The sequence below is a fragment of the Toxotes jaculatrix genome, chromosome 11 (assembly GCF_017976425.1).
Source record: "Toxotes jaculatrix isolate fToxJac2 chromosome 11, fToxJac2.pri, whole genome shotgun sequence".
Taxonomy (NCBI): domain Eukaryota; kingdom Metazoa; phylum Chordata; class Actinopteri; family Toxotidae; genus Toxotes; species Toxotes jaculatrix.
The window spans coordinates 7,312,240-7,434,135 of NC_054404.1; the positions used below are offsets into that span (position 1 = coordinate 7,312,240).

Here is a 121,896-nt window from a genome sequence, read left to right on the forward strand (position 1 = left end):
AGATCAAAGGTACAAAGTAGCCGAGAGATAAAATACTCAAGATTATACTTAAGAATAGTACCTGAGTAAATGTACTTATTTTTCCGCCAATTTTCTTATATCTCACATTTTAACAAATTTATGTCTAAAAAATAGCTCAATTTTAACAAATTTCCTAAGGTTTTATGTAAAAGTAGTTTTTACAGAAGAGAGCTTTGTTTGAATCTTACGGTGTGAAAACCACCTTATTAAATTAGCTTAATCTATTTTCCATTGTCTCATGATAACAGATGATACAACCAGCATGGAACAATAACGCACATGGATGTCACTCTGCAGCCCCATCCTCTCACTTCCCGCGACCCTGCATGGACAAAGGGATGTGTCAACACCACCTCTCTAACTGCACAATTAACATGCAAATGAGCTCAGACGCTAATGGCGATGGCAAAGCGCTCTTATGATGGAAATATGCTTTCTGTTTTGGCAGTATGGGTTAAACATTAGTCTACGGAATCAGCTGAGGACAGGAGGGCAGAGGGCCCCGAGGCTTCCCTGAGGGCACACATAGAGCAGAGAGAGGGAGATAAAGAGAGGTAGACTCAGAGAGGGAATGGCCTCTGCACCTGCTTCACTGACTATGACTATGACACACACACACACACACAGAGCATGACCAGGCGGTTATAATCAGCCTCGTTCAGGCTGTCAGCCCGGTCAATAACTTATCCCCTCAACTGCTTTTGTTCTAGCAGCAGCTCGGCTGATGCGGCTGCTGCCCCTTATTCAATTGAAATTTATTTTCAATTGCTGCCCTCAGGCATCGGCCCTGCAGCAGCTCACTGACCGAGCAAGTAAACAAACCAGCAGACCACTTCACACACACAGGCAGGACTCTTCAGATTGAATGCAGCAACATCTGCGAATGCCAAATGAGATGTTTATACAAACTCTGGAGCTTTAAAAGCCTTAAATGCTCCTACTGTTTGTACATATCTGACTAAAAAGCCTTATATTTGCAGCTTTGTAAAGCTCATATCGATGACAGAGCTGGCAAGCATCTGTCAGTGCGTTTTAATTAAAACAAGTTTACAGACTCCAGATTTGGAGGTTATGTTTTGGAAAAGGCAGCTCGGTCACAGGGCCACAGAATGAGGCTGACAGCATTTGTTGCCTTGTTAGCATCAGTGTCCAAGAGTGATGTTAGTGTGTGTGTGTGTGTGTGTGTGTGTGTGTGTGGAGAGGGTGAACAAAGCAGTGTTGCTCTAAGTGATAAACCTCGAGTGGCTCCCAGTAACAGGTGTGTGCTCTGTAAAGGACCAGTCATTCGTCAAGCTTCATGAAAAGAGGAGCTGATGGCCACAAGTCCATTCAGTCATCGCCGACCGGCCTGCAAACCAAAATGCACAGGATTTATGGACAAATTATATCTCTTATCTGTCAGTCTTATTTATGTAGGTTGTGCAGACAACTCTTTTAAATGTGAACTGTTTAAAAGAAGTACCTTCCCCGAGGCTTTTCAGCTCTTGCATGGTAAAGCTCTGACACTTTAAGGTACATTTTGCTTTTAGTTTATGGTTGTCTTTGTAATTATTTATAGTATCTTGCATATTTGAATTCTCAATTGCAAACCTTTTGCTCTTTAAGGTATGTTGTTTTTAGCTCATCTCATATTTGAGTAGTTGTATTTCAGTATGTTCTTACTGTATGTATGTGATGGTTTTATGCTGTGCTCAGTGTTGTCCCATCTGTCCTGTTGCACTGTGAGTTCCTAACTACGACTCGATAACTCATTTTATTTTGACTCATTTATCCATCAGTTCAGGTTTTGCTGCAGGCGTTCACAAAGCAGAATGCATGGAAAGAAAAGTGTGAAATAAGTGCTAAAAAGCTTTTTAGGTTTAAAAAAAAAGTTGCTCAAATGCCTGTGGAACAAAAATATTTCTGCATCTTATGGTTGTTTTTTTCACAGCTCACTGCCTCTTGTTTCTTTTTCCTGTTTGTTTTTTTTACTTTGTTGTGCTGCATCATTATCATATCTTCTCCATTTTTTTTGTTTCTTATGAAAAAGAGGAATTTGGATCTCAGTGGGATTTTCATGATTAGGTAAGTTTATAAATGAAAATAGTTTTTGTGAACTCATGCTAATAAGATAAAACCTGCCCTTATGAAAAACACAATGACAGAAAACAATTCAATCATTGTTTGCAGGCGTCTGATAACTTTCTCATGTTTATGTTTACTTTTGGCTCTCACTTTAACTATGGTAGAAAAAAGTTTAATTTCAGCATCACTAGCATTTCGGTGTGCAGGCCAGTGGCCATGACTTAATCCTGTTCCCATGTGATCATCATACAGTATGAGAGCAAAATGCAAGATTTGCACTTCCAGGATAAAACTGGAAAAGCAGCAAAAAAGCAGCGATTTACATTCATCTCTTTAACATGCAACTGCCCTGATTTGCATTTGTCTTGTGCATGTTATTTGCATGTGCATGATTGTTTTGTGCATTATTTTGTGGCTTACTTACAAATGATCTCCCTCCATGAATGTAACTGTGCTTAATGGCAGCAGCAGCAGCAGCAGTTGTCTCTGCTTTACTCAGCTCCTAATTAGCCAGAATTAAGAAGTATTTCTCGGCCCATTGAAGAGTCCATTTCCTTTGAAACCAGAGCATAATAAACCTTAAGTAATTACCCCAACTCATGACTATTAACTCGCAAACCGCCAGCTTCCCTTGACAACATCCTCCTCAGTGTTGTGTGGTTAAAAGGCCATTGCAGCTACCCAGCTATTTACATCCCATCTGGCAGCTTGCGAGGGACAGACAGGCTATACTCATTCCTAAAGACAAAAAAAGAAGAAATGTAAAATGAACTCTTTCACTCTTTCTCGACTTAGCCACAGAACTTGTTTTCTTCCCTCCAAATAAGTTACAAAAGGGCTTCTTCTCCCTTTCTTTTTCTGTCTTTCTTTCTGTCTCTCTCTTTTTTTTTTTTAATCCACACACTCATTTGCATGCGTTGAGGCCGAGGAGGGGGTCTGAATGTATAATCTTCAGCATTTAGTAGCCTGTAATCCCGACGCTTTTCTGTGATGTGATTTTCTCCTCTTGGTCCCCCATGAACAATTAACTTGTAATCTCCACAAACATACATTCTGTCGCTGCAGAGATGAGACGGAGAAACACCCAAGGGACCTGGCGGACAAACTGCTCTGCGCTCCCCAAGGCGGATCACTTTCTAGCTGCTACAGGGAACAATTCAACTGGGCTCCATTAGGCTGCAGCCCAGTCCCTCATTTCATCCTCATTTTCCCTTTCTGAACATTTGTTTTCGCTGCTCGGAAATGTTAAATAAATGCTGTCTGACCGTGTCCGTGTAGCTCATCGTGAGGTGATCTTACGGGGCCTGTAAGTGCGGGGGAGAAAAATAAAATCACCATCTGATTTAATATCAGGTGTGAACATCCGTATGAAGTATTTTTGAAGTGGAAAAGTGGTTTGTAGTTGCAGAAAATGGACCTACACAGCTTTCAGGCTGTCCTTTCTTAATTTTTGATCTGTATTAAAAATATTCATTTCAACAGACACATACAAAATCACTGAAGTGCTGCTATAATCATATATACATAAATAAACGAACGAAATTTCATCCTCTCACTTTTAAATATTTTGTCTATCATCAACATATTTGACCAGTTTCTTGTTAAAATCCATTCTATTCTGATTAATTTAATTATCTTTGTTAATTACAAACAAGTAGTGGGGAAAAAAAGCAAATAAGTGACCAATGAAATGTAGAGTCTGTAAACGTAAACACATCCCGGCGTTTTTAACCTGAGGCCTTGTTTGAGTTTGGAATATTACACAAAAAATATCTTAATAAGATTAAACACTGAAAAGTGTGAGAGAGATGAAAATGTTTTGGCTAAAATAAAGGGACGGATTTAGGGAAATTAAAGTTTGTTTGCTTCTGCCTGAAAATAAACCAGGTTTTTCACGGTTTGGATGAAGCTATACGCCATTAATGTGCATCCATGTAAAGATAAGTCAAGAAATAATAATAATAATCAATAAGTAAAATTTGCCTAAACTAAACTTCAGGAAGTGTAAAGCAGATTTGACTTGAGAAATATTGTTATATAATTATTTAATTTTAAAAGTGGCCTATTAAAAAAAAAAAAGAAAAAGAAAGAAAGAAAGAAAGAAAGAAAGAAAGAAAGAAAGAAAGAAAGAAGAAGGGCAGACAGTGGATATCATCCATAATTTCAGTTTTATTGAAATGTCATCCAGGGACGCTGGGCGATAATAAATATTTCATTAGTCATCAACAATGTACAAAAATAAAGACACGGGGTCTCTGGGCATAACAAATTCAGTTCAGCAAAAACAATCATGCTGTGATAATTATACCATCATGCAAAACAAAAAACAAAACAAAACAAAAAGATAAAAACAAAATCTGGAAATCAGAGCACAAATGGACATACAATGAGTCACAAAATAAAAAATGAATCTAAAAATTTAGATTTTAAAACAAATTTCCGCGGCGGCAGAATCATTTAGCCAAACACATAAATGTCATTATTTTTCATATAGAACTCAAGTTTTAAATCCTTGGTACAAGGCACAGAGAGCATTCTTCGTTTTCACAAAATCACGCCTGATACGAAAAAAATGTAAATTGAAATCAAAATGTTCATGCAACCTCCGTCAACTTTCACATTGTGGTGTGAGACAAAAACTCAAACACAAGGGGATCGTGGCATTTTGTTGCATGATACAACTTCTTTTTACCTTCACTTGGCAAAATCATCAGTCTTTATAAGTCCTTGTTACAAGGAGGAAAATAACACTTTTTTTTCTCATACGCCAAACAAGAAAACAGACTAAACAACAGCATGCACCAGTGAGGCCAAATCCACCCTCATGCCCTGAATTCTCTATTTACAAACATCATTACATCTCTCAGTCTCTGTGCGTCTGTCAGACAGATCGGGCATCATTTCATTCCGTCCTTTCCCTCCCCTGTGAGTCTCGTGAGGCCGGTGGAGGTGATGGGGATGTGTGGAGGAGGAGGCACCTGGCAGATGGTGCAGGGACATGGCAGTCCGGCCCAGTGCTGGAAGCCGGAGCCCAGCTGCAGGGCCGGGGGCGCAGCCGGGGAGCCCTTCATCAGGGAGTGGGGTGCTCGGATAGACGTGAGCCCGGGCAGCGCGCTCGACAGAGTGGAGGACGTGGAGGAAGACAGCGCGCTCCCGAGCAGAGGATGCACCTGGTGCGCAGCGGCGGCAGCGGCAGCGGCTGCAGCGGCTGGGCCCCCGGCGTGTCCACCGGCACCGGCGTGCGCCACGGTGCCGCAGTGGAAGGCCGAGTGCTGCCCCCCGTAAATCTCCCCCACCAGCCGCTTCATCTCGTCCAAGGAGCTGTTGAGCATCAGGATGTAGTTCCTGGCGAGAAGCAGCGTGGCGATCTTTGACAACTTCCGCACCGAGGGCCCGTGGGCGTAGGGCATCACCTCGCGCAGGCCGTCCATGGCCAGGTTGAGGTCGTGCATGCGCTTCCGCTCCCGGCCGTTAATCTTGAGACGGAGCTGGTACATTTCCTCCTCGGTGACTTGTTTCTTCAGTTTGAACTTGTTGCTGCTGCTGCTGCTTCCCACAGACGCTGACTTGGCGTCTCCAGACCGCAGGTGCTCGCCGCCGGTCATCTTCTGGCGCTGCTGCTCGCCGCTCTGCGTGGAGGAGGACACTGAAGAACCGACGTGGTTGTGGTGGTGATGATGGTGGTGCGGGTGGTGGTCTCGGAGAAACATGCCGTCCATGTCCGGGGAAGAGGCTCTGCTGCTCGGGCTGGAGTCTGAATTCATTTTATGGGTTCGCTTCCGAGGTTGTTGGGTAGGAGGTCGCTGCTGGCTTCCTCCCTCTCTCTCTCTCTCCCTCTCTCTCTCTTACTTTCACTCTCTCCTCTCTCTCTCCACTAGTTTTCGCTCCCTCTCTGTCTCCCTCTCTCTCTTTCTGGAGCCTTGAGTCGCTCTGGTCACCTGATGTTGTCTGTGTCCCGTCTGTCCCACGCTTCTGTCCCTCTAATCACATCGGTGACCACTTCTCTGCCTCTTTGACTGCCGACTTTCTCTCTCCGTGTGTCTCTGTATCTCTGCGGTGAGGAGGACACTGATAGTGGGTATTTATACGTGCGGGCAGACAAAAGCGGCTTTCCTATTCATAACGCCTAGTTAGGAGGATGACGTGCCCGTTAGAAAGGGGGCGGTGTGCTTTGACTGTCCCAGTGACCGCGGTGCGCAACCATTCACTGCCATTGTCAGGACACTGTTGGGGGGCACAGCTTCTTCTTCTTCTTCTTCGTCTTGTCTTCTTCTTCTCTTCTCTTCTCTTCTCTTCTCGTCTCGTCTCTTCTCTTATTCCCGTGGATCAGAAAGTTGTTCTTCCTGGGACAAACCGGTCAGTTTTTTTATGCTTTTTTTGTGGGATTTTTGTAAAAGTTTCACGTCTTGTTGAAGTTGTTTTGAGCGTCTCTTGCACTTCAAAAATTCAACTCGCTGTGATCTACTGAGTTTTTTTTTTTTTTAAATTTTACGCACAAAGCCAACTATGATAAAATCGCGAAAATATACATGTAATTTATAAAAAAAAATGTTGTCGCAGGCATAAAAAAATGTTGATTAAATGCACCACACTGGGTAAAATCAACAGCCTCTCTCTCACACACTGTTCACTGTGTGTCGGACAGTCAACACCAAAGTCTCCGCGGTTCGGCCGGTGGTTGCCTGAGGGAATGAGGAGGAATGGGAAGGGAAATTGCTTTCCCATTCAGCGGCTCCGGCTGCAGCAGGGGTGCAGGGCCTCCGCTGGGACAGAGGTAACATGCCCGCTCCGACACTCGGCACTCTGCTGGCCATATGGCAGCATGTGGGCGTCAGAGTTTACCCAGATACCTCATGTCTGGACCCCCATAAAACTTCTCATCGCTTCCATGTGTCATTTAAGGAATCATTTTTCATTTTATTATTATTATTATTGTTGTTGTTGTTATTATTATTATTATTATTATTATTATTATTATTATTATTATTATTATTATTATTATTATTATTATTGTTGTTGTTGTTGTTGTTATATGTGATATATGATATGATAGTAATAATCATCATCATCATCATAAATAGAAATAAACTATAATACAAATAATACTGATCACTTTCAATCACAATTGAAATGCTAATAATTTTTTTCAATTCAAAATAAATACAAATACACAAACAAAAGATTCATTCACACACGTAAAAACAATATAGAAATACAAAATATGGAGTGTCACAGATGTCTAACTACAGTTAAAAATAATTATAAAAATAAAAAATAAAATCAGACATGTATTGCTGTGTTTTCAAAATGATACAATAAAAACAATTAATGAACACAAACACAAGTATAAAGTAAGTTTATCTATCTATCATAAAGCAAATTTTATTTGATGAATTAAGTGAACAGGCAGATCTATGAACGTATTTCTGTGTTAAGATATTGGGAGAATACTCTAAATTGAGTCAGTATTGTGTATATTGAGCTGCTGAGAGCTCTCTCTCCACTCTGAAGAGTCTACTCCAGATCTGTTTTGTGGAGGTGGAGTGGAGGAACGGGCCACCAACAATAACACGTGGAAGTAACTGAAGCACTCTTCCTCTGACCACCAGCTCGACATCCCTCCATCCATCCATCCATCCTTCTGTCAGCATATCCATCCATCCATCTATCCATCTGTACACACACCCACCCACCCACCCAGCACTTCAAACCCGGATAATAAAGTCTGTCTCAAACTCTGCTCGGTGCTCTATCCTTCTCCAATGAGATCCCCCTGGTAGAACAGTAAAAATGTGTATTCACGGTCTCATTGTTGGCCCAGCAAAAGAGCCCTTCTCATAAAGGTGCTGCCAATGCAAAGAAAAGCGCTGGTCGGCTTTGCTCTCTCTTGGTGGCATTTGAAAGTGTAAAGCTTTGAATACCAATTGCTTGAACTGGACATATGTGAATCCGCTGTAAGCCTACTAATCCTGTCCCCAAGTGTTTCTTTGTGTGTGGGGCAGCCTCGCACACCCAAGAGAAAGTGTTCCTAATCCGGCCAATGTGGAGAAATGTGTGAATGAGAGGGACAGAGGAGAGCTCAGAGGAGGTGTGTGTGTGTGAGCATATGTGTGTGTGTGTGTGTCAGGCATCAATTTGTGCAGGAACACATGCTTTTGAATGGGTTTCTTTTGCTTTATTTATGTATTTTGGTGTTTTTCAGTGTGTGTGTGTGTCCATCTGAGGCCCTTAGCTCCACACCACCAGGACACTGGTCTAAATGGAGGCAGTTATTCACCGTTCCACACACTACTGTCGCAGCAGGTCGCCCCTAATGTGCTCTTTTCACTGCGTAAGCTCTTCGCTTTCCTTTTATTCCTCTGTTCGTATCTTTTTATCTCTCCTCCTCTCACACTCTCTCTCTCTACCCCTTCTTATCTCCAGCTTCTGGCTCTGCTTGCTTCTCCTCTTGCATCCATCTCTTTTTTTTTTATCTTTCGCTCTTTCATAAGTGGCTCTCTGCCCTATCACATCAGTTTTCTGGGCAGCAAAAGGACAGTTACACACTAAAAATCACTGGGTCAAAATCGATCCAGCTGATATGCACATTGTGTTGTTCAACAAGAATAAATTACATTTTTAAGGTGAAACCAAGGCTCATTCTGACACTGGGTCAGACTGACCTTATATATACAGTGGGTACAGAAAGTATTCAGACCCCCTTAAATTTTTCCCTCTTTGTTATATTGCAGCCATTTGCTAAAATTATTTAAGGTTTAAGTCAAGGCTCTGGCTGGGCCATTCAAGAACAGTCACAGAGTTGTCCTGAAGCCACTCCTTCGTTATTTTAGCTGTGTGCTTAGGGTCATTGTTTTGTTGGAAGGTGAACCTTCAGCCCAGTCTGAAGTCCTGAGCACTCTGGAGAACGTTTTCATCCAGGATATCCCTGTACTTGGCTGCATTCATCTTTCCATTGATTGCAACCAGTTGTCCTGTCCCTGCGGCTGAAAAACACCCCCCATAGCATGATGCTGCCACCACCTTGCCACAATTCTGTCTCTGAGCTCTTCAGGCAGTTCCTTTGACCTCATGATTCTCATTTGCTCTGACATGCACTATGAGCTGTAAGGTCTTATATAGACAGGTGTGTGGCCTTCCTAATCAAGTCCAATCAGTATAATCAAACACAGCTGGACTTCAATGAAGGTGTAGAACCATCTCAAGGATGATCAGAAGAAATGGACAGCACCTGAGTTAAATATATGAGGGTCATAGCAAAGGGTCTCAATACTTATGGCTGTGTGATATTTCAGTTTTTGTTTTTTAATAAATCTGCAAAAATTTCAACAATTTTGTGTTTCTCTGTCAATATGGGGTGCTGTGTGGACATTGAGGAGGAAAAAAAAATGAACTTAAATGATTTTAGCAAATGGCTGCAATTTAACAAAGAGTGAAAAATTTAAACTTTGGTTAGTTTTTATTAAAAAAAACTGTGTGTCAAGTACTCTGTCTTTAACTCATATTTATAATGTAGACAATGAGATGTGTAAATGTGTACAATGTGAAGGGGGGGGGGGGGGGGGGGGGGGGGTAACTCACAGAGATGAAGATGAAGATGTTAATGACAATGAAAACGAAGATAAAATCAAGAGTTCTAATTGTTCATACTGTGCTCTACAAACTTAACAAGCAATCTTAATTTTAACTTTTAGCTCCATCTGTGTCACATCACTGAGGGAATTTAAAAGACACAAGACACGTACAAATATTAAAAAAAAAACATCCACACATTTCTCTCCATAAACCACCATTCCCTCTCAGTCTCTCTCTCCTGGGTGGGCCAGGCCACTACACCTCCTCTAATGAGCTCAGGGCAGTAAACAGTGAATGGAGGCGTCCCCCCCGCTGCCCCCAGCTGCATGTGAAGACAGTAGCTGGCTGCCTCACTATCACTGACACAGCACAGTGCTTAATGGGAGACACGAGGTCAAGGTCACAGCCGAGGTTGTTAAAGTGTAAAAAAATCTGTGACTTTATCTGTTGCATTCAGGCGTATTTTGGAAACCCACAGAAAACGAGTTTAGTTTCAGTCACTGTTTTCAATTCTCTGTAGCTTTAAAGATTCAGCTATATTGCCATTATGAAGAGCCCTCGTTATTCCGACTTTACTTTTTTACTCTGTTGGCATGGTGATGCCCCCAGTGCCTCCCATTCCATCTTCAATGTGTGACCCATTAGGAGGGTCTGGATCCACAGGTTGAGAACCCCAACTTATTTTTTTTCCCTTCTTTTTCTTCTTTCTTCTTATTTTCTTTTCTTTGAAAATGACGTACATTGTCATTTAGGAGGCAGATGTGTCTACCTGTTCAATATGTTCAAATCAAAATTAGAACATTACAAAAACTCTTACAAACTATTAACCCTGTGAGCCCGTACGTATCATATATGATACCCACATTTCTGGGACTCATTGCATCACCATCAAGCATAAACTTTGCATTTAACCCTTTTAGATGAACTCTTATGCTCGTATACTGACTCCTGGTAGACACTCCTCACTTTTCTAAATGTTTTGACATGTGTGATACAAACAAAAAATATACTTAGAATTTTTTTTTTTTAATTTTTTTTTTTTACATTTTGTCAAAGGGACAAATAAAGAGTTCATATTTGAAAAATTAGAATTTTCTGACCATTCTTTCATAGTTCAGGTCTCACAGGGTTAAATTTCATTCACTAGACTCAGCAGACTGTCCAGAAGGAATATTTGAGCTCCATTCAGATCCTATCCAACTAGTTTCTTTTGTGATCACATGAAATATAACTCTTTGGGGTTTTTTTTTTTAACTACTTCACTTGTAGAGGAAAAATCCAAACCGTTTTACAGAGCACTGAGAAGATCTGCAGTATATTATACCAAATGCATGTCAGTCAGCGTAACTGCTGATCTCTACTCCTTTCATTTTTCCCATCAAAGACACCATCAAACTGCAGTTTGAAGTTTCACAAAAAGAGATTTCACAAAGGTTGAAGCAGTCGAACGGCAGATGGAAGACAGCAACGCGAGTATCGAGATCTCAGAGTGAAGCCAAGCAAGACCCTCCAGCCTCCATCAAAAGTAGCTCTGAGATTTATTTTTTTAAGATTAAAGTATAACATTTAAAAAAGTAAATGATGTACTGCACCTCTCAGAAATGTCTGGGTAACTTTTAAAAGCCCCATTTTTGCCTCTTATTTTACTTTGTGCAAATTCTGGGTAAAAGAGAATATCAATAAGATTTCTGTCTTTCTCATTCTTGTTTTGTGAAAAGTAAACAAACCTTCAAATTATAGCAAGCCTTTAATTAAGGAGACAATCAAACGATTAAAAGCTCGTTAATTACAGACCTCACAGCCATCTCCGTCAACATGAATATTGAGGTCCTAATTAATATTTGTGGGGCTGTTTTGTTCTTGGAAGACATTGGCGTTAATTAGGCAAAAACAAGTCAAATTAACATTTCAGTAATGAAGAAACATACCTTCATGTTCTTATTTCTCTCTGTCTGAACACGCTCTGATACAAATTTGGCATCTCAAAGCTTTCTGAAGCATGTTGATGATGAGTTTTATCAAACAGAAGCAATGAAGTTTTCTGTCAAGCATTTTTCATCCCAGTGCACAGCTGCTCAAGGTGTGCATTTCTTGATTGTCTTTCTGAAAGGAGAAATATTTGCCGGTGAGAGTCACAATTTAGTTTGAATTCCCGCTTTGCCGCCTGTGGATGCAAGAGCTTGCAAATCAGGATTCAGGGTCAGATATAACACCTCTAAGGAAGTCTAAAATTATTTTCACTAAAGTGAGATCTTGAAGTTTCAAGTAAAAGCTCGACACTTTTTGGTTGGGGTGGGATTCACTTATTTGCTTTCTTGTAGACAGATAAATTCTCATATCTGTCCATCAAATATGGAGCTACAGCCAGTAATCTTCTCGTAATCTGTACATAAAACGAAAAGTGAAAAGGACACTTCAAAATGTTTTTTGAAGGTTTACATGTTAGACTAATTCTTGGCTGTGACCATGGGGCCAGTTGCTTCCAGACTCATGGGCTTCACCACAGCTGTTCACGCCATTTGCCCCGTGCACCCATGTATCCACCACCACAACCAACAGATTTACCACTGCTTTTCATTAGTTTTAATGGTGTAACTAGATTTAGTAAACCACTTTACAAAACTAGGTCATGGTTGCTATTTAAACTCAGGGACTGGTTTATGAAAAGCCGCTGCAAAACTGGATTCTCTGCTGGTTGTCTGGTCACGGCTCAGAAAAAAAACCTTTGTAAAACAGCTCATTGTCATTTTTACACTTTATACAGATAAAACATACTAGATATAACCTGCTTTAGAGGTAAGATTTTGTTGCCCTTAAATACTGACAGGTAGCAGTTTCCCCGTTTCCTGTCTTTATGCTAAGCTAAGCTAACCAGATGCTGACAGTAGCTTTATTTTAACAGACAGATGTGAGAGTGATATCAATCTTCTCATAAACGTGAGTGTATTTTCCCAAAATGTAAAATTATTCCTTTCACCTTTTATAGTCATCACCTCCAGTATCATCTTCACCTCGGTCATCAGTCATCCTCCTCCTCATTAGACTCACACAGACACAAGCCCGCAAAGACACACACATACACACAATTACACACACCACCAGCACTTAACCAGCCTCCAGCCCGGCCCACCAGCTTTTGCAACAAGGTTCTCCTTTTAACTGTCCCTTTCAGCGCAGGACAATCGGACACCTCCCATCGCCTCCTTTCAGGCTGCAGCTCCAGCCTCGGCTCCTCTCCTCCCCATTCTGCTCCCTGTGTCACTTTGTGTCCGCTTCGCCCCCTCGCAATGGGTGCACATGACCAGAAAATGAAGCAGGGGTCTCTGCAAGCGGAGAATGAAAGCGAGTATGTTTGTGTGTGTTTGAGAGAAAGCGAGAGAGAAGGAGAGAGATTAACATGTAGGATTTAAGCTGGTGTGATGGGGTGAGGGTGAGTGAGTGGGGTTACATGTAGAGAGGAAAGTTCGGATCAGGTCTGGCACATGCGTGTGTGTGTGTGTGTTTCACTGACCAGCGTCTATCCATGTTAATGTTAATATCAAAAAGATTATCTGGGTTGTAACTGTGTGCTTTCACAAACACAGTACTCTCATACAAACATGTGCACAGTTTGTGGCACACACTCGTAGGAAAACGCACACACTCCATTAGAGGAGCATGTGAGGCTGCAGGGTGTAAAGCCCGGTTACTGTTAGAGAGATTATCACATCATTAACTGCTAATGAAAAACCAATTCAGACAGCTCTCCTCCTGCGCTCTGTGCTCGCTCTTTCTCGCTCGGCCTGAGATTTTCTGAGTAACAGGGGCAATAAAACATAAGCCGTTCAAGCTTCTTGCTTATTTTTAGTTGAAGCTCTCGATTGTTTTTAGCCAACAGCAAATTTCAGACGGAACCGGCACCACACCAAAGTCAGTTTTTGTTCAGATATATTGCAATTTTTTCCCCCAACTTTCTTGAAAATCAGCAAGTGAAAATGCAAATTAATAACTGTTTTCATCCTCTAGCAAATACTGGGGAGTTATATAGATATATATAGATATAGATGCATATAGATAAACAGCTGTTGACACTGATTCTCACAACTGAAAGAGCAGCAGTCAAATGTTGGAAAACCTGGTGGAACACTGGATTGACTGGACCTTTCATTGCAGCAGTTTCAAAGGTCAGTGCTCATCTGACCTCAGGCCCATTAATGAATCACCAGCAGGTCCTGTGGTACAGAGACGGCAGCAGTTACTGTTAAGTCAGACTGTCCATCGTTAACGATTCTCAAAGCTGAAACCAGACCTTCTTTTCTGGGGCTGGAGGGATGAATCGTTGCTGAAACTAATCGTCTGCATATTCTAATGCTCTGAGAGAAAGTTTATGGCACGAGAGAGAAAGAGAGTGAAGAAAAAGAGAGGGGAGAAACAACTTCATCAAACACATCATCTGTCCTGCGACTCTCTGCCTTGAGACATCGGTTTGCTCCCGTGTACAGCAGTTTTATATTTATGTGTCGGCTCATGCTCACTTTTCTGTACGTGTTTGAAGGCACATGTGGCATGTGTATGTGTGTTTTGACTGCATGCAGCAATATAAAAAAAAAACACACCAGCACAGGCCACATTTTTCAAGTTTGTTTGACGCATTTAAAATGCTAATAACCAGTTTATTATGTGCTACATCAAATGCAAATGCTTTGTTTTACTGCCGTGAAGTTGGGCCGACGTTAGCATTTGCATATCTTATGTCTGTCTCCTTAGCATGCATGGAGGAACTGGATAGCGGGCAGACTCCCAATAAATAACATTAACAGGCGCATTAGATAAACAAGCGCCAATGATGCTGCTATTAGGGAATGCAGAGCCATAGCCCGCTTAAATGTAGGTGTTTGACACAGCAGCATATGGTGTGCAAATTTCCCCAAATCAACCTAACACCAGCGTTATCTGGAAATGTCAGGGAGAGCAGACGGATTGAAAAAACATTGCTTTAACGGCAGACGCTTTACGATGTTGAGAAAATGCTGCAGAGGAATTTGCCTCTTTAAGACCAACTGGCGGCTGGTGCTTCTTGTGTTCTTGTGTGTGTGTGTGTGTGTGTGTATAAATGAGAGAGACAGCAGTTAAGAACATAGTTCAAACTCTAATTGTAAATGAGAAACTTTGTCTGGTTTAATGTTGGGTTCACTTAAAGTCTTAATCACCTTCAGGCTCCATTCAGAAACCCACTAAGATGTGAAGTAAACGCTCCATAAAGAAAGTCATGGATTCCAGTTGAACCATCTCTGACTGCTGTGGCAGCAACGCATTATGAATATGAGATGGGACACGATGACACTTTAAGGTTATTGTTTTTTTTCACTTTATTATTATTTTTTTTATTCATTTATTTTACAATGGCTCTGTGATGTGACATGTTGACAGGTGTTTATTTGTGTGTGTAACACACTGATGGAAAACTTAATGAATATACTTGTGAATATTGGCTTTCAATCACCAGTATAACTAGAAAAACATTTACACTATGGGTTACTTTGAATTTTAACAACACACACAACCACAACAACAACAGACCAGTACAATACTATGACATAAGACATAAGATGTTTCTAATAGCTATTTAATAGATAACTTATGTCTTAAACATAAAAATGCTATGCTTACCTTTCAGTGTTTTATGATGGGATGCAAGCAAATCAGCTAAATAAATAGCACTGTCTGGTACTCCTGCCAGTGGTTTAGCACACACTGATAATACAAGGTGACCGGCAATAACTTAGAAGTGAGAAGATGAGAACATACAGTATCTAAAAGGCCACAATGAACAGCATTTAATAAAAACATAGGTGAACTAAACAAAAATCTAACAAAAATTATGGTGCTTCAATTCACAGCAGGGCACAAACATTTTAGATATTAAGGATCAACACCACAAAATAGGACCTGTCCCACATTAGATCACACTCTTCTTAGTGCATGTACTCGTTGCTTCTCTGCTGCTGTTGTGTGCATGCACGCAGCAATGTTTGTTCAGAGAAGACCTACAATAAAAGCTTGTTTATATATAAACCTTTCTAACTGGTCTTGTGTCTTTGTTTTATGCATTGTTGACTAAAATTTTTTTTTTCAAGTGTTTAGTCAAAAAGAAAATATCCGTCCACATCAACCTGAGAGAGTCTGGCTAATAGACCACTGTTTTTCTTTGTTGTATTGTATTGTTGTGTTGTTGTATTGTGTAAATATGTAATTATAACTGTGTTGCGGATAGTCTCCCTTTAACCCAACATTCTCCTCTCTCTTTTCTTCAGACCTCCTGTCCTCTCCTCTTTGTGAAAAAGGCCACTTGTGATGAGATGCCAGCGTTCACTTGTTCCTTCATTTGTAGTCACTGTACACCCGGGCACTCCGGATGAGTGTCAGCTACATACCGCAAACAAATGCTGAAGTGTAGATGCTAATGCTCTCTTTTTGTGGGTCTCTCCTTCCTCCTTCCAGCCTGCTCAGTAATCTCTCCTCCCCTCTCTCCTCCTCCCTCACGGTCCGTCTCCCTGCTCCTAATCCGCTCCACAGCCGTGAAAACTCTCCATGAGAGAGAGATGACCCGTTGTAATGGGTGGAGGCAACCACCCACACACACAGCCGTGGAGGGTCCAGCCAACACACACACACACACACACACACACACACACACACACACACACACACACACACACACACACACCAGACCTTGCTAAACTCGCTTGGCTTAGTTTTGATTGCCAAGACGTACCGAGCTGGGAACACACTATGTGATTAAACCCCCATTATAACCCTTAACAACTGGTTCTCAAGGTTGTGGAGAATCTGCTCTGCCGTCACCGTGTACAGTCACAGTACTCATCTGGTGCTGAAATGATCCACTGATTCACTGATCAGTCAAAATCAATCGCCAAAAATTTTGAAAATCAGTAAGTGATCAAGCAAAGATGCCAGACACTGTCTGTTTTCAGCTGCTAAAATTTGTATATATGCTGCTTTTCTCTGTTTCACATCCTTGTAAATTAAACGTCTTTGGATTCTGGACAGCTGGTCAAAGAAAACGAGCAGTCTGAGAACACATGATGCACATTTTTCATTATTTTCTGACATTTCACAGATGGAAAATTATTCACAGATTAATCAGGAATGAAAATAATTGTTGCAACTCTACACTTGTCTTGTAGTGAGAAAGAGTTTAGGTATTTAAATCTCTTTATCCCATTTTCCTATTTTAAAACTTTTGTGCTGATGAAGTACAATAAAAAAACAATGTGGCATGTGAGTTGTGCAGGATTTTGAAAGTTTTTGTGTGTCCTTGGCTTTTGGCGGTCTCTTACACTTGTTTCATCTGTAGTTGTGAATTTGAGCAAATTTAGGAAACAAGGAAAACCACATTTGACCTATAACTTTTTATGTGTACTTTTGAACACAAAGATACAGTCAAACAATGATTTCTTTTTTAATTAAAAAATCCAAATGTCTGTTCAATACCACAGCTACGATTGAATATCCCCTCACAAGAACATTCGAACTTAGCTAGTTTGTGTCTACTAGAGATAAGTGAAGTCAGAGACAGAGTAAACAAATCTCAGATCTACTGAGCAGATCTGAATGAGGGAAAGATATCACAGTGTATCACAGCAGCTGTGTTGGTGAGCTGAGTGTGTGCAGGTGTTGAGCTCTCAGTGGGATCATTCAGCCATTTTCCCGCTGGCTCCTGGACTCCTGTTTATTAGACTGCTTAAAGGACCATACAGCTGGTTTTGAATGTTGTTAGCCAGTTGAGTACAGATTGCATATGCTTTGCATCCCTGCTGACCATTTTCCAAAGCATGCCGCAAGTTTTGAGTTGAGTTTCACCTCTAAACTGTTAAGGTTTTCGCCTGAAACGTGCTCGAGGAAGATGATCCATCACAGGAGAAAATGAATTTTTGATGTGTTTCACATCATTCACAACTACATCACCATTTGATGAAAAAAAAATCTGACAAAAAAAATATAAAGATGACTAAATGTTCAGTGTGATAAATTACCTACATTTAAGTTTCAGGTCTGCAAATTGACAAACAAAAATATACAGATAACTGCATAAAAAGGAAATTTATCAATAAAAACTGAATTAGAAAAAGGCCTGCGGTTCCATTAAAAAGGACAGTTTGTTGTCAGTCAGCTAAAACAGCATTTAGGTGCGTTTATGTAACTTTTTGTCGACAGCAAGTTGTTTGCAAATTACAGTAAGTTCTCCGCGTGCTTTACTGACGTATCGAGATCGAGCTGGTTAACATCAGTGCTTAAAGAAGATGTGGGGGATGTGTAACATTACTGACTTCATTAAACTGGTAAAGTAACGGCACTTTGAGATTCAGACATATGTGAACTTTACATTCATGTTGCTTATGGCTTCATTCAGACATTCACAGAAAGAGACGGTAACAGGTCTCTGACAGAGAAGCAGACAGACAGAGAAATACTATGCTGTTTTCTCATTAATCACTTATTTAGGTTCACTTTTTAATGGCATGGTCCTTTACAACCAAGCTTAGACAATGGAAAGCCCCCAAAAAATACACTGTTTATTTTTGTTGACCTTCTTCCCAGGGACGCCCTGACACACACCCTCCAACCAACACATGCTCTATCTCCACTAAGGCTCTTTCTCAAACACACACACAACAGCCCTGATAGTCAGCGACAGCCAGCCTAGCCACATAGCCATGCTACAGTAGCATTTCCTCTAGACCAGCTCCTCTGGTCCTGCTTCAACAGATGGCCCGACAGGTCCCTGGACAGGCCTGCAAGGTGGAGGGAGGGTGGATAGTGTGTGAGGGTGGGGGAGTTGAGGGGGGATGGAGGGAGGGAGATTTGCGGGGGTGCGTTGGCACCCTCTTAGGAGGGCTGACAGGGGGTGTAGGGTGGTTGAGGGAGGGAGGAGACATATGTCCACAGCCCTGGCCCCTGCCGACGGACTGTCTCTGCTGGCTGCCTGAAGCTGGCTTGTTGTTATACACACACACACAAATGTTTGTACTTGTATCTGTCTGAGGACACCCTTACCCTAACCTCAACCCTAAACCTAATTCTAACCTGAACCCTAAAACCAAGTCTGAACCCTCAAACAAATTTTTGTCCCCACAATATGAGTAATAGAAGTATACACACACAGATGCACACACACACACACACACACACACACACACAGCTACACAAGCTTCCTCCCCTAAGCCTGGCAGATCGCTGCAGTACAGCTCCTCTCCATCTGCACCTAAAAGACCCATGCGCCCCGACAATGAGGTGACCATGTCACTGCCTGAGCTGAAGCAGAGGGATGGAGAGAGAGAGAGAGAGAGAGAGAGAGAGAGAGAGAGAGAGAGAGAGAGAGAGAGAGAGAGAGAGAGAGAGAGAGAGAGAGAGAGAGAGAGGTGCAAGGGTGGGGGGGAGAGAGGGAGAGCACATTAACAAGCTATAATCTCAACTGCCTTATCCATAATGCATTGTGTGGGCCAATTTACATGGTGCTGGTCCCTCTGGGAGAAAGGAGATCATCCATCACATTACTTTATTAGCTCCCTCACACTCTCTCACAGATGCACACACACACGCACATAACCACGTGCACACAACACACACACACACACACACCATTATTTGTCTCTGCCTCCCCTTCTTTCTCTCCCTCTGTTTTGTGGGCCTGTTCTGTCATGGTTGTTGTTTCAAACTGCTGCTGCCTCTATAAAACAACTCCAAACCAACTTGTGTTGTGCAGCATGTGACAAGTAGGGAGGGATTTAAAAAAAAAACAAAAAAAAAACAACATACAGTAGTTTATTTTAAAAAATGAGACAGCCTCTGCTTTCAGTGTGAGTCATGGAGGAATTTAGACTCTGAGGATTTAGGTAAATGTCAGAAGTCTGATGCTGAGCTTTGCTTTCTGAAACTAAACTTTCTATGTCTTTAAATAAATAAATCTCGCAGCTGTAAATCCACAAAATGTGGTTAATCCCTGGAGTATTTCCTAAAGTTAGCCATGAATTTTGAAAACATTTAACCCATATACAACTGGCTAAGCATAGGCCCATTATGTATTTAAATCTTTCTATTTCAGACCAGGAATATCAGAACAGAACACCCCCTTTTCAGGACAGGAAAAAAACTCCTTTATTTCTTGTGTTGTTGTTTTTTTTTTTGTCCAAATGTACCTGAAAACTACATCAAAACTATCTACAAGCAAACCATGACAAAACATTCAGGATATACTGTACATTGAACTGCAAATATAAAACTAAAAAACTATTTGATGTATGTGACCAAAATGTTGATTATTCCCTTTTAAAAAAGTAATTTAACTCACAAGGGTTGTTTTTAATTCAGATTCCAGTTATTTTTAGTTGACCTACACCTTTCTTCAGGTGAATCATTAAGATACAGAAAACAGTATCAGAGATTATAGTTTATTCATTTTATGAGGAAAACATTTTTTGATCTCCTGTCTTTTTACACACATCCCATTTTTGAAACCATAAGTTTATTTTTCTTTTACAACACAAAATTACCCATTCATTTTGCAAATAGATTTCAGTTATAAAACAAACTTTTACCTTGCCTTAGCTGCATTGAATTAATTTCCATTAAACCTGTGATTTAAATATAAAACTGAAAATTTAGGCTTAAGAAGTTTGAGTGATAAGTCCAGATCATACAGATGCCTTTAAAAGTTTCGTTTGTGTGTGTGTGTATATATAGATTCAAATGGCCCATGCATGTCACTGAAATTAATTGTTGTAACCTTAGTTACACACACACACACACACACACACACACACACACACACACACACACACACACACACACACACACACACACACACACACACACAGATCCATTAGATTCCGCAGTCATCCTGTGAATAAAAAGAGCTGTAATTGCAATCATATATGTGGAGCTTCAGCCCTGTGCGCCATACCGTACCATTAGTAGCCTATCACAAATAAGTAATAATTTGCTAATGACAACATTATGTTGAGTCAGTTTAGGGGCAATTAAAGTGAGTGATATTTACATATGCCTAATGAATCACCGAGCGTGGCAGTTCGGGCGGGATCTAATGAATATTCATCCAGGCATTTCTCCCCTGCGCGCTGCAGTTTATAAACTGAATTATGGCTGATTTGCCCTTTTAAAAAATGAACATGGGCGCATCTCCCACAAGGAGGCGGCGAACAATAACGTCTGATTATAAAAATGTTTTACTGCTAAACTGCCGGTGAGGAGACGGCGGCAGCGTGGTTAAAGACTCACTTGGAGGGGTGCAGAGGAGGGAGAGACCACCAAAAATCAATCCAATTTAGTCTCGGCCTGTCCACCTTTTTAGACCGACATCAATATTTACAGTGTGCATTCACAGTGTGTGAGCACCACACTGAACATGTAATTGATTTGCTTTTCCGGGAGACACTTTGTCTTCAGATTATCCCGAGTGCGGGTCACGGTTCACACCAACCTTTAAACACACAGGGTTGATTTCCGTTAGGACAGCGGCCCGTCCTCCCTTCACCGCCTGCTCTCTGGGGGTAGCCTCGCTGCCTCTCCGCCATCGCCACCGGTGATTTCTCCGGTAATTGCCCCCGGTGTGAGCCGGGTGGGTGCTGACCCTCTCAGGTGCGGTATCAACAGGCGGCATCAGTTTGCATTCACAGGGTGTTAAACAAGATGGGCTGCACGTTTATCATGCAAATAAGCGGCTCTCAAGCAGGTGTCAGCGCACACTCAAACACGCGCAAAACGTGCGCGCACACACATGCAGCGCCTTTAAACAAATGCAACCGTGGACACGTGATTTTAACCGGACATATACAGTTGTTCCTCCCGATCGCCAGTAATGTAAAACAAATATCCATTCAACAACATGCAAAAACATAAAAAAAAAGTCACCTTTAACCACCTTAACCTCTCCCACTGTTTCAGACAGAACCTTTAAAACGTGACTTTAGAGACCTATGAAAAGCCTTTACACCTCATATTATGAGCATTTAATCTACTATAAAATGAACTATATATGTGTACAATTTTAGAAATGCTGAAGTGCACATGTGTATATAAAGCTCACAAAACATGAATGATAATTACACCGTTTATTTTTGTTTTTTCTTGTAAACAAATGCAAACGATGACATTATTAATGTCATTTCTTTGAAACAAATAAATATACCACCATGCCATGTACCTCTGTGGTAAAAAAATAACATTCCTCACAAGCCTTTAAAGTGCTGAGGTGTCACGTATGTTGAATGTAAGGTTAACTGAATTCATTAAACGCTGTAGATAACTTATTTAAAAAAAAACAACAACAACAAAGAACAGAATAAAACAACACATTTCATCATGCTGTCACCCTGCTCAGTCCTTCCTCAACACTTCAGTTTGAGACTATCTCTTTGACTCAAATGTATCTGCTGCCATCTTGTGGTTCAAAAGCAAACATGCATTTCCCATTTATTTGGAAAGCCATTTGTAAAACAGAGAAGAGTGTCTCTGCTTGCTTTTACACAGGGACCAGAGACCAGAGGTCAGGGACAGCTGGAGAAATACAGAGACGTCAAAATCAGCTTAATATCCAAATAACATGGACGTAGCACCCGTGACGTCACCCAATGGTTTCGGGGAGTCGGTTTTGTGCCCAAACCATGGGCATTTGAGCCGTAGAGCGTTTACTCTACGGGTCAGCCGGCCGAGAACCCGACCACTTAGCTCGGAGCAACCGAGCTAGCCTAAGGCTAATCAGCTAGGCTAATAAGCTAAGCGGCAGCTACATGCAGCTATATCCGCCACACGACAGTCCCCGAGCCCGACCCGACTAGCTCGACCCCGTGTAACCGCGACACACAGCATACAACAGAGATCATAATGTTGCTGCTGTGTTTTAAACATGACTGTTTCAAATGGAGAGGTTTTAGGTGGAACAGCAGGGTTTGGTGGAGTTGTGGGGGCTATTTATTTCTAGCCTGTTATTTAACTGTGAAACAACCATTATTATTTCATATTGATAAAATATATTAAAAAGGTAAAAACGTTATTACTGTTATCATTATTGTTATCGTTGTTGTCATATTAAGTGTTTATTTAATATTTACCGGCTTTCACCGCTGCCTCCACCCACTATCCACTTACAGTTACAGCAGCCGCTTACTGACGGAGCTGCTCTGTCCATGCAATGTCGGACTTTTTAAACAGAAAAATGAGACGCAATAAAATTGTAGCCTAGTATTCCCGCAATAAACGGACAATAAACGGACTCTGAGAGCACGGAACACACCGCAGCAGCGTTCCTAACATCAGCTGCTCCGGTCCTCTATCTGTATCAGCAGCGACCAGGAATCGGCACTTAAGTCATAAGCTAGCGGCAAAATATGCTAATACATGCTAATTAGTGCAAACATCCAGGTAAAATAGTGAGAAATTTACTTACCGAAAAAACTGGAACACAGACTCCTTCGACGGTCGGTTAGTACAGTCCACACTACAACAAGCCATACTGTCACAAAAACCTATCCGAACATTGGCAAACAAACACGGACACCGCAGCTCCTGTCAACGGTTGGAGGTAGCCGGAGGCCTCTGGATGTAGCCGCCTAGCCCAGCCGATGCTTTAGCAAAGAGCTAACTGCCAGTGACTGTCTATGGGGCTGTCACTCAACGTAACCACGCCATAATTTATTAAGCCTAAATAACACTAAAACGGTTGTGGTACCAGGCTGTAAAGTTGGTTGTTTTAACATGGGGGTCAATAGAAAATTGCCCACTTCTGGAGCCAGCCCCCAGCGCCAGCCGAGGACCTGCAGCTTTTTGAACGCGGAAGTGATCCTCACTGCTGAAACCTACAACTCCCCCCTTGATATCCTCTCTAGTTATGACGTTTTGACCTTACAAGCAAATCACTCTGTCTCTTAAAGGGACAAGCATGAGGCACCACCTATGGTGTTAGGGTCACTGAACTGAAGAGCCCTAAACGTTTTAATCTTACATGAAATGCAATTTATGAAACACTGCATCTTTTCACACTGTCTATAGGCTATACTCCTGAACGAAATTTTGCCTGTACTGTCTAATCTATCTAACTGTCTGGCATTAGAAAAAGCTGAAAAAAAAATTGTCCCATTTATCAACCTGGAACCTATGAGTCATTAGTATTATATTCAGTGTGAAAACCGGATCAGAACCTGTCTGGGACAGACCTCATGGTGGAAGGTCACATTTCCTATCTTTGTGGCAGACAGGGAAAAACTGCTAAATTGGGAAACAATTGTTGGGGATTATACCATCAATTCAGCATAAACATTTGGGAACAAAGGACGCTTCTACTCGAGGGGGTGGTCAGGCTGTTCTGGTCCCACAGAGAGTGTTTCAGTTGACAAGGTTTGTTCTAATGTGCTGATAAACAGCTGTGCAAAGTTTTCACTTGGGAAAATTATAAATGATTAAAGCTATTGGACATGAAAACAAAAGCAAAGTCTCCCAAACTCATTCAAGTTCCTTCTCACTCTCCATCTAAGAAAGTTACCATGACACTAGTTTTAGAAAATACCTGCAGCTCTGCTTTTAAAACAGGCCCAGCTTTCAATGCAACATAATCTGTAAACTAATGGGCACTTTCTCTCCCATTTTAAGAGGATAAAGGGATTATTTATAAAATGTAAATCAGAAGTCTGGACCTGCAACAAAAAAGACACAGAATTCTTAAATCCAAACTCGACAGTCCCCTGGGGAACAAGAAAATGGTTATTTGCAGGTCCTAAACACTGGCTCATCGTCCTCCTGTTCTCACTGTTCTCTCGCCCTCAAAAAGTAAGTTGGCATCAGTACACAAAGCTGACATATATGACAGATGTCTCTGGCAATTTTGCCAGGTGGAGGTCAGGAAAGGGCAGCGCACCGTCACTGTCTATGTGCGTCTGGACTGTGTAGGCTTTGACCATTGCCCCCCACTCTAACACGGAGCTGTGGATGATCCCCAGCCTGGCCTGTTCATGATACGCTGCTCCCAGCTCCCTGCCCAGGAAAATGTCTTGGATCTGGGGTGAACCCAAGGAATCTTTCTTCATGTCCACAATCAGGTCCAGGTATGTATCTCTATCCCTGTTGTATCTATTTGTGTCTAAGTGAGCACTATTATCTCTGTCTGGGTCAGTGTTTGAGTCTGTATTCTTGGCTCTGTTTGCATCTGGACAGTGGTGAAGCGGCCTCTGCGGTAGGTTTACCACTGTCAGCCTCTCCAGGTGCTGCACAGCAAAATGCCCCTCTAGGGAAGAAGAAGGCGTCCCTCTGGATGGACTAGGACCACAGTGGATCAGAGTTAGGTGCCTCACCTCCGAGTTGTTGAGCAGACGTGCCGTGTTTAAAGGCGACGTGAACCAAACAGTTAAACGTCTCATCCGGAAAACAGGAGACGAGTGCGACTGGGGATGGTGCAATGTGGAAAGCTGGATGTCCTTGCACCTGCAGTCTGAAAGTGATGAAACACTGCAGGGCTGCGGGTCCTGGTTGCAGGAGTAGTAGAAAAAGTTGTTGTGGGTCACATAAGCCAAGCGGAGGTCAGATCGCTGCAGAGCCACAGACACACACAGCAGCACACAGAGGAGAGGAGCAGGAGGGCTGAAGGCTGGCATCACTGCTGGAGGAGTGTCTCAGGTAGCATGCTGATTGGTGTTCAAGTGGGGATATGTGCGTGGGGCGTCCAGATGTGGATACCTGAGCCTATGGACAAGACACATATGATGAGGACAGAAGCCAGCAGGTGATTGCATTGTGCGGGGCATTGTATGCATTATGTATGTAGAGTATATTAATATAATTTCTGATAACTTTCATTTCTAAATTGTTTTGGCAATGTTGGAGTTGGAGATTGTTATAAATATTGTTAAAACATGGCTGTTTGTGTCAAGTGTCTTTTCTTTCTTTTGGGGGGGAAGTGGGGGGGGGGGGGTATGTATGACGTATATATACCGTATATATATTTTAATTTTCAAACTAATCTTCAGCCCCAAATGACGCAAACTAAAGTGATATCACACAAGGTGATTTCTCAAACGTTGAACATTCCCCCCCTTCTGGAGCTACAAAGGAATTTATCCAACTTTTTTCAGTGGTACTCTCTTGTCTCTTCCACAGTTCATTCCAGGAATGAATTTATTTTGTATTTTTATATTTCTGCACCACATTTGTCCTCATCTCACTGATGTCTCAGTTACTATTAATGATTTACCAGAGCAACTTTTGACTGACCCCAGGGAGCGGGTGGGATCTTGTTCCATTTTGCTGTGGGTTGTCGCACGTTCACATACAGTAATAAAACTAACTTGACATCTGATAATAATCTCAGCATTTTTGTGGCAAAAGGCCAAACCGCCACTTAAATCCAGCATGACTGAGTGAAGTAACTGTTTATGTGAAAACAAAATACTACTTGCGTCATGTAAAGTAAACCCGGCCTTCTTTCAGATCAGGCCAGTTTTCATACTGCAGATTGTTGTTTGTGGATATTAGGGTGAAATGGTCTGAGGTCACTCACCCATTAAGTATTTTCTTTCCAAGGTGCAAAGAGAGGGGATGTGGAGAATCTGTGATGGGTGTGTTCTTCCTGCTCTACAGTTAGGAATACATTGTTTGGCACTGGAAGCCTATATTGAATTTCACATACACAAACACACACACGCATTTAGTAAATTATAACTGTGGAGATCGCTTTGGGATTCCAGGGAAAACATTGTTTGGAAATCTTGGCTTTTACAAAGGTCTGGGTAGATTTTCTGGTTTGGCAATAATATCAGAGCAGAAACATGACTTTCTGCCTCGTTTCTAAGCCTGGACAGAGTTGACCGCTGCATTCTTCCTTTGGCCTTGTGTGACATGAAACAGAAGTGAATTATCATCTACAGTATGTTCAACATCCTGTTTTCCTCCTTTTATATTGGCTCAGTCTATCTATAAGGTCTACACTGAGTAAAATCTTCACACCCAAGACATTGAGGACTTTATGGCTCCATGAAATGGAAACTTATGTCTTGTGAATCAGTTATACACAAAATTCACCCTGATATATTTGGTATGGTGACCCTGGTTTTGTTGGTGTTGAACATTGTTTGCCTGCACAGCATGAGTTAAATGTTAGATGAACTGTTCTTAATGGTAAAAAGCAGCAGGTAAATTTGATAGCAGTTGTGTTATGTGAATTTGGTAGTCCCCTGTGGTTACAGGATAAGTTTGATGATGTTGTTCGGTTACTTGAGTACTGTACTTAAGTACCATTTTATGGTTTTTGTACTTTGAGTTTTTCCATTTTCTTCTGCTTCATACTTTCGCTCCTCTAAAATTCAGAGGAAAATATTGTACTTTTAACTCACATTTACTTTCTAACTTTAGTTACTATTCACTTTTCAGATTAATAATACGAGACTTTACTGATCCCAGGGGGTGTTATGAGAAAGCAAAGATAGAATGCATTTCTGTAGATTAAACTTCACGGCGGTGTTTAAAGTAAAAATTGGCGAGTGTTTGCTTTTTGCTCTGGCCTCAAGATTGTTCACTCCACCTCTGCTTATGTCAGGAAATATGAGTCGCAGTCCTTCAGGACCTGTCCTGGCCAATAGGACTGTTAGGTCTTTCCCCTCACTAAGATAAACGTCAGTGAGTGTTTGTCCAATATCTGGTGCAGCTGTGAGTCGCTGATTTGGACTTGAAGTGACTCAAACCTCAAATATGGCTTCAGAGTCCCTTTTGTGGGTCAGGGGTGTGTTTGCCTTGCTTAAACTCTACAAATGTAATTCCAGTGAAATCAGTGAGTTTACCACTTCAATTGTCCCATTTAGTCACAGGAATAAACTCATCAGAGGCAAACAATAAGCTGAAAAGTGACATCCTTTGTTAGTGAATTAAAGGAACTGTCAGTTGTCAGTCCACCATCATAAGCAGCAGCAGTGTTTATCTTACAGGTTTTCATATGAACAGATTTGCTAGAAAGTTTCTATTACATAACGCAGACACAGGAATGCACAAGCTTGGTAATGTAATATGAGAATATACAGCAGACTCTGTCCCCTTTACAGACCAGAGGAGTTAACTTCAGGACACAAACGTGCATCTATAGCTCTTAAACTAAACTAAATGATCATCAGTGCTCATACACGTACAAAAAGTTTCCCAGTTTTCTGGCTTGTAACTCACCTCGAGCCGCTGCCGAAGAGCTGATATGTGAATGCGTCAGTGAGAGGCTGGGATGGGGAGGAAAAATTACACATGCAGCTGACGTCAGGATGGGGGAAGTATCCCATCCTTCAGCTTGAAGTTTTATATACAAACCCAGGGTATGTATGTTCCAATCAGAAAAGACAGGAACCAAACAGGATACCACAGTTAGTCTGTTTTCTGTAGGTCATTTTAAAAATATTATTAGAGGTCCACCTAGAGGTCCATTTAATATGCATTTATTTATTTGTCAGAGGGTTTTTTTGGTAGGGATCCCACACAGGTATTCTCATGCACGCAGCACAGCCAAAAGTATGTATTGGTATGATGTAAACTTATTTTTTAAACGTAATCCGTGGGCTTTTGAATGTGAACGTTATATGTGCCCTCATAACTGCACAAAATGTTTTTTTTTTTTTTTTAACACATTAGCTCGTCAGTTTACTCTCAGCAACTGTAAACGTCTTTCCCGTCAGGATAAGAAGGTATTTTTGGCAAAAGTCTGCGGAAACGCTGGTGATTTCCCGGTAACGAAATGTCATCTAGACCGAGTTTTTGCTGCATTCAGGTTCTGTCGGACGTATCTACAGTTTGACTTGAATGCATCACGAGTTATGAAGAAGTGACTGTTTACAGTACGGTAAGGTAAAATACTTGTACTCGACTTGAGTATTTTTATTTTATGCGACTTTAGACTTCTGCTTTGTTACGTTTCGGAGGGAGATATTGTTCTTTTTACTCCACTATATTTGTTTGACAACTTTAGTTAGCTACTTTAGTAACTGTATTTTCAGATTAAGATTTTATGCAAAACATACGAGGAGCCTCTAAAATATAAGACAGCACTTTGCTATTACACTCATCAGTTGTCTATTAAGTATCTAAAATTGGCTAAATTGACAAATGACAACATTAGACCAAAAAAAAACAAAAAAACAAAAAAACAAAAAACAATTATACATTGCATCAATGTATGCATGGTGGGGGGGCATGCGTCCAAGCATGTTACTGTTTTTTACTTGTGCTTCGTTTCTTTTGCAGCAGGTTTTGGCTGTCCTGGCCCCCACCTTATGGAACAGCCTCCCTCTGGGGCTCAGGTCAGCATATCTATAAATATTTTTTGCTTGTCTTCCATTTAATCGTGTACTCATGCTTTTAACAGTGTATTTTTCATTTGCACCTTGTGACCCTGGTTTCGATGTATTGTAGACAGTGGGTTTACTTGCATACATTAAAAATTAAGAGAAATATTTCTTTATATTATTTGAGGGAATCATTCGCAACACACAATAAATGTGTCTGAAAAGCACTTTTAAAAACTTTATTGTGCGTTTAAGACTTCTTTTCTCTAATGAAGCAGTATGAAGTTGGCCTCCACCTGAACTGTATTTGGGGGACCTAGATTTCCGAGGTTCCCAAATGCAGCACTGGGGGCACTGGATCCGCCTATTTTCAGGAGTTTCCAGCGGAGCTCAGCAGACACTGCGGCAGAGTCTGGGAGCTCGACCAGTTTCTACTCTGCCTCCTGGTGCTTCTCGGCAATGACACATTGAGGCTTTTGGCTTGTTAGTCTGACACCAAGGCGTGAAGGAAACATCGAGCTCCGGGCTGCAAAGCGAGCATGGATTCGGGCCGATTTCATCCCGTTTTCCACTTTCTCGTCTGGTTAACGGTCGTATGGGCCCACGGTAAGAAGCTAAGTTTGTCTTCAAGCATCGGTTCACACCTCAGCATGGTCTGTTAAATCAAAAAGTATGTCAAGCGATTCGCGAATTGACAGTACAGGCTGAGTCGTGGGGCCATTCCTTTGTATGGGGAGGTGAGACGAAGAGGGGCCTCAGCGCCTCCGCATCGTCTCAGGTAAATCCCTGCTAGCTAGCCGTTAGCCTCCCACTTGCTACAGCGGAGTTGGGAGCGTTTCCTTGTCACAAAATGCGGGTGCTTTGTGTGTATGCAAGGATTTCGTAGACTGAAGTAATGCGTGTGACATCGGCAGTCTTTTCCAGGTTTTATGTGAAGACACTCCAGCCAGCTAGATGTGTTGTTTTTTTTTTCTGCCTTTGTTCGCACAACCACCATTTGCCTTTGAGAATTCATGCCCATTTCCCATCAACGTGTTTAATTGTGTCTGGGTTGTATTAACGGGCCTACTGGGTAAGGGACCCTAGTGGCCCGGGGTCCACTGGACCAGAGCCTCTGTGTGAAGTGACTCATCGTAACTCCAGTTGGGAAATCAATCAAATGGCTATAAAGAGACTCAGGTGTTTGGGTAATTCCACGCCAGAGTTTTCCCCCAGTTCATGTCATGGGGGGGAAAAAATCACGTAAAAACTTCTATTACATTCATAAATTATTTTCTTAAATTCATATAATTCACAAATTATTAATTTTTATTAGCTTGATTTCTGTAAGACTTTGAGCAACAACTATTTTACATGAATACATGCTGGAGTAGAGCTATAGGATTTTGCAAGGGCAAACGTTTTCACGTGATTTTTTCTTTCTTTCCTTTTTTTTTATGCAAACCCATGACATGAATTGGGAGGAACTAGGTGAGACGGCATAGAATGACCTTTTAGTCATTAGTCTGCTTGCTATTACTGATTATTTAATTATTAATAGTATTTTAGTGTTCGTCTGATTGTTATCAGTTATTATTGCCTTTGTTGTGGTTAGTTGTTTGCTTTGCACTTGTCTGTATTGCATGTACTGACTAAACTACTGGATGCATCAATTTACATTGGTATTAATAAAGTATCAATCTATCTTTCTGGGTTGTGGCCCACAGATATTCTGCAGTGTATCTGAGCATGTAAACAACTCTAATGGGTTTAATTTGGCAGGAGAGGAAATGCACAGAGAAGTTCACATCGTAATTGGAATATCTCTGAAACCACTTTGTGCCTTGTGAATATTTGACCCCAGAATATTCTGTTAACAAGTCACATAATCAGACATTAATAATTCAGATAAATTCAGATTTCCTTGTAAACTCACATCTGGCTGATTTGTTTGGCAAACTGATCAAGATTTCTTCATTGGGATTGGGTGGGTGGATGGTCCGTCCTTATTTCCTCTTTGTAGTTTTCAATATTACACAAGACCGTTTGGTTGTGTAAGGCATTGCACAGTCTTCCAGTTTTCTTTGTAAGAAGACAGAAGCAAATTTATTACTTATTTTGTGTCCAGAAAGGTGGTAATCAAACCATGCACAATGCAGCTTTTCCTATGCTTGCAGCTGCAGCATAGGAAATGTTCCAGAAAAAAAGGATAATATATTCTGCTATACCTGCAACATGCACACAACTTCAGGGTGAGAGAAAGCAGGATTTACAATTTACAGTGTTGCAGTCATAGAGCTTGTTCTGCACCCAAGAGGATGTCCAGACAGTATCTTAATTCTCTAACCGAACGGCCATCTTACATTACGTCAACGCCCATGCTCTGCTCTCAGATCTGATGTTGTGTTTCGGTCAGTGCATTATTGCAACTACTGCCACTGCTGATGGTGGTAGGTGGAAGTCTAATGCGAATTTGGGGTTATTATTTAAGGAGGAGCTGAGCTAATGTGTATCGATCCTCTGCAGTCTGTGGGAATTTCAGCAGCTACATGACATATATTTAGCCCCTCATCATGTTTTCTATCCATAAGCATTAATGCACCTAGTAATGCACATAGGCTGCATTACAGCTACTCTGAGAGGCACCGAGCTAATGTGTTTAAGAGGCGCTGAGCTAATGTGTATCGTTCCTCTGCAGTCTGTGAGAATTTCTGCAGCTACATAAAATATATTTAGCTCCTCATCATGTGTTCTATCAACTAGCATTATTGCACCTAAGCTGCATTATGGCTGATCATGTATAGCCAGTGCCCGTATGGTCAAAAATGCTGTGAGAGCACTAATTTACCCCTGACAACCTTGATGGACTGCAGCTATTTTGATATTGGATTAATCACTGCAGTCAAATTTCAAGTAGCTTCTCAATTGTGAGGATTTCCTGTCTTATAAATAACAAATGAAAATGATGGTTAGTTGCAACCCTGTTGTTAATAACACAGATGAGAGAGATGGAAGAGATTTCTTCAAGTTCCAACACCATTATAAATGGTAATTTGCTGTTCCAAAAGTAACAGTAATCACATTTTTTTTCTACCATGATTAGAAGTGCTGCCTTTTGGCCCTAATTCATAATTTTCTATGGTTAGTGTATTTTTTGTTCCTGTTTACCATAGCAGTGGTCATGTGCACATGAAGTGAAATTTTGTGAGAGGAATTGAAATTCTTTCAGCAGTTGCTGCTGAAAAAGCACTTAAAGCATTTTCTTTTGCCTGCTGCAGACAGCAGTTGTTGTTTAACTCTAAAAATCTTATTGTTATTTGGCAAATAAACAGAAACACCTAAATAGTCCTTTTTCCACACATAATAACAGAAAAAACAAAAAATGACACCTTACATCGGGTGGTGGTCTAATAAATTTGTTAAGCATTGTTTATATATATATATATATATATATATATACACACACACACACACAGCTTCAGACTACTACCTCTCGTCCAAGATGAGGAAAGGGCTCAGTTGTTTGGATAGTGGTGAAGACGTCATCGCTGCTGTGAACAATTTTCAAGAATTGAAAGGTGTGAGTGTGTGTGAGAGAGAGAATGTCTGCGTGACAAAGATGTAAGTTGCAGTTCTTATTGGAATACACAGATTGAATTGCTTGAATAGTGTCACATGAGATGATGTAATGCATGCCAACCAACGACCACTTGTTTTTTTGAACTTGAAACTCTTCTGTGCTTTTTCCATCTCAGCCTCCCAGTGCTGCAGTGCTGATTTTCTTTACTACTGCCAGAATTTCATTGTGTCTGTGAGTGTAACTTTATTTGTGCACATCAGTGTAAGTGACTCTGAGCTCTGATACGTGAATTGAATAAATGACATTACGCGGATTTGCTAAGTACTGCTCCCTCTTTCTCAGGAACAGAGAGCAACGCATGATAAACCTGTATTTCTTTAATAACTTCACATTGTAATACCTATTTTTAAAAAAATAAATAAATGCTGTCTATCAGATGCTTCAAGATGAGTACAGACATCCACTGTTTGTGTTGACAAGACTTCAGCCTGAGGTCTTCCCCACGCAGGGGGACTTGTGACTCACTGGTGAGAGAGGGGTCTTGTGGGCACCTCTGTGGACTTCTCACATGCTGTGTGGGTTTGATGTTTCTGCTGTGGCTTTCACAAGCTCTTGATGTGTTTTGTACAGTGAGGTGTTTTCACAGCTCGCCTTGAAACATGGTTTGGATCAGTTTCCTGTTGTGTAGAGTGCGGACAAATCTTGTGCGGTGGAGGCTGAATTACTGAGATTTTCTCGTGTCACTCAGTAATCCCCTGATGGCCTGTACATGATAGCGATGAGTCACTGTTGGGAAGCACAACTTGTGATACTACAGGGGCTTTCCTACAAAACTTACACCTTCACTTTGTTTACTGTCAATTAGGCTTTGAAGCCTAAAGTGTCACTTTATAGCTCTCTGCGCTGCTTGTTATGGAAATCTTCAACATGAGATGGTCAACAGTGTAAAAACAACTAACATATTGAATAGCAGTTTACTAGACAGGTGTTTCACAAGAAATGTATTTTAATTTATTTAAGGCAGGGCATCAAACCGCAAAGTGTCCATAGCACCAGGTAAAAATAAAAGCTGAAACAATTAATCGATTAATTGATAAGCTAATTGACAGTTGAGTAAAAATGTGAAACATGACCAAATTTCAGCTTTAAAGTCGTGAGGATGTGATTGTTTTCTCTGTGTTTTTAAAATATCAATTTAATTAGATTATTACTGGGTTCATACAAAACAAGAAAGCTACATATGTCAATTAGGGCTGCAACTAACAGGTATTGTCATTATCAATTAATCTCCTGATTATTTTCTCAATTAATCATTTGCTCTATGAAACGCCAAAAACTTGTGAAAAAAAAAAAGTGCTAATCACTGCACAGTATCCATGTTGACGTCTTCAGGTGTCTTGTTTTGTCAGATCAAAAGTCAGAGATATTCAGCTCACTGTTATATATGACAAAAAGAAGCAGGTAGTGCTGTTGTTTTAGCACTGGTTTCCTTTATTATAACCATATTCTAACTCAGGATCATTCCGATCCTCTGGTCCTGACCTTTTATGAGGACCCAGAACTTCGTTAAAATCCACTGAGGTGGCTTTTAGTTACTCTGCCTCCTACCTGTGGAACAAACTTAGGATTTGAGAGCAGAGACTTGTCTAAGATCAACTTAAAACCTTTTAATTTTCCCAGGGTTATGGCTGAATAGTTTCTTCTTCTCTCTCCGTTTCATCAGTTTTCTAATGTATACAAGTATATACTGATGTTTTATGTTTCTCATTTTTTTCTATTTTAAAACAGCGAAGCACTTTGAGGCGCTCGTGTTTGCATTGTGTTTTATTTTAAGCCAAAACATTTGTTGTGAAAAAGCCTTTTGTTCGCACAGTTTACGTAGCTGAGACTCTGCAGGGACAGGAAAGCCATGCGAGTTATGTAGCTTACTGTTCTGTGTGGTAAAATAGTTGATGCAAGATTTATCTTTTTGTCTTTGATGTTTTGGCATTTCCTTGACGTGTGTGAACCTTATGTATTTGTGCTTTGTTCAGTTTGCTCCCATGTCTTTAGTGTCCTGTGCATTGCTTCTGTTTTCTTCTTTTTCACTGCATGCTCTGTAAAGCATGTTGAAGTGCTGTGGTTGAGCTGAATTCTCATTCTTACCGAAAGTATAAAGAGGGCTTCACTGTCAATGAAATTTTAGTTTCACCTCCAGTTAGTTGCAGCGTCAGTCAGACCTATAAAAAAGTACCAGAGTTTACAATATGAAACAGAATATTAAAATATCAAATGTACAATTTCCAGTAAGAATCTTAACTAGAGAAACAGCCACTGAATAAAACAAGGACATTCTTTCAGTTATTAATATAAATATATACATATTCAAAATGAAAGGTGCTGAAATGTGGGACAATGAAAACCTGTTACTAGCTCCCATTTAACTTATTATTATTGCATATAATTATTGTACAGCGCATTGTGGGTCATACTTGTTCCAAACGGTGCTTTTACTTTCTGTGCAAAATAAAAATTTTCTGTACTTTTATGTTAAAGAACTCAGTTGTGAAAGTGTTTTGCAGCAGCTCTCAGGACAGTTTTCAGTCATTTTGGGAAGTGTTACACACCACTGACCTCCTTTTTACATCTGATAGCATCTGCTTTCTCTTCCTGCATCTGAAGGCTGGTTTTGCACTGGAGGCACAAATATGAGAACTTTACTGCTGTTTTCTGTCTTCGTATGGTGAACACTTACAACGTGCTTCACTCAGACAAACTTTGGAGGTGCTTTGAAAACTGTAAATTTAAATATTGTTTTGCAGTACATTAGGTTATGCATAATTCTGTTCTGACTAACATGGGATTTTTTTTTATTTGTAATTGCTGTAAAAATAGTAGCCAGTAAAGTTTTTCTCCATAATATGTGAATTTGTTCACAGATAAGATTTTGTTAATGAAATCTGTTTTAACCCTGACTGTGAAGATTCAGTTTAGCATTTTTAGGTTGAGTTCCCAAAATATCTGCCAAATGTGTTAAGTAGTGTGTGTGTGTGTGTGTGTGTGTGTGTGTGTGTCCCGATCTTCCTTGTGGTGAAAGCCCTCATCAACCAGTTTTACTGTTGCGGTTATCACAGTTTACACGCAGCTATCTGTAAGTTCTCACAACCCTCTTCTCACAACTCAATATGTTTTTAGATTCTGTGTGTGTGTGTGTGTGTGTGTGTGTGTGTGAGCGTGAGCGTGCGTGTTTTGTCATGTGCAAGCACGTAAATGTTGGTTCACAGAGGAAATGAAACTGAAATGTTTGGTGTTTTTTTTTTTTTTTTTTTTTTTTTTAAAGCTGTACTGCAGTGACTCATAAATGTAAAGGTTGTGTTCGGTAACTCATCTGAAAGTGTAACAGCCAATTCTTCCACCCTCTCTCCTCTTCTGCTCTTCTGTGTTTGACACATGGGTTCATTAAGGGAAAGTAAAAGCAAGCAAGGGAATCACTATTGTGTGGACACAAAAATTGTATTGCATTGAATCACGCCTGCTTCCTGTAAGCATAGAAAAATGTCTTGACTTGTGTAAACATGTGCTGAGTAGATAACTGGTGCCTGCAGTGCTTTTCAGACCTGTTGTTAAAGCCATATAGTCATCTTATAATGCTCCTGAAAATAAGCTACAGCACTGAGCTGAGGATCATTTACTGTCTGAATGCTGTCTGTTTTGGGGTTTTTTTGTTTTGTTTTTTGTTTTTTTTTTGCTGTTTTGGACGTGAGGAAGTGGGCGGGGACTGTCAGAAAATGTCAGAAATGTCACCCCGCCTGGGGGTGAGGGACGTCCACCTACGGCATAACAGTTTGGCGGTCTGATACTAACTGCATTGTTTTGATTTAGAGTTTGAAGAAGTTCAGTGTCAAATGTGAATGCCTCAAAACACATGCAGTCTGACGTCTGCGTCTCTGTTTCCACAGTGGAGCCTCCGACCAACGTGACCCTGCAGTGCCACAGCATGAACAATGTTCTGAAGTGGACTTATGAGAAGCTGGAGCCTGGGCTTCAATTTTGCGTAGAAATCCGCTCATATTACAGGTTTTTGTTTTTCTTTGTACAATATCTGTGTTTGCCTGTTTAAAACAGTAATGTTAAAGATGATCTCTATTTTAAAGTGTGTACTGTACACTTACATGAAGCATTTATTAATTAATGTTTATACGCATAAAGCTTTAAACTATTTATATCCATATGAGCCATACAGAGACATATGATTATTGTAGTAGTATACTTTTAGTCCCTAGTGTTGGTCTGAATCCTACATTTCCCACAATGCTGCCACTGTAGTTCAAACCCTTTGTGTTTGTAACACAGACTTTTAGCTATTGATTTGTACTCTTAAGGCCCCAGCTGAGATCACGTATGTCCTCTTATTATTTTTTTTGTCTTATCTGTTTCTCCAGTGTTCCCTACAAAGTTTGCGTGGATGCACCAGCTCTACAGGCCAACCTGTCAGCTCTTTCTGATCCAGATGAAGCGTATTTGGTTTCTGTAACAGCCGTGCTTGGTCAGAACACGTCTGAGTCTGCCCCTCCTGAAGGAATCAGTTTCAGCTATTTCAGGAACAGTCCTGAATCTCAAATATGTGAGTAGTAGATGTCAGTATTCCCTGAGCTAACTATGACAGCATTAAACTTTTTAGTTGGATAAAGCAGAACTAATAAATTCATACATTTTATCCATCTCCTGAATGCAGAACATAACCAAGGGTAAAACAAACAATAAATGAGAGGACTGAGGGGGCCACATTACAGCAGAACTGCTTATCAGATAGCTTTTTAATCCTGTGCCTGACCATTGCTGTAACTTTCAGAAACCGGTAATCCAACATTCACGTCCACTTCCTGCCGTTATTGGCCGACCAATGAAAGTCATCAAAGCCATTTTATTGTCCCTTTCTCCAATTGGGCTGTAGTCTAAAACCCTAACGAAAAATATAAACATGACTTTCAAGAAAAGCAAGAGATAAAGTCCTACCACTAATGCTTGAATCAGAGAACCTACAGTGGAGCAAAGTTTTAGGTATGGATCCTGCTTTTGTTTGTATCGCATCTATATGCACAAAAATAACATCAGGACAAAGTGACATGATTCAAGATTCAAATAATTGTTCATGTTCATGCCATGTCCATGTTTGTTTCCAGGTTCTTTGGACCTCCCACCAGTTACAGTAACTGCAGAACCAGATGACAATGTTGCCTTCCACTTCATTCATCCCTGGAAGTGGTACAACCAACAACAGAAGAAGAGCAACAAAAAACGGGGCACTGAAAATCTACCCGAATTTAAGTACCATGTTGCAGTCATCAGCCAGGTCAGACCGCAAACAGTTTCACATCTTCTGCATCATCTAAAGTTTGTTATGACATTGATGAAACAATTTAATCGAGTTAATCACTATTAAATATAAAAATACTGGTTTGGTCCCTCTGAGTGGTATTTTATAATAAATGACTCCATTAGATTTGATAGAATCAGTTGAACTGAAACCATTTGTAAGATGTCACAAACCAAAACAACTGGAAACCACCAGTTTAATCTCAATGTAAAAGCTTGTTATATAAATATCCATTGCATAAAATGTTCATCTTAAAAGTTCTCTGGCTCTGATATGATAAAAAAAAAGGTCCAAGAAAGACACTTAAAATTTTGGGTGCACCTTTATTATATGCTGGTGCATCTAAATGAACACGCCAATGCAAAGTTAGTCTGGGGTCCTGTTGTCTGTTTCTTTGTCATTATTACATAATCAAACAATAATATTGTTTAAAGTTGTTTTAGCAGAGGCAGAAGTAGGAAATACTGCTGTAAATGTAGCCTTATTGTTTATTATTAGGAGTACAACTGCTCTCATATCACATCATTTAACTATTGTACAGCAGAAGTCCAAACCCAAAGAGTTCACCTGTGAGGAGGATGAGTGTAAGGGCGAGGTCCCAGTGGACGCTGCACAGGAGAAACACTGTCTGAACATCACGGGAGACCTGCAGAATATGGAAGTTACATCTGCACGACTCTACTGCACCATATCAACACCCATTCCAACTGGCCCACACAGTTGAGTGAAATTTTTATTTATTTATTTATTTAAGTTTTTCCATTTAAGATTGCCAAGAGACATGATAGTCATGCTGCTTACTCAAACAGCACCCCGCCATATTTTGTCAGCTTCCAGAAATTGTGGTTTGTGGAAGCTGCCGTGGGTGGAAATGAGCTGGGTATGAGTATTTGCAGGTGGTGCAAATGATCAGTCTAGAAAAAAAAGGTCCTGGTCTTTGAATCTAAGGGATTGAAGTTTTAAGTTGCTGAAAAACACGCAAAACAGATTGCCTAACACCTAAGGCAGAAAAGGAAGGTACGTCATCAGTGGCTGTTCTTTAAGGTGGATTTTTTTCCTGTAATATATCAGTAAATCACAGCTCCAGAGCAACTGCCATGGTTCAGAGATTCTGCTGGAAATAATCTGTTATCAGTTTTTGAAAGTTAAATGTTAGATAAAATGTTGTTACTTAAAGATGTTTCTGCACCAGTCATTATTATTATTATTGTTATTAGTAGTAGTAGCAGTATTAGTAGTACAGATAATAAAATATAGTAAACACTGTCACCTAGTGGCCAAATGGATCAGAAGACAATCCGTTTCCCATCTGCATGACTCAGCCACGTATCCACCAGCTGAGCTATGTCGTGTATTCACTGAGCTGTAATTAGTCAGTGCAGCACGCTGCAGAGTCTGAGGGAAAAGAAGGAAAAGAAAGTCATCTGAGATTTCAAAGGTTGACAACAGTGGAGACAAATGGACAGTCAGGTAGTTGGTTTAACTGGTTGGTTTATAATCTGGTACTGGTTGAATCCTGCCCAGCTCCCACAGGTTTCTGTGGTTAGTGTGTGTATGTATGGCTATTTGTGGTCAAATGTATTCACTTTTATATCTGTTTTGTCTAGTTTCCATCTACATCGTAACCAGCGTGTTGGTCTTGAGTTCAGTCGCTGTGGTCCTCTTCTTGGTGTACCTAAAGAAGACTAGACCGTCAACTAATTTTCCAAAGTCTATGGTATGTTCATTCTACCAGATCAGATTTTATGTGATCAGCGTAATTTAAATGCATATCATTCACTTTCAGTGTGCTGAAGGAACAGATTTTTCTTTTTTTTTTTTACATTTCAACACTAATCTAACCTAACCGTTCCCTTTTGTGTCTGAAAGTTGATCAACAAAAACAGTCCAGTGGAACCACCTCAAGACACGTTCTCAATAGACAGAGCAGAGCCTTGCTCCTCACCCTCACCTCTGCTGAGCGGGCTAGAAGAAAGTGAAATCACAGATCCTGTTGCTCACCCTGATGAGCCTGAATTCCGTCTGCCACTTGGGGTTTCGACAACGGATGAAGATGCGCGTGACGTCACAGAGGCAGGGCACCCGAATGGCGAGGAACATGAACATGTGAAAGACAACAGGTTTGATGAAGATGTGACTCTAAACAACAATGTAGGCCACTCTGTTTATGAGAAACGTGAACCAACATTGGACGTTTCTCATAAACAGAGTGAAGGCCCATGTGTTTATGAGAAACGTCCGGTGTTGGTTGAGTTAGCGCCAGGTGAACTGGCTGAGGGCTACCATGGAGTTGGTAACCTCTGAACATTGAATGTTATGTCAAATGCGGTAGCTCCCTGCCATCTGTAACTACATGACATTACAACTCAAAAACCTTAACTTTAAGAGGAGTTGTTTCAAAATTTGAGCTAGTGCGATTTGTGTTATTTCCTTCTCAATGCCAAGTAAGAGGCAAACCAGGAGTTTTCCTCCTGTCAGTGCACCTTAAAATCAGTCTTTGCATTGCCATTTATATGTAAAGGCAGCTTTACAGGTAGTTAAAATAAAAAAGGCCATAGTAATGACTAATACCAAATCAGAGCACACAAAAACAAGCCAACATGACCCATCACCAGTATGTTAATCACACCATCTCTGATATTTGTCTTTAAGTTCTTAGAGTTTCTCACGGCATGCCTAGCAGTGCTATTCGGGGGAGAAAGCATCTTGTATGGGAATTACATACATGGTGTTTTTAAGTAAGTGTTCATTCTAAGTTTCATCCTGTGGCATTGAGGTAAATACTATTCAGAAAATCAGCTGTCTTCATTGCATACTGTCCTGACTGTTGAGCTTCTCTTTACTCTGATATGCTTTAAAAAAACAAACAAACGTTGCTTCCATCAGCTTGGGCAGAACGTAGTGGCCAAGATGCTAAAGAACAGTATGACTGAAAGAAATAACACCTAATTACGAATTTAACTTTAGATTGTAATTTAAAACGCAGAGAGGCTTTCATGGGTCTGTTACATTTCAGATCTTTTCAGGTCTGTGCTGGTCGGCTTCCTCATTATCTGTGATAAATATTTCTGCTTGTTCTTTAGTGTACTGTAGACTACATTTGTTTATTTGTTTTTTGTTTTTTTTTATAAGTGCTTTGACAAAAAAAATGGTCAGCTGTCTTTTTTTGTTTCTAAGTCACTGCCTGTTGACTATTGACTGTGTACAGTTGTCCTCCTGGGGAGTTGAGATGAGATGGAGGTGGTGAAGCATTGGCGGGGCGAAAGGGAACATACCTTAAATACATTAAATACCTTTTTAATGAACCAGCGAACATAGTATCGCTCAGCAAGCTTATGGAACAACCATCATGTACAGACATTCACAAACTCACTGCAGTGAATCCTACACATTGGCTTAAATTAACAGACTGGACTTTGCTAAATCCCCTTTCAAAGTAAAATCATAAAGAAAAATAACACATAAATACTGTTTCATAAAGATCACTATCTGTTGCAGTTCACAAAAGCATTACAGGAGCTCACTAGTCAAAATATTCTATTCATTGTGAAATAGAAAGCCGCCTAAATGTTCTTACTGATTTGCACTTCTGTGTTTTCTGTATGATTCAGAAGCTTTAGTTTAATGGCTAATAGCACCTTAAAGTTAAATGTTCGTTAGAGCAATGAATTTTTTCCTGAGATGAAATGAAATATATGTATAGTTTAATATAGTCAAAAGAGGAATTCGTCCTGGAAAGCAGATTTGACAGGGTTCCTCATACGGAGCTGCAGAGGATTGTTAGCCCCGTCTTTCACCTGCTGGTTGATCAGGAGAAGGAGAACAAGTTTGAATTATTTGAATTATTCATTTAATTTTTTTTTTGTCAACTATGTTGCACTAGAGGAGGAAGGGATGTGGTGTGTTATTACGTAACACATGTTACATATCTGTTAAACTTGTGCCTTAATGTGGTTTACAGGCAGTTTTTGAGTTCAATACATTGTACATATATACAATACACTGCATTTTGTGCTAATGTACAGTAATGTGCAAAAATTTTAGACACTGAAATGAAAGTGAGGATGCTTTTACTGGTTTATATTATCGGTTAACTTTATGCAAAGTGCAGTAAACAGAAAAACTTAAATAAGTACTTAGTGTGTCTGTCCTATTGCCTTTTGTAACAGCACCAGTTAACATGTGCACAGTTTTCCAATGTACTCTGCAGGTAGGTTGTTCCAAGCATCCTGGAGAACTTGACACAGTTCTTGAGGGTTTAGTCTGTCTCAGTGTCTTGTCTTTTTTTTTTTTTTGGCTGTATGTTTGGGGACAGTTATGCTGCAGACAGAAATCAGCACTGATTAGACGCCTCCCTGATGGTTTTGCATGATTGATAAAAATCTGTACCTCAAAAGTACCTAAAACTTTTGCACAGTACTGTATGTCAGAACCTTCCAGATCTGTTAATGTCCATGCAAACGTAGTCTGGCTTAATCAGCATTATTTTGCTGTTACCTACTTGTCTATTTACCTGACTCAGTCTATACCTAATAATCCTTGTACTTTCATCCATAAAAACTTTGCTCTTCTATCTGTAAAACTACTGTTTGATTTTTCTAATTTAGTTTTAAGCATTACTTCAAATAAAATGTTTGTATTGTAGTGTTTTCCTGTTCATGTTCTGTTCTAATGAAGAATATCATGTTATGGTTATAAACTGAAGTTAATGTACAGCATCCTGTGACCCAAATAGTGTCCCACATCTTACGTTGTGTTCACCAAATTACTGTATGTGAAATGCTACCACTTAAGGAAGGGAAGTTGGTATTTCCCCTGCGACTGACTGGCGACCAGTGTAGGGTGTACCCTGCCTCTCTCCCATAGTCAGCTGGGAGAGGCTCCAGCTCCCCGCGACCCTGACAGATCAAGCGGTGTAGAAGATGAATGAATGAATGAAGTTGGTATTTCTGTGTAGTTAATCAGCCATATAACAACTGGGTTATCACTGTAGGACTTTTCCACTATTTACAATGACTGTGTTAAAATGCGTCACACAGTGTTGTGATGTAAGGGAAGAGGCACACATGCCATGATGTTTCATGACATTTGAGCAATCCGTGTTCCTTCCTCTGAAACCAGTCATTTTAATGACGGGGGAGACCTCCTTTTGTGTGTGTGTTCGCATAAATGTCTGTTATTTATGTTTCCTTCCTCTTTGCTGTGTGTGTGGGAGTAGCGAGATAACGGACTTCACTATTAGGTGTGTATCCTCAATTGATTCTTGGTATCTGGTTTGCAGGTAGAAGAGCTCAGGATTTCTGGTAATCTGTAGAAGCGGTTCCCAGCCGTTTTTGCGTGATATATCACCACAGCCCTGTCAGATGGTTTTCATCACTTTTAGCTAACGATTTTAACCATTTATCATTCATTCATTCATTTTCTACCACTTAATCCTCTGTCGCGGGGGAGCTGGAGCCTATCCCAGCTGACTATGGGCGAGAGGCGGGGTACACCCTGGACTGGTCGCCAGTCAATCGCAGGGCTGACACACAAAGACAGACAACCACACATGCACACACTCACACCTACGGGCAATTTAGAGTAGTTAACCTAACCCATGCATGTTTTTGGTATTGTGGGAGGAAGCCGGAGTACCCGGAGAGAACCCACGCGGGCACAGGGAGAACATGCAAACTCCGCACAGAAGGGCCCAGACCAGGGTTCGAACCTGGAACCTGGAATCTTGCTGTGAGACGACACTGCACTGCACCACCGTACAGCCCCAACCGTTTATCAGTCTTTAGCAATTCCAAGCATTTATCCACTACTTTCAGCTTTTTCACCATTTATCCATTATTTTTAGCAATTCAGTTCAATTCAATTTTATTTATATTAGCGCCTTCCACAATCAGAATTGTCTCAAAGCATTTTACAGAGACCCAGAGCCTGACCCCGGAGCAAGCATTTAAGGCCACAGTGGCAAGAAAAAACTCCCTTTTGACAGGAAGAAACCTTGAGCAGAACCTGGCTCATATGGGGGACCCTCCTGCTGATGGCCAGGCTGGGTGAAAGGAGGAAGATAGGACAGCTAAGAATGGGGTAGAAGGACATGCAACATATAAAACATGATGCAAACAGGGTTGGAAGTAGACAGTTAGAGGGCCAGCATTGGTTCCACAGGAGAGGAGCGTGATGGCTAAAGGCTTGGCCTCCCATTCTACTTTTAGAGATTCTTGGAATGAAGAAATCTGTTGGGATAATATGGTACTATCAGCTCTTTGAGATATGAAGCACTATCCATCTCATGTTTATCCACAACTGCAGGAGTAACTTACCCCCCAAGTACCCCTGATTGAGTGCCAGAGGTCACCCGGGTTGTATTAATGCTGTAGCACAAGGACATGAATGGTTTATTGACACTGCAGAGACATGTTGCAATCTTGCACTGAGTTAACATGATGGACAAGAATAGAAATAAATCTGTCAAAAAAATTTGATTAAAAACAATTGCATGCTTGATAAAGTGCAGTCCAACTGTGATGATGTAGCATGAATTTTAATTTCCTCCTTCAGGATTTAGGTTAATGTTCTGCAAGACGTATCTCAGAACCTGCTGAAGATATTAAGGAACCCAAGCAATAGAATTAATAATTAACAAAGTGGAAATGTCAAGTGCTCCTTTATCCCCTTAACAACTAGTTTTTGTACCGTCATTGAGTATTATGTAACTCATTTCCTGTAAACTGTTGATGTTTCCAGTAACTTGTTTGAACAGCAGATAGTTATCACTCGTTCCAGTAACAGATACATGTGACTGTGTTAACCTAAAGCTGTGCTGGACAATAATTCTCCTAACCAGAATTATGTTTGTTTTTTCTTTTTAATGCCAGAAAAAAAACTGACACTGATCCCAGAAGGTGGAGTGGTTATCATTACGGATCAGTCAGTGAATGCATCATCAGGTATTGGAGGTTTGCCAACAACAAACTGAGTCAGAAGTTGTACACAGACATATAATATCATGACACAGATACAGCTGGAACCTTGGTAAAGTGATCCATCTGTTTTTCTGTTTTTTTTTTTTTGTCATGCAACCCATCACGTGTAAACTGCACAAAATGTACTTGTGAAAAGGTAGAGTATCACAACTATGTCAAGCCATGTAACATTGCCTCAACGTTGTGTCAGAAATGCCATAAATGGTCCTCGCATAATGGAAAAGGGGAAGTTGAAGGCATGTTAAAGGCAGCGGTGTTGCTGGCAGCCTCAGAGCAGTGTGGCTCTGTCTATGCGTTGCTGTGTGTTTGTGTGTGTGTGTGCTGCCCTGACTGTCGTACGGCAACAGCATCCAACGCCATGACCCGTCTGCTGCTCGGAGCCGTGCTGCTGGGAAACCTGGGCGTCTGTGCCACAGAACAAGGTAACCTCTGATTTGATTCTGTCTAATGTCCCTAAATATAATGATAGAGATATAAATTCCCAAATTCCCTCTTAAGATTACTGTTTATGTTTTGAAAATCACTGTGCTGAGTGAGAAGCATCAACACCGAGCTGAGAGGGAATTCGGAGACTTATGGGCTCTGTAACAAAGCAAACCAACCAATAACAGACAGAACCAGGACCGTCTATGGAACATCACTGATCCCAGAGGCAAAATATAATCCACCAGAGAAAGTAGTTCTATTTTAATGTCTTCTGAACAGTTGAATTTCATATATATATATTTGTTTCTGTTGTCAGAGCCCATATAGCAACGTTTTGTAATGGATGCACAGGGATTCAGATTAATTGTGATTAATCATTACTAGGCATTCTGTTGTTATGCTGCTGTATTCATGTTTTAAAGCACTGTTCCCCTCATTTTAATGGGTTTAACAGCTTTTGATCTTTATTTAAGAGCTGCTGTATAATGAACTCTATCATTATTTTACTATTATTACCATGTATTATTTCTTTTTTTTATTATTATCTTCTTCTTCTTATTATTATTATTATCATCTCCTGATAAACCACTATACTACATACTACAACTTCCTCTGTTCTAGCGATGCTTGCTCCACCTGCCCAGGTGAGGTTTGACTCTGTGGACTATAAAAACATTCTGCACTGGACTCCGCCCACCAGCAACACCTCACTGCAGTACTACATCCAGTGGAAGATGTGAGACATTACACACACACACAGCAGATTTGTATCTGTACATGCCAAAATTCTGCATTCACGTTTACTTGAAATGTACATGCAAGCAGCATGTTACTGTCATAACAGGTCGAGGTAGAGCTAACATTCACACTTTATATAAGTCTGCCACTTTACCTATGTACCATTTTAAAAACTAAGTTTTCTTCTTCTACTTTATGCTTCTACTCCATCACTCTCTTTGAAAATTGAATCGAAGGCAACTGGACATATGTTTGTCTGGGAAGACGTTTCGCCTCTTATCCAAGGGGCTTCATCAGTTCGTATGCATCGGTCTATCTAGTCCGCACTAGTCTGACCAGAGTCAGACTAGTGCGGACTAGATAGACCGATTGAAATAAAATATGTAAATATGTTTTTTTGGGCTGTAAAGTTGGCTTTCTATTTGTTTCTATGCCTCTACTCCTCAGTTATGGCGAGACTCAGTGGTTGGATGTGGACGGCTGCCAGGGGATCCGGAAGCATCACTGTGACCTCAGTGACGTGACCTCTGACCCCAGAGAGTGGTACTATGCCAGAGTGCATGCTTCCAATCTGCCCTCCAGCAAATCAGCCTGGGTCCTCTCCCCCAGGTTCAGCCCACGCTGGGACAGTGAGTGTTTACACACCACCACCACCTACTCCTCCTCCCCCTGCTCCTGCTACTGCTGCTGCTCCTCCTGTCATCCTCTGCAGCCTCTAGTAACAATAAAATCTAAACACTGGATTTCAGGCTGAAAGAGTCATTTAAAGCTTCAACTCTCCAAACTATAAGGCAAAGTCAAATAGGCAGTAAATTTTTGAAGTACAATGCACATTACTCTTACAAAACACTGTCACATGATCCCCCCCCCCCCCCCCCCTGCTCTTCATAGTACAAAGCTCAACTTCCCTCCTTAAAAACAAAATCAACTACAATATTCTCTGCTTCCTGTCGCACTTTGATTTTGTCTCATTATAGCATCTAGAAAAAAAAGAAAAAGAAAAAAAAAGCTAAACAAGATTCTTCTGTCTGCAGCAAAGATCAGCCCGCCTGTGCTCAGGCTGAATGTCACTGAGCAAGGGATTGTGGTCCGTGTGAAGGCCCCTCGACCGCTGGTCCGGAAGATGCACAGTAGTCTGCACTACAACATCTACCTCATACACACCGATGGAAAGGAGGTGCGCATTCACAACCACACACACATACACACCGGTGGGTAAATACTTAATCAAGAATAAAGTTTCACATGTAAGATGGATAATGAATGAATATTTACTTTGGTTTAAATTGAGCTTTTCTTTCAACAGCATTTCCACTTTCCTTGTAGCTGGTATTAAATCACATAGTTCTTTCCAGGAAACTTTCTGAGGAAATAAATAATTTAGTGCTGCAATTAAAAATTATTTTCATCATCAATCAATCTATCTGTCAGTTGATGTTTTGATCGGTCGATTACTACGACGAAATAGAAGAGGAAGAAGAACTAGAAGAAGAGAGCGCGGAGGCGGAGGAGGAAGAGCAGAAGAAGAAGAACAACAACAAAAAAAGTCACACAAAATGTCATGTAAAGGCTGTTTCACGTGTTCGACTGTGCATCGTCGCCCAATACAAAACACTTCCTGAAAATCTCACTGTCTCCCGTCTCATCCTGTCCTCCTCAGGAGCTGTTTGAGATGGACTGCTGTTCTAACAAGCTGACTCTAAAGGAGCTGAGCCACAAGGCGAAGTACTGCCTCCAGGCCCAGACCGTGATCACCTTGCAGGCCAAGCTTAGCGCTCGTAGCTCCCTGAAATGTGCCACTATGCTCTGATCCCACACAGGTATGACCACACACGCTCATATTTACAACACAGCCACTGAAATATCTCTCCGGAAGCTCTGTCTATTCTTTCTACAAATGTCTTCTTCCCTTTATGAACAGTGGATAATACACATTTTTTAACCAACGTTAAAAGTTAACCAAAGTTATCCAAAGTCAAAGTCTAGCTATGCAGCTTTGATTTAAAACAAAAGCTGCTGTATCCGTGAGAAAACGTGACAACAAGTGACCGTTTTGTGTGACTGTGTCTGCGCTGCACACACAGTATCGCCGGCGAGTGAAAGGTAACCTCTCCGTTTTAAACAAAAGATCACCAGAGGAGAAGTCAAGTATCAGCTGTCGCACAACGATCGCCTCAGGCGGTCAGACAGAAAGAAAGAGGGAGGGAAAATGAAACTCCTGGAGGAGAAATCTTAGCAGGAGAGTTTCTCCACAATGACTATAATTACCTCTGCCCACCCCACCCTTTTCTCTATTTTTAGATCTGCACACACTAATGTGTAGAACGGTGATAAGGTAACAGTTATTCCTTTGTGCAGTTCATTTCATTAATCTTCTCCGTCTTTCTCTCTTTCTTCTCCATTGTTTTTTTTTTTTTTATTCTTCTCTGTTCTGTAGACAAACTACCGACACGATACACTAAACGGGCGGACTTGTCATCCATCAGTTTTAATCGTCCATCGCTACCTCGACGGCTGCAGCCACAAATATCTGTGCCAATAAATGTGATGCACTTTAGGACACATTAAGGATCTGACACTTGAATGACTCCAGCCTCCAGGGCACCGTACCTACACTGTTCCACTCGAGAAGCTTTTTTTTTTTTTTTTTTTTCTTTTAAATTTTGTTTACTGTGAAAAGTAGTTTGACAAAAATAATCTTAACTCAGTATTCACTTACCAGCTTGTTTCCCTCGCTTGTGAGTGGACCTTGAGTTAAATATTGACTAATATCTCGTTCAGCTTTCGAAGGGCATTCAGCAATTTTTTATTATATTTTATGTTTTGGTCTTTACATTTCTGAGTAAAGCGCAGGGATGGGTGAGCTCAGGTGACGGGGACTCTGTGCAGTCCACTTTGGTGATCTGATGAGTAATTACATACAATATTCTGTGCCTGCTAACATTTGAAACAGCTGCTGCTTATTGGCTTAATTGTCGCCATAGAGCTAAGCGCTAATTGCTAAGCGCGAGACCTAATTTAAAAACCTTACCACTAATCTTTTGCTGTTCAGCTGCAATGGTTTGAGAATGTATCGTGCCCGACGTACCTGTTGCATGTGTCACACTACAAATAAAAAGCCACAGACACTGTTCACACTGGTTATTTCTTTCTCATGAAGTTTCTTTTAGTTGTAGGAAACTTAGAATAGAAAAGATGGTGTTTGTCAACAAATCCCACAACAGGATGAAGGTCAACGACGTGTTTATACTCTCTATACGCACTTTCTCAGTCTTTAGCCCCCAAACCCATTGGTTTCTACCCAAGACTCAATACAGCCACAAATATACGCTCAGCAGGCAGTTTATTAGGTACACCTAGCAAAAACTAACGTGATGGAAATTCAGCCACAAAGGAAAAAACAAAAAAGCAACATTAGTCTTGATTTAGACTTTATTCAAAATGTTGACAAACTTGATACTCTTGATCAATCAGGCGTGAAAATAGCCAATACTGTAAAACGGTTCACTGAAACAGATGTACTCAAAGCTGAATCTGACACATCCAGAGTGACAGAAAGTGTTCAGTGATTTAAAGGAAGTGTTGCATTTGCCAGGAAGTCTTGTTATTTGATCACAAGGTGATGGGTCTTTCAGCAGCAGCTCTGCACTGCGCCTCTGAGGTTGTTTGTGAAGTTGTCATACGGAGTACTTTCCTCTGCAAGGACTCCTCGCTAGCAGCTAGTTCATTTAGTGGTTTTGGTCCTGAAGACAGAGAGGCCTTAGTGCTGGTACAGTTGAATTTGGTCCCATAGCCAGAAGCCTGAATGCACCATACTGATGACTGGTTTCACAGATATTACTGCTGCAGTTTGTCAAAAGCAGTGGAATGTTTATTCGGGTATGTCAGGTCATCTTTAACCGTAACAGACAAAAACTCCTTTTTGTTAACCACTGGACAAGAAGGTTTTGTGACTGGACGACAAACTGCAGACTTCAGCTACAGTACCAGTGCATTGTGGTATTTACAGATACCCTTAATTCTTTTTTTTTTTTTTTTTTTTTTTTTTTAAATGGATAAATCCAGTGATATCTTGACTTGTAAACTGCACCTTTTAAACAGCCTGATTATTTGCAAGGCCTTTGACAGTGTTGGACCTGGTTTGAAACTCAGTGGTCAAAAAGTACAGAACATGTGATACTTCACATTCTACATCATCGTAAGATGCCACAGTGATATACACATCGGGAATCACAATTATATTTACACCATTTGGGAATTCATATCTTACTGTAAATGAGCCCTTGTCTTGTCCTTCAAAAGTGGGACACATTTTCTAATGAACTCTCAAAAACAGACTGAAGTAAGACAGCGATAAAAAGCTGAGGGACTAAAATCATCATCATCTTTTTTTTTTCTTTTTCTTTTTTTTTTTTTTTAAAGAGCCCGGGAGTGACCATGGAACTAGGTATAGTATATATCCTGCATAGTCAGACCGCCATGCTGTCAAATTCACAGAGGTCCAGAAAAACAAATCAGGATAATGAGCCCTTTGTTAATCCAGAGGTTAGTTTACAGTATAATAATAAAAGGCCAAATTCAGAACTCGTAAATGTCTCCAGACTTTCCTGAGCTAGAGATAAGAAAATTGGCTACATGGGGAAACTGTTTGCTTAATGTTACATAAAAAGTGTATAAACAGAAATAAAACAAAACCAAAAACCTGACTCAGCTAAACTGTAAACCAACTAAACGGTAGCAGTACAGGTGTATAATGATGGCGACGGGGGTGAAATCAAAGACGCTGAGTAATAAAGTCCAAGTTGAGCTTACAAAAAAAAAAAAAAAAGAAAAGAAAAAACAACTTGTTTGCATAAATTACAAAATAGTTTGCACATGACAATAAAGCTGAGGACATGAATTAAGACAAAATGAGAATCTTTAGTACTTGAAGGAACAGGGTCAGTCTGGTTTAACAGTACAGGTATTTGCCATTTTGTGCACTCATAAAATTGTCTGTGGCCACTCCCGGGCTGTGTGGAAATCCGTCCACAACTTCAATCTGATATCATGCTGTGTCATCACAGGTCCAGCCAATCAGCCGTCATCAGGGGGATTAGATCATAGTAATTTTGCTGCCCCAAATTACTATGATCCCCCACAACCCACTCTGCTGCAGTGTGCAGAGGTACACGAAATATTAACCAAAGAAACCATTCTATAAATACTCTTAGAAAAATCCATATTAGCAACACATGACCACAACAGTCATTTAAAATTTAATCCAACTTTCACGTGAAAAGATTCAAAGTCTCCTTTGACGACTTCCAGTGTGTTTCTACCTGCATCTCTAAAATCTTCAGGGCCTTTTAGGAGGAAACATACTTACATCCAACGATCCAGGATGTAAACTTCCCCAAGAGCACAAACGGTACTGCAGCATCGCTGACTTTCAAAATAGTCATAACACAGCAGATATGCAATACAAAAGAACCGCCAGCATTAGGCTGATAATGGATAAAAAGAAATATTTACAAACAAGGCATAATGATTTTTTTTTTTGTTCAACATTTTAAGGGTACAGGCATGCATGATCCTCAAGTCGAAAAAATCTAAAAGCGTGATCGCACAACTTTGAAACTGACATGGAATGTATGTGTCCTGCTGGTTGCTAAGGTAAGGTCAAGTCTTTTCATATTAAATTACCTATAAAAATATATATATAAATAAAAAGGTGAAGGTATTGTGTTGCGAAAGCTGCAGCAGCGGTCAACGTTTAGCTGCACCGACAGAACGAGAAGGGAGGAGGATGACAAAGGAGGGAGGGGGAGGGGGGGGAGTCAGAGAGTGAGAGAGGGAGGGAGAGATGAGCGAACGAAGGTGGCAGTCGAGCACCGAGGGATCAGAGGAAGATCTGCTGATCCAGCTCTGCAATGTTCTGCTCGGGTTTCAGACCTACGTGTTTGTGTGTTCTAGATTAGACACGGCAGTGTGTAAGGCCTCACACATAGAAAGGCCGCTCTCAAACTGAGATAAGGGTGCAAGTTCTAGAACTCCCTCGAGATGTCTTAGACTTGGTTATCTTCTAGAACTAAGACAATGCTGGGTTCTATGTCATAGAACTTTTCTTTTTTTTTGTTTTTGTTTTTTAAAGGCAGCCTGGTTCTAAACCCTCCAGGAGTTCTAGGCCAAAAATTCTGTCCGTATGTTCTGGAAAGCTCTAGATTGTATGGGATGAACTATGACCACAGCAGATCACCTCTCAAGGCTCCTAAGAGAGGAATTCTTTCTCCAGCTCGAAGACGGAGGGCCGTGCCGGGGAACTCTGAATGCGGCAGAGAGGCACAGTGCAGTCTCGTTTCTGTCCCTCTGTGTCCATGTCCAGCAGGGAGCAGCCCACCCCCACCTCTGACGACAGCACCATGTTTAGGTTTTGTGCCGTCTTCTCTCCGGAGTAGTGGCCCAGGGAGTAGCTCTTGTTGCGTCCTCGCAGCAGGGCCCAGGTGTGGGGTTTGGCCCGGAACGACACTGGCCGTGGTCTGGAGAAGGCCTCCCCGCCAGAGGGCTTCTCTGGTACTACGTCCTTCTCTTTCTCCTGCTTCTTCTGTGTGGCTGGAGGAGGCAGAGCGGGTGGGCCATTGCCTGAAAACAGACAGAGGGAGAAACAGTTTTAGTAAGTAAATATTTTTTTTAAATTGTACACACGGTTAGTCCATGTCCCCCTGCTGTGTATTACTTACTGTTGTGGTTGGTGGTGTATTTCTTCCTGCGTAGTCGTGTCCCCGTGTTATGGTTGCTCTGCTCTGGTGGCTGGCTTTGGGTTTGCACTGGCGTCTGTGTTTTAGCTGCGGTCCTGTTACTCTGGCCGTCTGTGGACGCTGCTGGGCCAGGTCTGAATGGCTCTGTGTGATGATTGACAGCCACATGCTCCACTTTTCCGGGGCTAGACTCGGACACTTCCGCCTCAGACTGCAAGAGACACTTGGTGGAGTTGCATTCCATAATGGCTGACATGGAGATGAGATTGACAGGTTGGGTGGAGGTGTGGTTCGACGACGCCTCGTCTTTGCGGGAGCGACCACTCGGCGGTGAGGTGCTGCGTCGGAACCGGGTTGCGCGCTGAAACAGGCCCTCCTTCTTCTTTTTCTCTTTCTCCTCACGCTGGGGCTCGCAATCTTCACCAGGGGCTGAGTTTTTGAGAGCCTCCCTAATGTCATAGCCGAGCACAACTGAAGCCAGCAACGAGCCGCAGCCGTACAGCACGGAGTCAGTCTTGCGGCGAGCTGACGTACGTTTCAGGCTGTTGGTGGGGGTGAGCTGTGGGGTGGTGGAAGTGGACGAGGTTGATGTGGTGGTGTAGGGGTCGTCTGGGGTCTCTGGTGGGCCACCCTGACCTCCTGCCCCGGCGCCGGAATCTCCCGGCCCACAATGCCCCCCGGGGCTCTGAGGCTGCTGCTCGTCCCTCCACAGAGGTAGATCGATGTACACCTGGTTGGGGAACTTGAGCTGCTTTGGTTTGGAGCTGCTGTCCGGACATTCCTGGGCAAATGCCTCGTCTTTACCGGCCCCCGCTGAAAACAGAGAGGTGGAAATAACAAATGACTGATTCCTTCCCTATACAGGCATCACTGGTTATATAAGAGTACCTGCTGCTTGACAACAAGCGACTTCATTGTTCACTTAACTACATTAAACTCCATTTTAAATCTTAAAAGAAACAAGGACATGTTTTGAAACATACAGCTTCACAAAGGATTTTCAGCTCACCTTGTTCGGCAAACAGGGCAGCGAGAGGGACAGACTTCTGGGACTTCACCAGGCTGGTGGACCAGGGGTTACTGCCGTCTGACAGAGGACGCACTCTGAGAAAGACGCACAGGTACAGAGGACACAGACAAGAACACATAAAATAGACTGTGGTTTCAGCAGCAACATCTTCAACATCTTGTGGTTGTTAGTTTTACCACGTGTGAAAGAAGAGAAACGGCAGCTGTTATATCGTCTGCTCTGTGATCATTCAGAAAGGCGTGTGAACGCAGCAGCAGACTGTCACAGAAATTAACTAAATGCAATGATTCAGTATTAAAATTAACTTTAACTTGTAGCTGAAAATGTTGTGTTTTTTTGTATATTTCCATATGTTGTATATTACTGTATAAAATAGATATGAGTCAAAAACAAAACACCTAGATATGAGAATGTGGTTATGTTCTTTGAGAACAGGGATTGAATTGTGGTCGATCTCCAACAAGGTGGAGTGACTGAAAAATTACTACCCTCCTTTTTTCTGTGTATGTGTGTCTGTGTTTGTGTGTATACAGTCTACCTCTCAGCAGCAGCAGGCCTTTCTTTGCTCTGTACAGAACTGGGGCCCCAGGTTCTTCCTTTCTTCTTGATTCCCTTTTTCACATCATCAAACTCCTCTGGCCTGAAGAGGGTGCTGCGGCCCCATGTACGGTTGCTCTCATCTTGGGTAACTGTTGACACAGACCAGAAGTGTTAAAACAGACTCAAACAACTACAGCAAGGCGCCAAGGAATGTGCTGTAGACACGTTAGTAGGATTATTGAAGGTATTATGCCATCTGTAAAATCTCAGCAGTAATCTTTCACCAGAATAGTAGGCTATTATTTATCTTCTCTCCTCGACTATGCAGTCAAACAGTAGTTAAAAAGTCTCATTAATCTAAAACACCACATAACTTAGGAGTGTTCTCTCTGAAAAGACGACTATTTAACCTTTCCTATTAGAAAATATCAGCAATGTATATTAATTTCCGCACATGTAAAACCAAACAGCCAAAAAGCAGAAGGCAAAACTCAAAAAGTTGTTATAAAAGCTTCTTATTCATGTGGGTTAGTCACTGTGAAGGATCCACCAAACATATCAGAGCAACAGACTAGGGCCAAAATTGTCAAGTAACAGCATTAACAGTATGTAAGTGCCATTATTTAACCAAATAATATAACACCAAGGGCAGACTGGCCCAAGTCTGTGGCATACACCTCATAATTGTCTCTTTGTATTTGATTTTCAGGTTAAGTAAAGAACCTGAGAAACAATTTTAACCAGCAGCAAACACTGAAGGCTTGTTATAATCCACACGTCAGGAAACCCAATCAGCACATACAATCCCCACTGGGATGGGAAGTGGTTAGCCATCAAACCATTTCAGGTGCTAAAGTTAGCCAAACACCACATTCAGCGCGTGGTGCTGTTAGCCTCAGAGCCCACACCAACGCTGCGTGTGGGTACCCATTAGCTTGCCTTTACTCCTGAGCCCAGAGCAGGCTGTGAGCTCGCTGGTCAGATCAACATCCTGTTGGTAAACATACAAACTGTCCCGACGAACATGGGACGTCACTGAGGAGGGAAACATACATGTTACCTCTAACCAACGTGAGCATTATGGCACAGATATAGTGGTTAAGATGGTTCTAGTTTGTACCTTTTTCTGGATTCTGGGCCACAAATAAAACTGACTTTCTGATAAAACTAATTTCGGTAAGTAGACTAACAGAAACTTTAAAACTGTTTTTGGTTTCCGCCTATTCTGTAAAATGTTATGGTAGTTTTTGTACCTCTCCCTCAGATGTTAGGTTCACTGTGAAAGTTCTCGTGCCTTTTGCAGAATTTTGATCCATATCAATCACCTCCATTAGGGCTAAACATAACAAATACGGTGATTCTGAGCAACAATCTGCACCCTCTGTCTGAATGTCAGGATCTACCATAAATGCTCAAGAGGAATTTGTTCCAGTTATTGCAGGGGCGTTGGTGCGTGACTAACAACATTATCAAACTGTTCAAACAACTGGCTGACTGCTTGTGGCTCTGGAGCTTTTGTTCATACAGCTTTTGCCATTGTGAATGACACTGCTCCCATGTTCCGGGTTCCCATGACATTCTCTGTGAGTTGATCTGATTTCTTCAGTATCAGTATTTTTTTAAAATATGCAGATTTGATAATCCAGGCCAAGGCCAAGAATAGCGATGAAGAGTAGAAGGTGACAATCATGGGGAAAAAAAAAAAAAAAAAAAACAGAAAAAAAGAAAAGAAAAACGCTGGACTTACGCTGAATGGCTCGTAGCCGAGGGATGAGTGTGGGGCTGCTGGGAGGAGAGGAGCTGGTGCTATGAAGGCTCCGCCTCTTGTCCATAGAAGGCGACGCCTGCACAGTGATCTTATGCTGGAAGTCTGCAAAATGCAACATGGACACATATGACTAATCCTTCCACTGCAATGTCTCAATCGGCTCGTACACTGACAGAGTAGATCTATTGTGGTTTAGCTGTAGTAATGCTGCTCTCACCTAATTAGAGCAGCATGGAAATGCTGCTTATGCAGGGTACCCAATGAACATCACTCTGTCAGTAAACATCTCACTTTAACCGCCTGTAAGTTCCTTCTTGAGGTTGGGCACACTTACAGTTTAGCTCTTTTCACCGCTCCCACTAGAGGAACTCTAAGTCAAGACACTGGTTCAGTCTGCTCGCTCACCTGAAGGCAGGCTGATGCGGTTTCCGTCCTTCAGTTTGAGGCGGGAACGTTTAAATTTGCCCTTCCTCTTCTTCACGTTGGGCTTGTCTTTGTTGAGCTGGAAAATGAGGATGTTGAGCTCTCTCTCCAGCACGTTGATCTCCCGCTCTGCCAGCTGCTGCTCCCGACGCTTCAGCAGCTCCTCCTGAGACTTCTGCTGGAGGGCGGCCCGTGTCAGCTCCTCTTCTCTGGAACGTAGCTCCTGGATGAACCAGGTTTTAAGATAGGTATATGGTTAAATTGGCAGACAGACTTCTGTTAAAATCAAGGTACACTGACAGGGCCAGAGAGAAGAAATTATCTTTTCACTTGAGGGTTTTATGCATCAGTTTGTCTCTTCTGGAACTGAACAGATACATTAGACAAGAATATAAATATTGGGCAAATACTTTTTTAGACAATGTGACAGACCATCCTCTGAGAAAAACATCTCATAATACCCGTGCAACAAGAGTAAAGCTCTTGCAGACAGACATCTATAAGGCAGGCGGGACTGTTAGCCATGTATTAGGTGCTGTAACTCTGTCTATAACAAGTTGGTTTCAGGAGATTACTGCCTGCTGTTTCAGGCTGTCTTACACAGCTAAACAGTGTTGTCTCCTCCCATGGCTTACTCTTTCTTCATGCCTTCTATTTTCTCTTTAATTGCTCTCAGCTGAGTAATAATAATCCTTACTGGATGACTTCCATAAAGCAGCTTTACAGTCAAGCCCCTTCAGCCACCCACCTAGACACAGATTTATTCTGGGATGTTAACAGGAAATCTGCTGATGCACTGGCTAATTCCACAGGTAATCTTATGAAATTTGTGATGGGAATATGTTTACTCATGCTAAAGGCTACGTTTTTTTTTTCCCCTTCTCTTGATTTATGAAAGCTTTACATATTGAGCAAGGTTCTGATGTAGTGAGGCCATCCAGATTATGGCAATTGAGTGTTTAAGTGATCTGGGTAGTTGTAAATTACATAACACAAAGGTACATGCTCAAAAGATGGTGAAGAATAACTGGTGAACTAAAGCAAGAAATATATATATATCTAAAATATAAGAGATAAAAATAATAACTATAAAGGCACATATTTAATCTCTTAAAACAACACCACCACCTGTAGAGATTTCAGTACCCATGTCATTCAGTTCACCATTCGTTGGCCCAGGTCTGTGTGCTGATCCTGCTGTTTCTCCAAACACGAATTAACCCCCCTCTTTAAGCCAGCGACAGGAGACTTATACAGGAAGCAGATTAAGGTCTTAACAAGGGGAAGTACGCTAAATCACCTCGGCATTAATGACTCATTTTGTTAAATGCGCGATTAGCTTGTCCACTGAAAGTAACCAATTAAACGTTTTAGTCTGTAAAAGCTTTCCCAAGTGATCAAACATGGTTGGACTGTTTCTTAATAACAGATTAGCCAACATGTATCATTACTAAAAAAAAAAGAAATAGAAGAGTAAGAGAATAGTACGAGGTGGGTAGAAGGTCTGCTGCAGATACTGTACAGCAGGTTTCCAACTTCCGAAACTCTGAGACAGAGGAGGAGGAAATAAGACACATTCAACCACCTGTTCAGCCGCCCTCATACTGTGTGTACTGTGTAATGTAATGGATGTATCTGTGAATCCCATCACTCTGTCATACCTTCTCTTTGGTCCTGAGCTCATCAAACATCTCCTGGATCTCCACACGCCAGTCGTCCTGCATGCTGTGAAAAGAGTCCTGGGGCATGGTGGCCATGACCGCCTCCTCGATGGCCGACAGCTGCTCCAGGATGCAGGAGAAGGAAGGACGCACATGGGGATCCTGGTCCCAACACTCTGGACACACACATTGCAAGTATAGATTGATAAATTAACAAATACAGTAACAAGCATATATGTGTATTGTTTCATCTATGTTAAGCTCTGGCAGTGTACCATAGCAGAAATATTAGTGCTTGCCTAGAACAAACTACTTTTTTGTAAAAAGGTGGCAGTTTATATGATTACTTAAGTGTTATTATGGTAAAATAAATATGTGTAAGATGACATTATCCATATATAATCAGTATGAACAGCAAATACCTATTCTAATACTAGGCAAACTTTGGTAATAAGTGACAAATTTAAGAGCAAAAATGTGTATCTCTACACAAATAAACAAATAAAAACTCTCAAACTTACCACTAAGTAATTCTTTTAAAATTATTGTTTTTTTAACAACTCTGGAATTTGGTCATAGGGTAAATAAAGGTCAAATAAAACTGTCAACTTAAAATATCTTTTAAACAAACTGTGTTTTAGGACATGCTTTCCTGCATCCTGCAGGTACTGTATGCATGCCTCTGCTAGTTTACCTTCCATGAGCTTGGCGAAGGGTTCGGGGCAAGTGGAGGGGATTGGCAGAGTTAACTTATTGACTGCCACGCCATAAGCAACAGCCAGGCCGTCTATCCCTCGGTATGGCACCTCTCCTGTTAACAGCTCCCACAGCAAGACACCATAGCTGGTGGATGAATCATAAAAGAAAGAGAAGGAAAGAGGAAGGAATATTTAACAAAGGACTGAGGGATAATGTCACAAATGACTGACAAATGAGAAAAGCAGATGCTCTTGGGTCTGTGTGTGGGTGTTATTTGTCATACCTCCAGACGTCACTGCCTTTGGAGAAGAGAGATGATTTGATGACCTCGGGAGCCATCCAGGAGTAGGTGCCTGCCGCAGACATTTTTGTGGTTTTGTGCCACTCCCTGGCCAGGCCAAAATCTGTGATCTTCAAGGTCTTCCTCCCGATGTCGTCATTCTCAATCTTTTCAAGTAATAAAACTGAAAAGAGAGGGGACGGGGAAGGGATACATTTGAGTGGAATCATGGAGGAGATTTGAAGTAGGACAAGGGCAAAAGATAAATAAAGATACATGAGGAAAAGGGCATAACAAGTGATGAGTGACTGAGAGAAAAGACAAGATTGGGATGAAAGTGACAGATGTGAGGGAGGTGAGAAGAGAAAGGAGAAAGACGAGTAAAAGAGAAAGGGAGATACAAAGAGTGAGGGACGGAGAAAAAGACAACTGTGCAGGTGAGGAGATGATAGTCGATATTCAACAGGGCCAACAGCGGTATGCAGGTCATTTATTACTGTAGAAACAGAAGGCTGACAGCGCCACAAAGCACCTGTCCTCAGGTCCTAGAACTGTTTAACACATTAAAGATAGCCGGAACCCTCCAATCCTTTCTGTAACACTACACCTGGCCTGAGAGCCCCGCCACACTGAAGAGACAGCCACCTGACGTGTGAAGTCAAGACCCTCTACGCCAATCACGAGATGAAAAAATAAAATTACTATAATGAAAAATAAAAAAATGTAATCAATGGAAATTTGAGCAGAAATTGCCCTGTAAAGGTCACAAGCATTAAACAAAACAAAACCCAACACACAAACAAAAAACTCCCAAGTAAACTAAAGTGATATTCAGTGCAGTACAGAGAACCAGTAAGATTAAACACTTGTGTCACTTATCTCTATATCATTAATACACAAAGGAGTCAACAACAAGTCCTTGAGAAGGTTTAAGCTTTCCAAACATGTGCCACCCACAACCAGGTGACGACTGTGGAGTAGTTACATTTTTCGAATGTCCAATTTTCCTTTTCAGCACAAATAGACTTACTCTCTGTGTGCTGATACACAAACCGCCAAATCTTCTTGTTATCTATTAACAAGAAGCAGCCTTTTCCATGGAGTGGTGTATCAGAAGCCAAAACAGACTCTTTGATCCTTTCATCCTCTTGGTGTTGTTTTCAACATTTGCTTCTGCCTCTGCCAAAATCTCCTCACATTACAAACCGTCCCATTTCATTATTTACATGCAGTCCTACCACTGTAGGTCAGTCTGAACATGTCCTATCAGATGTGTTGATCCTACAGAATGTCAAATCCAGCAAAGAAACTAAAATCTGAGACCCTCTATGTGGTCTGAAAAAGGCGCTCAGGTGTTAAAGTTTACAATTTAAAGCAAACAGCTACGATTAAAAAAAAAAAAAACTCTGAGTGTATTGTTGGTGAGCACACTCTGATTATATTCCCATGGGAAAAAAGGATGCAGTGATAAAGACAGATAGTGAAGGTGCTGAAAAACACATCAAGGCATTTGAGTTTCTTCAGCTGCTGTATCACAAAGTAAATGACTATTTGTTAACAGCTTTCATGAGAGGCTCTGTTAGGGGTGTGTGCAAATACTACTTGAATGAAGAAGTTGCAGTGTGTGTGCTGTATTATCACACACTGACCTTGGACTTACTCCTCCACAGCAGTACTTAAACAGAACCTGCCAAAACACGCGTGCGCACATGCTCGCGCACGTACACACACGCACACCTTTTGTACAATTCTCAATATCTGGGACAGTAATGCAGCTATATTTCACTTAAAACACTCAATTCTTAATATTCATCAAAAAATAATACAACACAAGTACCATTACTGCATGTTGCCTACACTGTGCTGGATATGAACTAGTCTCTAGATACGGACTTACTCTCTCACATCCATCAAGTCCTCAAACATAATCAATGAACCCAAAAGTAGGCTTCATTTTGAATTCAATGTACATCTTCTTACTCTCCCAGCACTCTTCTCAGAGATAAGTAAATATATTTACTTGCAACAGAATAAAATTCATGCTTGCCAAAACAAGATGCTACAGCATCTTATCTGATAGTTACTATAATATGCGGTGGTGTAAACATGTTTCAAATAAAACATGTACATGAACATGTATTTCTTTACCTTTTTTTCCCATACTCTGCTGTCCTCGATCACGTTTGTATATTCTTTAAGGCTGCATTCATTTATAGATCATACATACATAAAACACTATGAATGAAACCACCAAGGACATTCACCTTTTCTACTGATATACTTAACTGCATCTTAACACAACGCAACAGGAAAGTTACCACTTTACTGCAACTATTCACACAGGAAACACATGAACAGACAGCTAGTTCCTATCAAAAACTAACTTGGGGCAATTTCTTTAGACTCATTGAGGATACAGCTACAAAGCTGATAATTAAGATATTTACCTAGTATTTAATAAGCGTTTTCACACAGCATTTTAACCATAGTGTGACTGCTATGGGTCTCCACTAATAACAGGGGTATTGGTGCCATTACTAGCCTGGGGCACAGAGGGGATCCTCTACCCAGGCTGCAACAATAGGAATTCCATTACAAACAGGTTTCACTGGACCAATGATATACTCCTACTTCCTGTTGTCAAGTCCTCTCTCAGTGATTCCATAGATTCCTCCCAGCAGGCTCTGTAGGTTTATAATGACTTATGATGGCTTAGTTACACAACCTAGAAGAACAGTGGTTTTGGGGTAAACCCGTCCATGTTGATTGGCCTATAGAGTATCATGCCAAATACTTTTCTTTGTAGCTCCATGATACTTCAGTGTCAGCCCTCTAGAAATTTCTGATAAAAGACCTTGCTCCTGTCTACATGACTCCATGCTGACGTTATGCCACAAAAACACCTTTAAACACTGGCCATCCATTTTGTTTGGCTCCTGGAGTCTATTAGCAGCCAAGCTAATAACACAAACACACACCACATAGCCCCTGCTGGTTAATCTGAGCTTCTATGTCATGTGATTGATGAAGAGGTACATCCACTGCATAAATTTATTCAGTGCAGATCATAAAACTTCAGACATGCATAAGGCCTCACTAAATAAGATAGACAATTAAATTAAAAGCAACTGTGGCTGCAACTGACATTTTTTTCAGATAAACAATTATTTTCTTGTTTATCTGATTAATCTTTGTGTCCATAAAATGTCAGGAAATAGTGAAAAATGCCTTGTACAATTTCCCACAATCATCACATTTGAGAAGCCTGAAGCAGCAAAATATTTTTGCTTAAAAAATGACAAATGATCCAATCATCAAAAAAAGTGCTGATTAGTTTTCGGTCAATCCACAAATTATTTAACTGGCTATTTGCTGAAGTTCTACTTGAATGCATTCAGCACCTAAACATCTGCTGAGATACCACTGGCACTAGTTATTCATGTTTGCTGCGAAACTCTGCAAGGGAGTATAACTGAGGCTTTATAGCTCAACTCCAGCCAACACATGACACCAGCTATTCTTTGAAGTCCACCTCCCGTGATCTCTTCACCCTATTCTAATTAATAAGATTTTCCATCAAAGGTTAATCTCAGCAGATTTTCAATGAGAAGCTCCATACTTACAACAAAAGTAATAATAACAATAATAACAGCAAAATAGTTTTCTGATAATAAATATATTTGTTTCAAGATTGCACTCAAATTGCAGAGAAAGAAGCTCTGGCTCTGGCTGATTTCTATTTAGGGTCATCCTAAAAGTCAAGCCCCAGGCCAAACCACACCCTGTACTGGAAAGATAAATCTAGAGCCTGTGTTTAGATGAAGTGTAAGGTTAGCACAGGTAAAGTCTTTACAGCTGAGCTAATGCACAAAATCAGGCTGTGGCTAGTGAATCTTTAAGATTGTTTTCGTCCTACAGACAAGCTAAAACCTTGTTTGGATAGGATATGTTTAACAAGGGAAGGTGGGGTAATGGTAACCTAATTATTACTTATGCACCTCATGATTTTAATCCTGCATAAATAGGCCACGTCAGTAAAATTTTAAGAACTGCACACTGACACACTGTTGTATGCCAGTAAAAACAGCCCAAGGTTATAGGAAGTGCATGAAAACTGACATCCTTGAATTTGATGGTATACTAGTCATTTCCATGAGCTTGTCTATACTTCTGTCTTTTGGCAAAAACACTAAATGTAAATACAGTGAGAAGGTGTTCTCAAATATTGAGAGGTGGGCCAATGCTTAAGCTATAAATACCCTGTTTACAATAAACTATAATTTAGATTAATAAATGCTGCTGTGTGTAGACTACAATTATCGTATCATTACTGTTGGATTATTTGGCTTGCCAGCTGCATAAGCTACAAGTGGTGTGTGAAACCTGTTTGGTGTGATAAAAAACACATTACAAATGTGATACCTTGCAACTTGAAAACTTATGTCTGAAAAGGTTATAGCTCAGACTGTAAGTTGTTTTCTGTGCTTCTGCAGGATTTTCTCAGTCTATATTTTCTTACTCTTTTGAAAAGAAAATGTTTTGAGGCGGACAACAGTGCAATGCAATTGGAGATGGATATGCCTCCAAGGCAGACCCCACCCTCAGTCCAACCCCCATTTAATTCCCATTTCCAACAGTGGATCTTCAGGCAGACCCATCTTTCACGGTAGAACAGTGGGAAGATCAGAAGCAGAGCTGCAGCCTTCAAAGCAGGTCCCACGCTTCTTCCCATTGCTTTCTCCCCCTCAAGGTAAAAAGAAAAAATAAACTTTTTGGGCAGCACTGGGCACACGTTCTTCCCTCTTTAGTAAACCAAAATTATCTCAAGTTTTACTAGTAGTATCTCAAGTGAAATTCCACAAAAAAAGTGATAAATAAAAATAAAAAGTCAATACTGGAAGATGCAGCACACATGTAGGAGACTTCAATTTGTGTATTTTCAGTAATGAAAATGGAGCACTGACACAACAGTTACCGTATATGTATATATATAGGAGTGTACTATATTGTATATATGTACTATATTAGGAGTGTGGCCTCCTAACTTGACATGGCAGTATTTTCATAATTGTGCCAGCACACTAAGCATGAGAGCAAGAGGGCTTCCTGTAGTAAGCAGAAACAAGGCTGCTAAACATTCCCCGACTAGTCTGTCTCTCCCGGTTGAAATGAGAGTGCCCCCAGGCATTCTGGTTGATGGGAAAAGGATCAAGACTAATGGCTGGCTAAATCCATCTATCATGGTCACATCTCTCCGGGCCTCTTCCTCTCCTGGTTTGTCTATTTAGTCTAGAACTAACCCATAACTAAGCTAATTAAAACATAACACATGTTAAAGGTGTACAGCTAGTACCTTTTGCTGCATTTGTATCTATCAATGTGCTAGGGAGCTGCGGAGGGGATTGGTTGATTCGGAAGGCAGCTCTTCTCAGCTGTGGGCCCTTTTCCTTTTCACCCTGCCCTGCAACAATAGGTGCAGTCAGGGAGAGGTCATAAAAAACACAGTGAAAGCATCTCCACTCCTCCTCTCTCCCCTCTGCCCATTCTCTCGACAGAGAAAAGACAGGCAGTAACTGTCTGTGTGTCACCAGGGGTAATTGTGGGAAGCCAGAGAAAAAGTTGCCCTGCGACACCTAGTCAAGCTTTGGTAGCTTTTCCTCTCAGATTATACTTATTCCACAAGTAGAGCAAGACAACAGCAAAAGTAGAGGAGGAAAAAAAGGATCCTCTTGAGAGATACTTTTTCTGAGTTACATCAAGCCTAACTGTTTGCTCCCCTGTGGTGAACTCGTTATGACCTAGTAATGAAAAACAGGGTTTAAGAGGAGGTGTTCTTTTGCAATGCTGTTCCCACAGAAGTAGGGTGGTTCACAGAGAACCCAGAATCCCAAATCTACAGAGACAGATAACTAGATAACTAGGTCTGCTTAGTATTCCCATAGCTGATGGTGCAGCAGTGGGAGGAAAGTAATATGAAATGGAAGATGGATGCAAATTACTGTTGTGGAACTGGTAGTCCATCTGTCTGTAGTTTCTTAGTTTGGGTATTAAGAAATGTGTGATAGAAGCATCCCTAGTTTTTCTTTTTTGAAAATCTATTTTAATTGAATAGGAGCAAAATAATGTGTGTGTGTGTAAATAACAGGTGTCACCTGCACAAGCCCCAGCACTTTGCCTTGGTTGTTGCAAGTACTGGGCCATAATTGGGTCATTCAGTGGTGTGATAGCTGTCATCCTAATTTCTGAATTCAACACCTTTCCTCCACTTATCACTTTTTCCATCTGTTCTAATATGAGTGCATGAAAATAAGAGGATTTTTTTTCTGTGCGAGGTCCTCACAGATCTACAGAATGATGAGTGTGCTGAGAAAGAGACAGGAAGAGGGGGGGGGGGGAACACAGGGACAGCATGATTAAGTCTAACAATGGCCTAAGATTGATGGGAGAATGCTGTTGCACACGCTCCAAACAGAACTCCATCAGTTTCAGTGGCGTTCAAGCACACATTCCTGGCATACTATCTCTCGCACCAAGATGTGAAACTCCAAAGTTAATGTGGGTTATGCGTGCTGGCTCAGGGCCAGGTTTCAGTGTCATTTTTTGCTGTTATCTAATGCTCTGAATACAACCCCTCATAGGGAGAAAGTTTAAATCAAAGTTGTGAGATGGGAAAGAGAAAATGGAAGATGGAAAACAACAAATACTATCGATCAACAAACAGTTATGAATTTATAATAAATTTATCCAAAATGTAAAGCTTGCATAGCCAGAGCCTGATGTGACCTACTATTAAAAACATAAAAGTCATGCTACTGCATTTAAGTGGCATATTTTTCATTGCAATAAACATTTAAAATATTGTTTAGTTGCACAGATCATAATTTATAATCAATAACAATATCCACACAACAATGCAACAGTCTTAGTAAACAGTAATTTTGGATGACAATGGAGCTTTATAACATATAGGCATACACTATATCCGGCTGAAGCTACACAGACAATGTTTGTTAGCAGGATAAATTCTGAGTTTGTCGTTTAATGTTAAAAAGAAAAAGTAACTCCAGCATTGTCCTTTAAAGTTTGAAAATTGTGTTGGTCAAAAAGTAGGCATGAAAAATAATAAGGAGCAAGACGGAGCAGAAAGGAACAAGGGGAGGAAGGTAAGTAAGGAGAAAAATAACGACGTAAGAAGAAAAACCCCCTCAGTTTGTGGCAATAAAAGAGTACCGCTGCTCTCTGGGAGATTAAATATGAACGGAACAAAACAAAACGAGGGCTTTGAGACCCTCCGAGTCCTAGCCATTCTTCTGGCCACAGTAGCCTAGCAACCGCTGCTTGACCAGTCCATTGTGCAAACGTATGTTAAGCTTTTATCCCTCATTAGCAACATTCCTCCCTGCAGGCTGGGATTTTACAGATTAGGTTGAAAAACACAAAAGAGAAAGAACAAATCTTGCTGACTTCCAACATATTACTTTACAGGCTAATCATTGATCAAATAGCTGTATGTTTGTCTGCGTGGAGCATGTGTACACTGCAAGTTGATAAATGACAGGCTGAGTAGCTGAGTGAAGGTGGAGAAGTTTAGGTGTTTTTCTGCCTCTACACATATGTACCTGTGTATGTCCTGGTTTATCCTGAGAGCAAAAATGCTGGAACTAAACAACCTGACAATATATACCAGAAATAGTGAAGTGAAAGAGCCACGCCAACAGACACTGTGTTCATTAAATATTAAAAAAGCGACAGATTGCTGATTAAAAAAAACACTTAATGCAATGTATTCATTTTCTTTTCGCCCCCTGTGTAGATAATTCTCACTCCTTTTATCCTTTTTGACTGACCGACGCACACACAACGCCAAGACAGACAGACAGACAACAGGCCTTCACTAGCAGATGCAACAACTTCTCTAAGCTGCATTATTCTAGGTTTTTACTGGGAAAACAACCCAACACACCACAGGGTGCCATTTGTGTGTAGGAGAGTGTCTTTTTGTGAACTCACAGCCCTGGTTCAAAGAAAACACATACAGCTTCTTTCATTCTCTCTTTATTTAGATAAGACCGTATACTGACTAGAGATGTTCAGACTTCTGACCCTGGGACGATCAACTACCCACAACTAGTAACAGTACTGTTGTAAACCGGTATTTTCAGAATTCAGAGTCTTTCTTGGTCTTGTTTTGTGATTAGCAGCGGGCTCTAGCGAAGCAAAAATAAAATAAAATCCAGCAAAACAGGTATTTATTCCACTGGCTTACAAACTTAAGAGTTAGCTGATTTTGTTATAGGCCAGAAACGCAATAGGCACATTGTGAATGGTCTCCTCTAAGTTTAGTTTCTAATGCTCCCTCCTCATTTCAAGCTTATGCTGTCTCTTGGTCACAGTGAAGTGGCAGGACAAACACATCAACTTGTGTTAGCAGCACTGCGCCTGTTCGGGGGAGTTTGTTTGTGTATGTTCTCCAAACATCCGATTAGCTCAAACAGTCTAAACAGCAGTTAAATCCTTTCTCTCCATCTGCCCAAAATTAACACAAATCTTCATCTTAAATAAGACTGCTTTTAGGGTTGGGCTCTTCTACACTGTTCATTGCATGGCGTGATCACAGCACATCATACGCACATAAAAAGAACTATTTCAAAGTTTTGTTTCAAACTGTTTGAAAAAATCAACTTCTACCAGACACAATGACCAGTTGCAGTTTGGTTGTTTTAGAGTGACTCTGGTTTATTTATGTCTTGGAAAAACTACTTATCAAATGTAAACAATTTTACTGGCATATTGCTATTAGGTCTGTAAGGAGTTTTTTTTAGATTAACCACAATGTATTTATACTATTTTCTTGTGAATGTAAGTGGACTGAAAAACTAGTTGTGAGGATCAACAAGGTGTGGGCTCTTTGTCATGCTTGCACTATCCCCCTTGTGTTTGTTACCTGAAACTATAGCCATGTTTCCAGCATATAAATGTTATGATCACTTGGCATATGTGTGTTGGACCTGCACGCATAGAGATTTCATGGCCAATTCACAGAGGGCCCTACAAATCTGTACAACATTAGGAGGGAATCTTTATCCTTTTCAAATCCAATCAGAACACCTTACTCTGGTGAAAATGGAGGGTCTGGTCTATGTACAGTTCACGTATTTTGTCTCAACATTCACACACTGGCTCTCACAGCTGGAAATTAACACACAGAACAGTATGCCATAGCTGCTCCCCACATGGCCCCAGGTTGATAAGACTCTGGTCACAAAGGGAAACATAGTGTTTGGAGTCATATTACACACATAAACGCACCTGAGTTGAAGTGGGTAGCCTATGTAAGTCGGTATATGACTCCGATTCTTTTTCTCAACAAGTCCTGTCCATTCATTATTCAGTCCTGGGAAACTAAAGTTTGCGGGGCTGTTGTCAATTACCGGGCCATGAAGGAACTAACACAGAATTGGCCTTCTGTACTGAACCGAGTTCAATAATCCAACCCTGCATGTTTTTCTCAATTACTATACCTAGACAGGTTCTCTGTCTGATTTCTATTAACCTGTGACCTGTAGTTTTAGCTCTGATTCGTCAGGTTGGCCTGACACTGTGGACGAAGTGTGTCTGGTTATGTGCTTGGTAAATCACTGACTTTATTTGAACAACATTTCAGTTTGGGGTGGAGAGGGGGCTGGGAAGGTATGTGTGGTTGTGTGTGTTAAAGGATGAAGGAGTGAGTCAGAGGGATGGGGGTGGGGGGTGGGGTTAGCCCAGCTGAGCAAACTCTGACTTTATTTCACATCCTCTTGATGGTATCCCCCACCACTTCATACAACCACAGACCTCATACACCTATTTAAATCCATCCTGAATAAAGGGCAGTACTGTGCCTGTGATGATGTGAAACATATGTGAATCATGAGTTTTCAGCAACATCATTTTAAACTGTAATGACGAAGCTGTGTTTTCCTAATAAAGTATGGTAAACATTCCCAATGTCCCATGTCATTAATACAATATTAAACAATCACTATCTGTGTGACAGGTTGACACTGGAGTTGCAAGACTGAATTTAGAGATTGCCTGGGGTAAATGGGACTTAAAATAATTGTTTTACAAGAGGATATGGAGTTAGTTAACACTAACAGAGTTACTTAAGCAGAACTGAACCAAAACTCTGCTATAAATAACTAAAGGAGGATGTGCTGCATGTGCAACAGGTGGACGGTTCTCCCGCAGACACTATGAGGACTTGCTCCTAAAGTTAGCTTGTTCATTTTTACATCTTCATTTCTTAAGCACACACGTACACACAGACGCATACACACAGGCACACACACAATCCTTGCTTACTGTTGCTAGACTTCAGGTCACGATGGATAATGGGTACCACGGCCTCCTCGTGTAGATAGTGCATCCCGCGTGCAATCTGCACGGCCCAGTTGACCAGGATGTGTGGAGGGATGCGCCTTCCGGTCAGCACCCGGTTCAGTGTCCCGCCTCGGGCATACTCCATAACGAGACACAGGTTAGGCTCCTCCAAACACACTCCTTCCAGTTTAATAATGTTGGGGTGCTGCAGCATGGAGAAAAGTTTAGCTTCTTGTTTAACACTGCCGGCGGTGGCTGTTATGTCCTCGTCCGGGTCTTGGCGAGCCGCCTTCACGGCGACTTCTTGATCTTTCCATGTTCCCCGGTAAACTTTGCCAAATCCACCCACGCCTATGATCTCCTCAAGTACCAGTTCACTGAAGGGAATCTGAACGGGCGAGCTCGGGACTCGCTCTCGTGCCCCCACTGACCCACTCGTAGCTGGGAGACGGTAAATAGCAGGTTGGTAGGTGACATAGTTGGAGGGGAAAATCCCGACCCGGTGGTTGATTTTACCCGTCCACCATCCCTCGTCCCCGGAGATCGCCGCGTCCTTGGATAGGACCTCCACCACGTCCCCTCGACGGAGGCTGAGCTCATCCTCTCCGCTTGCCTCGTAGTCGTATGCGGCCGTCCACAGGGACCGAGTTGGGCAGAGCGGGGCAGAGTGAGCCCACGCCCGCACTGACGGTGAATCTGTCCAGGCATGCTCCCCGGTCCCACCGCCGCCCGGCCGCCCTTCACCGTTTGGGAAAGCGGCCTGCGAGACATCCATTTCTCGGTGGCCGTAGCCGCACCATAGGGTGCAGAGCTTTTAGAACAAAATGAAAACTTTAAAACGGTACGACGTAACTTTTTGAAATACGCAAGCTGTCATATCTACGAGGCTAGCTGATGAGAACAGAGGGGAAGTCCCAGCGCAGCCCACGGGAGGGTCAAACCGTGTCCAAAGTCCTGTGGGAGAGAACCTCTACAACTCTATATCCACGTCGCCACTCCGGTAAAAGTGTATGAGGGTCAATAACTAGCTAGCGGGGATGCTGGCTAAGGTTAGCTGAAATACTTTTTAACATATGTCACCACTTTATGGGCTGACGGCTAAACAGCGATACAATATTGGAGCTTAACAACTGAAGTCTTAAATCTCAAATAACCTCAGCCACGAGAGAAAAGTTTCTCCACAACATTGCCTCAGCCTCTACTTAATGCTAACATGAACAAGCTAAAGTTAGCACTCTACCGATGGAGCTAAGTTACTGTCTTCGCAGGTGCCGCAAGAGGTGCACCTGCACCGGCCGCTCCGACCCAAATAAAGTGAGGCTCCGAGGGGCAGGTTTCTCTGTCAAAGTTGCCAGTAAATCTCATATAGTCACCGAATCCTGAACTGTAAAGTTCGCTCATTCGTTTGTGAACTTTTAACAAGAAATTCCTGACTTTGGGCTAGTGGGTTAGCTTAGCATAGGTCAGCCCGTTGACTACTACGGCAGTTGGAAAAGTTGCTCCTCTCAGCTCTAAGATCGATTATTCCCAAGTTTATTTCTCCGCCGGCGACGTGAAGAACAGCCGAGGGATGAACGCTTAGAAAGCGCATCAAACATCCTGGAACTCAACGCAACAATACGGGAGTAAAAACAAGAAGGGAAAAAAAAAATCCGTCAACCTTAATCAAAACAACCCCCCCAGTTGCCGTTGTCGCCAAGCGGAGCTGGACACAGCAGTGGATAGTCTGCGGGGCTCTGCCGCTGATCTCGGTGCTGGCTGTGGTGCCCCTTGATTGGTGAGTCCCGTGACACGTGAGCGCAGTGTCAGACGAGGAGGAAGGGGGAGGAGGGAGGACTGGGGAGGAGCTACTGGAGGAATGTGTGAGGAGAGCGCGCCTTCAGGGAAATTATGGGAATAGTGGACCATATAATCACACGTGCACACGCACACGCACACTTTCTTAGTATTCACCAAACAGCAGCCACGTGAAGGAGAAATTTCACTGGAGATACTTTCACACAAATGACACAATGTTCATATAAATACTACTACTACAGCTACTATTACTGAATCAGCTGGCACGGAATATCACCCCGGTTTCTAGTGGCTCTCTTGCACACACTTGAATGCAATGGATAAAAGACAGTACACATATAAAGCGCCACAAGAACAACAATGCTATACACTCAGTTGGCAATTTATCAGGAACACCAAGCTAAAACAAATTCAGTCCCCTTCATGGAGATGATAATGTTAGGTTTTTACTGAGTACAGTGCCTGCTCTCACTGATAAATGGGACGGACAAAACTATAGTAACATTTGTCCTTATAACGCAATACAATTCAGCAGCACCACAAGCTGCTGCCTCCAAAGCGATTATAAGCGTGACCTGACACCAAACTTAACATTATAACCTTCATGAAGGTAGGATTTCTTGCAACATAACATAACATAACATAACATAACATAACATAACATAACATAACATAACATAACATAACATAACATAACATAAAACAACACAACACAACATATGGACATATAGCTACACTTCTAATAATAGAATTGAATTCAATTGAATTGAATGGAATAATGTCTGACAAGTAGCGTTTTATAATGTATAGGCTATTACATGCATATTGATTAGCCTATAGCTTTAGCAAGTACACATTATGCATTTGCTCTGTTCATACATAGCTTATTGTAAACACATGTACATATGCAGAGCTCCATATAGTCAACACATACCATATGCACAATGGCTTGACTGTATGACTAAATTTTCCTGCAAACCGTTTGGCTGCGTTTGTGCGCAGCTACACACTAAAGGTGGGAATCACATAATAGGAAAGGATGGAGAGGGAGGGAGGCAGAGAGGAGGAGTGGGGAGGGAGGGGACGCGGTCAGAGCTGCGCATCTGTGCAGGCAGCCAGAGAGGAGAGGGAGAAGGAGAGAGACGAACAGGACAAGATGAGGACCGCGGCAGCGGCAATGGACGAATCGACATTGGGATGGGAAACGGCAGACGAGAGGACAACACCGAGGAAGACCGACGAGGCATGAAAGAGAAGGCTCGGGAGACGCGCTGTATCACCCTAACATGGAGGCGTAGCGACTGTAGCATGTATTAGAGGAGATCATTTCATTGTAGCCTAGCAGCAGCACCAGCAGCATCATCCGTCCGTCCAACCTGAGCGGAGAGGAGGAGGAGAGAGGGGGAGAGATGGGCTCCCAGGTTGTGCAGACCCTGCGTCAGGGAGTCTGGGCATCTCTGACCGGGGGCTGGTACCACGAACCGGACCAGAACAAATTCAACAACTCCTGCCACCTCTATCTGTGGATATTTCTCCTGATGTTGCCCCTGTCGCTCCATCTGGTGAGTTTTTTATCAGGGAACGTGACGTTCAAGGCCGCGAAGGGGGTGTGAGGTGTTCACGGTACCTATAGGTGACATTTTTTATTTTTTGAATGCGGTCGTTAATCCTTCCTTGGATAAACATGCAGAATCCAACACCCTTTATTGTCTGGTTGCTACTGATGGAAAGAGGCTAGAAAAACGGAACTGTCGCAGTATTTCCCCCCTGCACGCAGTGACGGAACGCATGGCTGCTCCTGGATGAGGCAGTGTGAGAGCCAGGAGCATAAACTGTGGTTCACAAACATTTTCATGTCATGGCCTTTGAAATAGGTTGCAACACAGGCTGCCTCACTCACAGTGATAGTATCCTGAGTGAGGAACTTCCAACTGGGATTTGTTAGAGCCCTTTGCCTTGTAGATCAAATATATGATGATACAGTTGATGTGGAAGAAGCATCTCAGTTTCAAAATGATACAGACACTCCTACCTTTTTTTCTTTCTGCACCATCTTAGCTCAATGATACATCAAATTAAAGTCCCTCTTTGAAGGGACATCCTCCATGACCTTTGTGTTCCCCTGTGTGGGATGGTGACATGAATAAAGGGAAGAGTTTCAGCTATAGGTCAAACACATTGACCCTAGCTGCTAAAGTATGAATGCTAAGACATAGTATATTCAAGTCCAATCCATCTACCTCTTGAAATTAATAGCAATAACAGCCAACAACTGCCATTTACATCTGATCATGCACTCTTACAATGTTAACCTTTCTGCTGTTGTATGTGTCTCAATACTTTTATTATTTTACTATCTTTTTTTGCCAGATGAGAAATGATTGATTGCAGATCATGGTTATGTGATGTGATTGAGCCCCACATAACTTTCACACATTCTCTGTTTTAGACACAGTTAACCAAGGCCAATTTGCAGGTGCTTGTCATCTACCACCTAGTTATCAAAAATGTGTCCCCCCCATTGATGTGCTGCTCAAGTCCACTGAGTTTAGATCACTCCAAATTAGCCATCCATGAATGAGGCAAGGAAACAGATTGTGCTGTGACAGTGATAGTCCAGACCTGTAAGAGCTTTGCCTCTGAAGTTATATTAAAACGTCAACAGACAGTTTCCACAGTCTGTTTGAAAACACTCACTGCTTCCTCTGCGAAAACAACACAAGCTCTCTGGGAGAGATGTTTCAAATTTCAAGTTTATTAGCACTTTATCTGAAGGTTGCACACAACAGTCGGAACAAGATAAATGATCGTAGAAAGTTGAGGGACAGTCAAATACAGGCACAAATGCAACTGGACAATAAATATAAACTGCAAATTTGTACCTGCAGACACTAATAAGCATCCATATCCACAGCAGGAACTCTCTCTAGACCAGTATGACTCATGTATCCGCAGGGTGCCGATGCATTGTCTTTAATCTTCCTGTTCTTTGCTAAGGGCCATTCCTCCCTTGGGGATCAATAAATTTCATTAATCCGCCAATTAATCAAATTAGAGCTTGTGGTTCACTGAGCCTGTAATGCACTCGGGGAACAGTGAGGCTGTGCGAGTGAATAAGCTTTGCTTTTTGCAGAATTTCACCTACGTACAATCAGATGAGAACAGACAGTAGGTGCTTTTCCATCCGGAACAGACTGCTACACACAGAAGCATTAAATCAAACACTGCTCTGGCGGAGTCTGGAGATGTTGATTTGAATATGAAGAAGCTCTTCTCCTCCCATCTACACAGGCCCTGCCCCCTACCACCATGGCTTTGAGCATCTACTGCACCTCCATCACTGTCTTCTTCATCCTCATCAAGCTGGCCAACTACCGGCTGCACCTGATGTTCGATGAAGGCGAGGCAGTGGTCCGCAGCAGCCTCTCTGACCTTAGCAAGGCCCAGGAGAAGAAAAGCAATGCATCGGACTCCTGCCTGCCCGCCAGCATCAGGTAAACCCTCTCAGGCACGCTTACAATCCTGACTCTTCAGTCAGTGGTATAGTAGCTGAAGAATTTCCTTTTCAAGACTACAGATGTGGTTTCACCTTTATGGATTTGTTAGAAGCTATTCATAGAGATATGCAGTATGTTTACATTCAACAAAGTGGCATTTTTGCTACTTGCTCCTCAAGCTGCTCTCCTGCCAGGATCAGTCATTACAAAATCTAGGCTAAATCCCAAATGATGCAACTTAATTATTAACGTGAAATTGTACATTTAGGCCTGAGACCTCCTTTCAGAATTAAAAAGTATTTTTACTACTTCCTCCGCTCTAAACCAGTGTATTTTAGTATTACAAACATGAGGGACTGAGAGTGAAGGTTGGAGGATTTCCTCTAAAAGTGACAAATTGATGTATGTACTTCCATAGACTCCCCAACATTTTGTCTCATCCTCCTCATCGTTTAATTTCTCCCCCGTCTCTTGTCTTTGTCTAATAGAAAGAGCAGCACAGTCCCTGACAGTGTTGCCATGACGATGCTGGCTCGTAAGCGTCCCAGTCCGGTGATCCAGGTGACAGTGAAACAGACTGAAACCGACCCGGGTCTGATTGGGGTGGTGAGTGACAGTTAAAATATGGACACCTGCCAATACGAACATACATCATACAGTGCAGAAAACACTATGTTAACCTGCGTCATGCCCTAATTTTAATCATGTATTTCTGAATTCTCCTCCACACAGGACTGTTCAAAGTCAGATGAGGTGAAGACCTTGGAAGGTGATTATGATCTTTCTCTAGGTTTGAATAAGATTCAGATGGGTAACTGTTAAAGGGAAAACCTGAGTAAATGAATGGAGAAACATAACAAATGCAGATGCTTCCACTCAGGGCACGACACAGAATAATAAACATTGGCCTTCACAGTCACCAGGGGCTGGTTTCACAAAGACAGACTTTGACTATAGCTTACATCTAACCAATAGACATCTAAATTCACCCGTTGCACAAATCTTAAGTAGGACTAATTTGCAGTGAACTCTGGGTAAAATAAGGCTTTTTTCATGGCTAACCTCCAGCAGAAAACCTTAACCTGAAGAAAAATTCAACAGCTGCCAGACAAGAACACTTCACTAAGAAATTCAGTAAAAAGTGTCACGATACAAAAAACATACTGTAGCATAAAACCTCATCACAGTGCAGATGTGTAGCAGAGCTGAGATGCTGTGGCCTCTTGATGTGCCAGCGTTCAGTATGTCTGCTAATTCATCAGTCAGGCTCAGCACTCACTTCTGTACATTTATATGTATAACAGGAAATTGCCATCTCATCTCTGTTTCCCTTCTCATTAGTCATAACACGCTTGACTACTACAAATTATGATGCATGCTTTTGCTTTTTTTTTTGTCATTTGACCTCACTAGTTAGCAGGTGTCACTTGTCATTGACATGGAAACATGGTTCTTAGTGCTGAGTTAGCCTGGAGGTAGGGTGGTTAACTTTTTAGGCTTAAAAAGACTCAGTCTTTATTTCTTTGAAGCTGTCTAATTTGCACAAGGCTAATATAAGACTACAAAAACTACAGACTGATCTAAAATTTCTTTGTGAAACCAACCCATGATCTCAATCCAGCTGAACATCTAAGGGAGATTTTAGACAGAGGTGGTCTCTGTGCCAAGGAGACTGAAGCTGTACTGGCCCAAAACCTTACAAAGACACTTTATGTTGGTTTGCCCTGTAATTTGCCACCCATCTGCAGGTGCTGTTAATCACAATTACAAACGTGAGTGCATGCACAGTCTTAAAATAATTCACTGATCTAATTTTTTTCTGATGAAGTTTCTTATGAAGCAACTGTGCTTTGGAAGTCAGCATGGCAAGATGCGTAATCTGATTAATCATTAACTCCCTTTGGAAATACAAGTGTAGAAGGTCACAATCAGTCTGGTTTGGATTGTTTATGCAGGGTAAATTCAAACATTGCCTCCAACATATTTTCATGTGACCAGCTTCACATACAGATAACAATGATTTAGTTGTTGCTCAGTTTAGCAATTATAGTGTTCAAAAGGGTTTAGATAATCCCTGTATATTACCAGCCAACCAACCCACCAAAAAGATGACTTCACCATCTAAAAAGATGACTTCCTACTGGTTTTGTGTAAAGCTAAAAATGTCACTGACAATATGGCTCAGTAATAAGTGTACATTTATAGAGTGAAGACAGGATGTAGAAAGACAGCCAGCTATAGCTCAACATTTAACCTCAGGCCATCATCAGTTAATCTCTAGCTATTGCAGGTGTTGAGGCCTTGTATGTTATTTTGGGGGAACAAATGTTCTCATTACTGTATTGTCAGAATCAGTCATAGTGGAATCCAGCCCTGTTCCTCTTCCCTTATGCTATGATGTAGATGGACAACTTCCTTTTCTGCAAACACATCATTGTTGTAAATACGCTCAGGCATGCACAGAACTAGCAGCCAGCCAGTTTGCCAGCTGAAAAGACCAGCTGACCGCTTCCAGGAAATTTATGACCTAATGCACTGATGATTAGTCAGAGCAAAGTCAGTTGATCAAAAAGGTGGATATATTCACTGTGGTGCATTGCGTCAGTCGATTGCATAATTGTGACAAAATGTTGATATTTGTTTTTAATAGCAGTAGGATTGATCTGCCTTCTGCAGTTCATTTTATTGCAATGGGAAGACATTTATCTGTTACTGGCAAATTCTGCCGTACACAATAGTGTGAATTTTGTGTGTTGTGACTGCAGCCAAATAAAAGATCACATTTCCATGGCAGGAATTTTAGGATTAGAGCAGTTTTATTAATATTACACTTTAAATCTACAATTTTAATTTTATTTAATTTTATTCCAGAACAGGGTGAGAGTGCTGCAGAGGAGAAACCTGTGGAGGGAGGCGTGCACCCAAGTCCAGAGCCTTCTCCAGATGACCTCTCTAGCCCCAATCCCGACCAGGCCGCCCCGCTGCTGCAGGCCCAGCAGAGGCCCCCATCCCGAGCTGAAAGAGAAGAGATGCAGCCTGGATCTGCTAGTGGGACGGGGAAAATGGATGCAGAGATAATTGAAACTGGAGCTGTGAAAGAAGGAATGGACATTCAGAGCCCTTCCATGGGAATTGACAGAGAGCAGTCAGAACAGGAAAGAACAACAGAGAAAGACTCAGAGCAGGACAGAATGGAGGAGAAAGATCATGAGGACAAAGAGACTGCAGACAAGGAAACAGCTGATGAAGGTCTGCCTCCATCCAAAGGAAGTGAAGATGAGAGCATAGAGGACAGTGAGGAGCAAAAAGAGCCCTCAGATGCCAATAATAACTCACTGGATACTCCCAAAGACCCCCAGGAGGATTTCATTGATGTCTTAGAACCTCCTGCACAGGTAGGCCTTACAGATGTAGAAGCAGATGAAAGTAGTTATGTTTGTGATGTTTAATTTGACGTACTGGGACCTTTGCATATGGATATATGTGACTGACCACCAAAAAGGTTACCGTACTTTAATGAAAAGGAATGCATCTGTCAGTGAAATGGGGTTATTTTTTTGTCTCTTGTGTTGTTTGTCAGGCAGAGCCACTGGAAGAGACGTACTGTTCTGATGAGATTGAAGTGGTTCTGGTTGACAACTCTGGGCCCGGGCCTGCGTCGGCTCACCTGGACGACAGCGACACAGTCAAAATCATCATCACCATGAGCTGTGACCCTCAGACTGCTGCTCAGCTGGAGGAGAGCGTCAAGCAGAGCATCCTGGAGAATGCACAGGTAAGAGTCATTCTGGCTTCTGTTTTAATGACTCATTATTCCATCTAATTGAAATATTCTAAACATCTTTTGCATGATTTTTTACACATTTCCCCAAAATTCTTTGTCAGCGGTCATCAGCCATTTCTGTGGGTTTGGTTGATGTCTGGCTGCACAGCATGACTTTGAAATGACTGATCCAATGGCAGGTCGCAGGGCACATTGAGGTGTTGTTACATGTAAGGGATAGTGTGTGACACGTCTGTGTGTGTGTGTGTGTGTCCTGCAAGGCTCAGAAGGAAGCAGGAGAATGTCACATCAAGATCCCCGTCATCACCTTCGACTCCCCTGAGGAGGAGAAGCAGGAGGTGGAAGAGGGAGAAGAAGCTGCTGGCTCAGAGGATGACCCCACCCTGAAACAGCAAGAGTCAACAAGTCAAAGTGAAGAGTTTCACCTTTGTAAGGAAACAACCAGCTCTGAGTCGACCACACTTGGGTGTCCTGATCCGGACCAGGAACATCTCGGTCTGCAGATGACCGCTGACAGCACACCAAGCCCACAGCTGACGAACGATAACAGCTCTTCTGGTATTGATGTCCACTCCCACCCCGATGACACAGACCCTCTGGACCCTAACATGGATTCACAAGGGTTCCTGCGTCTGCCGCCAGCTCTGGGCCGCTACGGGCCTGGTGGAAGGACGCACATCCGGGGGCTGAGCATGGACAGTGGGAAAGATGCCGTTCTGCTTTCAGACCGCTCACATAACACAGTATGTTGGCAGTTTAGCTTGGATTCTATTTCTGTATCTTTATTCTAGCTACCTCCATCCATCTGTCCAATCAAACATACAAACATTTATCTCTCTATTAGACCACCATGACCAGTTCCAAGTCCGATCTGGAAGCAAAGGAGGGCCAGATTCCCAACGAATCCAACTTCTTGGAGTTTGTTTCCTTGTTGGGGTCCCTCAGCACCAGAGGGGGTGGGCCTAGCACACAGGAAGAAGAGGGTCCGGAACGCAGACAAGAAGTAGGAGCTGCAGAGGAAGGTGAATCTCAGCAAGAGGGTTTGTTCCTTTACCTTCATCTCCTTTATCTACACGTTTTAAAGGTCCTGCACACCCACTCACAGGGAGGTGTGAGACAAGTATAGTCTATATACACCCACACAGTCATGAAGAGGTAAATTAAGCAACAGAAGGGAAAACACCTGTTTGGGTGGACCATGGGGGTGTATGGTCTTTAAAAGGTTTGAGCTAATGCAGATGTGTAGACATAAGTGCATGGAAAAGTACAAAGTTTGTAAGCTGTGATTATTGCTTATGCTGCATTGTTCCATCAGCCACATAAAGTCTATGTTGTGGCTAATTATTGCTACATAGCTACACAGTACTGGTATGTTGTTAAATTAAATTCAACAATATTGTCATGACTAGCCCCTAAGGGGGCTGTTTTTGTGAACCCTTTTGTTTTGTTTGGATCTCTTTTGTGGACATTTGGACCTTTTCAGATTCTTGTTTAAGTTTTGTTCACCGTTCTTGTTTTATTTTGAAATCGTGGCCCTTGTGTGTCTTGTCTTATTCTACTTCCTGTCTTTGTCTTGTTTCCCTCCTTTCGTGATTGTCTGCCCCGCCCTAATTGGTTTCACCTGTTGCCCATTGACTAGTGTCCTTATTTCCCTGTGTCCTTGTCAGTTCGTCTGTGTTTCATGCCTGTTTCCATAATCAAGCCTGTACCTGAGCCTGTGTCTTCCCCGTGTTTGATCCCGTACCTGTGCCTTGCGTTTTTTTCCCCACCTCATGGACTTACATTGGTTTCCTGTTTTCAAGTAAAGACTTTTGTATTTTTTGGTTATTTGAGTTTTGAGCTTTCGAATGTCTCCCGTCGTCTGGATACTGTGCTTGAGTTCCAGCAGCCGCCCACAAGCAACTGGGCGAGGAATGTCGCTTGGAAATGGCTCCGAGAGCTAGTTTTAGAAAAACTTTGGTTGGTGGAATTGTTTCCAGAGCTAGCTGAACCAGTGGGGGTGTCCCTGTCAGATCCAGCTCTGGTCGACACCCTCGGTTTTGCAAATGAACTTGTCAAGTGCCTTGGGGGTAATGTAAACTCCCAGCCAGCTAGCCTCTGGCCTACTAGCCTCCGGCCCGTCTTCCCTGTCCGTGCATCGGGGATCCCGGCCACGTCTCCCGTCAGCGGTCCGGCCGACACTTGCCCCACGTCTCCAGTCAGCGGCCCGGCTGACACCTGCTTCACGTCTCCTGCCGGCGGTCCGGTCGACTCTTGCCCCGTGTCTCCAGTCGGCGGCCCGGCCGACACCTGCCTCACCTCTCCCGTCAGCGGTCCGGCCGACACTTGCCCCACGTCTCCAGTCAGCGGCCCGGCTGACACCTGCTTCACGTCTCCCGTCAGCGGTCCGGCCGACGCTCGTCCCTCGTCTCCAGTCGGCGGCCTGGCTGACACCCGCTTCACGTCTCCTGCCAGCGGTCCGGCTGACACCAGCTCGTCTGCTCCACGACTTCAGTCGGCGGTCCGACCGCCACGACTCCGGTTGGCAGTCCAGCCGACACCGGCCCCTCGACTCCGGGCGGCGATCCGGCCGAAGCCTGCTCCACGTCTGCTGTCGGCGGTCCGGCCGAGGCCAGCTCAACGACTCCGTTCGGCGGTTCGGCCGACACCTGCTCCCTCATCCCTGGTGGAAACTCGTCTTCGCCGTTATCGTCCTCCAGCTTCATCTCCAGCGGGGGCCTGCAGGTTGGCCATCTAAGTTGCTTCGCTCTGGTCATTCTCCCAAGCGCCATCGGCCGTCTGTCCAGCCTCCTGGTCGGCCTCCCCAGCGTCTGCGCCCTTCTGTCTTACCCCTGGGTCGTCCGCCTGAGGTCTCACCAGTTCTCTGATTGCTGGTCCCCGGCTCCCTCCTCCAGACCCCCTCCACCCTGTCTAGTGTATCGAGTCTGACGGTGGGCCGTCTGGAAGCCGGCCCTTGGGGGGGGGGGGGGACGGGGGGGGGACGGGGACGGGGACTGGGACTGTCATGACTAGCCCCTAAGGGGGCTGTTTTTGTGAACCCTTTTGTTTTGTTTGGATCTCTATTGTGGACATTTGGACCTTTTCATCAAGTTTTGTTCACTGCTCCTGTTTTATTTTGAAATCATGGCCCTTGTGTATCTTGTCTTGTTCTACTTCCTGTCTTTGTCTCGTTTCCCCCCCTCTTGTGATTGTCTGCCCCGCCCTAATTGGTTTCACCTGTTGCCCATTACCTGGTGTATTTAAGTCTCGTTATTTCCCTGTGTCCTCGTCGGTTTGCCTGTTTCCCTGCCTGTTTCCCTGCCTGTTTCCCTGCCTGTTTCCCTGCCTGTTTCCCTGCCTGTTTCCATGCCTGTGTTGATACCCAAGCCTGTACCTGAGTCTGTCTTCCCCATGTTTGATCCCATACCTGTGCCTTGCGTTTTTTCCCCACCTCATGGACTTGCATTGGTTTTCCTGTTTTCAAGTAAGGACTTTTTTGGTTATTTGAGTTTTGATTCTTGGCCCTGGACTCTTCCATTGATTTTTTTTTTTTTTTTTTTTTTTTTTTTTTTTTTTTTTTTTTTTTTTTTTTGGGTTAATTAAAAAACTTTTAGTTCTACCTTTCTGCCTGTCTTTAGGGTTTTTGCGTTTGGGTCCTAGTCCTTGCTCCCCAGCGCGACAAATATGGTGTATTTAGCCCTTCTAGGCTCTAACTAAGCTAATGTTGGGTGGTTGGTCATTAAGTCATTCAGCTATTACAAACCATTTTGATCAAAGCGCACAGCTTGTGGTGGCAGCTAGTGGGCTTCTAGACTTTTAATTAAAAGGAAAGCAGGATTCCTCTGGTACTATTTAAACCTTAACTGAGGTTCTAGCAGCAGAAGCAGTGGAGCAACATTATCATTCATTTGGAGTTGTGGATCTGGCAATCTGATGAATGTAACTCATGGATGGGGTTGTTGTTGTGTGTGTGGGGGGGGGGGCTTTACATTAATTTTTAAAAACTATTCTGTTGATTTAACCAAAAAACATTTTGATTTGATCTGTTTGCAGAGGATCTGAGTGCGACTTCAAAACCAGATGAGACGGTAACAGAGACCAATATGGAAAACAAACCAGAGAGACCCAAACCACCCACCAGCCTACCTACCAACACACTACAGGCTATACCACCCACACACATCCCAATAGTCTCTCCTGATAGGTACGTATACATGTAGCATTACATGCATCAATAAAAATATGCAAACAACTGAATTTGCTTAGACACAAACACACATTTTCAATACTTATACAAACTTTTCTGTCACCAGTCCACAGACAGACAGGGAGAAGGATCCGGACTATGATTCCCTGCCCTCACAAACCTCTCAGTCAGAGAGCTCCATGCTGCAGGTCATCTGCCGACCAGAGGCTACGAACAAAGAAGAGGCCTACACCTTCCATACTGTACACAGTGAGCAGCTACCCTTGAACAAAATCAACAGTATTTACATATTATTCCTATTAGTTTCTGGAAATGTATATATATTTTTTTGTGCTGGAGACAAACTGAGATAAGTCACATGTATCAGAAACAACACTGACGTGCTACAAATACACCCAGTCACTGTGTGTGTGTGTGTGTGTGTGTGTGTGTGTGTGTGTGTGTGTGTGTAAGGTCTGATAATATTTTGATCTTTTGCACAAATTTACAGTATGTGTGGGAGGCACTGCCAGCAGCTGATGACTTCCCTTTTGAAACAGCTCAAAAAGCTGGCAGATTAAATGACATATTTCTGGAATGGCTCTGAGATGTGCAGCTGTTCAGTTGTTTAGTCATAGCTGAGTCTCTGGTGTCTGTCTGTAATGTTAAATAAATCCCACACATCAGGTGTGTCTCATTGCTTATCCAAATAGAAATTTTCTGACAAGTTGTCTGTGTCTGCTTGTTTCACCAGGAGACAGGCCACGTAAGCTGTATGCAGAGAGAGCCCTCAACCTGCCGCTCGGAGCTGAGCTCATCACTGGCAACATGTGGTACTGCTGTCCAATCTTTATTTTACTCTCTCCCCCTCCTCATTGTCTCTTCCTTTACCTGCAACAAGCTTTTTTTTTTCTCCTGTTTTTTACTTTTTCCTCCATGTTTTTTTTTTTTCTACCGGCTTGTTCTTTCGTCCTTCCTTCAACTTAATCTTACCACCTTACCGTACTCTTAACTTCACATCAATATCATCCTGTTACCTTGTGTGTGTCTTCAGTGACCTGCTGTCGACTTCTTCCAACTCGGAGTGTCAGGACGGCCTGGTGGGAGGTCACGCCGACTGCCCTTTCCAGCGACGCATCATTCCTGCACACAGGCTTCGGCCACGAAGGACGCACCCTGAGATCTTCCAGGTGCCCATCTACTTTCACCTTTTCTCTGTTGTTCTGCATATGAACAGCATCCGTTCTCCCAAAAAGTGGTTCTTCAAATGTTATCAGAGTATGTTACATAATGTTTCTTAGGCCTCAAGAATGCACATGATGTGTTTTTGTCAGAATCAGTAAATGTAAAGTTTGTTACGAAGAAAAAACAGAAAATACTTAACAAATAAATTCATCTGTCAATGACTAGGTCAAATAAAAATGTATTAAACAACATAAAACAGTTTCCAGCTCAATTAGCAAACAATCATTAAATAGATCAGATATAAGAACTAATTAACAAATAACAATTTCAACTGCTCAGTTTTTCTAAAAAAAATAAAAAGCTCAATCAGTCCTAAGATCAGTCCTGAATCTGTCTACATCACAGCTGGATGCAGACCAGCAGCGGCGACATAAAGTGCCTGGATCAGTTTTTGAAGCTCGCTGCTGAATCATTAATACACCACTTTGTGTGTGTGTGTGTGTGTGTGTGTGTGTGTGGTCTTGTGTTGTACATTGTGAAAAAGATGTTGCTCTCTGTACCTACAATGACCCTGACAGTGTTTTGAATTATTGTACAGTGGAAATCATGTAGATATAAAGCACCAGACTCTTTGTTTCCTGTATCACTGCGGTCGAATTGATGTGGGTATAAATTATTTGTGTTTGTGTGCAGGAAGAGGACTCTTTGGATGACTCGTCAGAGACTTCCACTCAGGAGAAACCAACCAGGAAGATTTATTACAAGCTTCAACTGTTTCCTGGGAAGTGGATCAACATTTTATATGACCGACTAACCCTGCTTGCTCTTTTGGACAGGTAATAAACAAAACCTTCTCCACTGTCACAGGTTGTCAGGAAATAGTCTCACATCTAGAAGATCTAACCTTTCTTATCATTAGATGTTTTCCCTGTGAATCAAACTAATTAAAAAGGCTGCATTGTTTGTTACTGACTTTTTAAAACTAAAACACTCTTATGCTCAAAAGGCCATTACTGCATCATCCATTCTGCCAATATCACTTCATTTTTGGTCAGTTTTGCTTTGCTTTTAAATACAGCCACAAATGATCATCAGTTTTGTGCAGGGATGATGCTGTTCTTGAGCGAGGTTACACTCTATACTTGATAAGCTACTGGCTGCACTACTGTAACCCATCTTTACTTTTGAATGTCCTGTTTTCATATAGAAACCAGGATGTTCTGGAGAATCTAGTTGCAGTCCTCATGGCATTCCTGGTTTCCTTTCTCGGTTTTGTGCTTCTCAACGACGGCTGCTTCAAGGACTTCTGGGTCTTCCAGTTTTGCCTGGTCATTGCCAGCTGCCAGTATTCCTTGCTGAAGGTAAAAAAAAACAAAACCTAAATCTCTGTGGAAGACAGTTGACGAGGGGAAACGACAGCCAAGGAAAGCCATTTTACTAGTGAAACCAACTTGAATAGGAATAAATGACATGTGACCTTAAAATGTTTTCCATCATGACCTAATGTGGATTGCAAGTAAAACTGACTTCAGACTTGCCAGTTCCTGTTCGCTCCCTCTCACCTCCTCTCTCTTGTGTCATTGCTGTTTTCAGTTGTGTTCATTTCCAAATGGTGATTCAGTGCATACTCTCCCTGCGCCTGCATGGGTTCTCTCTGGGTGCTCCGGCTTCCTCCCACAATCCCAAAAACACATTAGGTTAACTGGTTATTCTATATTGCCCCTAGGTGTGAGTGTGTGTGGTTGTCTGGGTGTCGGCCCTGCAACTGACTGGTGACCAGTCCAGGGTGTAACCTGCCTCTCGCCCGTAGTCAGCTTTGATAGGCTCCAGCTCCCCCCGTGACCCTGATGGATCAAGCGGTATAGAAGATGAATGAATGATTCAGTGTTGGCTTCTGTGGTTTTGTTTTCCAGAGTGTTCAACCAGATGCGGCTTCACCAACACATGTGAGTTTAATGTCCCTTAATGTCCTTGAATCTCAGAAGAAATATTACAGATGGAGGAAAAAAAAAACTACTAAAAAAAATCATATTAGTTTGTGAGATAACTGCCAATATGTAGGAAACATAATGTCCTTTAATTCCTGTTGGTTAGTTTCAACTTGTGACCATTGTTCCTCTTTAGTGATGCATGTTGTCTGCCTTTGGCATATGATGTCATGAATTTCAAAACAGTTCCCTTTTCCATATCAATAATTTGGCTGTGTTTTGACTGATGTTTTAGTGATGCGGTTGCAGAGGACCTGACGTTTTTAGTTTTAGTACATTCAACCTAATAGGACCCAAATTTGTAGCAGTCTTCATAGTATCATCCTGCTGTAGCTATTATATCACTGTGTAAATCGGGCTGAACGTCCTAATCTGCCCGTGTTCATGTGTGTGCGTCTCCCTAGGGTCACAACCAACTGGTAGCCTACAGTCGAGCTGCCTACTTCTGTATTTTCTGTGCTCTGATCTGGCTACTGGAGCAGCTGCTGAGGCGGAAGGACCTGCCTGTCTCCACTCTATATGGGGTCACCATCGTCTGCCATGATGCACTGCACTTCTTACGAGACCTGTTAGTGGGTAGGGATAAGCAGCGCCCATTTTATTTGTTGTTGTATATTATTTATTGCATTTCCTGTGCAAAACAGTAATTTGTCCTTAACAGAAATGTCTTCATGCATGAAACAGGTTTTATCTACTGCTTCCCAGTCACCTTCCTGGTGGGCCTTTTCCCTCAGATCAACACCTTCACCATCTACCTGCTGGAGCAGATTGACATGCATTTTTTTGGAGGGACAGGTTGGTCAAACTGTTTCCAGATCCTCGATGGATATGAATTTTAATCCTGTGCTTTTACTGGGTGCATCTGTGGATTTGTAGCTCAGGCTTGATCCCTGTGTGTGTGTGTGTGTGTGTGTGTGTGTAATCTGTGTCGATCGTATTCAGTGTTGTCTCAGTAAATATTCATGACTAAAATTTAACAACAAAACATTCAAAAACATCTTTAGGTAGCACAAGTATACACTTAGCTTTGTTTCTTATTGTGTAATACTACTGCATGTATTTTCATCCCTGCTCTAATTTATGTATCTCAGCTGCTACGAGTCTCATCTCTGCAATCTACAGCATCCTCCGCAGTCTGATTGCTCTGTCTCTGCTATACGGTTTCTGCTTCGGAGCTCTCAAGGTACAAATACACAAGAAAAAAAAAAAAACAGCATTTTTTTTATTTCAGAGTTTTGTGCTGAATTTGTGTCCAGGGTCGTCCTCCTGGATATTGGAATAGAAGGAGACAGGCAGTTATAAATAGCGTGCAGCCACGGAGTTTCACTGATGGAACCAAGCAGAGCTGCAGCAAAATACAAAGTGTTGCCAGTCATCCTTCAAAAGTGACTGCAAGAGTCTAACTGGGGGAAGAAGCTTTTAAACTGTGAAGATCTAACACAATAAGTTTTAAAAGGTACATGATGGTATGATTCACACCGGTGTATATGTGTGTATGTGTGGTTATAGGAGCCGTGGGATGAGCAGCACACTCCAGCTCTGTTCTCTGGTTTCTGTGGCCTTTTGGTGGTCTTCTCCTACCACCTCAGCCGACAGAGCAGTGACCCTTCTGTACTAGTGTGAGTATATGTGTGTGTTTAATGCTTGCATGCTCAGATTGAGCCTGAATTTCACCCAAGCTGAGAGTTAAATGTGAACACAAAGTGAAAACAATCTTCATAAATATAATTTTTTCAGTTTTTATCATTCTGCCCAAGTAGTTTTATTTCAAGTTGTTAAAAGCTAAGTAAAGATAATGTTAGAATTATAAGATGAGAAGTCAAACTACAAAATATTCACATGTAAATCTGTTCCACAAATAATGTAAAATGTCAATATTTCACATTATAAGGAAGGAATTATTCAAGATTATTCAAAAATCCGTTCAGAAAATAAGATCCTTTCATTCTTTGATTCTGAATCTGGCCCATCCTTCACGTGTTACATTTCTAATTACAGAACTCTGATCAAGTCAAAGATAATGCCTGCTTTGGTCGAGAGTGAGGAAGAAGAGGAGGAAGCTACAGACATTAAAGACCCACTGCCTGAAAAACTGCAGAACTCTATGGTAACTAAAGATTAATATCAAAATGAACAGATGTAATGTAATATTGTTAGTGGAAGATGATGAGTTCAGGTTATTATCAGCCATTTGTAGAGTTTACCTCTGTGAATGCAAAAACGCTCTTTTCCAGTGTTCATTTTACTCCTCTGTGCATTCATTGATCAGTTTTCATTGTTTTGAATTGCAGTAGCCCAGAGCCAAATTTGCTCAATGCCTGTTCACAATAATTATCAGAAAATCAAAACTCATTAACTCTGTGCACCTGAGTTGTTGAATTTATGCATACTGTATGTGAGACGATCGTCTTACATTGTGCTAGCGAGATAATAAAACAATGTTTGCTGTCGATCATTGTGTGCGATTACAGGGAATTATGCATCAGAGAAAACAAGCCTCCCGCCGCCTTTTACAGTATTAATGGGGATTGTGGAGCTCTTAACTCTTCTCAAGCTGCTGTGTCTTTGATCTCAGAAAATTGAAGGCTCGGAACGATTAGACAGAAATAATCACACACCTAAATGAGCCTGACAGACAAATGAGTTTCCATTCAGTGTGGATTATTAATGATTGCAGTTCCCCCTCCCTCTTGTGCTCTACAGAAGGAGATTCTGCTGTCGGATGTCATTGTGTGCTCCGTTGCCTACATCCTAACCTTCGCTATAACTGCGAGTACTGTGTTTCTGTCTCTCAGGGTGAGATTCTCAGTTGTTTCCTCTTTTTATTCAATGCCTTTTACTTTTGATCTCTGTCGCTTTTTGCATGAACAGTAACTCAAGTGTGATTAATTTTTAAATATCTATTTGCTTAACATGTCATCGTCATCATGTTTCCTGTGTCCAGCCCTTTGTGACCATTGTGCTGTATGCTCTGGCGGGGACAGTGGGGTTTGTCACCCACTACCTGATCCCCCAGCTGAGGAAGCATCATCCTTGGTTGTGGATTTCACACCCAGTCCTCAAGACCAAGGAGTACTACCAGTTTGAACCCAGAGGTCAGCATACCTGCTGTAAATAGGAGCTGTCTCGTAATGACTTTGTATGTATTTGTAAGTATGTAAACCCCTGGATCAACTAGAAAACAAGCAGAGAGCGAGCACCATCTTCAAGATCACACAATTTTCTAAATTTGTTATGTGATATCTCGATCCATATCTGCATACTGTAAAAATCCACAGTGAGAGCCATTAATGAGGTTTACATTTGTGGTTTTGAGTAAAATATCTGAACTACCGGATGGGTTGGCATGGAATTTGTTATACACATTCAAAAACCAGTAAAAACACTGGTACATTCTCTGACTGACCAGTGCCATCATCAGGTCAAAAGGTCTATTTGTCCAATACCTTCTGACCAAATACCTGGAAAAGTAATGAATCAACTTCAACTGTACTTTTTAATTCAGTGTTAATAAATGTTAGCATGCAAACAGGCTAATCTAAGATGGTGAACATGGTAAGTAGTAAAGATTACGCCTGCTAAACATCAGCATGTTAGTGTGCTTATATTAGCAATTAGCTCAAATGTATTGCACCACCAGTTTTCACCAAAATTTCAAATCTCACTATCTTTCAAGCAGTCTTTGAGATATCCAAAAACAGCGTCCTTGACTGAGGTAAATAGGATAAGTGTTTTCATCATGATTATGACATATCAGCGTGATTTCCCTCATTCAACAACAATAACAAAAAACACATGGTCCTAGAAACCTTGAACTAGGTTTCTCTGTGCTCTATAAAGCTACAGTATTCTGATCTACATGTGTAATTTCTTAATTCTTGCTTGTGTTGCAGAGGACGCTGTGCTGATGTGGTTCGAGCGACTGTACGTGGGGCTCCTGTGCTTTGAGAAGTATGTGGTGTATCCCGCTATCGTGCTGAGCGCACTCACTAATGATGGCTTTGCCCTCAGTCACCGCAAGAAGCTGGGAATCCAGTGAGTGGACACATGCAGCCGCAAACACACAGCATCATCACAGTGTGTGTGGTGAACCAGATGTTGAATCTGTTGTCTGAACTCTTGTTTGTGCCGCCTCCAGCTGTGATGTTCTCCTGACGACGGTCGCCGGACTGAAACTCCTGCGTTCGTCCTTCTGCAATCCCAGCTTCCAGTTCCTCACTCTGCTCTTCACTCTCATCTTTTTCCACTTTGACTGTCCGCACGCCTCCGAGAGCTTCCTGCTGGACTTTTTCATCATGTCTATCATCTTCCACAAGGTGAGAGGAAGTTTGTCTCAAAGACACAGTAGATGCAGTATGGATTTAACAGATGTTTTTGACAAAAGTTGTATGAGTTGAATAACAGACTCATACTTCTATTTCAGGGTCCCTTTAATACAATCACAGTTGTGTTGAGCTCTTTCATAGTGGACTCTGTGTGTTGCTGTTTCTATCCAGATGCGTGAGCTGTTGCTAAAGCTCCATTTCATCCTGGTTTACATCGCTCCCTGGCAGATCGCCTGGGGCAGCGCTTTCCATGCCTTTGCTCAGCCGTTTGCAGTGCCTCGTATCCTTTCTCCTGTGCGTGCGTGCGTGCGTGCGTGCGTGCGTGCGTGCGTGCGTGCGTGCGTGCGAGCGAGCGAGAGAGCAAGAGAGCGAGAGAGCGAGAGAGCGAGAGAGAGAGAGAGACAGCGAGACAGCCAGCCAGCCAGCCAGCGTATCAGTACCTGCTTGCTTCTTTCCTTGACTGATGTGTGTGCGTCCAGACTCAGCCATGCTGCTGCTCCAGACGCTGCTCACCACTGTCTTCTACACCCCGTTGGCTCCCTTCCTGGGCAGCGCAATATTCATTTCCTCCTATCCACGGCCCATCAAGTTCTGGGAGCGAAACTACAAGTAAGACCCAGACAGACCGTTTGAATGAGTGTTAGCGTGGCAGCCCAGAGGTGTCACTGAGAATTATTTGCTTGAACTGTGAGTCTGGATTGAAGAAATCTTGACAGCACTAAACCCAACGCATCAATCATACTAGCAAGTGTTGTGTTAGATATTATTTCTCTGTGCCAGCTATTAAAAACAATAATTAAAAATCACTAGCGCACCAAATGTGTATTAATCCATAGCTGAAAACAGTCCCCAAAAAAATGTGCTGTTTCCTCCTGTTTCAGTAACATTTACTGAAAACTACAGCACTTGGGGCTAAGACAATGGAAAAAAGTATTGTATGTCGCCAGCCTTACTATTACATTTTGCTAAATTAATATCTGTCATCAAAATCAATATTTAACACCTCAGAAGTGAAGGACGTTGCTAATGGGTTCTTGCTGTCTGCATGTTTAGAAAGACGACAGTTCTTGGATTCTGGACTTCAGTCTTATAATTTAGGAACTTTAACAAATAACAGCAAGCTTTTGTGTGTGTGTGTGTGTGTGTGTGTGTGTGTGTTTCTCACATCTGTCTGTTTTTTTATCGGTGACAAATCAATCTCATCTTTTTGAGCAGAGCTTGACGGATTAGCACACAGACACTACACACACCCCCCCCCTCCCTGCCTCACTCACGCTTACACAACGCAACCCCTCTGTTCCCTCTTACTTATTGATGTGAGAGACTGTTTGTACTTCAGCTCGCTGAAAGCACTCCAAAAATACTCCTGCAGCTTTGTTGCGCAGACGACATGTGATTTGAACTCGAAAGTAGCCTGTGATTATATTTAGACTGAGTTGTCAGTATTTGAACTCGTGACATGAAAACCACTGACAGCACCACCACTGCAGGAGTCAGATCTTAGAGCATGGACAACAGAAAAGCACATGTTTTGTTCAGGTTCTTCATCTTAAAATATTTAGTTTCGAGCATTTCTGATTCCTGTAGGGGTGTTAATTTACATCTTGTGTGATTCGTTTTGTTCCTCCACTGAATAAGATGCACTGTAAGATATTCGAGAGGACTTGTTCTTGATTAGTGCTTTCTTCTTAAAGTGATATACATCAGCCGTTTTCAGTCTGCCATTTTAAAATAGCTTTTGACTTGACTCAAAGCTGATGTTGTTCCATCGGCTGCAACACTTTATTCACCCTATTTTACATGAAAAACACTGGGGAATGGTTTGTCACCATAGTATAAATGACTTCTTAGGCTCAGGAGTCTGTGGTTTTTACTGTTTTCTGTTTTCTCCTGTTCCTTGCAGCACAAAGCGCATTGACAACTCCAACAGCAGACTGGTGTCCCAAGTGGATAAAGAGACTGGTTAGTTCTTTCTTACAATTACATTAGTTATAAGCTACATCTTCTAATCTGTCCATCCATCTGATCTTGCTTTCCCCCCGTCCATCTCTTGCAGGGTGTGATGATAACAACCTAAACTCTATTTTTTACGAGTACCTGACTCGCTCGCTGCAGCATTCACTCTGTGGCGACCTCATGCTGGGCCGATGGGGCAACTACAGTGCCGGAGATTGTTTCATTCTGGCTTCTGACTACCTCAATGCCCTGGTCCACCTGATCGAGATCGGCAACGGGTTGGTCACTTTCCAGCTGAGGGGTCTGGAGTTCAGAGGTACAGTTTGACTTCACACCTTTCTTCCATTTTCCATCTCCCTGTCTGAATGGATGACAAAATAACAAGGTGTCTCACTGTTTACCTCCATCTCTCTCTCTTTCTATCCCAGGTACATACTGCCAGCAGCGAGAGGTGGAGGCCATCACAGAGGGCGTGGAGGAAGACGATGCATGCTGCTGCTGCGAGCCGGGCCACTTGCCGCACATGCTGTCGTGCAACGCTGCGTTCAACTTGCGCTGGCTGGCCTGGGAAGTGATGGCCACCAAGTACCTGCTGGAGGGTTACAGCATCAGTGAGAACAATGCTGCCACCATGCTGCAGGTGTACGACCTCCGAAAGCTGCTCATCACCTACTACCTTAAGGTACGTTTTCACCACGGACCGTATAAAACATGGAGGTAGCACCCTTGACGTCACCCATTGGTTGGCATGCCCCATGGGCATTTGAGCTGCGCCATCTTGGTTTTTAGTGGGAGTGTACTTTCCATATTTGGCGAAGAGGCGGTTACTCTACGGGTCAGCCGGCCGAGAACAGGGCCACTTAGCTCGGAGCAACCGAGCTAGCCTAAGGCTAATCAGCTAGGCTAACAAGCTAAGCGGCAGCTACACGCAGCTACATCCACCACACGACAGTCCCCGAGTCCGACCCGACTAGCTCGACCCCGTGTAACCGCGACACACAGCATACAACAGAGATCATAATGTTGCTGCTGTGTTTTAAACATGACTGTTTCAAATGGAGAGGTTTTAGGTGGAACAGCAGGGTTTGGTGGAGTTGTGGGGGGAAATTTATTTCTAGCCTAATATTTAACTTTGAAACAATAATTAATATTTTATATTAATAAAATGTATTAAAATGTTAAAAACATTATGATTATTATTGTCATTGTTATTAATGTTAACAATAAAAACAACAACAATAATAATAAAATGTTTAATATTTAATATTTACCGGCTTTCACCGCTGCCTCCACTTACAGTTTTTTAAATTATTTTTGTTTTTTTTTTAATTGGACTCACTATTATTATTGTACGTTTGTTGTTTCTTTAGCTTCTTCTGCTTTGGGGCATCTGACAACACCCAAATGTAGTTTGATGTGTACAGTGCTAAAGATTTTATTATTTTGATATCAAGAGTCACTGATATTTGAGGGAACCTATTCCAGCTTTAATAATGCATCAGTTTTATACATATTCAGTCACCCTCTTTCCAGTGGCAGACAGAAGACTGAATATTCCACTTAAAGATATCCCTCCCAAAAGGTTAGAGTTTAATTGCCAGATAAACCAATATCTTATGCATTAATCATAATTACAAAATGGCAGCTTGCCAGTAGTGATTCAGATGGGGTCAGCAGCTGAAATACACAACTGTGTACAAGCGCTCTTTTATTTTTCTTTTGCTTTCCTTGTGTTTGGTATTTTACTTATCTCTGATGGTCCCACTTCACAGAGTGTTATCTACTACCTGGTCCACTCCCCCAAACTGTCCACATGGCTCAAGGATGCCACCATCCAGGAGGCTCTGCAGTCCTACACCAAGTGGCACCACATTGAGCGCGACCCTCAGGTGTTTAGTGTGAAGATCGATGAAGACTACGTGCACTGCCTGCAGGGTGTGACACGTGCCAGCTTCTGCAATGTCTACCTGGAGTGGATCCAGTACTGTGCTGGGAAGATGGAGACGGTACGTCACTTAAAAATGATTCTATGAGACTTCAGTACGGGTTAGAGCAGCTGAGGGATTCTCTACGGCTGTTTATCATGGTTGCAACTATGAATTATTTTCATTATTGATTCATCATCTTTTTTTCTTGCTTCATTATTTAATCTTTAAAATAGTGAAAAATGCTGAACAAAATTTCCCAGAGCCCTAATTAATGCATTCCATTCTCCAAAACTTAAAATATCAGTCTAGTGTCATAGAAGGCAAAAAGTTTGTCTTTGTGTCTGTGTCCAGCCTGTGGACAGTGATGAAGACTCTCCTCTGGTAACTCTGTCTTACGCCCTCTCTGTCCTGGGGAGGAGATCCCTCGGCACGGCATCACACAACATGTCCAACAGGTAAACCTTATTCAAGTCAAAGAATAACACGTGAATTAATAAATTACCTGTAATCAGTCTCTGAACTGACTTGTGTGGGAGGATCATGGGGATGCTTACAACCCCCCCCAAAGACTTCTTTGAACAGTCAGCTATTCTGCAGGCCATTAGGATTTGACATATTGGGAATTTACTTGTGTCATTCTCTCAATATGAGCTACTCTACTGAGAGCTGCAGGGTCCTATTGTACCATCACAGTCACTAAAAACATTTCTTCCTCTTTCAGTTGAACATGTGTATGTATACTTATTTTTGTAAACACTCTGAGACAAATTTGGGATATTGGGCTTCATAGAAAATTGGAAATATGAGATATAACAGTTAATCGATCGGTGTTTTTCTGCCTTCAGAAAAATTCTTGACATTTGTTTCATGTTATTGATAAAAATCATTATATAAAAAAATATAAATATAATATATATAAAATATAAAATATAAAAAAATATTACATAATTGTGCAATTTTACTGGATACAAAGGTGCTAAAATTTTCTTATGTAAAAACAGGATTAAGATCAGCTGAAATCCAATATCACTAGATATTTACCTGCGGTTAGACACATACACCAGAAGGGGGCCTCAGCATCTAAATCTTTAAACAGCCACATCACTGAGAGATTTCTGTTGCTGCACTCAAATTATTTTTTTGTCTTTTTGTGGTTTATATTCTAAAAATATTTTGATAACCTTGCTCTTTCTTTTTTCATCATCTTTTCCCTCAAATGCTTCAAAGTCTGGAATCATTTCTGTACGGTTTAAACACCCTGTTCAAAGGCGACTTCCGCATCGCCACGAAAGACGAGTGGGTTTTTGCTGATCTGGACCTCCTGCAGAAGGTGGTGGCCCCTGCAGTCAGAATGAGCCTCAAACTGCATCAGGTAAAGTGTACTGTGCGTTTAAATGGCTGCTGCTGTATCCTGTCTCGCTCAGAGACATCCTGTTTGTCTCTGAAAATATTTCCTTTTATCTTGACTAATCTGACTAAATCTTCTCTCCTACATATCCACAGACATCTGTACATTATTTAAAGTTTCTAATAGCATCTTAATGTTGGCCATCTCTCCTCCCTGGAGTAGACATCTTCCTAAAATTAGATTACATCCTGTAGTGGTCCATCATGCCTTTCCTGCCCTTTCAGGATCACTTCACTTGTCTGGAGGAGACCGAGGAGGCATCTATCTTGTACGAAGCCATCACAAACTACCGCAGCAGCCTGGTCATCTGCCACGAGAGTGACCCTGCTTGGCGTAAGGCGGTGTTATCCAGCCGTGACACTCTGCTTACGCTGAGACACATGATCGATGACGGCACGGACGAGTATAAGATCATCATGCTATACAAACGCCACCTCAGCTTCAAGGTCATAAAGGTGAAAGAGCAGAGGCTGTCAGTGGAAATGGGGAGGGGTTTGTATGTGTGAGAAATTCGTCCTAGAGGTGGCTTTATAATTTTTCCACATTGCTTTTCATATAAATTAAGCAAACAAGAAATAACATGTTACTTAGTGAGTTTTAGAGGTGCTGGTGAGAGGATTTTTGACCTTTGGACAGAGCCAGGTTAGTTGTTTCCCCCTGCCTCCAGTCCTTATGCTAAAGTAAGCAGATGACAAAATGGCTCTGCGTAGTTAAGTCCTTGAAAAAGTAATTTTACCATCATGTTCTCTGGGCCTTTCCTGTGAGCTGCTGCATAATCTCATCTCTTCTCTCAACTCTGCAGATCAATAAGGAGTGTGTGCGAGGTCTGTGGGCGGGCCAGCAGCAAGAGTTGGTGTTTTTACGGAACCGAAACCCAGAACGCGGCAGCATCCAGAACTCGAAGCAAGCGCTGAGGAACATGGTCAACTCGTCCTGTGACCAGCCTCTGGGATATCCCATGTATGTGTCATTCACAGCTATGCTGCCACATTTTCTTCTTTGTGTTTCTTTACTTCTGTCTAATAATATGACATTTTTTTTTAGGTATGTGTCACCACTGACAACATCATATGCAGGAACACACCGGACGCTCCGCAGCATCGGAGGCGGGGCTTTAAGTCTGGATGCCATTCGTTCCTGGCTCTGCTCTAAATGGTTACGGTCAGTTCATTTATTCAGAAGTAACGCATCATTTTCTACAGCAGACTACTGATCAAAAGCACATTTAGAAGTAACTTACATAAATGTAGTAAAAGTAATGAAGTATCAAGCTGGTTTGTTGTTTGAGTGGTTTTTGTTGGTATTGGGTGTACAGTAAATCACTCTAGATAAGGTGTAAACTGCACTGTAATGTTCTGGCTGCCTGCTGAGTGAGTGCTTCTCTGTGGATTTACAGATATTGACTCGGTGAAAGTCAGTGCTGGGGAGAGACATCCCTGCCAACTTAATGTAGTTTTAAATACATGTACAGGGACAGTGGGAGTGCAGAGTGGGAGGCCAGCCAAACACTTTGACTTTCTGCTGTTAAAGCAATGTTGCTTCTTACTTCCCTCCTTCTCGCTCCTCCTCTGGTTCTACATCCTTCCCTCACTTTCCATCTCTCCCCTTATCTTTCTTTCTAATCCCTCTTTTACACATTACCCTCAGCATAGCTTATTGTATAGGCTCTGCATTAACCTCTGCAGGTCAGCTAATGGGGTGTGTATGTGGATATAAGTGTGTGTGTGTTTGCGGCTGTGTGGCTCTCTCTTAAGCTTCTTAGAGGCTAAGTTTTTCTTTCACATTAGATTAGATTGTTAATCCTGTTTCATCGGCCTTGAGTTAAAAGTGTTGTCTTAATTTCACTAAGTAGCCAGGGAGTCAAGGAGACGAACCGAGCCTCCTCAGCCTGAGCACATTTAACTAATTTAAGAGGAAGACTGCACTAGTGTGTGTCACATATGCTAGCACAGTTACATAACATCTCTCTCTGAGCGTGTGTGTGTGTGTGTGTGTGTGTGTGTGTGTGTGTGTGTGTGTGTGTGTGTGTGTGTGTGTGTGTGTGTGTGTGTGTGTGTGTGTGTGTGTGTGTGTGTGTGTGTGTGTGTGTGTGTGTGTGTGTGTGTGTGTGTGTGTGTGTGTGTGTGTGTGTGTGTGTGTGTGTGTGTGTGTGTGTGTGTGTGTGTGTGTGTGTGTGTGTGTCTGTGTGTGTCTGTGTGTGTCTGTGTGTGTCTGTGTGTCTGTGTGTCTGTGTGTGTCTGTGTGTGTCTGTGTGTGTCTGTGTCTGTCTGTGTCTGTGTGTGTCTGTGTCTGTGTCTGTGTGTGTGTGTGTGTGTGTGTGTGTGTGTGTGTGTGTGTGTGTGTCTGTGTGTGTGTGTCTGTGTGTGTGTGTCTGTGTGTGTGTGTCTGTGTGTGTGTGTCTGTGTGTGTGTGTCTGTGTGGTTAACCAGCTGGAATAGTCAAGGCTTGCTAAATTTTTGATGGTTTGTGTCCATTGCACTGATGTGGACATGAATAAATAAATCAGAGCCCTGTGGTTTGTGTGTGTATGTGTTTTCTCTGCAGGGTCCGTAAGGACAACCTGACCAGCTGTAACAGTGGCGTGAACATGGAGGATGTGGACTGCGGTGCCGGTGGGTCGTCCTCGCTGAGCCACAACCGCCCGTCATCCGTCACATCCAACAGCCTGAGCCTCTACCAGCACAGAGCCAGGACAACACACAGCCACAGGCACCACAGCTCAGGTACACACCAGCACACACATAAATGCGTCTTATTTACTTTGTGGAAAATCTCTATTACTTTTGTTCCCGAGTCCCTTACTGTGACCTTAACAAGGACCTAATTTGAATTGTAATTATTATTACATTACTTTTCTGTGGCTTGACTAATTGATTAATCAACTAATTATTTTAGCTCTAAATAAATGATTAATGTATGTATTACTGGATGTACTGCAGCCAGGAGAGAGTACCGCAGTCGCTCAGTGCAGCCTCAGAGTCAACGTCCCCCCGTCAGCAGCCAATCAGGGCCCATCCTGGACTCAGGCTCCACCCATGGGCTCGTCCAGCGTTTGTCCAACAGTCAGCTGTCCTTCAACACATCCATAGCCTCTATATTCTCCCAGGTATACACACACACACACACACACACACACACACACACACACACACACACACACACACACACACACACACACTGTTAATTTTACGTTTTGTGTGCCTTTACTGAGAGAATAAAGCAATGAGAGGATCCTTCTCTCTCTTCAGGTCCCTCGACTCTCAGGAGCAGGTGGGATCAGCTCGCAGCTCCAGGCAGCACAGCATCAGCAGCGCTCCAGCCAGGTAACATCTCTCTACACTTTGATACGTACACACTTTCAGCTGGCAGCCTGCTGTCTCTGAAAATTGTTTGTGCATTAGCATATTTATATTTTCTGTTCCTATGTACCATCTTACAGTATTATTGCATATACTTTGCGTTGACTTTCCCCAGGTCTCCTCGTCTTCGTCCACTCTCAGCCTGCTGTTCGGGAAGCGTAGTTTCTCCAGTGGCCTGGTTATCTCTGGTCTGTCTGCTGCTGAGGGAGGAAACACCACCGATACGCAATCCTCATCCAGCGTCAACATCGCCATCGGGCCTTCACACAGGTCCAGCAGCAGGGCCACACAGGTAAGGAACAAATCAACAGGTAGACTTACAAAGTCTCCTGTAAGAATTCAATTTAAAGGCTCATTTAAGACCCCTATGAAATGCAAACTTGTATATCAAAGCATACTTGTCCAGTTTCAAATCAAGTGAGTTGGTTCACAGGTCCATATGCTTTGGTGTCCTTGAGGTCAGTCCAGCAATGGTTTTAAAGAGTTTGTATCTTTCTGTTTCCCAAGCAGGTAAATTTGAGAGTCACTGGAACAAGATGCCATATATTGTAAGAATAGACCCTAAGGGGAGCATGTAAAGGGAAAATAGGACTGGCCAGAGAATAGAGGCCTGTGCGACTCCAGAGGGGAGTAGCTGGGAAGTGATTGATCAACAATGTTAGCAGACCACCCTTAGATAATAATTTTGTAATGTTGGAAAAAAAAAAAAAAAATGCAAAGTACAATACGGGCCACCACCAAAGATTATTGCTCTAATGTGCCTGTGCTATTCCTCCTCTCTCTCCTCCTGTCTTTCTCAGTGGACATCAGAGCCATACGAGAGTATAGACGCGACCCATTCCAACGCCGCCATCACGGTGAAAGATGGCACTCAGTCAGGAGACCGAGGCTGCAGCCAGGGACTAGACAAGACCCAGGAGGACTCAGCGCCTGTCTCAACAGCTCCAGAGGCGACAGATCAAAAGACTGTCTGAAAGAGAGAGAAGACACACACACACACACACACACACACACACACACACACACACACACGAGAGTGCCCATACTCGTGCCCATGTACAGAGAGGACTGTATGAAAAGTGACACATATACACAAACATACAGAGGATTGTATGAGAGAGCACCCATGCACACAAACCTGCCTCCTCTCCTGTCCTCAGCATGTGGTCTCACCCTGTTGTCTGAATGTAAACAAGTCTGAAAACATGATCTTGGCTCCGGTTGATGAATTAAAGACGTTTTTAAAAGAGGTTGCCTTTTTCTACCTCTGGTCATGTCACTTGTGGTTAATAGGTTTTCTTTACGTGTGTGAGTTATGATGGAAGGTCCATACTTGGTGGTTTTACAAACTCTGCAAAATGCCAGACATTCCCATTTCTCAAGTTTGTGTGGAAGATTTTATTTTAAATCTTTCACCATTTCAAATTACTCAAAGCAAAACATCTAACAAACAATGCTGTTTATGTTTCTGCTCTTCAGGAATTTTCCAGATTGTATCCTATATGGTTTTAGACCAACATGCGATCCCTGAGATGTTTTGGCCTGCAGTCTGATTCTGTTCTGAGCTCCTCATATTATCTATTTACCTATAACCTATACAAGGAAAGGTGGTTTGGTGAACTCAGGACCTCATCATTTCTAAAATCCTGGTTTTGGCCCTGAGCTGAATTAGCACTAAACACAGTCTAAAATACAGCTGAGGCAGATGGTAATGTAATTAGTTTCATAAGTATTTGGTCAGAAATTTGAAAAACAAAACAGTCCATCCAATATTTGCTAAAATGTTTCTCTAAAAACCCCATATCAGCCTTATGGTGGTGCTACAGGAAAAGTTATGTTTGTAGATACAAAATGTTTTGCTAGCCAATCAAGTGAGTGAAAACTTTGACGTACTGCAAGCTCTAGGAATAAAGTCAGGAAATAAACAAAACAGGATTCATCCTCTGAGAGCCATGAATGTACAAAATTACCTGGTCATCCATGCAATATTTGTTGAAATATTTCAGTCTGAACCAAAATAGACCGAGCGGTGGACCGAATGAACAACAGACCAATATTGCCATCCCTTGAGCCACAACTGTAGAACTATTTCTGGCTAATAAAAATGCTGAGCAAGTGTGGAAACCATCTTTACATCCAGAGTTGTAAAAAAAGTTAAAAAGAAAGCACCTTGACAGTACGTTAATTAAAACTGTACAGAATCCGAAGGTCGTAGCTTACTCCCACACCTCCAGTCAAAGAAAGACACAGTCAACATTTGGCAAAAATCTATTAAGTATTTATTGTAAGTTGTTACATTTAGATTTCTTTCTCTAGCAGCACTATTTAAATTACAGATATTCAAGGGCAGTTACCATAGTTTGGAGATTTCTCTTAATGCAAGATGTCATTGTGTAAACGAAGACAGAGACTGAACCGTAGATCAAAATGTACCACAACTGAACACGCTGTTAACGTGACGGCAATTCGTATGAAGTTAAAGGCCGATGAACAACAATTTTTTGTGTCTTTTGAGGAAAAAAACAAAAAAAAAAAAAAACAATGACAGAAACAAACTTCCTGTTAAAATAAGTTAAAACAGTACAAAACAGAAAAATAGTGAACAGCTTCTTTTGTTTCAGTCACGCTTCAAAATGTTCAGTGTCTGTTTACAGAGTCTTCAGGTCTGTTGGTTACATGTCGATGAAGCAGATTATATGTGGATGATTGGTGGACCCACGACAGCAACGTGAAAAGACAAATAACAAAATGTGTTTCGTAAAGGAACATTTTGAGTCCAACAAAACATGTAATTTTATATTCCAACAATTCCTTTGACCCTTTCACATTGAAACAAAAGGTAGATAATAATTTTGGCACATTCTTTCCACCAAAGAAGCATTGTTGTTCTTAATGGGACAGTTGCATTGACCACTGTGTCAGGAAAATTCAACCTCGTTTTTCCTTAAATTTTTTTTATTTTATTTTTTTATTTTATAGCGCTCAATTTTTTTTTTTATTCAGTTTTTTCTTCTTTTTTTTTAAGGAATAGACATTTGGGAACTATTGATTCACTTTACTCACCAAGTGTTAGATGAGAAGACCTATACCCCAGTCTGTATGATAAATATGAAGTTGGAGGCAGCAGACGGTTAGCTTAGCTTAGCTTAGCAAAGCTATTTCTTGAATCAACATGGAATAGTCCGACACATGCTCCCCCACACAACCATTTTAAATAGAGATTTTTACACTTGTTTTTTTTATGCATCAAACAAGTGAGATAAAATTAGTGAGGTGGACTGTGCCAGGATAGCAGCTAATCTTAGCTAGCTAGTCCTAGCTAAGCTAATATAACCGGCTGCTGGTTGTAGCTTCACAGTTAGCGTACAGAAATAAGAGCATAATCAAACGACACACTATTTCTCCACACCCATCACAGTTTAACTACAGTTTCACACAGCTAGTGTAAATTTTATCAAATCAAGTCCACATTTGCTAAACTAGACTTGGGTGTAAATATTTCTTTAATCTTGATTCTACCGTCCTTGGTGAAAACTAAATTTACATCTGTATTGTACTATCATGCAGAGAATTGCCAATACCAACACAATAAATGTTCGTCACAATGTACAAATTTCTTAATGCTCAGTGCTGTTAATTTTGTGCCAGCTCTGTCTTGAAGTACAGATTTACAGCCCTGTAAGACAAGGCTAGATGAGATGAGTCCCTCCTGTGTTATTCTACAACAGAGGACAGTGTTTCATCAAGACTGGACTAATGAGATAGAAAAGTCTTTTCAATGCTACAGTTAAGAGATTCCTGCATCTCAGGGCGCTTTAGACAGCAATGCTAATCAAGGATTGATGATCAGTTTCCTTTGTTAAAATTCAAAGTCATAATGAAAAGCAATCAGATCCTTGGGCAGCGCGACCCTGAAGGCTAGGGACACAGTGCTCTGAGATGTTCGAGGAAGTTGCACAATCTATTGAACTCAGGAGCTCAGTCTTATTGGCTGCTGTTTAAAGCTCAGCTGTCATGTTATCATCACAACATTTTAAATCTGAAAACTAGAAGTCACATCTGCTTCGTCTCTCAAGATGAGGCTCTGCAAGAGAAATAAACTCCACTCCACGCTGCCTTGTTGACCATGAGTGACCTCAAGGATAAAATTTCACCTGCCTTGATGTAAATAAAACAGTCAGGATCTCAAGTCATCGTCAAAAGTTGTCAAGCAGCCAGTGAAAAACAGTGAAAAGTTGAGCTTGACTGACCAAAATTCTTGATTAAAAAGCCCGCTGCACTAGCACTGTCCTGGCAAAATTGTTCTGCAAGTCATGCATGTGGAAATAACCAACCATAGTCTATATTTGTTAATACAAAGAGGGTCCTTTAGTCATTCTGGTAATTCATGAGACACTCAAAACAAGAATTAAGTACCCATAACCTTCAATATTAGTGAAACATACTAGAAGAAAAATATGAACCTCTCAAAAGAGTTTCTGATATTTTTAATTGTCTGCATACTGCAGTACTTGAATACATACTCATACAGTATCGTTTATAGCAAATAACTGAATTATTTCATTTATTTAGCAAAAAGCATGCTGAATAGAAAACAATGTCACTTTTTTAGTCGCCTAAAGTGACAGGAAAATTCTTTTTTATTTTCACCTGCGGATCATCTCTCAACGACTGTGATCTATCTACACAGGCATGACAAAAACCAAGAGGCTTAGGCATCTAAATCAATAAAGAGAAAAGTGATTGCCTAAAACTTTTGAAAACCAACTTCAACCAGTTCCTGCACAAACATGATCTCTTTCCCAAAGTAGCACAAACACCTCTGGAAGAGGTACGAAAGAGACGATATGAGGGTGTCAGTATTCATATAGGATTAACAAACATCAATGTGATTTTTGCTTTAAAACGGGGGCCGTCTCTGCTCCAACTGCTTTAAACAGTGTTGCATGTGTGATGTTACAAAGAAAGTGAGACAGACAGCGAGACAGAAAGAGATCTTGAGGTCTGTTGTGAAGCATAAAGAGGCACCAAATCCAACTGAGGGAACACACAAAGGAACATCAATCGATAAACCTGTCGTCCCCTAGCCACGATGCACTGTGAGGAATTGTGGGAAAAATCTATACAACCTCAGCTCGAAGCTAAGAAGGACTCATAAGAACTGAGTGAATGGCCTCGTAAGTAAGTAACTCATTACTGACTTTTCTTACATTTTGCATTAGTGGAATATAGAATAGAAAAAAAAAGAAAAGAAGAAAACCCACTTTTACTGATGCATCCTGCATCAAAGCTACTGTATTCACACAGTGATAGTCTGACTGGATGTGGCTACACAAAGAACAAGAGGTTGAAGAATAGAAAAATAAGTTGCTGCTGTTTGCTGATGACATGGTGCTGCACTCATTTGATTGTACAAATTCACAACGGCTGTGCAGTGTCCACTGACAAACAACAAAAGGATAATCACGATAAAAATAATATTTCATGTAGCAAGTGGCATTTTTTTTTTGTTTTATTCATGAATTACTGGTTATAAAATGTGACTTGCGTATGGACAGTGCACATTTCAAAGGCAGGTACCATTAATAACTCAGCTTGTTTCCAGGTTTGCTTCGACTCAGCCCTTCAAAGTGAGACTATGTAACTTTTGCCAGAAGAAATAAAACAGTCAGACTCTTACAAATAAAAAGTTGAATTCATAAGCAGTAAAACACACCTTCGCTCAATTCAATACGCTCAGTAGTTTGAGCGTTGAAGCCTGACTTGGACTCTTGACTTTTCTCTGCTTCTGCTGCTTTTACACACTATTTTATAATTTGCCCTTTTCCCTAAACTGTCACTTGTGGCAACAATGGCCTTTGTTTAGCAAAGGTTACATAGTCTTGCTTTTAAAATGACCAAACTTTACAGTGAAAAAATGACAAGGACAAGCCCTGGATAACCCGAATTCCTTATTTACCTCACAGGCTGGGGCTGGATAACAAATATTGGTCACAGAGAGTCATGATGTGGTTGCTCCTTGAATAAATAAAGTTTTTCCCCCTCAGTTAGGAACTACTGCACAGGGTCAGCTACTAGTGTTGTAGCCTGAGTAATGAGAGTTTTTTCCTGACAGTCAGTCAGTCAACTTCTCAGTCAGTCGCTTAACTGTCAGTTGAATTCCAGTTGTCTATTATCATCGTACCAAGACTCCAGCACACAGCCACATAACGTCAGACAACAACACATTTATTTGTTTTCAGCAAGGTTTCTTTTTTATCATCACGAAGGCATATACTATTTTCTCTGTATATTACTTGTTTTATATATATTTATATATATAATATTTATATAGAAACAAAAATAAGCGTACATTTTTGCTGAATAAGATTGAAGAATATCAGCAAAGGGCAATGTAAACCATGGTCCATCTAAAACAGGTGAAAGGTGCGGTAGCTCGCCCTTTCCCAACTCACCCACAGTAACAGATTTGCATAGGCAAAAATGGGATTAGCCCTTAGACAGTGGATTCCTGAATTCTTTATAGAGATGCAAAATCTAGTTCAGCTCAACACAATTAAAAACAAACATACATACAAACAAAAAAAATAATGTTGACTAGGCCAAGCTTTCTTTAACCCCTCTGGTCATATACATAGTCATTTTTCTGTGCACATTTTTGTTTACAGTGTTAGGCTTCAAGTAGATCTAAAAACAACTTGTACATTGACAACTAGATGTGAAATAAATTAACCAACATGAGAGGTAGTGAAAAGCCTACAGAGACGTTTGTTGTTGTTGTTTTTTTTATACAAAGGAAAAAAAAATAAAACGTGTCAGTAAGGCCAAAGCTTCGCAAACCTCCTCCATCCCATCAGGACACTTCAGCTCTCAACCTCTTTTTTTTTTTCCTTTTTTTTTTTTTGTCAACAAAACCACAGCCACGTTTCAAAAACCCACTCACTTGGAACCCATGGTAATTTAAAGACAAAAATCTAAACTCAGCGATGGCACTACATCACTTCACATCATCATCATTGCTTGTAAAATCCACATTTGAAATGCAGTTATTAAAAATAAACAACCGTGTACTTTTCCCCACTGTGTAAAAGTCACAATAAATTAAGAGGAAAGGACGATAAGCAGAAAACCTGGGTTTCTGCTGTGTGTGTCCTTCCTGTAAAACACTCCCAGTTTTTAACTCATGACTGTCCGTTAGCACTGGGCAGAGACTGGTGCCAGCCTTAAACCTGCTGGCTTCTCCGCTCACACTGGGGACACTTAGCTCCCCACTGTTGCGAGTATTTAATAAGGTACACACATCTCACAATTTATAAATGTAAACTTGGTTTAATTGCACCATGATTTCATTATCTGGTTCTTGGTGAAACATTCTCGTGTTAATAACGGTATAGATTCAGCAACGAGGAAACATAGCTGTACTGTGCAGAAGAGGGATTTGTCTGCAAAGGAGCTTTGTGAGTGACAGGCATTCTTCTACTGACTCAAAAAAGTTACAGAGTTGTCCAAATGCAAACGTCTAAAATGCTTATGTTTCCTGGTGATGAAAACTTGCTCCACCGAGTAAGCGTGAAAATTGATCCTTTAGTATCAGAATTGGTTAATTACTCTGTATTCCTTTGCTTCTGATCAACTGGGCGCATGCATGCACAGCTCTTCTTTAAAGCAGCTAAGCAATATCAATCAAGCCCTTATGGATATTAATGTTGTCTGCATGTGAGTACTGTATTGCCAAAGGTTAAATAGAGTATTTTTTCAATGAGGAACATTGCAAAACTGTTGAGTGATTATTGGTTTAGACCTGCCTTCCTGACTTTACAGTGTCAATTTTACTGATTCAGTACCAATACTTTGTGACAGAGAGCTTTTGTAGACATGTATTAGCTTGGTTTTGAACTGGCAGTTTCATCTAGTTACTGCAAATGAAAAAAAGTCTGGAGGAAAAAATCAAAATCCCATGACTGAAAAGGACCTACATTTTGCTTTTTTTTTTTTTTAAAGATAAACTGAATTATCTGTTTCGGTATTTAGTTCCTCCAGTAAACCTTGCAAATTCAAAGTAGAGGCAGACAGTTTCTTTAATAATCTAACAGTGGCATTAAAACATTTGGAGTATCCTGAAAGTTGTCATGGTTAGTTATTTATAACATATCCTTCTGACAATTCAAAACCAAGCTAAAATAGTGGGACACAGTTTCAAATAGACTCTATTATCACTAACTACATCCAATTGCACTTCAGTATTCTTCTAGACATCCTGCATCGTCTACTACTGAATTTAATCTAGCCCAAACTTGGCACGTAAACTTCAGGTAGTTAAAGGAGGTGGCAACACGGACGCCTACATTTATCAGTGAGAAGTGGCACTGTTTCATTGACACTTTAAGACTGCACTAACCACCAAACCAAGGCTTCAGCTATCCATCATGTGACATGATGAATACACTCGGAGGCCCAGTTTATTAAAAAAAAAAAAAAGCATATACTGCACTCATGCACTTTCTACTGCACGTCCACAGGCCAGGAACAAAGTTTATGTTCAAATGTTCACATCATCAAAAAACAAAATGTCCTTTTATATACTAAAAATGTTAATGGGACATTTGGCAAGACCCCCTTAAAGTTTTTTTTTTTTTTTTTTTTTTTACTAATTTTTTTTTCTGTTAAGTGTGCAACTGTACCATACACACACATAACCATTATCATCGCATGCTGTCAAAGTCAGATTAGAAAAAACAAACCAGAGTGTGTGAGGGCTGGCAGTGGGATGGAGGATTAGCAAGGCTAGCACAAGATGCTAACCGCTTGCCTACAGCATGCCGAAACCTAGTTAGCCTTGTTGAAACGGCTAGCATGTTAGCATTTTTATACCAACCGTTGTCACTTGCTCTGGTAAAAAAAAAAAAAAAAAAAAAAAAAAAAAATCATCAGTGTCTTAAATGGGCAGCAGCTAACTGAAGGACTACCATACACTCTCACAACTTCATCCGCCGGAGAAACAGACATGCACTGGAATGACCGAGACTCCACAGCCTGGTGACAAGTCACATCTAATATCTCTTCACAGCATCTCTGACATCATGTTTGGCACCTGGTTCACATATCTGCAGCCAGATACTGGACAACTCCCTGGGCTGTTATATTACCTACAGCGTCTAAAGCTAAAGCCTTACAGACAAAGGCCAGGGCTAAACAACACTCTCAAATGCATCAGTGTCTGCTGCATCTCTTTATGTTCTCCAAACAGAACCAGCTTTCCATAGTGCTCTCTTAAACTCTCTTTTCCAGCTCAAGAATTTCAAAATGCAGATGACTATTTGTGGATCAATGTGGGGTTCTTTTTTTTTTTTTCAATTTTTTTCTCTCCCCCACATCGGGCACCTGTGCTTGTCAGGCTGTGATGGTCTGAGTTGGAGGGAGGAGGAAGGGGGAGGGAAAAAAGATGGGAGGTAGGGATTGTTGGACAAACTGTGGTTGCTTTCCAGAAAAACTCCAGCAGCGCTTGTGCTGCCTTTTCTTACATGTAAAGGCATTGTGATTTTCTCAGTGGAGAGATTTTTGTCTAAAGTTCATGAGTAATAATAATACACGTAGCTGCCCAACCACAATTCTAGCCCTTACTTCTCCCAGTTAAAGAATCCTAAAGAAGGAAAGTGCTTGGACGGACGGACGGATGGACAGGTGGATGGATGGATGGGTAGGTGCTGCTGCTGCTGCCTTTGCTGCAGAAGCCATCAAACCTCCTCAATAAAAAACTGCTGTAAGCTTAAAATTGGCAGAAGTGTACTTTTTCCCTTCACTGAACATAGACAGCCATACAGAGAGACAGGTCCCCTGTCTTAATACATCTCAATATTCAAAAACGGTTGCAGTCCGCGGCTTACATCGTCAAGCTACTGTAGAGAGAGAGAGTTACATGCAGAGCCAGTGCTTCTACTGGTTAAATGGGCAGAAACGCCCCAACTCCAACAACTAGGTGTCATGTTTGGACAGTAATGAAATTAAAAAAAACAAAAACAAAATTAAACACATCTGAGGAATGGGACAAAATTAGAAAAACAAAAAAATATGAAAGAGAATGAGTAAAGAGAGAGAGAGAATATTAAAGTGAGGGTAGAAAGCATGAGGTCTAAATATTACAGTACAGGAACAGTTGGCTTGTCCTTTTTGTCTCTCTCTTTCTCTCTCTCTTTCTGTCCCCACTGCCTGAGGAGTCCTTGTCCACAGGTAACCAACAGCTGGCCATCAGGTTGGCCCTTTCAACCAACAGCTGACACGTGGGTTGGCCAGTCAACCGAAACAAACAGCACAAATTGCTAGCAAAACAATCACTGGCCAGCATTAATGGTCTTAAACTGACCAATAACCAACCAGCAAAGGCCGACCTGGCTCCAGTGGAGAACTGGATATAAATTGCTTAAAAAATATAAATAAAAAAACAACCAGCTATCTTGGATGTCATTCAGTCTTTTCAATCAAAAAAGAGGGAGAGATTTTCCAAACCCGACTTCTGGCACCATAGTAGTATTTGAAGTTTAAGTAGTAGTCTCGTTGGTGTACGATGGCAATGAGGGAGGGTGGAGGGGTCTAGGTGTCGAGGCAGGTGCGCCTCCTGTTGGCCAGGAGGTCTCTGTAAACGGAGGAGTTGAGGAAACGGGGGAAGGAGTCGCGGTGCATCAGGGTGTAGATCTGGAGCTGGGCCTCCTCGTACATCAGGTTGCTGGGCTCGGCCAAGCTCTGGTTTATTCCTTCTCTGACCCGTGAGTCCAGACTCACCTGGAGTACGGAAAACAAATTCTGTTATTAGGATTCATCCTCTAGGGACCTTGAATGTCTACACCAATTGTCTCATAAGTTCATCCAATAATAGCTGAGATATTTTTTGTCTGGGCCAAAGTGGTGGACTGATCGAACAACAGACTGACACTGTCATCTTTAGAGCTACAACACTAGTATGGCCGAAACAGTCTGCTGTCACCTCTCAAGCCTTAATTAAAATGACTTAAGAGCACTTTGTTGGAAACAAGGTTAAAAAGCAAAAATGCATGTTTTCTTTCTCAGATTCTGTGGTGGTCAGTACCTCTTTGGGTGATAATATGGACACGTAGTCTTCGTATATGATCCTGGCCTTCTCATCCACCACAGAGGGATTCGTCTCCTTTTTCAGCTCTTCACAGGCCAACCAGAAAAGCAGGTTGTCCTCGCTGTACTCCGAGCGCAGGAACTCCCGGAAGACCTCCCGGCCCTCCAACGAGCGCAGCATCATCTCAAAGCTCCGTGACCACGACAGAACCTCCTCTAGACTGGGGTGTCTGCGGTTGGACATTAAAAACAAAAAAAAAAAACCAATAAAATAAAATGAAGACAAGAACGTGCATGGGAATGACAGCAGCACACAAACACAAACATGCAAGACTGGACTCACTGTTCTTCTGCAGCTTCAATACTGTCCATCTTGGTGCATGTCTGTCGTTCGCTCCTCTCCATCCTGTCTTCATTCCTGGATTGGAGACAAGAAATTTTTTTTCTTGCCAAAGTAAAAGACCAGAAATGTGTCTGGCAGTTAAAATGGATACGTTTGAGTTATCATTCGATTAACTAGATGGAGAGTTCCAGTTATATTCAAATTAATTTTCATCCACTTTTATTTACGTATTTGGTTTTAAAGCGGTTTATGTAGGCTTGATGGACCACCCCTGAAACTGTTCAACATCAGGTGAAGCCTGTCACAGGGGGTCAATATAGAGAATATAACAAGCAGATAAATCCATGATGAAAGCGACGATTAGTCGTTAGTTGTTAGCTGTTAATCGCAGATAACGTTGCCATATATTCAAAGTCAATAAAACAATAAAGCTTCAGTGAAGGCCTTTATGTAAACACTTGAAACACACACGGTAGCCTCTCTGTCTATCGCAGCTCAGTCACACTTGCCGAGTCCACAATGCAACACACACTGAGCTGTCTATTTTTGTCCCACCATGGAGGATCTTTCCTTCCTCTTGCTGTCTCTTGTCAAAGTCCCCATTGTGCGGCAGTAATGGGCTAAGCTAGCCACAGCCCCCGGGCGCCCTCACAATACAGCTAAATATACAGGCTGTTCTTCACAGCTGTTTTGCATGTGATGTGTGGATGGAAATAGAAGGCACCCCAACCAGATAAGGGCCTTGTGTGAGGGTGGGTGAGGAGGAGTTGGAGGGTATGGGGGTGGGGGTGGGGATTGGTGAGCGTGTAACACTTTCATACACACTCACCCTCAGTTTCTAAAACTTCACCGCAACGGTGATCTCCGAGACGAGATCTCCTGTGATTCACAGACTGTCATAGATCTCTACCGTTTGACTCGATATGATAGTAAAAAAAAAAAAAAGAGAAAGAAACACAGAGGACATTCAGTGATTTACCTATAACTCATACAAAGGTCTCAGCTGTGTAACGCAAACCTGCACTGAAAAGGCACATTATCCGTCCCAGCCTTCACACTAACATAAATAAACTTTTAGGGTACTGAAGATCGTTTTCCAGGCTCATTCTGGAGACGCCGACACCGGCGTTTGATTGAAAAACTCACAGCGGAGTCACAGAGCACTCACTACCCAGTCCGCAAGCTGCCACCACTTCAGATGAAGTGGTGTGAAAGAAGCAGCACATTCACCATTCACTGCCTGAAAACAATGTTTCATTCACTCCTCTCTCCGGGCAAGAGTGCAGCCACAGAGAGGCAGCTGTAGGAGCTGCACAGCAGTTACTGGTTTTGGTGCCTTGCTCAGGGGCAACGTGGTGCAGTGAGTCTTTGTGCACATTTCTGAACAACAGTGCAATTTCCAAGTATTAGGACACTGACACGTTTTATTATTGTGTTGGTTGTGTGCTCTTCAGTTCGAGGATGTAGGAGAAGGTATATATTAAATCTGCAACTTTTGATTATTTTCATTATCAATTCAACCACCCGTTATTTTCTTAAGTAAGCATCACATAGTTTTGGTTTGTAAACCGTTGTAAAATGTTACAAAATGTAGTTTAACAGAGTTTAATTTCAGATCTAATGGACTCAAGCAAAAACAATGGAAACTCTGCTTCTTGCCTACTATTCACACACTGAACTGTTGTTATTTAAACACAGTAATATGGAAAAAATGTAAATACCTGCCTTGCATTATTATTTTTTTTTCCCCATAGCATTTGCTTCGCAAATAACAACTAGCTCTACACTGGATGACCATCCCACTGAGATTTAAACTTTAATAGTTTCAAAGTCCTTCCCTTCTTCTTTAAACCATCCCACCATCTCATCCCCTCTGAAGTAGCTGTGTGGTGGTGTAGTAAGACACTGGGTTGAAGCCAGTGCATCCGCCACGCTGAAGTCTCTGTTTACAAGCAACTGAGCCAATGTCTTACACCTTATCAAATGCATTATGCCCCCAAAAAATAAACATGTCACTTCAAATGAATGTCACAGAACTTGTGTGCTTCAGTACTGCTGATGTACAGTGAAGGAGAACCTCAACCAGCACCAAAATATACGAACTATGAAAACTAGCATGCCCTGTTAAACCTGCTGGTTAATTCACCCCAACACTGTCCATGACCAAGGTGAGACAGAAAACAGCGTAACACGGACTGCAGCAACACTCACTTGGTCTCACTTGATGGCTGTAAATTTTCACCACTGCATAGATTTGTATTATCTGTGCTAACATTGGTAGAACTTACAACAAATGACATGCGCAGCGCAGCTTATGTTGTGCTTTGTGCAGGGAACTCCCAGTTTTCCTTATCTGAACCCAGGGTCTAAAGACAGAGGAAGCCCTCTGAGGCAAATTTGTGATTTTGGTCTATATAAATCAAACTGACTGAACACCAGGCTTCATAATTGTTCGACTGTTAAAATATGGGTTGGTTTGCAGGAAGGCTTAATGGCTTCCAGGCTGGATCAGGCCCCAGCGCTGCGTCGGTATAAAGTTGAATTGAGTTGAATTTCTAGGGAGCTCAGCAGCAGTGTAAGATCACAGGTTAAGCAACAGGATTAAGGGCAAGACCAGCTGTTTGTTGTTTCAGGCACTGGGGGAGAGTTTTTTTTTTTTTTTTTTAAATGAAGAAAAAGAAATAACCTATAAATGCAATCTATGTGGCAACTCTAATGATATAATGATATAATGTTTAAGATTATTTTAAACTGGGAATCTCTCTATATGAATTTATGATCAAATATGTTTAATTCAGACACTCCTTTGGAGAGATGGTTAAATTTATACTTGTTGTTCATAAGCTCTCCTTTGTTTAAAGGCAGCTTCAGATAAACTCCAGCCAGGGCCTCATTTATGTTTCCAGTTAATCTCCAATTTAAAAAAGTTACTGGCAGCTAAGAAAAACTGGAAAGTCACCAGATGACACCATGCCACACAGCTGCTACAGCCTTTAGGCCTTTGCTTTTTGTAACGTGCTCCATAAAGAGGCCATAATGTATTTAATGACTGGCAATAAAGTAAGTAAATTAACATTAATTTATATTTATTAATTTATATTACCACTTCAGCTTAAAATCAAACATGACATTTTTTACGAGTGAGTTTCTGACTCTTGAAAGTACAGTACAGAAAAGTAGTATAATATTTCCTTACCAGAGACACTTGCAGCAGCCGCACCAGCAGAGGCAGCAGGTGTTGGGTCGGGGCTGTCCAGGGGCCTGGGGTGGGGCCTCGATGTGTGCCGCCTGCCTTTTTCTCATCTCCACTCCACTCACACTCCGGGGCTTCACAATGAAAAAAAAAAAAAAAAAAACAGTTAAATACACTTCAAGTGATTAATAATGTAACAGAGATTGCAGCTGCAAATTTGCCCCCCCCTGGTTTTACTTTTGGCTCACCAGCAATATATCTTATTAGAGGGGGAAAAAAAATACAAGAAACTGTGTTTGAATGTGTTTGAAAGAGAGATGAAGCGAGAGAGAGCACTCAAGCAGGACAGAGAGGATTCCCTTCCTTGTACAGTACGAGGGTTTCTGGCTTTCACTCGGCTTTGATAGACACTACACATACATTTCAGTGGGCACAGACACAGACAGAAGAATCGGGGTCGACACATCACGTTCACAGACAGACACACGTGCAATTAATACACAAATTCATGCACACACGCAGACTCACATTACCGCAGCAGCTCTTTCTGCATTCATCCTCTGCCTTGCCACAGAATGTGCAACATCCTTTGCACAGGCAGAACATGAGGCTTTAAAAAGTGATACACCGGAAAAACTATGTTGTACATATGTGCTCCTTCTGTTCCATGTTAACCCTGTGGTCACATGAATGTGCTGCAGCACTGTGGTTTCTGCTAAAGCTTTGATGTTTGTGTTTTCAGAAGTTCGCTCTTTAATGTATGAGACAAGCAAAGAAAATGCACCCTATGTGGTAACACTTCAGTCGACAGTCAACATGGCTGCGACTCAGACACAGCAGCGCTTTGTACTAAATGCTAATGTCAGCATGCTAATATGCTCACAATGACCGACCGTGCTAACATGCTGACGTTTAGCAGGCACGAGCAGCTGAGACTGATGGGAATGTCATTAGTTTTGCAGATATTTGAAAGAAATGACACTAGTTTAAAAGTTAGTGGATCGCCCAAAGCCACTGGGGGACACACAGAAGACCAACCAACACACAGAGCCATCTCATCATTTTACTGCTGAATTTTCCTCCAATAATGATGTTTACCTCCATAGTACTGTAAAACTGGCTGCCTTGGGTTTCAAAGATTTGTTATAATTTCATAAAATATCACTTTCAGCTGCTGCAAACTTGGGTATGAACTGTGCAAACTGTGTTTGTCAAAACTTTCCTGAACAGTTTAGTGCAGGGGGTGTCCAAACTGTTCCACAAAGGGCCGTGTGGCTGCAGGTTTTTGTTCCAACCAATGAAGAGCACACAGTTTGACCAATCAGCTGTCTGAAGACTGAGATCAGTTGATTAAATGAGTCAAGTCTGGTGTGCTGCTGCTTGGTTGGAACAAAAACCTGCAGCCACACGGCCCTTTGTGGAACAGTTTGGACACCTCTGGTTTAGTGAGTCTGTTATTTCTCTGCAGCTACCTCATCTAGTTTACTGTACTTAAGCATGGTTTGACCTGGACAACTAACTCTGCTCTTCCTAAAAAGTCTCTGTGGACAATCCTGTGCAGGTCATCGCCTGCGGTTGTCCTCGGCCTTTACAGACACTTTGAAGGTCAATGTGCCAGCAGGCTCAGCCTTGCAGGTAGGAGGGATGTGAGGAGCCACTTTAACATCAAATAACAGCCGTTACAGGCAAACACAGCACCTTTCAAGCCTAAACAAAAAAAACACTACCTTCTAAGAACTCATTCTACATGAGATGAACAGTATAGTCTAGTAATGCTATTTTTCATCTTCCTCCAAGAAGGAGACACTTGGTTGGCTTCTTATGAGCTACATAGGCCGGGAAAACCCGTATCCCACTGTGCAATAAGCTTAAACTGGCTCTCACCCAGAAACACCAACAATCAACATTTACAACAGGAAACACTACAAAGATCGGCTAAGAAGAGGCTGTCATGTCAGAACTAATTTTTCTCTTGTCACCAAATAATGAACACAAATTCCACTTCACAATTTGGGGCATTTACGCTTAATCTCACAGAGGGATTCAGTGTTAAAAAGCCACTAATTAACTGCTGTCTTGTAGTCTGGGAATCAAAAGTATCAATACAATCCATGAAACAGAACCCTTACCTGTAACGTCATGCTTCAAATTAAACTCCTCATCAAACAAATAAAAATAACTGGGCTCCACTACCAACAGAGGAGCCTTCTCTCTTCTTTCTCGCTCCCTCTACTCTGCACACAGACACGCAATTTACTACAATGATGATACATGGCAGGTAAGGCTGAGAGGACGTGCCTGATATGCAAATGTCGTCGCCTGACCAGTGGAGTGGCCATCAGTTATTCAGCGACAAGGCAGCATCCGTGGAAAAACAGGCTGCTGGATGCAAACGACAGTGAGGGTACGGCTTTGTTCTAAACCCGGAGAGGGAGGCCGCATTGACAGGACATGCAAATATGGAGTGGAAATACAAATAAAATGAGATGAGAGGGAAAAGGGACCACAGAACACAGAGCTATATGACCCGTCATATACGCGGTATTCTCACGAGCCCCCTCACTTTTTCCCACATTTTATTAATTTAGACATAATTTAAATTACATGTGGACAAGTTCAAAAATCAGCTGAAACCCCCCCAAAAAAATCAGGTTATCAGCCAAAGGATGAGCCATAAATAAATTAAGAGTCTGTTAATGGCTAACAACACACAGGCTAAAAATCCTGTTGTATTGTTAAGCATTCATCATGGCACTGCACGCTGCCATCGTGCCGCTGTGGGCTGCTGGCAGTGTTGCACTATTTGACTGACAAAACGTGACCCAATCAGAGCTTCGAACCTGCCCCGTCATCATAAATGTAGCCCAGGTTTTCATTTAGGAGAGTTTATGTTTTTTTTCCTATGCAGTCTCTCGGATAATGTTGCGTTAAAGGTCTACTCTTGTGTCATATGAACAGATATAAACTTTTACAGAGCTATGAACAAATGTCAATCATACTAATAAGAACAGAGGAGGAAGCAGTTTATTGGAATATAACCTGAGGGTTATATTCGTGGAGGGTGGAAACTGGCACAAAAAGAAGCCTGTATTGTTTTTACCCAGCCAATTAAATAAAAAGTAACCCAACTGGGCGGAAAAACCACCCGATCTGGCAACATGTGCTACTAGTCACAAACTGAGCTCTTTCACATTAACAAGCTGGGTGGAACATTCATTCATAATCTCCCACTCGTAGACAGTCATCCATGCGCAGCGACAGGTTATGTCAGTGAGAGCTCGAACTGAGCAGGACTCCTGGCCAATGAGTGATGCAGAACTGGGAGTGGATCACGCTTTTGTGGGAGTTTTAATATTTCTTTACTGCTTTTCTGTCCAAACTTTCCTCATCTCATGTTTTACCAGTAAAAAAAAAAGTTTTGTATCTTGGTTTTCACTCCATCAAGGAAAATATAGGACCTGACCTAAAGAGCTTTACAATCAAGTATCTCAGTCTAATCTCAGTCTTAGTGGAGTCAAGTTAGCAGTAATACAGCTCATACACTGGTAACACAGTAAGCTGTGTCAGATGCAGCAGTCTGTTACAGAAGCTTTTGTTAAAGTATTTTTACACTGTACATTAACACATCTAATGGAATGAACTAACAGATGCCTTATTAGTGTTAATCAACCCTAATAATTAATAATAATAATTTTGATAGTTGCAGGAGATGTAAAACTGGGCCTATTTCACTTTGATTCTCTTGTTTGAGCAAACATATCCCAAAAAGTGTTCTTAACCACTGAGTATGTTACCTAAATATTACTCAGTGTCATAATTTATGATTTTTTTTTGTTTACTGAGCAATAAGAGGTCCACTGTGAGAACACAGCGGATGCACTGAGGTGCAGTTTTGTTCTTATTCTATGCCTTTCAACACATATGAGGCAGATAATGGCCTGGTCTTTGCTCAGTAATCAGTTGATTAGTCAGGCGCACACCTGACTAATCAACTGATTAGTCAGGCAACTAAGCGCACAGGTGATCTAAGGATGCATCTTAGTTCAATCTGAAATGTCTGAATAGATGTGTGACTAAGGAATTTAAAACAATTGCTTGTGTTTGCACTTTGTCATCATGGGCTGAAAAAAAATCTGATTAAACTTGTCAAAGAAGAATAAGAACTGGTTAAAGTAAGTGAATATTTTTCACTCACATTATTGAGCAAAACGTTGGCAAAATTTAATTTTTTAGCTGCATGGTGTTTTACATTATGAGACATTTTACACCTCATTAAGGAAAATGTGCACTGGGTCTTTATGAATTCTTTTTCTTTATCTTCATCTGAAACTTTTTAAACACAAGTGGGTGGATGACTATAATCTCCCTCACATTCAAACGACGTAAAGTTGGACGTATAATGTCTCCTTTGGACACTATAACCAACAGGAATCGCAGTCATACAGGACAGAAGTCAAACTTACCATGAATTAGTGAGTTCCTAAAAACAGGTCAGACAGAGCAGTCATGGCGTGAGGTAATAGGTTGCTGGACGATAGCAGGCTGGTTGACAGAGTGACTGACTTGTGGACTGTCTGAGCGACTGTTTGGCTAATGGACTGGCTGTTTGGCTTGCTGAAGATGTGGGGCAAGGCAAGGAGGTTCTTTTCACCACAGAGAAGAGAAGTTACTGGTCTCACCATCCCTGACCGAGTGGCACAGAAAGGGACATGAGAGCTGAGGTGAAAGTGTAACTACTTCCTCTCCTTGCTTCCTTATTTCACTCGCTCCTTTTGTTTCTCTCGCCGTCGCCTCCTAGGCTTCCTTGGATCTCGGCGAAAGGGTCATTTATGGACTTGAGAGTACAGGGAGCAGCTAAAGTACAGCATCTGAAAAACACACAGAGCAAAGAAAAACAGGGTTTACGGTCAAAATCAGGACAGAATCAAAAAAAGAAAAGGAAATTTTCTATGGTGACAATGGTGAGGAAATATATTTGCTGCAGAACCTTATGTTCAATACACTTAAAACTCTGTCACTACACATTATAAATCTATAATGCAGACTATACTGGATCATCAGTTTTTTTTTTTTTACTTTGCTTCCTGCTCATCAAAAAGTGAGGATTTGATGCTTTTCTGTTCTATATCATTGAAAACTGAACATCTTTGGGTTTTGATGTACGTTTTTCTAAGACGTTTCAATGTGCTTGGGAAAACTTTTTCACCGTTTATGACATTTTCATGACTAAACGTATCATCAATTAACCTTATAAATAATTGACAGATTAATCAGTAATGAAAACAATAATTTGTCGCAGGCCTATACTGTTTCTAAACTGCCAACATATATGCTGATACTAATATATATATGTGATTAGCTAAAGGATGTGGTCAAAATGAGATGAAATAAACCAAATTAAGAAATGAATGAGGAAATGAACCAAATGCAGCAAATGATAAATGACACACTTAAACACACATCATGAAAGGGATTAAGCCTATCACTGGTCCCACAGCCCAACGCTCAATCACAGGGAAATGGCATTTCCTGGTTTTCACATGGAGCTACCATCCCTCCCATATGACACGACATGCTTTCTCAGTACTGTTCTACAGTAAAACCGTTCCCTTAGTGAGTGAAGCATCAATATCTGCTCATGCCAGTTTAAACTGGTTTGAAGACAAAAGTTTCCCTTGTATATTAAAAGTCTATGAAGAATGATTTTGCATAGCTGTGTGCAAAGATAAGGCTTTTGTGTTGTACTTGTGAGATTTTCAACTGCCTGTTCCCAGGAGGAAGAAAGCAAGAGTAACTTTAGTAACATGCTTACTAAAAAAAAAAAGAATAGAATTACGAAAGTGTTAGGGGGAGCATTCGTAGGATGCCTGTCTGTCCTGTGTCTGAACCACAGCTGAAATAAGTAATCGATTAACTGATTGGTCAACTGACAGAGAAATAATCAGGAAATATTCTGAAAATCGAGAAAAGAGTTCAGACAGTTTTTGACTATTAAATGATTAAATCATTTAATGATGATTATAACAAACGTAAATGCAGCTGGGATCCATATCACATCATCACACCAATACAGCAACTATATCACAACCAAAGAAAAAAGCACTGTAGCTGTCTTAGCTCTGCAGTTTCAATGAGAACAATCAGGATTTCACTCTTTATATCTTCAGGGACCATTTAAGTGTTGGTTAACTCTGCCTCTGTAGACACTAATACTGTAGTGTTTCAGTGTTTTTAATATATAGTAGCGTGCAAATGCTTTAGGCCCTTTAGCTGTTTCGATTTTTATCCATCACACAATAACAAATTCGATGTGCAGCCTGACAAGAAGCCCAAACATACAGGCAGAGTCATAAAGAGCTATCTTCAGAGCCAAGACGAACAAGTCCTGCAACAGATGGTCTGTTAACCAGTAAATAAATACTATTATTATAATTTTAGTGCCTAAAACGTTTGGACAGTACTTCCAAGTAAAATATCTCTACCTCTACAACTGCACTCTATTAAGCCTCTCTGAGGGAAGAATAAAAGCTGAATGAGATGAATCAGGAAGTCATCCAGGATGTAGTGTCAACATAACCTGGGCTCCTCTGACTCAACACAGCCATGGGAAACTGTAGTGTGGGTGCTGCCTCAGCTGTGCACGACCCGATCTCGTTCCAGTGCATGACTTTAGAGGAAAAGGGTTTAAATAACTCTGTTCGGTGGCAAAATGAACTGGAAGGTGACAAGACAGTGTATGGGTGGAGGGTGCTGTCGCAGCACTGGATCTGTTGCATCTGCCTGAAAGGCCCCTGCATTTCTTCAGATGAGAAGTAGGCAGGCTCATCGGACCCTGCTCTCTGCCTCTGTGCACTAGCTCTGCTGGCTAGCTGCTGGGCTGGGTGTTTTGCATGGTTTCTTCTGCAGCTGTCCGAACCGTCTGAGCCCAGCGGCTGCAGGTCCGAGAAGCCGGGAGAGGAGGGGATCCCCCTCTCAGGTGGCACCACGGAGCGATAGCGCCGTTAGAGAGAGTGGGGGCAGCGCGGTGCTGACTGTCGCACCGAAATTTTTCAGGAATCAAACACCACCCACTTTCTTCTTGCTAGCTTTAGCCGACAGCCTGAGATCCGCTATCTCTCGCAGTGAGAGGAGGCGGTGGCAGCTGAGCAGCAGCTAGCGTCGTGCTAACGTCAGCTAGCCATTCCGTGTGGAGCATTAGCGCAGAATAATCAGCATCTTACCCCTTTACGCTGGGCTGTCAGTGTCCTAGGGTGATAGGTGTGAAAACGCGATGTCCCGATGCTTATTTAACGACATCGTAAATGGGAATCCTGCGGTGTAATGTCCATCGCCGCTGTTTTTCTGCCATCCGCCCCACTTCAGCACCGAACGCCGCCGAGCCCCTGGATGCACTGCGCAGGCGCGCTGCCACCGCTGTTCTGTGGCTGCAGTCGGCGAGAGGATGCACGGCTGAGGCTCCACATACAGTCTAACGCACACACAGGGTCACACTACAGAACATAACAGTGAATAGAAACAGTGCTGCATTAAACATCACATATTTCCAGGATAGACATGATCGCAAAAACCAATTTAACATATTCAAATTTCGTCTGTCTTAGAGAGTAAGTTCGTAATAAAGTTTGTAAGCCCACTGTTCGTAGCAGAGGAAATTTATCCTAAGATTAGAGCAGTTTCCTTGAGGAACAGTCACTTCAGTTATGCCACATAAATTAAACTGGACTTGGTTTCATCTCTCATCCAGGAGGCTTTTTCAGTTCTGGTGCCTTCTCAGTGAAAATCACTGACCTTCTCCAAGACTGCACTTTGCAGATGCGATGTCAGTTTCTGGAGTAACCGCTAAGCCTTTTCATTCAGACCTTCAGTGCTGAAATGGACCTGTCTCACTCTCTCATTCAGTGTCTGGCTCTGAGCCTTCTCTAGGACCATTTCGGCTCTGCGGCCTTTCATTGTGGAACCTAGACGTGGGCTGTTTGGTATGAGTCTGTGTTGTTGGCATCTTGGGTTGAATCGTAGGTGGTTGCTGTAGTCTGCAGTTTCCCTGGCTGTCCTCTCATACTCCCATATCATTCTGAGAGTGTCCATCCCAAAATGCTTGCTAAGGGAAACTGAAGAGGTCTCATACTTCATGGCATTTATGATCATACCACCAAATATTTTACATTCTTCTACATGATTGTCAGACAAACCGCAATAACCTGTACAGGGATGTGGTTCTCTCTAGCATGTTGCTGAACTCCGAGACCATGCGCCTGTGTTTCATGCAGTAGAAAATAAATGTGAAATAAAGATAGAGAGACAGATTACAAAAACACCTCCTCAGTAATCTGTTTTAAAATTGGAAATCATTT

At 41.8% G+C, this 121,896-nt stretch overlaps 7 protein-coding genes across 12 annotated transcripts; 3 read left to right on the forward strand and 4 right to left on the reverse strand.

The window, feature by feature from the left end:
• Positions 1-4,982: 4,982 nt before the first annotated feature.
• olig3 (oligodendrocyte transcription factor 3) lies at positions 4,983-5,849 on the reverse strand. Its single transcript, XM_041050302.1, has one exon. The coding sequence runs from the start codon at positions 5,847-5,849 to the stop codon at positions 4,983-4,985; it is 867 nt and encodes a 288-aa protein (XP_040906236.1).
• A 17,608-nt stretch (positions 5,850-23,457) lies between these two features.
• si:ch73-52p7.1 (uncharacterized protein LOC100321084 homolog) lies at positions 23,458-31,023 on the reverse strand. 3 transcript variants are annotated; one of them, XM_041049609.1, is made up of 3 exons: positions 27,874-27,896; positions 26,222-26,330; positions 23,458-25,407 (listed from the first exon to the last, which is right to left on the reverse strand). In XM_041049609.1, exon 3 carries the CDS (start codon positions 25,317-25,319, stop codon positions 24,510-24,512), a length of 810 nt encoding a protein of 269 aa, XP_040905543.1. In that variant the 5' UTR covers positions 25,320-25,407; positions 26,222-26,330; positions 27,874-27,896; the 3' UTR covers positions 23,458-24,509. The 3 variants fall into 3 exon arrangements, with proteins under 3 accessions (XP_040905543.1, XP_040905545.1, XP_040905544.1); XM_041049611.1 differs by lacking the exons at positions 26,222-26,330; positions 27,874-27,896 and adding an exon at positions 30,892-31,023; XM_041049610.1 differs by lacking the exon at positions 26,222-26,330 and having other exon boundaries at positions 27,874-27,911.
• Positions 29,353-42,535, forward strand: ifngr1l (interferon gamma receptor 1-like). 3 transcript variants are annotated; one of them, XM_041049605.1, is made up of 7 exons: positions 29,353-29,582; positions 36,474-36,591; positions 36,957-37,138; positions 37,698-37,867; positions 38,433-38,610; positions 39,499-39,608; positions 39,761-42,535. In XM_041049605.1, the coding sequence occupies exons 1-7, from the start codon at positions 29,516-29,518 to the stop codon at positions 40,193-40,195; spliced, it is 1,260 nt and encodes a 419-aa protein (XP_040905539.1). In that variant the 5' UTR covers positions 29,353-29,515; the 3' UTR covers positions 40,196-42,535. The 3 variants fall into 3 exon arrangements, with proteins under 3 accessions (XP_040905539.1, XP_040905542.1, XP_040905540.1); XM_041049608.1 differs by having other exon boundaries at positions 37,698-37,862; positions 38,431-38,610; XM_041049606.1 differs by having other exon boundaries at positions 29,354-29,582; positions 38,436-38,610.
• A 2,619-nt stretch (positions 42,536-45,154) lies between these two features.
• Positions 45,155-49,170, forward strand: il22ra2 (interleukin 22 receptor, alpha 2). The gene is made up of 6 exons (XM_041050035.1): positions 45,155-45,293; positions 45,919-46,033; positions 46,483-46,664; positions 47,070-47,212; positions 47,696-47,855; positions 48,473-49,170. Exons 1-5 carry the CDS (start codon positions 45,230-45,232, stop codon positions 47,843-47,845), a joined length of 654 nt encoding a protein of 217 aa, XP_040905969.1. The 5' UTR covers positions 45,155-45,229; the 3' UTR covers positions 47,846-47,855; positions 48,473-49,170.
• Positions 49,171-50,043: 873 nt separating this feature from the next.
• Positions 50,044-71,250, reverse strand: map3k21 (mitogen-activated protein kinase kinase kinase 21). The gene is made up of 10 exons (XM_041049401.1): positions 69,518-71,250; positions 59,177-59,357; positions 58,889-59,037; positions 58,195-58,370; positions 56,516-56,756; positions 56,090-56,212; positions 54,341-54,491; positions 53,782-53,876; positions 52,755-53,585; positions 50,044-52,656 (listed from the first exon to the last, which is right to left on the reverse strand). Exons 1-10 carry the CDS (start codon positions 70,308-70,310, stop codon positions 52,286-52,288), a joined length of 3,111 nt encoding a protein of 1,036 aa, XP_040905335.1. The 5' UTR covers positions 70,311-71,250; the 3' UTR covers positions 50,044-52,285.
• Positions 71,251-72,741: 1,491 nt separating this feature from the next.
• pcnx2 (pecanex 2) lies at positions 72,742-100,176 on the forward strand. Of its 2 annotated transcripts, XM_041049403.1 has the most exons (41): positions 72,742-72,894; positions 74,624-74,826; positions 75,318-75,435; positions 75,562-75,598; positions 77,701-77,836; positions 78,053-78,224; positions 78,410-78,625; positions 78,874-79,356; positions 79,458-79,653; positions 82,673-82,796; positions 82,906-83,048; positions 83,533-83,611; positions 83,833-83,968; positions 84,657-84,799; positions 85,171-85,324; positions 85,877-85,909; positions 86,356-86,527; positions 86,636-86,746; positions 87,043-87,134; positions 87,461-87,570; positions 87,950-88,058; positions 88,655-88,747; positions 88,896-89,046; positions 89,845-89,986; positions 90,090-90,267; positions 90,448-90,556; positions 90,756-90,885; positions 92,180-92,238; positions 92,333-92,548; positions 92,661-92,914; positions 94,005-94,238; positions 94,512-94,615; positions 95,388-95,532; positions 95,793-96,023; positions 96,371-96,528; positions 96,613-96,729; positions 98,113-98,291; positions 98,508-98,674; positions 98,817-98,891; positions 99,043-99,219; positions 99,728-100,176. In XM_041049403.1, exons 1-41 carry the CDS (start codon positions 72,742-72,744, stop codon positions 99,899-99,901), a joined length of 6,213 nt encoding a protein of 2,070 aa, XP_040905337.1. In that variant the 3' UTR covers positions 99,902-100,176. The 2 variants fall into 2 exon arrangements, with proteins under 2 accessions (XP_040905337.1, XP_040905336.1); XM_041049402.1 differs by having other exon boundaries at positions 77,701-78,224; positions 78,410-78,604; positions 79,458-79,635; positions 82,646-82,796.
• A 5,619-nt stretch (positions 100,177-105,795) lies between these two features.
• rgs17 (regulator of G protein signaling 17) lies at positions 105,796-120,916 on the reverse strand. Its single transcript, XM_041050444.1, has 6 exons — positions 120,766-120,916; positions 118,009-118,413; positions 113,549-113,679; positions 110,353-110,427; positions 110,008-110,239; positions 105,796-109,703 (listed from the first exon to the last, which is right to left on the reverse strand). Exons 2-6 carry the CDS (start codon positions 118,009-118,011, stop codon positions 109,515-109,517), a joined length of 630 nt encoding a protein of 209 aa, XP_040906378.1. The 5' UTR covers positions 118,012-118,413; positions 120,766-120,916; the 3' UTR covers positions 105,796-109,514.
• Between the last annotated feature and the right edge of the window lie 980 nt (positions 120,917-121,896).

Bases quoted from the DNA above. Each gene is read 5' to 3' on its own strand.
- rgs17 (XM_041050444.1), bottom strand. The intron at 110,240-110,352 runs GTGAGTCCAGTC...GTCCAACCGCAG, and splicing joins ATTGAAGCTGCAGAAGAACA to ACACCCCAGTCTAGAGGAGG. The intron at 109,704-110,007 runs GTACTGACCACC...TCCGTACTCCAG, and splicing joins CCATATTATCACCCAAAGAG to GTGAGTCTGGACTCACGGGT.
- map3k21 (XM_041049401.1), bottom strand. From the start codon at position 70,310: ATGGATGTCTCGCAGGCCGCTTTCCCAAACGGTGAAGGGCGGCCGGGC. The intron at 59,358-69,517 runs GTAAGCAAGGAT...CTCTCTTTTCAG, and splicing joins TGACCTGAAGTCTAGCAACA to TTTTATTACTTGAAAAGATT. The intron at 52,657-52,754 runs GTAAGTAATACA...GTCTGTTTTCAG, and splicing joins ATACACCACCAACCACAACA to GCAATGGCCCACCCGCTCTG.
- pcnx2 (XM_041049402.1), top strand. From the start codon at position 72,742: ATGGGCTCCCAGGTTGTGCAGACCCTGCGTCAGGGAGTCTGGGCATCT. The intron at 74,827-75,317 runs GTAAACCCTCTC...TTTGTCTAATAG, and splicing joins TGCCTGCCCGCCAGCATCAG to AAAGAGCAGCACAGTCCCTG. The intron at 87,135-87,460 runs GTACAAATACAC...GTGTGGTTATAG, and splicing joins TCTGCTTCGGAGCTCTCAAG to GAGCCGTGGGATGAGCAGCA.
- olig3 (XM_041050302.1), bottom strand. From the start codon at position 5,849: ATGAATTCAGACTCCAGCCCGAGCAGCAGAGCCTCTTCCCCGGACATG.
- si:ch73-52p7.1 (XM_041049611.1), bottom strand. From the start codon at position 25,319: ATGCCAGCCTTCAGCCCTCCTGCTCCTCTCCTCTGTGTGCTGCTGTGT.
- ifngr1l (XM_041049605.1), top strand. From the start codon at position 29,516: ATGGATTCGGGCCGATTTCATCCCGTTTTCCACTTTCTCGTCTGGTTA. The intron at 29,583-36,473 runs GTAAGAAGCTAA...CTGTTTCCACAG, and splicing joins AACGGTCGTATGGGCCCACG to TGGAGCCTCCGACCAACGTG. The intron at 39,609-39,760 runs GTATGTTCATTC...TGTGTCTGAAAG, and splicing joins CTAATTTTCCAAAGTCTATG to TTGATCAACAAAAACAGTCC.
- il22ra2 (XM_041050035.1), top strand. From the start codon at position 45,230: ATGACCCGTCTGCTGCTCGGAGCCGTGCTGCTGGGAAACCTGGGCGTC. The intron at 46,034-46,482 runs GTGAGACATTAC...TCTACTCCTCAG, and splicing joins TACTACATCCAGTGGAAGAT to TTATGGCGAGACTCAGTGGT. The intron at 47,213-47,695 runs GTGCGCATTCAC...TGTCCTCCTCAG, and splicing joins TACACACCGATGGAAAGGAG to GAGCTGTTTGAGATGGACTG.